General features: G+C 43.2%; 3 protein-coding genes across 4 annotated transcripts; 1 reads left to right on the top strand and 2 right to left on the bottom strand.

Moving 5' to 3' along the window:
* Positions 1-5,467: 5,467 nt before the first annotated feature.
* LOC139559823 (rho guanine nucleotide exchange factor 25-like) lies at positions 5,468-61,184 on the top strand. 2 transcript variants are annotated; one of them, XM_071376191.1, is made up of 16 exons: positions 5,468-5,902; positions 33,038-33,363; positions 33,654-33,758; positions 43,854-43,981; positions 44,375-44,441; positions 44,703-44,806; positions 45,815-45,884; positions 52,147-52,236; positions 52,457-52,549; positions 53,142-53,192; positions 53,431-53,508; positions 53,763-53,954; positions 54,163-54,343; positions 56,240-56,445; positions 57,724-57,831; positions 59,859-61,184. In XM_071376191.1, the coding sequence occupies exons 1-16, from the start codon at positions 5,809-5,811 to the stop codon at positions 59,973-59,975; spliced, it is 2,010 nt and encodes a 669-aa protein (XP_071232292.1). In that variant the 5' UTR covers positions 5,468-5,808; the 3' UTR covers positions 59,976-61,184. The 2 variants fall into 2 exon arrangements, with proteins under 2 accessions (XP_071232292.1, XP_071232298.1); XM_071376197.1 differs by lacking the exons at positions 5,468-5,902; positions 33,038-33,363; positions 33,654-33,758 and adding an exon at positions 41,984-42,160.
* A 1,076-nt stretch (positions 61,185-62,260) lies between these two features.
* On the bottom strand, positions 62,261-65,133 carry LOC139550854 (transcription factor Sp5-like). Its single transcript, XM_071362071.1, has 2 exons — positions 64,492-65,133; positions 62,261-64,104 (listed from the first exon to the last, which is right to left on the bottom strand). Exons 1-2 carry the CDS (start codon positions 64,564-64,566, stop codon positions 62,944-62,946), a joined length of 1,236 nt encoding a protein of 411 aa, XP_071218172.1. The 5' UTR covers positions 64,567-65,133; the 3' UTR covers positions 62,261-62,943.
* Positions 65,134-79,789: 14,656 nt separating this feature from the next.
* Positions 79,790-104,826, bottom strand: LOC139559815 (beta-1,4 N-acetylgalactosaminyltransferase 1-like). Its single transcript, XM_071376185.1, has 12 exons — positions 104,536-104,826; positions 93,345-93,437; positions 92,903-93,125; positions 92,620-92,796; positions 92,221-92,327; positions 91,612-91,649; positions 91,288-91,468; positions 91,059-91,151; positions 90,737-90,924; positions 90,413-90,553; positions 86,120-86,360; positions 79,790-85,521 (listed from the first exon to the last, which is right to left on the bottom strand). Exons 3-12 carry the CDS (start codon positions 93,115-93,117, stop codon positions 85,304-85,306), a joined length of 1,599 nt encoding a protein of 532 aa, XP_071232286.1. The 5' UTR covers positions 93,118-93,125; positions 93,345-93,437; positions 104,536-104,826; the 3' UTR covers positions 79,790-85,303.
* Positions 104,827-127,053: the final 22,227 nt, after the last annotated feature.

Below are 127,053 nucleotides of genomic sequence, written 5' to 3'. Positions count from 1 at the left end.
TCCGTCTGCTGTCCGCGACCGATTGATTTATTGGGCTCACACATCACCCTCCTCTGGTCATCCTGGGATAGGTCGGACGATGCGCTGTCTTGATGGGAGGTACTGGTGGCCCACTTTAGCTAAGGACGTGAGGATTTATGTTTCCTCCTGTTCGGTGTGCGCCCAGTGCAAGGCTCCTAGACACCTGCCTAGAGGTAAGCTTCTACCTTTACCCGTTCCTCAACGGCCGTGGTCGCACCTGTCAGTGGATTTTTTGACTGATCTTCCACCTTCACAGGGTTACACCACGATCCTGGTCGTTGTGGATCGGTTCTCTAAGTCCTGTCGTCTCCTCCCTTTGCCCGGTCTCCCTACGGCCTTACAAACTGCAGAGGCCCTGTTTACACATGTTTTCCGGCACTATGGGGTGCCTGAGGATATAGTGTCTGATCGGGGTCCCCAGTTCACGTCAAGGGTCTGGAAGGCGTTCATGGAACGTCTGGGGATCTCGGTTAGTCTTACCTCAGGTTTTCACCCCGAGAGTAATGGGCAGGTGGAGAGAGTTAACCAGGATGTGGGCAGGTTTCTGCGGTCCTATTGCCAGGACCGGCCGGGGGAGTGGGCGAAGTTCGTGCCCTGGGCAGAGATGGCCCAGAACTCGCTACGTCACTCCTCCACTAACCTTACCCCTTTTCAATGTGTATTAGGGTATCAGCCGGTTCTGGCTCCTTGGCATCAGAGTCAGACCGAAGCTCCTGCGGTGGACAATTGGTTTCGGCACGCTGAGGAAACCTGGGAGGCAGCCCACGTCCACCTTCAGCGTGCCATAAGGCGCCAGAAAATTGGCGCAGACCGTCGCCGCAGTGAGGCCCCGGTGTTCGCACCAGGGGACAGGGTCTGGCTCTCGACCCGAAACCTGCCCCTCCGCCTGCTCTGCCGGAAGCTGGGTCCGCGGTTTGTGGGGCCGTTTAAAGTCCTGAGGAGAGTGAACGAGGTATGTTATAGGTTACAACTGCCCACTAATTACCGTATTAACCCTAGTTCCATGTGTCTCTCCTCAGGCCGGTGGTGGCTGGCCCGCTCCAGGAGGCTGAAGTGCGTGAAGTTCCTCCGCCTCCTCTAGACATCGAGGGGGTCCCGGCGTACTCTGTTCGATCCATTTTGGATTCGAGACGTCGGGCGAGGGGCCTTCAGTACCTCGTGGACTGGGAGGGGTACGGGCCGGAGGAGAGATGCTGGGTTCCGGTGGAGGACGTTTTAGATCCTTCCATGTTAAAAGAATTCCACCGCCTCCATCCGGATCGCCCTGCACCTCGCCCTCCGGGTCGTCCCCGAGGCCGGTGGGGGGGTAATGTCACGACTTCTGCCGAAGTCGTTGCCTCTCCTTGTCCGGGCGGTGTTCGGCGGTCGACGTCACCGGCCTTCTAGCCATCATCGATCCATTTTTCATTTTCCATTGGTTTTGTCTTGTCTTCCCACACACCTGTTGTCAATCCCATTCATTACCTGTTGTGTATTTAACCCTCTGTTTCCCCTCATGTGTTTGTCAGAGATTGTTTTATGTCAAGTGTTGATTCTTGGTGTATAGGTGCGCGACGGGTCCTCGTACCCATGTTTATTTTATGTATGTATATTTTCGTGTTTGGAGCATGTTATGTGGACATTTATTAAAAGTCTCCATTTACACTTCGTTTAACTCTCCTGCGCCTGACTTCCCTGCCACCTATACACACACGACGTTGACAATGACCCTAAGCATGTTGGGCCCATTGTTTAATTAACTCAGGAATCACACCTGTGAGGAAGCACTTGCTTTCAAAGTGTTTCCATTATTTTGGCAGGTAGTTGTATCTTCTTCCATGGAAGCTTCAGTACGGTAGCATTACTGTAGGCTTAAGAGCCATATCATAGCACTGCAAGGCAATAGGTAAACATCTATGCAGAATTACTGGTCAAAGTAGAAATATAGAGCGCTACATGCAACTTTGGAGGACTGGATGGCTCCATATACTTAACAAAAGATCCAGCCCCTGGCTGACACGCCCTCTGAGATAAACAGGTTAACGTTACATAGTTCCAGACAACATTGTGCTGCTGCCCTGACAGTGTATTTTCACAAAGACATTCCACAGATGAGATGAGACCACTTATTCTAGGGCTGAGATATAAACTGGCTTGTGGCTCAAACGTTTCTAAAAGCTTCCTTGGTTAAATGTAATCTTTCCAGACACAAATCACCAGATCCAGCTTGAGTCTGATTTAATTTTGTCTAATTTAATTTTGTTGCGTGCATTATCCAGTCTGTTGGCTTAATGCATTCAGTAGGCTTGACTCTGTCCTGAATCTCTCTTGGATTGAAGACTTCTGAGATCAATGAGGACTGACTACTGCCAGGTGAGGAGAAGTGGAGAGCAGAGAGGGGATTCAGATGGACACAGAGACCTAGTGAGATCCTGAGACTGGGAGGCCGGGTAAATAAGGAAGTGGGGATTGAGGATGGTAAGGGGGTGTGCTGTCAAATCTAGTAGCCCTCTATCAAGGGTCAGTTTGACCTGTCAATCAGAATCAAATCAACCATCAACTCTAGTGGGTCACACAAAAGTATTTCAGGTGGACTGCATGGATCCAAATGGATTATATGGTGCAGTGATTTGCTTCACCACTAAGTGGCAGCATCAGACCCAGTCTGTGCCATGGGTTGAGTCCCTCGGCTCCTTGCTGCAGACAGGGCAGGTAAACACATAGAGGGGTGCCTGCCTGTCTGCAGCTGGAGGGCTCCAGGCCAGAGGTCCCTCTGTGGAAAGGGTTCTACCTGGAACCAAAAGGGTTATACCTGAACTTAAAGGGGTCCTTCAAAGGGTTCTCTTATGGGGATAGCCAAATAATAATTGTTGGTTCTAGAAAGCACCTTTTTCTCTAAGAGTGTAGGGAGAGAAATCAAGACACTTTTCCTTTGCCAGGAGTTGGATGTGGTTTCAGGAGAGTGCAGGAAATAAGAAGTGGGACAGGGGCTGGGGTTGGGTCAGGGGGCAGATGTTTATACAGTTTCGAATGGGAAGAAAAGGCTAATATGGCAGTGTTTAGATTTCAGAAGCATGGTTATTGGAAAAAGGTCAAAGCTTTTCAGGTCACTTGGTTTGTCATTTAGGCAGGGCTTTTAAAGGGGCTTAATTGGATTGCCACGGGACCAAGCACATTGCGATATTTTTATAGCCGTAATCTCCTGGGGGGATTGTGATTGTCCACCCATGAACGAGACAGTCAAAAGAGAGAGGAAGTGAGATAGAAAGAGGATGAATATATACTGAGCAAAAATATAAAAGCAAAATGTAATGTGTTGGTCCCATGTTGGGGCGGCAGGTAGCCTAGTGGTTAGAGTGTTGGACTAGTAACTGAAAGTTTGCAAGATCAAATCCCAGAGCTGACAAGGTAAAAATCTGTCGTTCTCCCCCTGAACATGGCAGTTATCCCACTGTTCCTAGGCCGTCATTGAAAATAAGAATTTGTTCTTAACTGACTTGCCTAGTTAAATAAAGGTAAAATAAAAAAATAAACATGTTTCATGAGCTGAAATAAAAGATCCCAAAAATCCCACATGCACAAAAATATTATTTCCCTCACATTTTTTGCACAAATTTGTTAACATTCCTGTTAGGGAGCATTTCTCCTTTGCCAAGATAATCCATTCACCTGACAGGTGTGGCATATCAAGAAGCTGATTAAACAGCATGATTATTACACAGGTGCACCTTGTACTGGGGACAATAAAAGGCCACTCTAAAATGTGCAATTTTGTCACACAACACAATGCCACAGATGTCTCATATTTTGAGGGAGCATGCAATTGGCATGCTGGCTGCATGAATGTCCACCAGAGCTGTTGCCAGAGAAGCTTGCCTCACAACTGCAGACCACATGTAACCATACCAGCCCAGGACCTCCACATCCGGCTTCTTCACCTGCGGGATCGTCTGAGACCAGCCACCCAGACAGCTGATGAAACTGTGGGTTTGCACAACCAATTAATTTCTGCACAAATTGTCAAAAACCGTCTCAGTGAAGCTCCGCTGCGTGCTTGTCATCCTCACCAGGGTCTTGAACTGACACATAATTGCTCTGTAAATACAAAACATGTATCTAAAAGGCATGATAGAATAGTGGAAAATGAGTGAGAGAACTAGATACAAAATGGACTGAAAAGAAATGAGAGTAGAAAATGGATTGCCAGAGATGAGAGATGTGAAAGAGATGAGAGAGAGATGTGAAAGAGATGAGAGAGAGTGAGTGAATGGGCTGGTTGGTATGTAGTGCAGTCAGTTATGGTGGTTGGTGGTAATCAGGCTGAGCATCCCAAATGGCACCCTATTCCATCCGTATAGAACATTTCATTTGACCAGTGCTCTATGGGCCCTGGTTAAACGTAGTGTTCTATAAAGGGAGTAGGGTGCATTTGTGACAAGCCCAGACTGAGCGTTGGCAAGGTTGGCACAGGCTGGGCAATCAGCATTATTTCTGCTCCACTTTAATGTAACCATGTTACCCCATACATTGCGATCTTCTGTCCTCTCGCTTTCACTTTTTCCCTCCCTATCTTCTCTTATTTTATCTGTTAAACTGTTTCATGGGTTCTATGTTGAGGACTTCTTTGAGGCCTGACTTGGTCTGATCCTATGTTGCAGTTCTCAGATTTAGTCAGTACCATGTTTCCCACTTGTCATTGTCCTTTCTTAGGACCTCAGAAAAAAAGCGCACATTTTTTTTCACTGAAAGCCCAAGTCGTTCCCATCATTTTTTTAGTTGCCCTCCCACTCAAGTCAAGTATGTGTCTGTGTTAGTGTGTCTGTGAGTGTGTGAACTATGTGGTTATCTTTGTTTGTGTGTATTAGGTTTGTGCATGCCTGTGTTAAACTTGTGTGTGTGTGTGCGCCTGTGTGTGTGTGCTGCTGAATGCTGTTGATATGCACACGTGTTTACATTCAAGCGTCTGTAAATAAATGAGCCTCCTCAAAGATGTCGCCCTGGACTAGACATTTTATATACACCCAGTTATAAATATTGAACTGTATCATTCCTTATACTCTAATCAAACATTTAGGCAAAGATATATGCACTTACATGGAAACCTTAACAACACTACCAGGAATAAACGAGAACAGAAAGTATACAGTAAACAGGTATACCATGAGGCCAATTAACAATGAGTATTATAAACAACATACACTTTCCACAAATGGAGGACATAGGAAGAGAAAGAGTGAGGCAGGGCTGCCAAGGTAATGTCTGGGTGAGAGAAGCAGACACTGGGTAAATGAGAATGAAACTTGTATGGTATGGTGAGGGAGAATGGGAAGGATAAAAAAGAGAGGAAAAAACAAGGGGAGGGAACTACATGCTGGAATAGCCAGCGAGCAGAGCTGTAGACTCCACCTTCCTTTCCTCTCTCCATCCCATCTCCTCTTCCTGCCTCCCTCTCTCCTTATATTTGTCTCTTTCTCTCTCTCTCTCTCTTTCGCTCTCTCTCTCACACATACAGAATGTTAGCCCACTATCTAACCACAGAGAGAGCTCAGTGAGTCGTGGAAAGCATATTGTTTCTCTACGTCTCTCTCCCTCCCTCTTTTACTTTTCCACATCTTGTCTTTGGATATCCTCCTCCTGCTTTGGGACTTAACAGAGAGTGGAGCAAGCTTTCTTTCCTATTGTCAGATTTTTTTATACTGATCTCTTCTGGGGATTACCACAGGAATGCATTTGTGTATTTGTGGGTGAGTGTGTGTCCTGTGCCATGCCCGCCCCTGGACTTTTCGGGACAAGCGGTAGTGAATCAGCATGAAGGGGGGTCACCATCAGCGGGGGTGCGGATGTCAACACCTCTTCCGAAAAGTGCTGGCCATGTGTGGCTGCTGCTTTGCCCGTGTCCGAGGTTGGTACATCTCTACGTTATGTCCATCATTTTAACCTAGCTACTTCTCTTCACTTTACTGGTCTCAGATGAGATGGGAGTTTAGTTTGCTTTCCCAGTTATACGTCAGGTGGTCTAGGCAGTCGTGAAGTCTGTGTTTTTCCCTCCGAGATGGATGGCAGGAGATAAAAGTGATAAAAGTAGAGTGTTCTTCAGCTGGTCTGAGATCAGATGATGCAAGAGAATCAGCAGAGCTCAATCATTTGTTGGTTGATATTCAATCTGTTTTCAGGCCAGGTAACACTAGTAAAGGGGCACCATTAAGTGTCGCTTACTCTTCTCCACTGTCCTATGCTGTTGTTCTGTGATCAGATATTGAGACAGAGATGGTGTGTGTCACTTTTACTAATGCACTGCTACTGATTTGGGACCTCTTATAGCCTCAACTTTACTAACCAACTCTGAGCATAACCTCCCTCCTGAACCCAATGGAATCTGAATACCGCTCTTCTTGACTTCACTTTCTTTTTGAGGGCAGTTCTCTCAAATATCAGTCTGTCTGTCCTTACTCTTAGCTCCTCATTCCTTTGTACTCTTCTCTCCTGCTCTCTCTACGGGAAGAGACAGTAGAGGAGAATTGATAGTGATGTTTTGCTTTTTGCTCAGACTCCAACTCCTCCAAAGGAAATTAAATTAAACACATTTGGGTCCTGGTTGTGTTTGCTCTACTCTGGTGTTTGCAGGAGACACGGTGCTAGTCGCATGCTGTGAGCTGTGCAGTGTGTGAAAATATATCATTTTAGACATAGTGTTAGAGAGAATATCAGTTAGGTTATATATAAAGTTAGCTATTGGGTTTAAGTTTATTGGCTTCAAGTTCCTTGGTGTCCACATCACCCACAAACTATCATGGTCCAAACACACCAACACAGTCGTGAAGGCACAACAACGCCTATTCCCCCTCAGGAGACTGAAAAGATTTGGCATGGGTCCCCAGATCCTCAAAAAGTTCTACAGCTGCACCATCGAGAGCATCCTGACTGGTTGCATCCCCGCCTGGTATGGCAACTGCTCGGCATCCGACTGCAAGGCGCTACAGAGGGTAGTGCGTATGGCCCAGTACTTTACTGGGGCCAAGCTTCCTGCCAACCAGGACCTCTATACCAGGCGGTGTTAGAGGAAGGCCCTAAAAATGGTCAAAGACTCCAGCCACACTAGTCATAGACTGTTCTTTCTGCTACCGCACGGCAAGCGATACCGGAGCGCCAAGTCTAGGTCCAAAAGGCTCCTTAACAGCTTCTACCCCCAAGCCATAAGACTGCTGAATAGTTCATCAAATGTCTACCCTGACTATTTCCATTGACCCCCCCATTGACCCCCCCCTTTTTTGTAGGGTTTACATATACACTGTGGGTTCTATTTTAACAAACCTAACACAATAGTAAATCTTAGCACTAGCGATAGAGCTATAGGATCCGAGGGTGTGTCAGAAATATTTTTGTTATTTTCACAGTGGGGATTATTGGTGTGGTGGTGTGAAAGGTCTGGGTTTTGTTTCATAAACAAGTTGTAAGTAGAGAACGACCAATAATCGGCCGAGATAATATACCGGGCCGATTTTGGCCATTTCGAGTCTATCAGCCATTCTCTATAGATTTTGCCTATAGTCCATCTACATAGCAAGGCTGCTGTTATGCCAGCCGCCACTCATCGCCTGAGCCACAAACACTGCAGAATGCCGAGGAATGTCTAGCTGCGAGAATAAGCAGCAGCAAGCGATCTCATTCTCCAACAGAAAAGTGCAGTATTCAGAAATTGAACTCCTTTTACAAATATTAGTTTAGTTAATTCACTAATAATAAGTCTTGTGTACGTGCCCGGAAATGCATGCAATAAGCAAACTAGCTAAGCAGATAGCTATGTGACCTGTTAAGAGTAGGATAACTAATCCTTTCATCTGTGGTGTTAGCTATCTAGCTACTATGCTAGTTAGCTGGCTAGATAAACATGGTGCTAATTTATCAGATAGGAGCTACTAGCCAACGTTAGCTGGCTATCATTTTGAACATGCACCATTTTCGGCAACGAGCCATTTCTGACTTAGGGTGTAACGTTAGCTATTTACTGGTGTGCTGATCTGACCAGACGCAATTGTATCTGTAAATTGACAGTTGAATTAGATGATAGTTGTAATAGGGAAAGGGTTTTAAAATGCCTAAATAAAGGTTGCCAATATGTTTCGCCACGTAGGAATCTACATGTTTATGGACCAAGAAAGCTGTAGATCAGCGCCTGTGTGCGTTTTCACTTCTCAAACTATGGGCAGATATGAGTCATTCATACAGAACGTGCATCGTTGTTTCATTTTTCCCCTACCCTCTCTCTCCTTGTTAGATATTATGCACATTCGTGGCTTGGAAGCAAATGCAATCGCCATTGAGCTAGTTCTCATAGTAGCAGTAAACGGCACCAAATGATTTGAGCGATGGAGCGAGATGTGAGAGCGGAGTTACAACCTTGCTCTATACAATCGTAGCAGTAGGATCAAGTTACAATCTGCCTATTTTTTGACAGATAGCTGAACTAGCCAATTGAGTTGTTTCAAATGTTGTCCTGGCAGCTGAGTTGTTTAGAGATGCTATGTGCGTTAGTGCGTTGTAGCCTACAGTAGTTTGTTAAATAGCCGACAGAAACTAAATGTAGGCCTATCCCATATATTTTTAAAATATGTTTACTGTCCACGTTTTTCTAAGTAATTTCTTGGCTTCAATATGGAAATATATTGTTAAACATAGCATTCACACTGATATAGGCCTATTGCAAAATGCATTACGTCTGAGCCATGGACAAGCCAAACGTTGTCAATAAGCAAGACGGTGAACAATTCTAATCAAATTATTATAAAACGAAACAACTTGTTTTAAATAGGCTATGTTTAAATACAGTTACAGGCAACATGATTGCTCGCGGTGGTCATATAATATTAAGACAAGGTATATGGAGGGTTTTAGCCACATCCAAACTTTTCACAGGAGCTGGAAAAAGATCCAATATAAAGAGAAAGGGGGGATGTTCACTCACTGCTCCCAAATGTATATCGCTATAGTCTACCATTGCCGTTGATATGGCTAGCAGTAACTTTGCCACGTGAAAAGTAAACAAAGTAAAGTCAAATGGCCTACAAGTGGATTCAGCACCGTTGACAAATTCCCGCGATTTAACAGTTAGGTCCAACAGAGGAAAGTGAAAGATGCATTTTTTTTAAACAAAATTATAAATAAAATCAATAAGCAGTCTTTTTAGTAAATAACTAGATGTTCCTAAACAGACTACCTACAGTCACTGACACCATTCCAACCGTGGTGCAAGGGTTGGAAAATGTACAAGTCGAAATTGCAAATCGGTTGACACTAGCGCTACCTTAAAGCCAGTCGAAAATAGAGCCCTGTGACTCTGATCAGGGATGGAGCGTTTACATAGATGCTGTGACTCTGCCTGGTGATGTAGGGTCTAAACAGACACACAGAGTCAGCGATACGTCTCATCTGGAACTCTGCAGTGTCTCGGAATGTGCTGCTCTCGGATCATTGGAACATGGAAACGCTTGAGTCACAGAGTCACTCTGCCTACATTCCTTCACCCCAAAAAACGTACCCCCCCCCACACACACACACATACACATACACAAAAAAATGTTATGTCCTGTTTCCAAGAATAGAAACAGGATTTATGGGGCCCTGTGGTGAAGAAATGTTATGTTCATTATTTTCTGACTGTCCACAGAAGCCCAGAGCTGATGACTGGTGGATAGAAAAATGCTTCTGTGCTCTAACTTTGGGGCTACAGGTTCTGTGGTGTGGCAACCGTCCAGTTCTGAGGCACATATATCTTTACGTCAAACAGTTGGTTATTGGGGCAAATAACATAATAGGTTGCTGACCACTGTGGTCTATTAGTATGCTGTGGACTTTATTAGAGTTTAAATAGAACATAGACCTTTGACCGGTGTGATACTCTCTCCTCTTTTTGACTAGAGGTCCTCTCATTTCATCAAAGCTCTGCCTTCGGTACCATATAGCAGTGCTGTGATCCTGCCCTGGCAAAGGAGCCGTACAGGAGAGCTCTCCTCTCCATGAGTTAAAGATGTCACAGAGCTCCCTCCCTGCCAAAGTAGACACATTCATTTCTAATACAGTAACCAGGCAAATGTTATTACTCTTGTAACCAAGGCTGTGTGTGTGTGTGTGTGTACATGTTTAAGTGTGTTTATTCAGTGTAGAGATAATCTCTCTCTCTCTGCCAGCGCTGTTTTGATTCATTTCCTAATTTACCACTGGCTAAATATAAAGGTACTCAGGCTCGAGGCAGATCTGCTGCCTGGCTGACTGAGGATTACATCCGTCTAGTCCTCGATCCTTCCTGCACACATCCTCAAATAAAAACCAACACACATACACACACATGCATACATGCATGCACACAGATTGCCGCTCTAACAACCTATTAGGGGAGCGCATGTTAACCTTTTAACATGTCAGTATAGAGATGACCTGCAGTGCATTCGGAAAGTATTCAGACACCTTCACTTTTTCCACATTTTGTTACATTACAGCCTTATTATCCCCCCTTTCCCTTTCTCTTTTTCTAAAATGGATTAAATACACATTTTACTCATCAATTTACACACAATACCCCATAATGACAATGTAAAAACAGTTTTTTTTTTGAAACATTTAGAAATGTTTGCAAATGTATAAAATAAATATATATATTTACATAAGAATTCAAACCCTTTCCTATGAGATTTGAAATTGAGCTCAGGTGCATCCTGTTTCCATTGATCATCCTTGAAATGTTTTGACAACTTGATTGGAGTCCACCTGTGGTAAATTCAATTGATTGGACGTGATTTGGAAAGGCACACACCTGTCTATATAAGGTCCCACAGTTGACAGTGCATGTCAGAGAAAAAAACAAGCTAAGGAATTGTCCATAGAGTTCCGAGACAGGAATATGTCAAGGCACAGATCTGAGGAAGGGTCCCAAAAAATGTTGGCAGCATTGAAGGTCCCCAAGAACACAGTAGCCTCCATCATTTTTAAATGGAAGAAGTTTGGAACCACCAAGACCCTTCCTAGAGCTGGCCGCCCGGCCAAACTGAGCAACCGGGGGAAAAGGGCCTTGGTCAAGGAGGTGACCAAGAACCTGATGGTCACTTTGACAGAGCTCCAGAGTTCCTGTGTGGAGATGGTAGAACCTTCCGGAAGGACAACCATCTCTGCAGCACTCCACCAATCAGGCCTTTATGGTAGAGTGGCCAGACGGAAGCCACTCCTCAGTAAAAGGCACATGACAGCGCGCTTGGAGTTTGCGAAAAGGCACCTCAAGACTCTCAGACCATGAGAAACAAGATTCTCTGGTCTGATGAAACCAAGATTGAACTCTTTGGCCTGAATGCCAAGTGTCACATCTGGAGGAAACCTGGCACCATCCCTACGGTGAAGCATGGTGGTGGCAGCATCATGCTGTGGGATGTTTTTCAGCGGCAGGGACTGTGAGACTAGTCAGTATTGAGGGAAAGATGAACGGAGCGAAGTACAGAGAGATCCTTGATGAAAACCTGCGCCAGAGGGCACAGGACCTCAGACTGGGGCGAAAGTTCACCTTTCAACAGGACAACAACACTAAGCACACAGCCAAGACAACGCAGGAGTGGTTTCGGGACAAGTCTCTGAATGTCCTTGAGTGACCTAGCTAGAGCCCGGACTTGAACCCGGTCGAACATTTCTGGAGAGACCTGAAAATACCTGTGCAGCAATGCTCCCATCCAAGCTACAGTAACAGAGTTTGAGAGAATCTGCAGAGAAGAGTGGGAGAAACACCTAAAATACAGGTGTGCCAAGCTTGTAGCGTCATACCCAAGAAGGCTTGAGGGTGTAATCGCTGCCAAAGGTGCTTCAACAAAGTACTGAGTAAAGGGGCTGAATACCTACGTAAATGTGATGTTTCAGTGTTATTATTTTTAATACATTTGCAAAAGTGTCTAAAAACCTGTTTTTGCTTTGTCTTTATGGGGTATTGCGTGTAGAGTGACGAGGGGGTTGATAAAAACAATTTTATCTAATTTAGAATAAGCCTGTAACGTAACAAAATGTGGATAAAGTCAAGGGGTCTGAATACTTTCCGAATTAACTGTATATGTATACTTTATCAACAGCCACATTTTTTTTTACACGTAATCATTGTTGTGTGTGTGACAAATTATATTTCTAGGGAGTGAGTAAGACCTTTAAACATGTCAACATACACAAGGCTGCGGGGCCAGACAGATTACAAGGACGTGTGCTCCGGGCATGTGCTGACCAACTGGCAGGTGTCTTCACTGACATTTTCAACATGTCCTTGATTGAGTCTGTAATACCAACATGTTTCAAGCAGACCACCATAGTCCCTGTGCCCAAGAACACAAAGGCAACCTGCCTAAATGACTACAGACCCGTAGGACTCACGTCCGTATCCATGAAGTGCTTTGAAGGTTGGTAATGGCTCACATCAACACCATTATCCCAGAAACCCTAGACCCACTCCAATTTGCATAACGCCCAAACAGATCCACAGATGATGCAATCTCTATTGTACTCCACACTGCCCTTTCCCACCTGGACAAAAGGAACACTTATGTGAGAATGCTATTCATTGACTATAGCTCAGCGTTCAACACCATAGTACCCTCAAAGCTCATCACTAAGCTAAGGATCCTGGGACTAAACACCTCCCTCTGCAACTGGATCCTGGACTTCCTGAAGGGCCGCCCCCAGGTGGTGAGGGTAGGTAGCAACACATCTGCCATGCTGATTCTCAACACTGGAGCTCCCCAGCGGTGCGTTCTCTGTCCCCTCCTGTACTCCTGTTCACCCACCACTGCATGGCCAGGCACGACTCCAACACCATCATTAAGTTTGCAGACGACACAACAGTGGTAGGCCTGATCCCCGACAACAACGAGACAGCCTATAGGGAGGAGGTCAGAGACCTGGCCCGGGTGGTGCCAGAATAACAACCTATCCCTCAACGTAACCAAGACTAAGGAGATGATTGTGGACTACAGGAAAAGGAGGACCGAGCACGCCCCCATTCTCATCGACGGGGCTGTAGTGGAGCAGGTTGAGAGCTTCAAGTTCTTTGGTGTCCATATCAACAACAAACTAGAATGGTCCAAACACACCAAGACAGTCGTGAAGAGGGCACGACAAAGCCTATTCCCCCTCAGGAAACTAAAACGATTTGGCATGGGTCCTGAGATCCTCAAAAAGTTCTACAGCTGCAACATCGAGAGCATCCTGACTGGTTGCATCACTGTCTGGTACGGCAATTGCTCGGCCTCCGACCGCAAGGCACTACAGAGGGGAGTGCGTATGGCCCAGTACATCACTGGGTCCACATCGACGGGACAGTAGTGGAGAGGGTGGAAAGTTTTAAGTTCCTCGGCGTACACATCACGGACAAACTGAAATGGTCCACCCACACAGACAGCGTGGTGAAGGCGGCGCAGCAGCGCCTTTTCAACCTCAGGAGGCTGAAGATATTCTGCTTGTCACCAAAAACACTCACAAACTTTTACAGATGCACAAACGACCGCATCCTGTCAGGCTGTATCACTGCCTGGTACGGCAACTGCTCCGCCCATAACCGTAAGGCTCTCCAGAGGGTAGTGAGGTCTGCACAACGCATCACAGAGGGCAAACTACCTGCCCTCCAGGACACCTACACCACCCGATGTCACAGGAAGGCCAAAAAGATCATCAAGGACAACAACCACCCGAGCCACTGCCTGTTCACCCCGCTATCATCCAGAAGGCGAGGTCAGTACAGGTGCATCAAAGCGGGGACCAAGAGACTGAAAAACAGCTTCTATCTCAAGGCCATCAGACTGTTAAACAGCCATCACTAACATTGAGTGGCTGCTGCCAACATACTGACTCAACTCCAGCCACTTTAATAATGGAAAAATGGATGTAATAATAATAATGCCACTTTATATAATGTTTACATACCCAACATTACTCATCTCATATGTATATACTGTACTCTATACCATCTGCATCTTGCCTATGACGTTTGGCCATCACTCATTCATATATTTTTATGTACATATTCTTATTTATTCCTTTACACTTCTGTGTATAAGGTAGTTGTTGTGAAATTGTTAGGTTAGATTACTTGTTAGATATTACTGCATGGTCGGAACTAGAATCACAAGCATTTCGCTACACTCGCATTAACATCTGCTAACCATGTGTATGTGACAAATAAACTTTTATTTTATTTGGGTCTAAGCTGCCTGCCATCCAGGACCTCTACACCAGGCGGTGTCAGTGGAAGGCCCTAAAAATTGTCAAAGACTGTTCTCTACTACCGCATGGCAAGTGGTACCGGAGTGCCACGTCTCGGACAAAAAGGCTTCTGAACAGTTTTTACCCAAAAGCCATAAGATGCCTGAACAGGTAATCAAATGGCTACCCGGACTATTTGCATTGTGTGCCCCCCCCCAACCCCTCTTTTTACGCTGCTGCTACTCTCTGTTTATCATATATGCATAGTCACTTTAACTATACATTCATGTACATACTACCTCAATTGGGCCGACCAACCAGTGCTTCCGCACATTGGCTAACTGGGCTATCTGCATTGTGTCCCACCCACCACCCGCCAACCCCTATTTTACGCTACTGCTACTCTCTGTTCATCATATATGCATAGTCACTTTAACCATATCTATATGTACATACTACCTCAATCAGCCTGACCAACCGGTGTCTGTATGTAGCCTCGCTACTTTCATAGCCTCGCTACTTTCATAGCCTCGCTACTGTATATAGCCTGTCTTTTTACTGTTGTTTTATTTCTTTACTTACCTATTGTTCACCTAATACCTTTTTTGCACTATTGGTTAGAGCCTGTAAGTAAGCATTTCACTGTAAGGTCTACACCTGTTGTATTCGGCGCACATGACAAATAAACTTTGATTCGATTTTTCCGAGCCACCGTGCTTCTGCACCTGCATTGCTTGCTGTTTGGGGTTTTAGGCTGGGTTTCTACACCTGCATTGCTTGCTGTTTGGGGTTTTAGGCTGGGTTTCTACACCTGCATTGCTTGCTGTTTGGGGTTTTAGGCTGGGTTTCTACACCTGCATTGCTTGCTGTTTGGGGTTTTAGGCTGGGTTTCTACACCTGCATTGCTTGCTGTTTGGGGTTTTAGGCTGGGTTTCTACACCTGCATTGCTTGCTGTTTGGGGTTTTAGGCTGGGTTTCTACACCTGCATTGCTTGCTGTTTGGGGTTTTAGGCTGGGTTTCTACACCTGCATTGCTTGCTGTTTGGGGTTTTAGGCTGGGTTTCTACACCTGCATTGCTTGCTGTTTGGGGTTTTAGGCTGGGTTTCTACACCTGCATTGCTTGCTGTTTGGGGTTTTAGGCTGGGTTTCTACACCTGCATTGCTTGCTGTTTGGGGTTTTAGGCTGGGTTTCTACACCTGCATTGCTTGCTGTTTGGGGTTTTAGGCTGGGTTTCTACACCTGCATTGCTTGCTGTTTGGGGTTTTAGGCTGGGTTTCTGCACCTGCATTGCTTGCTGTTTGGGGTTTTAGGCTGAGTTTCTGTACAGCACTTTGTGATCTCAGCTGATGTAAGAAGGGCTTTATAAATGAATTTGATTTGATATTAAATTATTCTCACACTGGGCCAAATGAGTAGGCATACAATAGTACATTTGGTCCAGTGTCAGTTAGCGTCAGTGTAGAGGGCGATATGTCTTTGCTCTCATCATAAGGCCATCTCTCTTGTTTTATGAGCCATCAAAAGCATTAGGCTAGCCATGTGGAGAGATAGATCCAGAGTAATGGAAGCCACATGATGAGAACACAGACTGACGGCAGACAGACAGTGAATAGTCTCTTTCACAGTACAGGCTAGATTGTGGTGGTGATAGGTCATAAAATAAGTGGGTTGCGTCCCAAATGGCACCCTATCCCCTATATAGTGCATTACTTTTGACCAGGGCCCATAGGAATAGGGTGCCTTTAGGGACACGGACACAGTTGTTTTCATCAAAGTGCAGGGAGGTGCCATATGAACAAGTGCTCTGTGCCGTAGTGCAGTAAAGAACATCAGGCTGTTATAATCTGACTTCTGACTGGGACGATCCACTTCTGCACCACCAAGATAACACTGATCTATTAGAGAGCTTAATGCCCAGTGTGTGTGTGGGGGGGACGGGAGCGGGGGAGACGGGACGATTAAAGAGCAGCTCTGTCCATGCTGCAGAGACAGAGACACTGCAAATAGAAGGTGTGTGTAAATACACACACAGACAGACATTTGGACAGGGAAGGGACGTCTAGTGCCTTCGGAAAGTATTCAGACGCCTTGACTTTAAACAAAAAATATGTTACAGCCTTAATATAAAATGGATTAAATAAATAAAATCCTCAGCAATCAACACACAATAACCCATAATGACAAAGCGAAACAGGTTTTTAGAAATTTTAGCAAATGCATTAAAAATAAAAAACAGGAATACCTTATTTACAAGGTGCAGCAACACACCCCATCCAACCTGACAGAGCTTAAGAGGATCTGAAGAGAAGAATGGGAGAAACTCCCCAAATACAGGTGTGCCAAGCTTGTAGCGTCATACCCAAGAAGACTCGAGGCTGTAATCGCTTTCCAAGGTGCTTCAACAAAGTACTGAGTAAAGGGTCTGAATACTTATGTAAATATATATTTTAGTCATTTATATTTGATACATTTGGTAAAATGTCTAAAAAACTGTTTTTACTTTGACATTATGGGGTGTTGTGTGTAGATTGATGAGGGGAAAAACCTATTTAATACATTTTAGTATAAGGCTGTAAGGTAGCAAAATGTGGAAAAAGTCAAGGGATCTGAATACTTCAAAAAGGCACTGTAAACTTATGTGCACACTATAGAGGGATAACTCTAGCAAGCATTGTGTCGTGAGGGAGTCGTAATATACTAATTGAATAGTTAATGTAGAAGGACAGCATAGTCTCTAGGCCATGATGGAGATCCCAGTGTATTCAACCACCATTCCTCTTGGTGAGCTCCTATTTCTCTCTACTGTAATTATCATAAAGCCTGTCAGACAGTGAGAAAATGCTCGTGTTAATGTGACAGTGATAATTAACGCTGCCTGCCTGGCGTTTTAAAATAACCCTGTCTGAGTGAGGTCACCATCACCATGGTATTAAAGTGTGTATACTCAGAGAGAGAGAGAGGGAGAGGGGATGGGTCTCCTTATCCGCCACCCTCCTAGCTCTCTCTCTGTCCCGTGGTAAGCCTGGTTCTGATTTTATGTGTGTGTTATTGACATGGCTGAGTGTTAGGGTCCGATTTGTCTCTTCTTGGAGCTTTCTATCCCTCTTTCCACCCTTTCCACTCTCTCTCTCCTCTGTCTTTCCATCCTCCACTCTTAGGACACTCTCCTCGTACTTGTAGTTTTCTATTCCTCTGTGTCTTCCTGTTGATCCTTGACCTCTATTCCCTTCCCAACCCCCTGGTGTTTGTTAGTCATCTCAAGACTCTCTCCCCCCTCCCCACTCTCTCGCTCTCTGTCGCTTCCTTCTCTCTGTCTCTCCCTCACTCTCTCATCCTCTCTCTCTTTATCCCCCCACCCTTCTCCCAGTTCATCTAAGGAAATGTAATGTGACTGTCTGTGTGTTGATGTGAACATTGTTCAGCAGCTGTTGTCTGTCAGTGACCTCAGTGTCAGAGATGCAATCATTTGTGTGCATAAATAGGGGGGGAATGCCCAGTGATGTCACTGCATTTTCTCTCTTTGTCATCAGCTTATAAGGCAAAATCAAGTCCCCTCCTTTCATCATGGAAAAATCTGTAGGGGAGACCAGTGTTGCTTGTCACACGTTTTACTCTCATGTGTAGTTCTCAGCACCAGTATATCTTACAAGACTCTTTTCAACGTTAATAGAAAGAAAGGTATTGGGTTGAAATGGGGACCGTTTTTTTATTCTCATATAGTATTCCAACATGGAGTTATAAGCCATCAAACACACTCTGTCCACTGTTGACAACCAGCCCCAGTGCGGGGTTGGTTGTCACAATGTTTGCTAGTAGCTTATTCCTTTTATAACAGGATATGAAACAATATAATATACAGAGTCTTAGAAAGCCTTTTGATGGAACGATATTCCTAACAAAATTCAGCATTTAATGCCTTGAGAAAGACATATGGCCGTTTGAATAAATGTGTGTGTATGCGTGTGGGTGTGAGACAGAACAAATGAGAGAGAGGCAATAAACCCAGATGGCACAGATTTCTCTGCCCAACGGATGTATACATGATGCATCGGGAAGATGCAGTTTAGACATCGTTTGCTAATTGTCAAGACGTCTCACAGATGTATTTTGAATATCTACATTCTATATTCTACATCGTTTATACGTCGGCCATGTATCAACATCAACCAGACGTCTCTTCACAATTCCAAAGTCCAGAACAGACTTTGGGAGACGCACATTACTACATAGAGCCATGGCTACATGGAACTCTATTCCACATCAGGTAACTGATGCAAGCAGTAGAATCAGATTTAAAAAACGGATAAAAATACAGCGAGGACTGTGAAGAGACACACACACAGGCACAGACACATGCTCGCACATACACATGATAAGACATGCACTCTACATACACATGGATTTTGAATTGTAGATATGTGGTAGTAGAGTAGTGGCCTGAAGGCACATACAGTTGAAGTCGGAAGTTTACATACACCTCAGCCAAATACATTTAAACTCAGTTTTTCACAATTCCTGACATTTAATCCTAGTAAAACTCCCGGTCTTAGGTCAGTTAGGATCACCACTTCATTTTAAGAATGTGAAATGTCAGCATAATAGTAGAGAGAATGATTTATTTTAGCTTTTATTTCTTTAATCACATTCCCAGTGGGTCAGAAGTTTACATATACTCAATTAGTATTTGGTAACATTGCCTTTAAATGGTTTAACTTGGGTCAAACGTTTCAGGTAGCCTTCCACAAGCTTCCCACAATAAGTTGGGTGAATTTTGGCCCATTCCTCCTGACAGAGCTGGTGTAACTGAGTCAGGTTTGTAGGCCTCCTTGCTCGCACACGCTTTTTCAGTTCTGCCCACAAATTTTCTATAGGATTGAGGTCAGGGCTTTGTGATGGCCACTCCAATACCTTGACTTTGTTGTCCTTAAGCCATTTTGCCACAACTTTGGAAGCATGCTTGGGGTCATTGTCCATTTGGAAGACCCATTTGCGACCAAGCTTTAACTTCCTGACTGATGTCTTGAGATGTTGCTTCAATATATCCACATAATTTTCCTACCTCATGATGCCATCTATTTTGTGAAGTGCACCAGTCCCTCCTGCTGCAAAGCACCCCCACAACATGATGCTGCCACCCCCGTGCTTCACGATTGGGATGGTGTTCTTCGGCTTGCAAGCCCCCCCCTTTTCCTCCAAACATAATGATGGTCATTATGGCCAAACAGTTCTATTTTTGTTTCATCAGACCAGAGGATATTTCTCAAAAAAGTATGATCTTTGTCCCCATGTGCAGTTGCAAACCGTAGTCTGGCTTTAAAATGGCGGTTTTGGAGCAGTGGCTTCTTCCTTGCAGAGCATCCTTTCAGGTTATGTCGAAATATGACCCATTTTACTGTGGATATAGATTATTTTGTGCCTATTTCCTCCAGCATCTTCACAAGGTCCTTTGCTGTTGTTCTGGGATTGATTTGCACTTTTCGCACCAAAGTCGTTCATCTTTAGGAGACAGAACGCGTATCCTTCCTGAGCGGTATGACGACTGCGTGGTACCATGGTGTTTATATTTGTATACTACTGTTTCTACAGATGAACGAGGTACCTTCAGGCATTTGAAAATTGCTCCCAAGGATGAACCAGACCTGTGGAGGTTTACCATTTACCAGGTCTTGGCTGATTTCTTTTGATTTTCCCATGATGTCAAGCAAAGAGGCACTGAGTTTGAAGGTACAGTAGGCCTTGAAATACATCCACAGGTAAACCTCCAATTGACTCAAATTATGTCAATTAGCCTATCAGAAGCTTCTAAAGCTATGACATAATTTTCTGGAATTTTCCAAGCTGTTTAAAGGCACAGTCAACTTAGTGTATGTAAACTTCTGACCCACTGGAATTGTGATACAGTGGATTATAAGGGAAATAATCTGTAAACAATTGTTGGAAAAATAATTTGTGTCATGCACAAAGTAGATGTCCTAACCGACTTGCCAAAACAATAGTTTGTAAAAAAGAAATTTGTGAAGTGGTTGAAAAGCGAGTTTTAATGATTCCAACCTAAGTGTATGTAAACTTCCGACTTCAACTGTATATCCTGTTTCCACTGATCATCCTTGAGATGTTTCTACAACTTGATTGGAGTCCACCTGTGGTAAATTCAATTGATTGGACATGATTTGTAAAGGCACACCCCTGTCTATATGAGGTCCCACAGTTGACAGTGCATGTCAGAGCAAAAACCAAGCCATAAGGTCGAAGGAATTGTCCGTAGAGCTCCGAGACAGGATTGTGTGAAGGTACAAATCTGGAGAAGGTTACCCAAACATCTCTGCAGCATTGAAGGTCCCCAAGAACAGAGTGGCCTCCATCATTGGAAGTGGAAAACGTTTGGAACCACCAAGACTCTTCCTAGAGCTGGTCAGGGACATGAGCAAGAACCCAATGGTCGCTCTGACAGAGCTCTAGAGTTCCTCTGTGGAGATGGGAGAACCTTCCAGAAAGACAACCATCTCTGTAGCACTCCACCAATCAGGCCTTTATGGTAGAGTAGCCGGACGGAAGCCACTCCTCAGTAAAAGGCACATGACAGCCTGCTTGGACTGTGCCAAAAGGCACCTAAAGACTCTCAGACAATGAGAAACGAGATTCTCTGGTCTGATGAAACCAAGATTGAGCTCTTTGGCCTGAATGCCAAGCGTCACATATGGAGGAGACCTGGCACCATACCTACGGTAAAGCATGGTGGTGGCAGCATCATGCTATGGGGATTTCTTTCAGCGGCAGAGACTGGTAGACTAGTCAGGATCGGGGGAAAGATGAACGGAGCAAAGTACAATAGAGATCCTTGATGAAAACCTGCGCCAGAGTGCTCAGGACCTCAGACTGGGGCGAAGTTCACCTTTCAACAGGACAACAACCCTAAGCACACAGCCAAGACAACGCAGGAGTGGCTTCGCGACAAGTCTCTGAATGTTCCTGAGTGGCACAGCCAGAGCTCGGACCTAAACCTGAGCTAACATTTCTGGAGAGATCTGAAAATAGCTATGCAGCAACGCTCCCCATCCAACCTGACAGAGCTTGAGAGGATCTACAGAGAAGAATGGGAGAAACTGCCCAAATACAGGTGTGCCGAGCTATTAGCGTCATACCCAAGAAGACTCGAGGCGGTAATCGCTGCCAAAGGTGCTTCAACAAAGTACTGAGTAAAGGGTCTGAATACTTATGTAAATATAATATTTACGTTTTTCAAAATGTCTAAAAACCTGTTTTTGCTTTGTCATTATGGGCTATTGTGTGTAGATTGATTAGGGAAAATAAACAATTTAATCAATTTCAGAATAAGGCTGTAGCATAACAACATTTTGAAAAAGTCAAGGGGTCTGAATACTTTCCGAAGGCACTGTGTATGTTTTTACTATCTCATGAAAAACACAAATTCCACTCATGTCTGTCACGACTTCCGCCGAAGTCGGCTCCTCTCCTTGTTCGGGCGGCGTTCGGCGATCGACGTCACTGGCTTTCTAGCCATTGCCGCTCCATTCATATATCCATTTGTCTCTCATGTTTGGAACTATAATAAAAGTGTGCCTGTTTATTATACTCTGCTCTCCTGCACCTGACTTCGCCTCCAATACACCTAATGACAATGCCATTATTTTGTCATGCTGACAGGAACTGAGCAGGTGGATGAGTTCTTTCAAGTAATTCACACATTTTAATCTTAAATGTATTAAACATAACCCTCTAGATTGGGAGTAATAAGCACTTTGAAAAACAACCCATTTGACAACCAACCCCAGTCTCTCCTATTAACAGTTTAATAGGTCACAATTGAAAGAAATTCTTGGCAATTCAACTGAATGCTGGTGATATTTTTATGCAGTACTTGTACTTATCCAGGCCACTGACTTTTACTCGAACTTGCTCAAGCAACCCAATTTCTCACTCATTTTGTTAATCACACACACAATATTTTATTTCTCTCCTCTCCTCCCCATTCTCTCTTCCCTCTTTTCACTTGGCTCAATAATTAGTGATCTGTTTATAAACACAAAGTGAGAAAGACTGAATATGTTATTGAAATGTTTTGCAAAACATGCTTGGAAACACACAGAGCCCTCCCAGTGAATTTAGTATTCCTCCGACTCCTAAACTACTGCAGCACATAAACTCAGACTTATTACCCATTACGTGTGTGTGTGCGTGTGTGTGTGTGTGCGTGTATGAGCTCATCACTTCCGGTAAATGTACAAATAAACTTGATACAGAGTAATTAAAAAGGAAATGATGGTGATAAAGTGTGGTTGTGCTGGCACTCCCTCGCTGTTCTCATCAGTGTGAAAGCCTCTGCTGTGAGTTAGATGGAACCAGGGGAGTTCTCCTGGTTCAGCTGCTCTTGATGAATTGTCAAGATGAAGCAATACTCAGTATGTTGTGTTCACTGCTTCACCACATTCTGACACACTTTCCTAACACACACCAAATAATGCCCTCTGTTTATGATCAGGGCCTGGACTTTTTCATTTTCTTTATATCACGACTCAGGATATGACCCAGATACAGGCACAGGAGGGCTTCTTGGGTATGACGCTACTAGCTCGGCACACCTGTATTTGGGGAGTTTCTCCCATTCTTCTCCGCAGATCCGCTTTTTTCAGGTTTCTCCATAGATGTTCGATCAGGTTCGGGCTCTGGCTGGGCCACTCTTGGACATTCAGAGACTTGTCCTGAAGCCACTCCTGCGTTGTCTTGGCTGTGTGCTTAGGGTCATTGTCCTGAGCGCTCTGCAGCAGGTTTTCATCAAGAATCTCTGTACTTTCTCAGTTCATCTTCCCTCGATCCTGACTAGTCTCCCGGTCCCTGCCGCTGAAAAACATCCCCACAGAATGATGCTGCCACCACCATGCTTCACTGTAGATATGGTGCCAGGTGACGCTTGACATTCAGGCCAAAGGGTTCAATCTTGGTTTCATCAGACCAGAGAATCTTGTTTCTCATGGTCTGAGAGTCTTTAGGTGCCTTTTGGAAAACTCCAAGCAGGCTGTCATGTGCCTTTTACTGAGGAGTTCTTGGTCACCTTAGCTTGGCCTGGCGGCCAGCTCCATGAAGAGTCTTGGTGGTTGCAAACTTCTTCCATTTAAAAATGATGGAGGCCACTGTGTTCTTGGGAACCTTCAATGCTACATAATTGTTTTGGTACCCTTCCCCAGATCTGTGCCTTGACACAATGCTGTCTCAGAGCTCTACGGACAATTATTTTGACCTCATGTCTTGGTTTTTGCTCTGACATGCACTGTCAACTGTGGGATCTTATGTAGACAGGTGTGTGCCTTTACAAATCATGTCCAATCAATTGAATTTATCACAGGTGGACTCCAATCAAGTTGTAGAAACATCTCAAGGATGATCAATGGAAACAAGATGCACCTGAGCTCAATTTCGAATCGCATAGCAAAGGGTCTGAATACTTATGTAAATAAGGCATTTCTGTTTAAAATGTTTAATACATTTGCAAACATTTCTAAAAACCTGTTTTTGCTTTGTTGTTATGGGGTATTATGTGTAGATTGCTGAGGATAAAAATACTTTTTTTTTTTGAAAAAGGCTGTAACGTTTCAAAATGTGGAAAAAGTCAAGGGGTCTGAAAACTTTCCGAAGGCACTGTATAATACTAAAGAGCAATATTTTGATGCGTTGCACTAGAGTTGGCAGTGGCACTTCATGTGTAAGATGAACGTATTGGATAGGTGTGCCAAGGTGAATTTAAGACTCCTCTGTCTACACCTGGAGTATTGTACTAAACATTCTGACACACACAAACACACACACCCTCCACTGACCGGAAACATCATTTTCATGACATTCCGGTTGTGATCCGGATGGCGTCCCAGCTGTTGCTCTGTTTGAAAAAGGCTGATTACGTAAAGTAAGCATTTCAAACAAACACCATGAACCCGGTCACTCGCTTCACTCAGGCTTCGCACGTCACCACCAGCTCTAAGCACCGCTAAAGGTCACCGCTTCTGAGAAAGCCGCTTCTCAAATGAGACACTTACCAGAGCGTACCTAGCGTATTGTAATACTGTAATATTAATAAGATGGTGCCGTACTGGATGACCACTGTTTTGCGAGCTCCGACCCAACTTATCTAATTTGGTGTTTCCTTTACTTTACTTTCACAAAATGTTTTCCCTATCATTTCTTGTAACCGATTATAACTTTTTACCATCAGATCGGCAGTTACTTACCCCAATTCCGACTTCAACTTCGACTTCGACTCATCTGCCCTGGGCTCTTTCTGTAATTACAACCCAATTTTCTGGGTATCAAGAGGAAACGCCTGCGTTAGAGGCAAGAGAGGGGGAGTCCTGGCGAGATTAAGACAAAAGGAAAACCGACCACCTCTTCCCTCTAGTCTATTGGCCAATGTACAGTCACTTGATCATAATATGGATGACCTCCGAACTCAGATTTGCTACCAATGGGACTCGATTAACTGCAATATTCTCTGCTTTTATGAAACATGTCTTTCGGACAAGATACTCCCCATGGCTATCCAACTCAATGGATTCTCTATTCGCCGAGCGGACAGGACAGTAGAGTAAGGGAAATCGAGAGGGGGAGGGGTTTGCCTCTTCATCAACAACTAATGGTGTGCTGAATCGAGCGCAGTGGTAATCTCGACTCATTGTTCACCTGTCTTGGAATATCTGATGGTCAAAAGCCGAAACCTTCTACCTCCCGAGGGAGTTTTCAGTTGTTATCGTGACTGTTGTATACATTCCATCTCAGGACAAGATATATAACAAGCTGGCACTTAACAAACTGTACGAGGCTATAAACAAGCAGGAAAACTTACATCCGGAGGCTGCCTTTCTTGTCACCTGCAATTTTAATTCTGCATCATTCAGACATGTGATGCCCAACTTCCATCAGCACGTCTCTTTCACCACTATTGGCAATAAAGTCCTAGACCACTGTTGCTCTACCCACAAGCAAGCATACAAGATCCTCCCTCATCCGCCATTCAGCAAATCAGATCATGAGTCCATACTCCTGCTTCCTGTTAACAAGCAGAAGCAGTACCCGTGACTCACTCTGTTGATAAATGGTCATCATAATCAGAGATTATGCTACAGGACTGCTTTGCTAGGGGAGATTATGTTCTGAGACCCCACCGATAACATAGACGAGCTAACCACCTCCGTCACCGGCTTCATAAGGAAATGCATCGCTGATATTGTCCCCACAGTGAAGGTTCTCTGCTTCCCCAATCAAAAGCCCTGCATTAACACAAAAATTGGCACTAAACTAAAGGACAGGGCTACCACACACAAGACTATCTCAGACAACCCTGAAGCTACGGCCGAGGACAGGAACAAGTACAAGTAGTACACAGCAGAGTAATAAAATGAGCAAAATAACAATATAGGAATAAGGTAGAATCACACACCACACGCTCTGATGCCCGCTGCATGTGGCAAGGGCTACAGTCTATTACGGATTGCAGAGGAAGACACATTCGTGATCTGCCCAACGATGTCTCTATTCCAGACGAACTCAATGCATTTTATACATGCTTTGACAATAACAACACGTACCGTGCTTGCGGGCCACACCAACCCAGAGGCCTGGGTGATCTCTCTCTCCGAGGCCGACGTGAGTAAGGTCTTTAATCAGGTCAACATTCGCAAGGCCTCAGGCCAGACGATATTCCAGGGAGCGTTCTCAGAGCATGCACAGATCAGCTGGCAAGCATATTCACAGAAATGTTCAACCTCTCTTTGTCCCAGTCTGACTACCATCATTCCTGTTCCTAAGAACTCTAAAGCTTCATGCCACAATGACTAACGCCCTGTAGCACTCACATCTGTAATCATGAGGTGCTTTAAAAGGAAGGTTATGGTACACATCACCATCATCATCCCAGACACCCTAGACCAAGTCCAATTTGCATACCGCCCCAACAGATCCGTAGATGATGCAATCTCAATTGCACTCCACACTGACCTCACCCACCTAGATAAGAGGAATACCTATGTGAAAATGCTGTTCACTGACTACAGCTCAGCGTTCAACACCATTGTCCCCTCCAAGATCAGCACCAAGCTTAGGACCCTGTGACTGGACCCCTCCCTCTGCAACTGGATCCTGGACTTACTGTCGGGCCGTCCCCAGATGGTGATGGTAGGCAACATCACCTCCGCTACGCTGACCCTCAACACGGCGGGTCCACAGGGGTGTGTGCTTAGTCCCTTCCTGTACTCCCTGTTTACCCACGACTGCATGGCCACGCACAACTCCAACACCATCGTCAAGTTTGCTGATGACACAACGGTGTAGGCCTGATCACCGGTGACGATGAGACAGCCTACAGGGAGGAGGTCAGTGACCTGGCAGTGTGGTGCCTGGACAACAACATCTCTCTCAACGTCAGTAAGACCATGGAGCTGATTGTGGACTACAGGAAATGGAGGGGCTAGCACGCCCCCATCCACATTGATGGGGCTGCAGTGGAGCGGGTCGAGAGCTTCAAGGTCTTCAGTGTCTCTATGCACACTCCCAGGACTCTACACACTCACGCACACTGACACTCCAACACACTCATAACATGCATACACATTTATACTGACTCTCCACATATGCACAAACAATCATCATTTCCGCTGCTGCTTCAGTACTGTTTAACATATATCCTGATGCGTAGTCACCTTACACGTGTACAGTTGAAGTCGGAAGTTTACATACACTTAGGTTGGAATCATTAAAACTCGCTTTTCAACCACTCCACAAATTTCTTGTTAACAAACTGTAGTTTTGGCAAGTCGGTTAGGACATCTACTTTGTGCATGACACAAATTATTTTTCCAACAATTGTTTACAGACAGATTATTTCCCTTATAATCCACTGTATCACAATTCCAGTGGGTCAGAAGTTTACATACACTAAATTGACTGGGCCTTTAAACAGCTTGGAAAATTCCAGAAAATGATTTAAGCTTTAGGAAGCTTTAGAAGCTTTTGATATGCTAATTGACATCATTTGAGTCAATTGGAGGTGTACCTGTGGATGTATTTCAAACTCAGTGCCTCTTTGCTTGACATCATGGGAAAATCAAAATAAATCAGTCAAGACTTCAGAAAAAAAATTGTAGACCTCTACAAGTCTGGTTCATCCTTGGGAGCAATTTCCAAACGTCTGAAGGTACCACGTACCACGTAGAGATGAACATACTTTGGTGCGAAAAGTGCAAATCAATCCCAGAACAACAGCAAAGGACCTTGTGAAGATGCTGGAGGAAACAGGTACAAAAGTATCTATATCCACAGTAAAACGAGTCCTATATCGACATAACCTGAAAGGCCGCTCAGCAAGGAAGAAGCCACTGCCCCCAAACCCCCATATTAAAGCCAGACTACGGTTTGCAACTGCACATGTGGACAAAGATCGTACTTTTTGGAGAAATATCCTCTGGTCCGATGAAACAAAAATAGAACTGTTTGGCCATAATGACCATCATTATGTTTGGAGGAAAAAGGGGGGGCTTGCAAGCCGAAGAACACCATGACAGCCGTATATATTCTTTAAGACACCACATATATAATATTAAAGAGCAATCATTTGATGCATTGCGCTGGAGTTGGCAGTGGCATTCTTCATATGAATGTATAGATGAACTTATTGGATAGGTGTGTCAAGGTGGATTTAAGAACCCTCTGTTGTCACCTGGAGTAGGGTACTAAAACATTCTGCCATTCAAAACACACACACACACAAACACACACACACAAACACCCTCTCCACTGAAAGGAAAAAGGCTGATTACGTAAAGTAAGCATCTCAAACAAACACCATGATCCCAGTTGCTCGCTTCACCCAGGATTCGCACGTCACCACCAGCTCTAACCACCGCTAAAAGCCACCGCTTCTGAGAAAGCCGCTTCTCAAATGAGACACTTACCAGAGTGTACCTAGCGTACTGTACCTACAGTATCTAACATTACTGTAAAGACGTTCCTGCTCTTAGTGGACTCATGTGACCAAATGGGAAATGGAATAAACAGCATCATATCGCATTTCCATTATGACCTTAGGAGGCCAGATGGCTGTTTGTTCAGAGTGCTGGGGAGACGTGCCCCTTGCTCAGGGTGGTGTGTGTGTTCATGCGCTCAACGTACAGTGTGTCATGGAGTCACCTGGAGAGGTGGGGAGTGGAAGGGAGGGAGGATGATTTCCAGTTTGCTTAGCTCTCTGGTAGCTGGGGTGTGTGTTGTTTTTCTTAACCAGTGGGTCTGTTTTCCCACTAGGCTAGCCTACTGCTGGTCTCCAGGAACTGTAGGATAAGGTAGGGTATGTGGTGAACACACACACAGCCTGACTGTCTGTGGTGTGTATGATGGATGGGACTGGACTGCCCCTCTTCTGCCCCAACCCAATCTCTCTTTCTCTTTCTCTTTCTCTTTCTCTTTCTCTTTCTCTTTCTCTTGCTCTCGGTGGTTCTGTGATTCAGGGGGGACCGGACAGGTTTCAGTGGTTCAGAGTGTTCCATCCACTGGCACTTCTCTGCTCCTGTCACAGCTTTCCCTCTCACTCGCCTCTCTCCACTGAGCCTCCCATGTGGATATGACATATGGGCCACATTCTTGCATTTACCACCAATTTTCCTATTCACTGACACTCTGTGTCATCACTGGTCTCGCATACTATTTGGCGACTCAAAGGTTCAGTGTGGGGCTAGGACAGATCAAACTGAATTAATATAATTTCCCACTCCTCCCCTCTTTAATCCCTCCTCCCATCCATCAGCCCATTATAGAAATTAGTTTGTGTTGTCCACAGCAGCACGGCAGGAAGTGCTAGATGATACATTACTATAATTACAATGGCCCATATGAGTTCTGGGTTTAAAATGAATGGCTGCACTTTCCTGGGAAATGTGTCGTTATTTAACGGATTGATCTTCGGTCCATCTTACTTGACCTGTAAAAGCATGACGTGTAAAGCAGCAACTGTTTAATATAAAGAGGGGGAAAGTTGATGTAGGTGCAACCAATTTTAACAGACATACATTTATGTAGATAAATAAACTCAAAACCCACATTCAGCAGAACATTACGGCCATTTTCCACCAAAGAGAACAGGGCCCAAAAAATTGCCACGTTATTAATGGTGTTACCGGCAGCACGGTCTCCTAAAAAAGGGCTGCGTCAGACATTTAGTGTAGAGCTCTGAGTCTCAGCTTTTCTCTGGGCCCCTGAGGCCCTGTTATTATGATTACAGCTTACATCAATATGCTGACAGGACATAGTTAGATTCTGGGAGGTAGCCAAAGTGACAGCAAAGAGCCACAAAGAGCTTAAGCCTTCACTAAGATCAGCAGAACAGAATCAAACGTTATTGTTGGGACTGCCTAACCAGAGCAGTGTGTGTGAGATCATACTGTTTTCTCTAGTCTAGAGGCTTAGTGAGATGAATTCATTCTGTGGTGTGAGTGTGTGACAACACTTCTATTAGCCCACTAATGCTAGGCTAGGAGGACAGGATATTATGGGTAGGACCGAGTGTGTGATTATGGCTGGCTTTGGCTGTCGTGATTTACGGTACATCAGCTTCTTTTTCATCACTACAGAACAGACAGACAGTGTCTCGGCCAGACTGCTCTTACTGACTGTGTGTTTTCTCAAGGCCTCATTCGTCTTCCAAGAGAACCAGACTCTTTTATCTTGTCTTCTTCTGTCCTCTCAAACTATTTTACGGTGTGCTCATCGCGCCATCTCCTGCCTCTGAATTCCTCTCACTCTTTCTCTCTTTCCCCCGACATCATACCCCTTCCTTTCCTCATTTTCACTGTCATTGCAATGTCTCACTGGAATCCAAATATACATTGGGGTCAGCCAGTATACAACATTCAGTAAACATCAACTCCTCACCCCACTGAGAGAGAGGACGAGGTGGGCTGGGCTCATTGCAGCATGGTAACCATACTCTCTTTGAGGACATATACAGTATGTCTTAACATAAACCATCTCCAGTATGTTTACCCCTTTCTCCCTGTGGACTCATTCCATACTAGGGTTGAATATTTTCCCAGTATTTTGCAAATGTTCCATCCCGAGAATAAATCACTTTTCTCCCGGGTAACCCAGTATTTCCCGCCAAAACCAGAAGTGTCATTCAAAAGCATTATAAAGCATAGAAATAGGCCTGTCTGGATTTAATTTGAGATTTGTTCGAAAATTCTAACCTAATGCTACCTGAGCCTGAGGAGCCATACATGAAATACATTTTATGAGCCCTACATTAAAGACATTTAATGATCCCAAGCCCAAAAAAGCCCAAATGACTGTGCCGTTATCCAATACATATATGATATAGGCTACTGCACATTAAGCACAACATAAAAGCCCATAGATGTAGCGAGCTATATGCTCTCTTGGGGAAATACATGAAACTAGCTGCAGAAGGCTAAGATTTTTGAGTGTGGACTGTGGTACTGTATTGTATTACACTGCATTATATGGACTGGAATTACGCACATCATTCAACCCATGATAAAGCAGGGAGAGAACATGTGATTCTGGTGCAGCACATGTGGCCTGCAAAGTTACAAGTATAGGGTAGCGAATTTGATTTACATTTTGAAATATAATAGGGCGTATTTGTATAATTAGTAGGCTGACGTACTGTATATATATATACCTTTCATAATATTTCCTCTAATGTTATTAACTTACCTTCTCTTTCTCTCTCTATTGTTGCTTCATTCCTTCCTCGCTTTCAACAGTTAAATTAAATATGTTTCATTGTCCTTATCTTCATCATTCCAATGACATCCTTGAATAATATAGAACTATAATTAGATGCAGCATGCTTTTACTTCTCTTCAAGAAGATTGAATGGTTATGGGTCTGAATAAATAACTGCTATAGCCTACCGCCATCGTGTATTTACTCTTCTTTCAAATTACCTGTGACTGGCTGTTGTATTTAACATTCAGCAAACAAGAGCTTGCGTACCTCTTTGAATAGTCTATTGGTATAAGAAATGCAAAATAAAGAAATAAATGTCCAGCAAGTTATTCTAGTCTAGCTTTTCCTGCATGGGACTCCAAGAGCTAAGGAGTGTTTTTTAAGTAGAGAGGTCAGCGGAGCAAAGGAGCGTGCATATTGCGCAAGAGTCAGAGGCTGTAAGTTAGAAGCTTATTATGCATAACCCATCATGAATTAGCTAAATATAAGGCCAATACTGCATTTAATTTATTACCTGAATGAGGTAGGCTAGGACATCTATATATAGGGCTATATATCAATCTAGAACAGGATTATCTATTTGGATGCAATTTGAATTGAGTTGATGGAAAGAGAGAGAAAGACAGAGTGCTCGCGCGTGCACTGATTTAAAGCAACGATATTCGAGTGATAGGTTGTTTTAAAACTCTGCAGCTGCAAAAAAAGATTAAATTCTTTACAATTAAAAAATAAGGTGACCCCCTAAAGCCAGATGGAGCTGGGTAAATTAGACGTGCATTCGGTCTTTATATTACTGTAGCATAGACTATGCTGCAGCAAATGTAGGCCTACCTGTCACGAGAAAAAAAGTTACCATGATGAGATGATAGGTCTACATGTGTTGTGAACTGCGCTCCATACTGAGACGCGCTGTCTGTCCCCACCCTGAGTGTTGATGATTCATCATGCAGAGGCCGTAGAAAAGACAGATTTAGATTGCATATCATTTAACAGTTACATTCCAAGCCATGCTGTTCACATAAATAATGTATTATAATTTACGGTTTCTCGCAGTTATTTATGTTATTTTGGGGCAATAAATCCTAGCAAATCTCCTGTTCCTCCTCTTCCTGTCTCTCTCTCAGTGATAAAAAAGAAATAATAAGAAATATGCACATCCAACTTATCGGGTGCAGCTCAAAAGAACGTATCAAATGTATCCGCAACTCTGGTATGCTCCTAAGGTGATGTAATCAGACACACAAAAAAGACAACGTTTCCATCTGAGTTGGATCATGATGACCTAACGAAGATCCAACTCGGATCGAAATGTTGTATTTTGTGTGTCTGATTAAATCACCAACGGAGCATACCAGAGTTGCAGACATTCCTTTTCACTCTGAGTGATGACATCACATCGGCAGGCTGACTCGATGGCTGTCATGTATGAACTAATTTTGGATGTCTAATCAACAGTTCTCTCCATAGCTTAATTTAGAACGCCTCCTACTCCCCACTACCCACGGCCCACCCCTCTTGTTGACTATTATCTAAGCCCGCCTCAAAGCAGTACCCTTCTCCTCATCCACTGCCTTCCAATGTGCTGTAGGAAGTACACAGCAAACAAACAGATAGCGCTGCTGTCCAAATACATCTCTGAAGTATCTTGTTCTTTTAGTTTGTTTCCTTACTCTGTGGAGTGAGTTTCCACCTGTCACTTCCACACAGTCAGAGAATGTGGTTTATTTCGTCCCAGCATGTGACTCCCTGTGCTGCATTGGTAGAAATACTTTATCGGCTTAAAACAGGAAATTGAAGCACGTTTTTTGTGAGGTGGAAAGGCAATATCCACCTGAGAGCTCTGTGTGGGTTAGAAAGCATTTGTTAAAGAGCCTGGTTGCTGAAGTTAGTATTACAGGGGGAACGAGTAATGTCATTACATTAGTCTATAATTCCAAGGTATTCAAAGGAAATAACCAACAGGAAAACCTGCACTTACATCAAGTACAAGTGGGAGTCATCCATCATTTTTGTCGGACTCAATAACTTCAATGACTGAATAACCAAAACATATCTCTCTCTCTCTCTCTCGTCTGTAGAGTCATACTCGGCGGCGGGCAGTGAGGGCAGCATTACCCCCTCCGTTGGCTCCATAGCCCCCCAGGCCTCGGGCAGCTCCAGACCCTGCTCTCCCTCCTCCCCAGGGGGATCGCGGCACTCTGTCAGTGCCCTGAAGAAATGGCTTACCATGCCCGTCTGCAAGCTGAGTGTGGGAGGAGGGGGAGGGGGAGGGAAGGGGGTCAGGCAGGTCCACAGGCTGGATGGGAAGCAACCCTCTACCCATCTACCTCTCAGCCAGGCCCTAGGAAGGCCTCTGGAGCAGGGGGAGAACTACACTATCCTCCCCTGCACTGATGGAGACCTGGTGAGGCTTCACTCTCTACTATAGCATAATTGCCTTAATTTTGCTGGACCCCAGGAATAGTAGCTGCTGCCTTGGCAGCAGCAAATGGGGATCCATAATAAATACAAATACAAAATATAGCCTGGGAATCCACACAGGGGTTTCTATAATACTGCAGTGTATGGTTTTAGTTACATCACCTGTTCAGGACAAACTCCTGGCTCTACCAATGACAATATGCATGCTGAAGTAACCAGAATATGTTAAGTGTGTTTGTGTGTGCTATATTGTGTATGTTGTGTGATGTGCAGGGGTGGAATGATGGTCTGGTGAGTCCAGCAGCGTACTCTCCAGCACACACCCTCTGCCACAGCTACCTATCTGACCTGCTGCAGAACAGGGACACACACAGTTTGGTAAGGATTACACACACACACACACACACACACACACACACACACACACACACACACACACACACACACACACACACACACACACACACACACACACACACACACACACACACACACACGCACTTTGAGCAGACAGTGGACACTGCAGTCCTTTGTTAGAGCTCTGTACTCGAAGACTGATTCTGTGTTGGTTGAGAGAACAGAGAGAGACTACAGCTGTCAGACCACTCATGTCCCTGTTAGTCAAGCACGGGCACTGAGGCTGAAAGAACTCCCTTTGAAACCCCCATTCATATTTAATAAGGAGGGAGGGAGAGAGAGAAAGAGGGAGGGAGAGAGAGAGAGAGAGAATCCTGACCCACAGAGGAAGCGAAGGAGAATGAACCATAAATAGATGTAAAGTCAGAAACAACAAGTCTCTCCTCATGTAACCTGGGCAACCGCTTATTGATTAACGCAACAAAGAAATAGGATATTAGAGCATGAACATTCAAACAGATCACATAAGCAATGTTAGAGTCATCAACCAAACCAGAGGAGAATTTTTATGTTTATCAAACAAAACAATTTCTCCCACAAATACAATCTGGGAATGCTGTACAGTATATTCAGTGTATTTGTCTCAACTTCACCCAAACCTTAACTTCCAAGATCAAATTTGCCTTGTCAATCATTGTACACATGCACACAAATACACACTCTCTCCCTCTATCTCTAAACAGGAGAAACCTGTCGACCACCTTCCCAGTAAGCAAAATGACATTTTAGGTGTTGAATGAAAGGTGGAAAGACATCCTTTCCGGACGTCGAAAATACGTATTCTCCAGATGTCGAAAATACAGTACCAGTCAAAAGTTTGGACACACCTTCTCATTCAAGTGTTTTTCTTTATTTGTACTATTTTCTACATTGTAGAATAATAGTGAAGACATAAACACTATGAAATAACACATATGGAATCAGTAGGAGTGTACAAAACTGTCATCATGGCAAAGGGTGGCTACTTTGAAAAATCTCAAATACAAAATATATTTAGATTTGTTTAACAGTTTTTTGGTTACTACATTATTCTATGTGTTATTTCATGATTTTGGTGTCTACACTATTATTCTACAATGTAGAAAAGAGTAAAAATAAAGAAAAACCCTTGAATGAGTAGGTGTGTCCAAACTTTTGACTGGTACTGTATGTATTTTACAGATGTTGAAGTCAGGTGAATTTTAGGTGTTGGATGAAAGTTGAAAATACTTTTCAGTCATTTATTCTATCGCCAAATTGCAAATACATTCTCAATTAAGTAAAAATGATATCATAATAATTTTTCAAGCCTCTTAATACAGGTCAGAGGAGCCAACTAAAGATCGCAACAGAGTATTTATTATTGCTCCCATTTGTCCCATGCACTTAAGTTAGTTTTTTCAAAAGCTTTAAAACTGACAGCGATGATGTTCGAAATAGTCAAGCCCATAGACTAAATCAACAGACCACTTTAACTACAATAACATTCTCTGTAACGGTTACAGATTTATTTTCATGCTATGACTGTAATACATTAGTTGAATGCACTGACTGTACTGTAAGTTGCTCAGGATAAGAGCGTCCTACTGAATGACCAAAATGTAATTGTAGAAACAAACCATTACAAAGTATGCTGGGTATTATTGTAATGAGCTCCACCCCCAAACAAGTACACATTTTGGTTGGCGTGGACCAGATCAAAGTCTGAACAAATCAGACTTCTAGGCTATGTTTCACAAGTTTGAACATCACAGTACTGTACTGCACTGTTTAGTACAGTGGAGAACAGTAGAGAACAGTACAGTACGGTATGGTATGGTACGGTACAGAACAGTAATTTAATTCAGTACAGTAGAGTACAGTGCAGTATTGTTTAATTGAGTACAGTACAGTACAGTATAGTTTAATTCAGTAGAGTAGAGTACAATACAGTTTAGTTCAGTAGAGTACATTAAGGTAAAGTAGGGTACAATACAGTACACCATACTTTATTTTTCTTTACTATACTGTGCTCTGCTATATTGTACTGTACTGTACTATACTCAACTTTTCTTTACCGTACTGTGTACTGTACTGTAATGTACTGTATTCTGTATGTTTGGACTGAATATAGGCCGGTCCGGACCGGACTTCTATGGATATTGAAAGCAATGCCGGTCCAGACCAGACCAAACCTGAACCAATTATATATGTCTATGTTTGGGCCAAATATAGGCCAGTCTGGACTGGACGTTTGTTGACGTTGAAATCAAGCCCGGTCCAGACTGCACCAAAAAAAGACAACCAAAAGACGTTGCCATCTGTAAATGCTTGGTGGGTTAAAACTAACCCAGCTATCACATAATGTTCTGAGAACCATATGTTTCTTAGAGCTTGATGAGAGAGTGGTTGTCCTATGGTTATTTTGCATACAACCTTCCCACAACATTCTGGAAGGGGTGCATGATAGTTGCTTGGCTTTGGAACATTCTCAACCATTCTCAGAACGTTAATAAAACCTCCCAGGAAAACTTTCAGGGAACCATAGTATAAAATTCTCTGAACCACCATATAACTAAAAATGTACCTTCCCAGAACAGGCAAAATGTTCACTTCGGTTCTAAGAACGTTTAAAAAACATAATCTTTTTACCGGGCAGGAAACGTATATCTTCGTCTCCACAACCAATGGGAACCCAAAAACGTACATTCCCACAACTTCCAAGAAACCAAATGTGATAGCTGGGAAACAACCTTTAGAAAGCCATTGCCCAGTGGGATCAATAGTGTAGGCTATTCCAGGCCGCATTTGGAAGTGATCAAGTAGCGAGGCAGCAGTCAGCCCCGGACAGCCTGATGCCTCCACAGATTCACTGGAGAGCTGAAAACAGGGTCAGGGCTGGGGGTGAAGGGCTGGAGGGGTGGGTGGAGTGGGGTTAGTAGAGTAGAGGTCCGTGGAAGACTATGGTGTGGGGGTTAGAGTAAGGGCCTACAGGGATGCTGGGTAGCAGGGGTAGGGAGCAGACCTAGGGGCAGAGAGAGGTGGAGGGAGGAGAAGTGGGTAATTGTGGATAGAACAGAAACCAGGGAAGGCTGGGAGGCTGTCAAGGGAAGGGAAGAGGGAGGTAAAGAAGGACTGGAGATCAGAATAGGGTGTTTTGGATTAGTCTAGATCAGGCTTGGAGAGACTGGAGAATTCAGAGGAAGGAAGTAGAAGAAATAGAGGACGGCTTTATGAAGTGATAGGGGGACTAGGTCAGGGCTAGAAATGTCTACTCACTCACTCCTTTCTCTTAACTCCTCCCAGAACTCCACAGTTTACACAACAGCACATTCTGACCACTGAAACTCTCCATGACTCAGGAGGGTCAATAAATATGTAAATCTTTAGGGCTCTCATCACTGCCCTACCTTTACCTCCCCTTCACGGTCAGCAGAGACGTCCCCGGGCTGAGCTGCCATGAATAGGCTGCTTCACTAGGTCCATCAGGAGCTCTGCCATCCCTTTAACACAGATTAGGTACTGGTGAATAGACCTACTGTCTGTGGGCTGCCTGTCAGTGGTACCATTAGGATATGAGGAAGCATGAGCCAAATGCACTACGGACATTATGGACATCAGCGCCCATTTGTCTGTCTGTCTGTCTGTCTGTCTGTCTGTCTGTCTGTCTGTCTGTCTGTCTGTCTGTCTGTCTGTCTGTCTGTCTGTCTGTCTGTCTGTCTGTCTGTCTGTCTGTCTGTCTGTCTGTCTGTCTGTCTGTCTGTCTGTCTGTCTGTCTGTCTGTCTGTCTGTCTGTCTGTCTGTCTGTCTGTCTGTCTGTCTGTCTGTCTGTCTGTCTGTCTGTCTGTCTGTCTGTCTGTCTGTCTGTCTGTCTGTCTGTCTGTGTGTCTGTCTGTCTGTCTGTCTGTCTGTCTGTCTGTCTGTCTGTCTGTCTGTCTGTCTGTCTGTCTGTCTGTCTGTCTGTCTGTCTGTCTGTCTGTCTGTCTGTCTGTCTGTCTGTCTGTCTGTCTGTCTGTCTGTCTGGGATGTTTATCATGATTGGTCACTGAGAAGGTGGAAGTGATGGAAGGAGGACTTTACCCAGCATTGAAGAACTGAGAGAAAGAAAAGGAGAACATGGAGATGCCAGTTCATTGAGATAGAGTGAGAGGGCATGTGAGCTAACGTACGGGGAGCGTGAGGGAGGACGAAGGGGGACAGCACAAGGCCAGGAGAGAGAGAGTGCTTGTCCATAAACTGACTGAATGGGAGGATTAGTGTAGTGTGGTGGAGAGAGGGATTGAGTGGTGGTGCAAATAAATACTGAGGCGGTTTAGAAACATAAGATTATATTCTTATTCCTATTCTGAGATGACCCTGTGTATGAGATGAAGACTCTCACTATTTCAGCCTGATATCACCTAGGCCAGTGTTCCCTAACTTGTAGCCCTGGACAAGTACACTTGTCAACTAATCATCAAGTCCTCAATGAGTTGAATCATGTGACTTTGTCTGGGTCTACAACAAAAATGTACAGTGCATTCGGAGTGTATTCAGACCCCTTCCCTTTTTCCACACTTTGTTACGTTACAGCCTTATTCTAAAATGGATTAAATTAAATAAAACATCTCAGCAATCTACACACAATACCCCATCATGACAAAGTGAAAACAGGTTTTAAGAAATGTTTGCAAATGTAGGAAAAAAAAGAAAAAAGAAACTTGCACATTGCTCTTGATAGTATTACTGCTCTTTAATAAGCTTACGTATCGGTACAGCGTTGTACCCAATGATTTATGAAAACTTTCTTGATGGGTTGATGTCCTCATTGTGGTTTTACAGACGTATTAAATACGTTTTATGTACACCCTTTAGAATATTTATGAAATGCACATTGTGATATTTGGTAACGCTTACTTATTTTCCCTCGACTCCAACACCATTCGATGCATTGAACAGATGTCGGTGAGCTATGGCTACATAAGGGTGCTAATGAAAAAAACTCACAAAAGCTCTGACGAAGGCCTTTAGGCTGATACGTAAAGCTTATTAACGAGCAGTGATACAGCTTATTAAAGAGCAGTTACACTATCAAGACCAGTGTGCATGTTTCTTATTTTTTCTCATCTTATACATCTGTTTCCATGCACCTGCAAAAAAGATAGCTCATATGTGCGAGTGCCTTTTGAATTTTGAATTACAAAACAAAACATAAATACCTTATTTATATAAGTATTCAGATCCTTTGCTATGAGACTCGAAATTGAGCTCAGGTGCATCCTGTTTCCATTGATCATCCTTGAGAAGTTTTTACAACTTGATTGGAGTCCACCTGTAGTAAATTCAATTGAGTGGACATGATTTGGAAAGGCACACACCTGTCTATATAAGGTCCCACAGTTGACAGTGCATGTCAGAGCAAAAACCAAGCCATAAGGTAGAAGGAATTGTCCGTAGAGCTCCGAGACAGGATTGTGTCGAGGCACAGATCTTTGGAAGGGTACCAAAACATTTCTGCAACATTGAAGGTCCCCAAGAACACAGGGGCCACAGTGGCCATTCTTAAATGGAAGAAGTTTGGAACCACCAAGACTCTTCCTGGAGCTGACCGCCCGGCCAAACTGAGCAATCGGGGAGAAGGGCCCGATGTCACTCAAATCAAAACAAATAAAAATGATAATATATATTTTTTAATAAAAATTTAAAATTAAAAAATCTAATTTTATTGGTCACATACACATGGTTAGCAGATGTTAATGCCAGTGTAGCGAAATGCTTGTGCTACAAGTTCCGACAATGTAGTAATATCCAACGAGTAATCTAACAATTTCACAACAACTAACTTATACACACAAGTGTAAAGGAATGAATAAAAATATATACATATAAATATATGGATGAGCGATGGCCGAACGGCATAGGCAAGATGCAGTAGATGGTATAGAGTACAGTATATACATATGAGATGAGTAATGTTGGGTATGTAAACATTATATAAAGTGGCATGTTTAAAGTGACTAGTGATACATTTATTACATCCAATTTTTTATTATTAAAGTGGCTAGAGATTTGAGTCAGTATGTTGGCAGCAGCCACTCAATGTTAGTGATGGCTGTTTAACAGTCTGATGGCCTTGAGATAGAAGCTGTTTTTCAGTCTCTCGCTTCCAGCTTTGATGCACCTGTACTGACCTCGCCTTCTGAATGATAGCGGGGTGAACAGGCAGTGGCTCGGGTGGTTGTTGTCCTTGATGATCTTTTTGGCCTTCCTGTGACATCGGGTGGTGTCGGTGTCCTGGAGGGCAGGTAGTTTGCCCCCGGTGATGTGTTGTGCAGACCTCACTACCCTCTGGAGAGCCTTGCGGTTGTGGGCGGAGCAGTTGCCGTACCAGGCGGTGATACAGCCCGACAGGATGCTCTCAATTGTGCATGATGCGTGCATGGCCACGCAGTCATGGGTGAGCAGGGAGTACAGGAGAGGGCTGAGAACGCATCCTTGTGGGGCCCCAGTGTTGAGGATCAGCGGGGTGGAGATGTTGTTTCCCACCCTCACCAACTGGGGGCGGCCTGTTTGAAAGTCCAGGACCCAGTTGCACAGGGCGGGGTCGAGACCCAGGGTCTCGAGCTTAATGACGAGTTTGGAGGGTACTATGGTGTTAAATGCTGAGCTGTAGTCGATGAACAGCATTCTTACATAGGTATTCCTATTATCCAGATGGGTTTGGACAGTGTGCAGTGTGATTGCGATTGCGTCGTCTGTGGACATATTGGGGCGGTAAGCAAATTGGAGTGGGTCTAGGGTATCAGGTAGGGTGGAGGTGATATGATCCTTGACTAGTCTCTCAAAGCACTTCATGATGACGGAAGTGAGTGCTATGGGGCGATAGTCGTTTAGCTCAGTTACCTTAGCTTTCTTGGGGACAGGAACAATGGTGGCCCTCTTGAATCATGTGGGAAAAGCAGACGGAGATAGGGATTGATTGAATATGTCCGTAAACACACCAGCCAGCTGGTCTGCGCATGCTCTGAGGATGCAGCCTTGCGAGGGTTAACATGTTTAAATGTTTTACTCACGTTGGCTGCGGTGAAGGAGAGGCCGCAGGTTTTGGTAGCGTGCCGTGTCGGTGGCACTGTATTGTCCTCGAAGCGAGCAAAGAAGTTGTTTAGTTTGTGTGGGAGCAAGACATCGGGGTCCGCGACGGGGCTGGTTTTCTTTTTGTAGTCCGTGATTGACTGTAGACCCTGCCACATACCTCTCGTGTCTGAGCTGTTGAATTGCGACTCTATACTGACGCTTATCTTGTTTGATTGCCTTGCGGAGGGAATAGCTACACTGTTTCTATTCGGTCATGTTTCCGGTCGCCTTGCCCTGATTAAAAGCAGTGGTTTGCGCTTTCAGTTTTGCGCGAATGCTGCCATCAATCCACGGTTTCTGGTTGGGGAAGTTTTTAATTGTTGCCGTGGGTACAACATCACCGATGCACTTGCTAATAAACTCTCTCCCCGAATCAGCGTATACATCAATGTTGTTGTTTGATGCTATCCGGAACATATCCCAGTCCACGTGATCGAAGCAATCTTGAAGCGTGGAATCAGATTGCTTGGATCAGCGTTGAACAGACCTGAGCACGGGCGTTTCCTGTTTTAGTTTCTGTCTATAGGCTGGGAGCAACAAAATGGAGTCGTGGTCAGATTTGCAGAATGGAGGGCGAGGGAGGGCTTTGTATGCGTCGCGGAAGTTAGAGTAACAATGATCCAGAATTTTTCCAGCCCGGGTCGCGCATTCGATATGCTGATAAATTCTAGGGAGCCTTGTTTTCAGATTAGCCTTGTTAAAATCCCCAGCTACAATAAATGCAGCCTCAGGATATGTGGTTTCCAGTTTACATAGAGTGCAATGAAGTTCTTTCAGGGCCGTCGAGGTGTCTGCTTAGGGGGGGATGTACACGACTGTGATTATAATCGAAGATAATTCTCTTGGTAGATAATGCGGCCGTCATTTGATTGTAAGGAACTCTAGGTCAGGTGAAGAAAAGGACTTGAGTTCCTGTATGTTGTTATGATGACATCACGACTCGTTAATCATAAGGCATACACCCCCGCCCTTCTTCTTACCAGAAAGATGTTTGTTTCTGTCGGCGCGATGCGTGAAGAAATCAGGTGGCTGTACTGACTCTGATAACATATCCCGAGTGAGCCATGTTTCCGTGAAACAGAGAATGTTACAATCTCTGATGTCTCTCTGGAAGGTAACCCTTGCGGTGGGCGGTGTGCCCATCTACGGAGCCTGACCAGAAGACCGCTCCGTCTGCCTCTTCTGCGGCACCGTTGTTTTGGGTCGCCTGCTGGTATCTGAACCATTGTCCTGGGTGGTGGAACAAACAGAGGAGCCGCTTCGGGAAAGTCGTATTCCTGGTCGTAATGTTGGTACGTTGACGTTGCTCTTATATCCAATAGTTCCTCCCGGCTGTATGTAATAAGACTTAAGATTTCCTGGGGTAACAGTGTAAGAAATAATACATAAAAAAACAAAATACTGCATAGTTTCCTAAGAACACAAAGCGACCATCTCTGTCGGCGCCGGATGTAGAGTGACACTCTGACAAAGGTCCTTCCAGTGGCCAGACGAAAGCCACTCCTCAGTAAAAGGCACATGGAATTTGCCAAAAGGCCCCTAAAGGACTCTCAGACCATGAGAAACCAAATTCTCTTTCCGTTTAAAATGTTTAATACATTTGCAAAACATTCTAAAAACCAGTTTTTGCTTTGTCATTATGGGGTATTGTGTGTAGATTGATGAGGGATTTATATTTTATTTGATCAATGTAATGTAAGAAAATTTGGAAAAAATCAAGGTGTCTGAATAATTTCCAGATGCACTGTATGCTGTTGGGTGTACTCAAGGACTGGAGTTTGGAATCAATGACATAGGGAACCCCTTTCTGGCACACAAAATGTACCCCTCGTTCTCCCTCTGCGTATCTGACTATTTGACTCTATTCATTATTTCTCTTTCACCACCTCCATCACTCTCTCCAGTACATGTAAAACTCTAAAATAACCTCAGCAGTTTCAATAAAAAGGAGAGAGGGAGAGAGAAAAATTAATAGAGGGAGAGAGATGGAAAAACGCTTATTGCTATCGGATTACTGGGGATTTGGAGTGGCACAGCAGGCAGTATTTTTCCGAGAGGATAAGTAGTGAGGAGTTTCCCTCCTGGAACAGCCCACAGGTTGCTGGCCTTTTCCTAAGGAGTCTCCCTCCTGGAACAGCCCACAGGTTGCTGGCCTTTTCCTAAGGAGTCTCCCTCCTGGAACAGCCCACAGGTTGCTGGCCTTTTCCTAAGGAGTCTCCCTCCTGGAACAGCCCACAGGTTGCTGGCCTTTTCCTAAGGAGTCTCCCTCCTGGAACAGCCAACAGGTTGCTGGCCTTTTCCTAAGGAGTCTCCCTCCTGGAACAGCCAACAGAATGCTGTCCTTTTCCTAAGGAGTCTCCCTCCTGGAACAGCCAACAGAATGCTGGCCTTTTCCTAAGGAGTCTCCCTCCTGGAACAGCCCACAGGTTGCTGGCCTTTTCCTAAGGAGTCTCCCTCCTGGAACAGCCCACAGGTTGCTGGCCTTTTCCTAAGGAGTCTCCCTCCTGGAACAGCCAACAGGTTGCTGGCCTTTTCCTAAGGAGTCTCCCTCCTGGAACAGCCAACAGGTTGCTGGCCTTTTCCTAAGGAGTCTCCCTCCTGGAACAGCCACAGCCAACAGGTTGCTGGCCTTTTCCTAAGGAGTCTCCCTCCTGGAACAGCCAACAGAATGCTGTCCTTTTCCTGAGGAATCTCTCTCCTGGAACAACCCACAGGGTGCTGGCCTTGTCCTGTACTCTCCCTATTTCCTCGCTCACATTCCCATGGACGGCTGCTTCCTGGATTAGGAACCAGCCGCCAGCCGCAGATGAGGTCCAGTTAATGAAGGGTCTGATTTTCGTTCGGTCTGTTGGTCTGTCTGTCTGTCTGTCGGTCGGTCGGTCTGTCTGGCCTGGGCTCTATGCTCTCTTTGTACAGCAGACATATGCATATAGTCAATGGACCTGGAGTGAATACATGAGCTCACCTCTCCACCCTCTGTTTCAGAACCATCAATCTTCCACCATTCACTCTGAAGAAGAAGATGGCTCCTCCCTGATTGGTGACTCAACCAGCCAATGGTCAGCCACAATGGACAGTGAAGAGGACAGGAGGAGTGCCTTAGAGAAGAGCATGTAGGTGGTGGTGACCTCCACGTCAACCCACACTGTGTCCAGTCTTCATAGCCCCTATCCCATTAATGGACTGGACTGTCAGTTTTCCACCACAGTATAATGCAGCATCGGAGTGCTCCTGGTGCTTCATCCATTAAGTGTCTGGTTACGCCCCAACTGGAACTCTATTCCCTACACAGTGCACCCCTTGTTAAAAGTAGCACACTATAGGGAATAGGGCGCAATTTGGGGCGCAATTCCTATGATGATGAGAGCTAACGGTGTGATGGAAGTGCAGGTTCCACTCTGGGAGAACCCCATCCCTCACTGTTATGAGAGAAGTCACACTGTTTAATGGCTGCCCTCTATTACTGCAGCCAAATCTCTCTCTCTCTATCTCCCCCCTTTCCCCAGATATGTGCTGACAGAGCTGATAGAGACAGAGAAGATGTATGTTGACGATCTGGGATTCATAGTGGAGGTGTGTAACAAATCTATCATCTACCATGTTTGATGCGGACACCTTTATTAGTTATTTGTATGATATAAAGTACACTTCAAGTCTCCTTTTTGTGTTATTTCATAGCAGTTGCCCTATTTTCTCTACCATATACACAAAGATGACTATAGCCAGATGCTCTTCTGTGAAGTAGCAGTATTTTCCTTCCTGCAGTGGTGTGTGTGACCCCTCAGCATTGATCTATGCATGTATGTGTGTATGTGTCTCCTCTGCTCTGCCCAGGGCTACATGGCCAGCATGGCCAGTCAGGGGATCCCAGAGGACATGAAGGGCAAAGACAAGATAGTGTTCGGGAACATTCACCAGATCTATGACTGGCATAAAGAGTAGGTCTCGTGTGTGTGTGTGTGTGTGTGTGTGTGTGTGTGTGTGTGTGTGTGTGTGTGTGTGTGTGTGTGTGTGTGTGTGTGTGTGTGTGTGTGTGTGTGTGTGTACGTGTACGTGTACGTGTGTACGTGTACGTGCTGTACCTGTATACGTGTATACTGAACAACCTTGATGTGAAGTGTTTCCTGTTTTAGAGTGCACACTGAGACTGGAGCATGTTTATCAGCACTATCACAGTCTTATTCTGTCACACTGAATCCACCTGGCTGTGTCAGACATTTCCTGTGTTCTGTGCGGGCGTGTGTGTGTTCATATAGCTGTGTGTGTGCATCTATTTCTCTCTCTCCTGTGTTTGTTTCTCTGTGTGTACATCTGAATGTAAAAAACCTTATGGACACCTGCTCATGACATAGACTGACCAGGTGAATCCAGGTGAAAGCTATGATCCCTTATGAATGTCACATGTTACATTCTCGTCAATCAGTGTAGCTGAAGGGGAGGAGACAGGTTAAAGAAGGATGTTTAAGCCTTGAGACAGTTAAGACATGGATTGTGTATGTGTGCCATTCAGAGGGTGAATGGGCAAGACAAAAGATTTAAGTGCCTATGAACGGGGTATGGTAGTAGATGCCAGGTGCACGGATATGTGTGTGTCAAGAACTGCGACATTGCTGGGCTTTTCCACTGTCAACAGTTTCCCATGTGTATTAAGAATGATCCACCACTCAAAGGACATCAAGCCAACTTGACACAACTGTGGGAGGAATTGGCGTCAACATGGGCCAGCATCCCTGTCGAACGCTTTCGACACCTTGTATACTCCATGCCCCGGCGAAGTGAGACTGTTCTGAGGGCAAAAGGGATGCAACTCAATATTAGGAAGGTGTTCTTAATGGTTTGTACTCTCGGTGTAGTTGTGTGTGTGTCTATGTCTCTTCCCCTCTGCCTGTGTGTGTAGAAGAGTGTGTACTGGTTTTTGACCCCCTTCTCTGCTCTGTGTGTCATAGCTATCTTCTGGGCGAGCTGGAGAAGTGTGTGGCTGAGCCCAACAGACTGGCCCAACTCTTCATCAAGCATGTGAGTCTGTGTGTCTTGTGTGTGTGTGTCTAGTGTGTGTGTGTGCACGCGTGTGCGTGGACGTATGTGTTTGCGCATGTGTGTGTGCGTTTGTGCAAATGAGTGTGTGTGAGTTTGCACAAGTGTGACTTTATTTGCAGACACACCATGAAAACCTAGCTCCTTACATTGTCTTTGATTCTGTTTGCTTGTATTTGGAATGAAGTTCCAGGGTTTATCTCTGTGTTTTTCTGTGTGTTTGGTAAGAAGTACTGGTCTCTTCAGAGAACTGACTGTGTTTAGAGTCTCTGTCTCTGGCCTACTGCCGCCAGATATGTCTTGGTTGTTCAGGCTGCCTGGAGGAGAGGACAGGGGAAAGCCAGTAGAATAATAATAAGTGCAGGCATAATTATCGACAGAGCTTTTTACTATGCTGCGGTCACAGCTCACAGATCCAATTACAAAGAGCCAGTGTTAAAACGCCAGACTGTTGATGAAACTGTGGAACCAAATAAGACAGAATAGCTCAATAAATGACATTGAAAGCAAATAAACAGCTGTGTTGGTACTTAGTGCACACTCACACACAAACACACTCGCACTCACACACACACACACAAACAGCTGTGCTTTGTGTGCTGAGATCAGGATCTCAAAGCAAAAATTGGTCCAAGTGAGAGGAAGAGCAGGACCGTGGCAGGAAACAGTCCGTGTACATGCAGGGGCACCCCCCTCCCCATTCGGAAATTGCATTTTTGTCCCCCCAGTTTTATTCTTGGAACGCGATACAAAACGAGCCAACAGTGTGTTTTAGGACCATGTAGATGCCTCCCAGCAGTCGGGTAGGCTGTTTGGAGTGTTAATATGGCTGCAATCCCGGTAACGGGATCGATATGACAACAGGCAGTGAAAGTGCAGGGCGCTAAATTCAAACAACAGAAATTTCATAATTAAAATTCCTCAAACATACATGTGTCTTATACCATTTTAAAGGTAATCTTGTTGTTAATCACACCAATGTGTCCGATTTCAAATAGGCTTTTCAGCGAAAGCACCACAAACGATTATGTTAGGTCACCACCAACTCAAAGAAAAATTCAGCCATTTTTCCAGCCAAAGAGAGGAGTCACAAATAGCACAAATAGAGATAAAATTAATCACTAACCTTTGATGATCTTCATCAGATGACACTCATAGGACTTCATATTACACAATACATATATGTCTTGTTCGATTAAGTTCATATTTATATCCAAAAACCTCAGTTTACATTGTGCAGTCAACAAAACTCATAAAAGGCATTATAAATCTTCACTTACCTTTGCTGATCTTTGTCGGAATGCACTCCCAAGACTCCCACTTCCACAATAAATGTTTTTTTTTTTTTCGGTAATGTCCATCATTTATGTTCAAATAGCTATTTTTGTTGCGTGTTTGGTATACAAATCCAATGTCAGGAAAGCGCGTTCACTAAATCCTGACGAAATGTCCAAAAGTTCCGTAACAGTCCGTAGAAACTTGTCAAACGATGTATTGAATCAATCTTTAGAATGTTTTTAACATACATCTTGAATAACTTTCCAACCGGAGAATTACATTGACTTCAGATGAGCGATGGAACGGAGCTCCCTCTTATGTGAATGCGCATGGTGAAAGCATGGTCACCTCATGGCAGTGGTGACTCATTCCTGTCTCCTTCACAGTAGAGTCATCAGACAAAGTTCTACAGACTGTTGACATCTAGTGGAAGCCGTAGGAAGTGAAAACTCATCCATATCTCGCTGTAATTTCAATGGGAGCTTGGTTGAAAATCTATCAGCCTCAGAATTTCCACTTCCTGTTTGGATTTTTTCTCAGGTTTTTGCCTTCCATATGAGTTCTGTTATACTCACAGACATAATTCAAACAGTTTTAGAAACTTCAGAGTGTTTTCTATCCAATACTACTAATAATATGCATATATTAGGAGCTATGACTGAGGAGCAGGCCGTTTACTCTGGGCACCTCTGTGCACCTTTCATCCAAGCTACTCAATACTGCCCCTGCAGCTTAATCCAACTGGATTATTTTTAAATATTTAAAATAATAACAATATCCTGTTATGGCTGCAAGCCCGACACCGGTACACTTATGACAACATCCAGCTCAAGTGCAGGGCGCGAAATTCAAAATCTATTTTTTTTTAAATATTTAACTTTCACACATTAACAAGTCCAATACAGCATTTGAAAGATAAACATCTTGTGAATCCAGCCAACATGCCCGATTTTTAAAATGTTTTACAGCGAAAACACCACGTATATTTATGTTAGCTCACCACCAAATACAAAAGAGGACAGAAATTTTTCACAGCAACGGTAGCATGCAGGTAGCATGCACAAAGCCAACCTAACTAACCTAGAACCAACCTAAATAACCTAGAAAAAACTCCCTCATATGACAGTCCTATAACATGTTACACAATAAATCTATGTTTTGTTCGAAAAATTTGCATATTTGAGCTATAAATCAGTTTTACATTACTGCTACCATCATAGCTACCATCATAGCTACAGTCAGAAATCGCACGGGAGTAGTCAGAGTAAATACAGACACCAACGTCAACTACTATTACTCATCATAAAACATTTCAGAAAAATATATGGTGGATAGCTAATGAAAGACAAAGATCTTGTGAATACAGCCAATATTTCCGATTTTTTAAGTGTTTTACAGCGAAAACACAATATATCGTTATATTAGCTTACTACAATAGCTAACACACAGCAGCATTGATTCAGGGCAAACGGTAGCGATAGCACAGTTCGACAGATATATGAAATAGCATCCCAAATTGGGTCCTTATCTTTGTTGATCTTCCATCAGAATGTTGTACAAGGGGTGCTTTGTTCAGAACCGTCTTTGTTTGGATCCAGAACGAACTATTTCCCTCTTGAATTAGCAAGCACACTGGCCGTGCGGCGCTAACCTCTCCTTCTTGAACAAATTCTTGCAACGCATCACGTCAAAAGTCCCGAATAAATTTCAATAATATAATTAAACTATATTGAAAAAACATACTTTAGGATGATATTGTGACATGTATCAAATAAAATCGAAGCCGGAGATCATATTCACCTATAAGACGGTTTTCCAGGAGGCGATTCCAGGTCCAACTTCGCGCCTTCCAAAAAAAAATAATGGCGGACCTCTCACTCCAAGAGGTTGTATTCAATCCCAGAACGAGATAATCAAGTCATTTCTGCTCTCACTTCCGCATGACACCCAGGGGAAGGTGTATGACGTGTTTCTACAGTCATAAGTGACATGCCCTTTTATAGACAAGCTCTTGAAGAGAGACCTCGCTTTTGGAAATCTCACTTCCGGATAGGAAATGGGCTGTAAAAAGAGTTCTGTTTCACTTAGAGAAATAATTCAAACGGTTTTAGAAACTAGAGAGTGTTTTCTATCCAATAGTAATAATAATATGCATATTGTACGAGCAAGAATTGAGTACGAGGCCGTTTGAAAATGGTCACTTCTTTCCAGTTACTCAATACGCCCCCTGCAGCCATAACAAGATATGTCTCCCCCACTTCTAAAACTAAAGTTGTGCCCCTTTCCACACGTACACACATTCATACATTATTTTCTATAGGCTAACACAGACTCTAATCCCAGAGAGTCGGAAGAGAAAGAGACGGTGCAAGAGAGGGCGACGTGCGGTCACCCCTACATCGGCGAGTAGATAAACCGCCTCTACCCTCGATTCTATTGGCGAATGTACAATCACTGGAAAACAAACTGGATGAGCTTCGTTTTAGACTATCCAAAAAACGGGACCTGAAGAACTGTAATATCCTATGTTTCTCTGAGTCGTGGCTGAACAAGGACATGGATAATATACATCTGGCTGTTTTTTCTATGCATCGGCAGTACAGAACGGCAGCTTTGTGTAAGCTCACGGGGGAGGTGTGTGTCTCTATGTTAACAACAGCTAGTGTGCAATCTCTAATATTAATGAACTCTAGAGGTCATGCTCGATAAGCTGTAGACCATACTATTTACCAAGAGAGTTTTCATCCACAGTATATTTTTTGTAGCTGTCTATTTACCCCCACACATCGATGCTGGTACTAAGACCGCACTCAACGAGCTGTATAGGGCCATAAGCAAACATGAAAATGTTCATCCAGAGGTAGCACTCCTAGTGGCCTGTGATTTTAATGCAGGGAAACTGAAATCCAGTTTACCTAATTTCTACCAGCATGTCACCTGTGCAACTAGAGGCGAAAAAACTCTAGATCACCTTTACTCCACAAACGGAAACTCATACAAAGCTCTCCCTCCATCCATTTGGCAAATCTGACCATAACTTTATCCTCCTGATTCCTGCTTACAAACAAAAACTCAAACCGGAAGTACCAGTGATGCGCTCAATAGGGAAGTGGTCCGATGAAGTGGATGCTAAGCTACAGGACTGTTTCGTTAGCACAGACTGGAATATATTCCAGGATTAATCCGATGGCATTGAGGAGTTTACCATATCAGTCACCGGCTTCATTAATAAGCGCATTGACGATGTCGTCCCCACAGTGACCGTACGTACATATCCCAACCAGAAGCCATGGATTACAGGCAACATCCGCACTGAGCTAAAGGCTAGTTCTGCCACTTCAAGGAGCAGAACACTAATCCGGACGCTTATAGGAAATCCCCCTACGACCTCCGACGAGCCATCAAACAGGCAAAGCGTCAATACAGGACTAAGATTTAATCCTACTATGCCAGCTCTGATGTTCGTCGGATGTGGCAGGGCTTGCAAACTATCACGAATTACAAAGGGAAACCCAGTCGGGAGCTGCCCAGTGACGCAAGCCTACCAGACGAGTTAAATTACTTCTATGCTTGCTTCCAGGCATCAACACTGAACCATTCATGACAGCACCAGCTGTTCCGGATGACTGTTTGATCACGCTCTCTGTAGCCGATGTGAGTAAGACCTTTAATTAAACAGGTTAACTTTCACAAGGCCGCGGGGCCAGACGGATTACCAGGACACGTACTCAGAGCATGCGCTGACCAGCTGGCAACTGTCTTCACTGACATTTTCAAATTACACCTGAAATGTCTGTAATACCTACATGTTTCAAGGAGACCACCATAGTCCCTGTGCCCAAGAGCGCCAACGATGAGACAACCTATAGGGAGGAGGTCAGAAACTTAGCAGTGTGGTGCAAGAACAACAACCTCTCCTTCAACTCTTCCCCCTCAGGAGGCTGAAAAGATTTGGCATGGACCCTCAGATCCTCAAAAAGTTCTATAGCTGCACCATTGAGAGCATCTTGACTTGCTGCATCATCACTTGGCATGGCAACTGCTGGGCATCCAATCACAAGGCGCTACAGAGGGTAGTGCGTACAGCCAAGTACATCACTGGGGTTGAGCTCCCTGCCATCTAGAACCTCTATACCAGGCGGTGTCTGAGGAAGGCCCTAAAAATACTTTGCTGCCTAGTCACTTTATTCCTAGTTATATGTACATACAGTATTGACCTCAATTACCTCGTACCACTGCACATCGAATGCAATTTTATTTTATTTGATACACACACCAGCCCTCTAAACAGAGGGAGCACTTCAATTGATTTTGTGTAGTTTCACAGCGCCTTGCTGTCTCCCCCTCTGTCTTCCTCTCTATTTACTGTATCTATCTCCCCCTTCAGTCTCTCCCTCTCTCTCTCTCTCTCTCTCTCTCTCTCTCTCTCTCTCTCTCTCTCTCTCTCTCTCTTTCTCTCTCTCTGTCGTCCCAGTTCATTCATTACTCAACCATGTTTAATTAAGCAAGGGCGAATTAAACGATTTCCACCAAGCCGCCGGAACCATTTAATAAGGCAAAGTTCCTGCTCTTATTCAAAAGATCCTGGAGGGGAAGGAGAACGGAGTCAAACTTAGGGGGATAAGAGGTTAAGAGCAGCCATGCTGGGGGAGGCACTTAACCTACACACCAACACACACACACACACACACACACACACACACACACACACACACACACACACACACACACACACACACACACACACACACACACACACACACACACACACACACACACACACACACACACACACACACACACACACACACACACACACACACACACACACACACACACACACACACACACACACACAGACCTGCTCACACTAACTCTCTCTCACACACACTCACACACTCGGACCACATGCGCTACCATCTGGTATCTATCTCTCATCATCTCTAATATGTTTTTGGACCTCTAGGAGCGGCGTCTCCACATGTACGTAGTGTACTGTCAGAACAAGCCCAAGTCAGAGCACATTGTCTCAGAGTATATCGAGACCTATTTTGAGGTGAGTGACTCTTCACAGTACAACTACATGGGCAGTTTAAGAGCAGTTTAACCCCACTTAGGCATTGTTCTAGCCCAATTCCTCTTATTTATCTAACTCTGGTTCTGACTGCGTGTATCTTCAGTGCTCATTCTTTGTCTTGGTTTATGTCTGACTGACCCAAACCTGCCCTTAGTTCTGTGTATGTTGCTATGAGGAGCTAACCTATCTGGTTCTGTAGGAGCTGAGGCAGCAGCTGGGCCACAGACTACAACTCAACGACCTGCTTATCAAACCAGTACAGAGGATCATGAAATACCAACTACTGCTCAAGGTGTGTGTGTGTGTGTGTGTGTGTGTGTGTGTGTGTGTGTGTGTGTGTGTGTGTGTGTGTGTGTGTGTGTGTGTGTGTGTGTGTGTGTGTGTGTGTGTGTGTGTGTGTGTGTGTGTGTGTGTGTGTGTGTGTGTGTGTGTGTGTGTGTGTGTGTGTGTGTGCATATGTGTGTGTGCATATGTGTGTACGTGTGTGTTTAGAATACAATTAGCATGATGTCATCTAGCCCTAGATGATTTGAGTCTTCACGTAATAGAGATGTATTGAGTGACCTGTCACTGCAAGAGATGGTGAGAAAGAAAGGCAGAAAGGCAGAAATAGATTGGGAGTCACTGGAGAATAAGCAGGCCATCCAGCAGCATTGTGGAAGCTTTTGCTGTGATTTAGAGATTAATGTTGAAAGCTTTTGTCACAAGAGTCACAGGTCCTCTCATCAGCTCCCTAATCTCACAGTGGATAATATGTAACTCTTACGTGATGATATGTAACTCTTACGTGAACACAAGATATAGCTCAGTCCTATTTTGTAGACTAATCCTTTTAGAGTCCCTCCAAAACATTCAATAAACTGTCCTCTAATTGGATCCCTCAGGACTTCCTGAAGTACTACACCAAAGCAGGAAGGGATACCTCAGAGCTGGAGGTGAGAGTTCTCCCAAAACTATGGCACAAACCGTCATGGTCAAAACATTTCCAATACTCACTTGTGATATTACTATAAACTGCACACACAGTTTAATCTCCCTGCTCTATTGAAGAAAGCGAAAAAAGTACTATTTTCAGTTACAAACCATAATTGTCTTTGCAATCCCACACCATCTCTCTCTCTATTTCATGTCCCTCATTCCCTATCTCCACCCCTCCTCCTCTTCTACCCACAGAGAGCGGTGGAGGTGATGTGTTTTGTGCCCAAGCGATGTAATGATATGATGAACGTGGGCAGACTGCAGGGCTTTGAGGTGAGATACCTAACACCAGACTCTGTTCTCCACATGATGTTGTGTTTTCTTATGTGTCTCTCTCTGTCTCTCTCTCTGTCTCTGTCTCTCTCTCTGTCTCTCTCTGTCTCTCTCTCTCTCTCTCTCTCTCTCTCTCTCTCTCTCTCTCTCTCTCTCTCTCTCTCTCTCTCTCTCTCTCTCTCTCTCTCTCTCTCTCTCTCTCTCTCTCTCTCTCTCTCTCTCTCTCTCTCTGTCTCTCTCTCTCTGTCTCTCAGGGGAAGATCACAGCCCAGGGGAAACTGCTGCAGCAGGACACCTTTACAGTTAGTGAGCAGGACAGCAGCTTCCTGTCCCGTGCCAAAGAGAGGCGGGTCTTCCTGTTTGAACAGCTGGTCATTATCAGTGAACCAATCGATAGGAAGAAGGGCTTCTCTCTGCCAGGGTACACCTTTAAAAACAGCATCAAGGTGAGAATGACGTGTGTGTACATGAATTTGCTGATAACTACAACATTGAGGAAGAGCGTACTTACTACTGTATGCCTGTGATATGTTGTTGTCCCATCTAACTATCTTAAGATTAATGCACAAACTAACTGTAAGTCGCTGTGGATAAGAGCGTCTGCTAAATGACTAAAATGTAAATGTGTGTGACCCCTGTCTCTCTGTGCTGCAGCTCAGTTGTCTGGGTGTGGAGGACCACTGTGAGGAGGACCCATGTCGTCTGGTCCTGACGTCCCGCGGGGCTGATGGGAGCGTGGCACGCTTCGTCTTGCAGGCCTCGTCCCAGGAGACTCGGAGGGCCTGGGTCAACGACGTTGTCCAGATCCTGGAGACCCAGAGGAACTTCCTCAACGGTACTGCTGCTGACCACCACGGGCCACATACATACAGTGCATTCGGAAAGTATTCATACCCCTTGACCTTTTCCACATTTTGATAAAACTGATTAAATAGTTTTTTTCCCTCATCATCTACACACAATACCCCATAATGACAAAGCAAATAAATTTGGCAAAAAGAAACAAGCTAGGCACACCTATATTTGGGGAGTTTCTCCCATTCTTCTCTGCAGATCCACATAAAGCTCTGTCAGGTTGCATGGGGAGCGTTGCTGCACAGCTATTTTCAGGTCTCTCCAGAGATGTTTGATCAGATTCAAGTCTGAGCTCTGCCTGGGCCACTCAAAGACATTTAGAAACTTGTCTTGTCTCGAAGCCACTTCTGCGTTGTCTTGGCTGTGTGCTTAGGGTTGTTGTCCTGTTGGAAGGTGAACCTTCGACCCAGTCTGAGGTCTTGAGCTCTTTGGAGAAGATTTTCATCAATGATCTCTCTGTACTTTGCTCTGTTCATATTTCCCTCGATTCTGACTAGTCTCCGAGTCCCTGCCGCTGAAAAACATCCCCACAGCATGATGCTGCCACCACCATGCTTCACCGTAGGGATGGTGCCAGGATTCCTCCAGATGTGATGCTTGGAATTCAGGCCAAAGAGTTCAATCTTGGTTTCATCAGACCAGAGAATCTTGTTTCTGTCTGAGAGTCTTGAGGTGCCTTTTCGCAAACTCCAAGCGGGCTGTCATGTGCCTTTTACTGAGGAGTGGCTTCCGTCTGGCCACTCTACCATAAAGGCCTGATTGGTGGAGTGCTGCAGAGATGGTTGTCCTTCTAGAAGGTTCTCCCATCTCCACAGAGGAACTCTGGAGATCTGTCAGAGTGACCATCGGGTTCTTGGTCACCTCCCTGACCAAGGCCCTTCTCCCCAATTGCTCAGTTTGGCTGGGCGGCCAGCTCTAGGAAGAGTTTTGGTGCTTCGTAACGTCTTCCTTTTAGGAATGATGGAGGCCACTGTGTTCTTGGGAACCTTCAATGCTGCAGCAATTTTTCGGTACCTTTCCCTAGATCTGTGCCTCAACATAATCCTGTCTCGGAGCTCTACGTACAATTCCTTCGACCTCATGGCTTGGTTTTTGATCTGACATGCACTATCAACTCTGGGGTATTATATATACAGGTGTGTGCCTTTCCAAATCATGTCCAATAAATTGAATATATGGCAGGTGGACTCCAATCAAGTCGTAAAAACATCTCAAGGATGATCAATGGTAACAGGACGCACCTGAACTCAATTTCGAGTCTCATAGCAAAGAGTATGAATAGTTATTTAAATTAGGTATTTTTGTTTTATTTTTTATAAATTAGCAAACAATTGAAAAAACCTGTTTTCGCTTTGTAGTTATGGGGTAGTGTGTGTAGATTGATGAGGAAAACATTTTATTTAATCAATTTGAGAAAAAGGCTGTAATGTAACAAAATGTGGAAAAGTCAAGGGGTCTGAATAATTTCCGAATGCACTCTATGTGTCCCAAATGGAATCCTGTTCCCTATTTAGTGCACTACTTTTGAACAGTAGGACTCTAGTCAAAAGTAGTGTTCTATATAGGGAGTAGGGTCTCATTTGGCATACATTTGTTTCTCTAGTTTTTTCACACACAAGTACATGTCCTTGGGAAATATGATAAAACTTTTCAGAATATTTTTAAGCTGTGTTTTATAGAATGTATTAATTGATTGATTAATTTTATTAAATGATAAACTGCATTACTTGATTGATTCTGCCTTATGGATACATTTTATAGATGCTCAATAAATAAATTAGTGGTGCCATTTGTTAAGTGTCAACTTTATGGTTGTGTCTCAATTCTTATCCCTCCAACTATCCTCCTGTCATCTCCTATCTCCTGTGGTCCGTAGCTCTCCAGTCTCCTATAGAGTACCAGCGCAGGGAGAGTAAGTCCAACAGCCTGAGAGGAGCCATGAATGCTCCCGTTGCACCGACCTCTGGCCTGCGACCCCACTCCTCTGCCTCCATTGACCGCCACCGGCTACCCAACCTGCGCTCTTACAATACCTCCTTGCCCTCCCTCCACCTGCCCAGCCAGCCCCCTGCAGACACACAGGTACTACTACCACACTGACTGCGACAATAAATTCACTAGGCTGATCTGATAGTCATAGCAAGTGAAGATAAAACAGTGTCAGCAACTACTGGATATAATATATTTAATTGAAATCTCACATTCTCTCTCTCTCTCTCTCTCTCTCTCTCTCTCTCTCTCTCTCTCTCTCTCTCTCTCTCTCTCTCTCTCTCTCTCTCTCTCTCTCTCTCTCTCTCTCTCTCTCTCTCTCTCTCTCTCTCTCTCTCTCTCTCTCTCTCTCTCTCTCTCTCTCTCTCTCTCTCTCTCTCTCTCTCTCTCTCTCTCTCTCTCTCTCTCTCTCTCTCTCTCTCTCTTTCTCTCTCTCTCTCTCTCAATTAAATGTAATGAAATTAAATTCAAAGGGCTTTATTGGCATGGGAAACATATTTTTGAAGTGAAATGGAATAACAAAAGTGAACAGTAAATATTGTAAATATTTGAAATAAACAATAAAAAGTGAACAGTAAATATTACACTCACACAAGTTCCAAAATAATAAATACATTTCAAATGTTATGTTATGTCTATATACAGTCTTGTAACAATGTACAAATAGTTAAAGTAAAAAAGGGAAAATAAATTAACATAAATATCGGTTGTATTTACAATGGTGTTTTTTTTCTTCACTGGTTGCCCTTTTCTTGTGGCAACAGGTCACAAATCCTGATGCTGTGATTCCGCACTGTGTTATTTCATCCAATGGATATGGGAGTTTATCAAAATTGGATTTGTTTTTGAATTTTGCAGGTCTGTGTAATCTGAGGGAAATGTGTGTCTCTAATATGGTCATACATTTGTCAGGAGGTTAGGAAGTGCATCTCCATTTCCACCTCATTTTGTGGGCAGTGTGCACATAGCCTGTCTTCCCCTGAGAGCCAGGTCTGCCTACGGCGACCTTTCTCAATAGCAAGGCTATGCTCACTGAGTCTATACATAGTCAAAGCTTTCCTTAATTTGGGTCAGTCATAGTGGTCAGGTATTCTGCCACTGTGTACTCTCTGTTTAGGGCCAAATAGCATTCTAGTTTGCTCTGGTTTTTTGTTAATTCTTTTCAATGTGTCAAGTAATTATCTTTTTGTTTTCTCATGATTTGGTTGGGTCGAATTTTGTTGCTATCCTGGGGCTCTGTGGGGTGTGTTTGTGTTTGTGAACAGAGCCCCAGGACCAGCTTGCTTAGGGAACTCTTCTCCAGGTTCATCTCTCTCTCCCTCTCTCTCTCTCTTTGTTATTCAATCCTCTTTTATCTTTTATCTCCTTCAGTCCCCACTGTATCTTAGCCCTGCGACACCCCGTCCCTCCCATCTCCCTCTGACCAGCCCTCAGCAGCTCAGCAATGGCCTGCGCCCCCCTGCCCAGCACAGCTTGCAGGTACTCAACCACACTGCAGGGAAATACTACTATCCCCAAGTCCTATTTTGAGATTGACCACAAATTTCTACAGAAACATCATTGATTTACAGTACAGGAAAGTGTGAGTTATTTAACTTAGGACTCACCACCATGAGTAGGATCTCTGTCATTAACCTCCCAAGGCTCCCATAAACTCTTTCATCACTTCAGATCACAAACAGATCAGCAAATAGTTTAGTTTATAAATAGCTCTTTACTGTTTTATCAAATAATCCCCCTGGACATTGGCCTGGGGTTGTCGTGGTTGTCAGTGCTAAAGGGAAATGACTGGGGCAGCCCTCTCCTCTTTCCTAATGGAAGATATCCTGTTGTTGTTCCCAGCCAGGGTTACAATACTAACAGCACCCTGGCAGGCTGTCACACTGATATGTGGTCAGTTCCTATAAAAACACCATAGAAGCCATAAAGCAGGGGTAGGCAACTAGATTCAGCCGCAGGCCAATTTTTTGTCGGAGCAGATGGTCAGGGTGCCGGAACATAGTTATAATAATTTGTACACTGCAAATTGATCACAACTAAGGCGGCAGGTAGCCTAGTGGTTAAGACCGTTGTGCCATTAACGCTAAGGTCACTGGTTTGAATCCACAACTGCCAAATCTGCTGTTCTGCCGTTGAGCGTTAACCTCCAACAACAACTGCTCCATGGGTGCCCATGACGTCGATTAACCCCCACACCTCTCTGACTCAGAGGGGTTGGGTTAATGAAGAGACATTTTGGCTGAATGCTTTCAGTTGTACAACTGACTAGGTATCCCCCTTTCCCTTCCTTCAAGCCAAAAATAGATTATATTGGAAAATAACAATATGATCACATATCTCTTTTTTGATTTATTTATGGGAATAGTTGAGAACAGATGTTTCAGTTCCTGGGGATAACTAGCCCAGTGCCCTGGCTGGTAGTTTATTTTATTTAGCCAGACTCCCCAGGCTGTATCACAACCGGCCGTGATTGGGAGTCCTACAGGGCGGCGCACAATTGGCCCAGCGTCGCCCGGGTTAGGCTTTGGCAGGGGTAGGCCGTCATTGTAAATAAGAATTTGTTCTTAACTGACTTGCCTAGTTAAATAAATGTTAAAAAAAAAAAATGGGGAGGAAATGGGTTTGATTACAGGACTCCTATCAGAGAGGCGTATCACGTCTGTTTCCACACTTCATTTTAGTTCCTCCTCTGTCTCTCTTGTAGATAGACAAATAGAGAACCCTTCGGGCCTTTGAAAAAAAGTTTAATGTTGCCCTATCAGTGGGTAGATGGGGGGTATTTGAAACTCTTCTGGTGTATTTGGAAACCTACAATTGATATAGAGGTGAGAGGACTGATATCATTCCATATCATACTTGTATTTCCTGCAATAGGTTGATTTAGGGCAGAAGGCTAAGTGAGTTCAGACTGCAACCTTGTACTGCTAGAGGGCAGTAAGGTCACTCTTCCTGTCTCCACCCAGGGTTGATGCAAGGACAGGATCTTGCTTTTGAACCACTCAACATACCACCACCTTTGTCTTTCCTCTTTCCTCTCTGCAAGGCTAGGCAGGGTCTTAATAACATGTTACTGCAGTGGGCTAAATCACACAGTGTTTCTTGGTAGTCTTAAAACTACTTTGAAACAAAAGTATAAACACATGGTTATGGGCTTAAAAACAAGAATACACCTGTACCATGTCAGATATAGAGTTGAAATGTATTCAATTTTGAGTTTGCATCCCAATATGACACTTTATATACATCAAAGAAGAGGCAAATATAACAAAACTGTTTGACATAGAAATTAGAAGCATTTTTTTTAATTTTATGTTTATTAATTATGAAATCATGAAAATGATTAATAACATTCCACCCATGAGGCCATTAGGTCATTTGACTGCAGGAAAGGGTTTTAAAGGCTTTGATATAAATGTAATTGACATATTAAGCCTCTTGGCCCTAGTATGACTTCACTATGTGCATGTAACTGAACACGCTGCCTCTGTCTTATCCTGTCTTCTCAGGGTGGTACTGACAGATACCATGGACCCATGCCGGGGGAGGGAGGAGATTATGCACCAAATTACTCTGGCAACCATGATCAGCTGACAGATCTCTCTCTGCATGAGCATGAGTGCTGATGATGTGTGATGACCTTTGGCCTCATACTGAAAGCTGCCCCTAGATGCTGATATTAGTTCAGTTTTGCGTTATCCCCAGTAATGGCTAAGGTTCGGTTTGGGCGATGGGGAAGCTGATCCTAGATCTGTGCCTAGAGGAGACTTCACCCTGGAGTTAATGAGTGGCAGGCTGAGAGACCCCTGGCTGGGGGCCTGGGGCGGGGTCACTCCTTGTGATTACCCTAATATTGCTATATTACTATTACTATGGTATCTCTAGCTTGTAATAAGGATTATTTTGTGGGTATTTCTGTCATTATATTATATTTTCTACTATTTTGAAACCTCTACTTACTATTGTGATGTGAAAAGTGAAGCAGAATTGCAGCCCTCTATGGTGTTTCTGTGAGAGAATTGGAAAAGTAACCAATGGTCTCTGATGTTGACAGTGTGTGTGTGTGTGTGCGCATGTTGGTATGTATATGTGACTGGTACATTGCATCTGTGATGCGATGGTAGCTGTTCACACTGCAAATACAGTACAGTACCCCTAAGTTTGTCAAGAGTTTATACATGATTGAACTTCATATGGTGACATTTTTAACACAATTTGGTTTCATAAAGAAATTATAGACATTTGGGACCGCTTCTTAAGTCGCCAACTATTTACTGTTGCTTTATCTTAAACAGGCGAACCATATTACCATTATGCCACTGCTACGTGTGACAGCTTCTATCACTTTGTACAAGAAGGGAAGCAAAGACTAGTGGGCGATAATGGCATGTCTATTCTCTGTCTCTCTTTTTATATAGCTTACCAGTATGCTCCTATCCTGAATTCATCCTCGTCACTATTTCATAAAGAAGCCTTTGGGTCAAGAGTGTTGACATACAGTAATGACGTTGTAGTCCTGATACAGTTTTGAAATTGATTGTGGGACGGAATCTGTCCAGGAGTTGAGCAGCTGCAGTCATGATTGTCTACTCTATACATACCGAGCAGCGCAGTAATAATTGATACGTTTTCCTTCATTTTAGCAGCTATTTTAACACTGCCATTGTTCCAACGTTATCTGAAGAAAACACACGGAAACTCACACAAAGCCCACTCATAGCTGAAGGAGAGAGGAAAAGGGAACAAAGATCAAGGGGTTGTTCATCTGTCAATGTCATTATGAATGTAAATAATATTCTGTGGGACTATATCAATAAATAAAACATGCAACACTGCGCTGCTGTTTGTCCCCCTATCATTATTCTGATCTTGGTCGTGGTCATGTTATAAGACTGTCAAAAAGGAACTGATAGTGAGAATTCTTATCCTGAAAAACTCGGAACATCCTTGCCCATTTCCTTCATTTAGCCTACACACTAACTGTTGCCTTTGTGAAATGAATACTACCACTCTCAACAATCCCACAAAAACAATACAAAAGTGAACAATAGCACCAATAAGCAAGAGTAATTTGATGTATTTCGCATCAAATGGAACAACGTTTCAGACATCCGTAGGTGTTTGCTTGCGGTTCATTTTGCCTACATGACAGTCCTTGGGGGAGTGTACTGGAAAAATACTGTAGGTATTTAGCGCCATCAAATGGTGAGTTGAGAGACAACTTTAAATGCTCAATATAGGGCTCCTGGTGGTAGATTGCATATGGCTACCTGAGGATAAAAGATGCTCACACACATGTTCAAATATAGCTTTTCAGGTGGAATGCTGAGGTTTCTGGCAATGTATGTCAGATTTGGCAAGAATTGAAAAAATGCGAACGGGGGAAGGGTGGGATCATAAATTGTCACCACGGCTAAATCAAAGGACACTGGTATCAGCTGGGGGCCAATAAACAAGGGAGTTTCCTTCCTTGTTAGAGCTCTCTGTTGCTATACCTCGACCCATAGAGAGATTATTAACTGGCTAAATAGTAACTGCCAACAGTTGACAACATTGCAAAACAATAATTTAATCTATCATTATTGAAAAGTGTTATCTTTTTTTGTTTTATTTGAATGAAATCAAGCTGTTTTTTACTCTAACTTAGTTTTGCTTATTTGAGATTTTATGCTCATGTAATGTAGATCAATGTCTATCGAATCACACTACTTTTAAAACTTTCTGGCTACCAAATTCCAATTCATTTGCAATGTCATTTATCCTATGCATATCAAATTCATTCATAAGACGTTTTATAATTACAATACAAATGTAAAAAAATACACACTTAAAAATAAGCCAATAATTTTAATTTATCAAAAATAGAAGGCTTAATTAATAGCACAATAAATTCTAGTGTTTTTTTGTTTGTTTGTTTTATTTGACAATTTAAGATACATGAAAAATGATATACCCGGCAACAGATACTCATACCACAAACTGTCTAAAATATAAACACCATAAAGTCAAAAGACCATTGTGGTGTAGTTAGTGTTTATTATTGAAAACCGTAACACTGAAAAAACTCTGCTGGCAGACTGAATGAAAATAACCATAGTAAACAGCATTATTTCCATGAATCTTTGTACTCTGACTTCCTCTCTGATGTCTTTGGTCATTCTCTGAGACCACTTATCTCCATTAGGGGTCCATGAGAAAGGAATATTCAATCACCTCAGCCCTCCTGCTTTTATTGCGAGTCTCCACACAGGCAGGCAGGCATGCTGAACAGAACGGCCTCTGAAGATCACAGGCCTCCTGCTGGTGGCCCGGGGACAATGCTGGCTACAATGACCATGACAAACACATTGTCAAGACAATGGTTTGACAGTGTAAAAGTTTGTGTGTTTGCAAGAAGTCGCTTTTTTCAAGAGAAAGGCCATTGAATCACTGATCTGCCCTTGACTCTCAGTCTCCACACTGGCCCTCCTGCCTTTCTGCTCTTTCTGAGGGTCTCATCACCTGGACTCCACACACACAGAGACTGGCGCTGGGGGTCTCAGAATACAGCACACTGACTGTGAGTCCCTTGGCTTACCTCTCTTGGTCTTTTCTCTACTCCTTCTTGATGTTCCTGTCTGGTCCCCTGCTGCCACCCGGTCGCTGTGGAGCCTCCTGCTGGGGGCCCTGGCTGTCCCTTGATTCTGGCTGTCCCCTCTTACCCTGGTGGGTCTTCTCGTGTTTTGCTAGGTGGTCGCTCCGCATGAACCTCTTCCCACATGCCTGACAGCTGAAGCGCTTCTCCCCCGTGTGTGTGCGCAGATGCCTCTGTAGCTCGTCCGAGCGTGTGAAGTTCTTCCCGCAGAAGAGCCAGCTGCAGAGGAAGGGCCGCTCCCCAGCATGCCAGCGCAGGTGGGCCTTCAGGTGGGACGTCTTCTTATACACCTTGCCACACTCGGGCAGGTGGCAGATGTGGAGCCTCCTCCGGCCTGGTTCTTCTGGGTTTGCTGGAGCCCCTGTGCCTCCAGAAGTGGACTGGCAGTTGGGGCACTTGCAGCGCCTGCAGCGGCGTGTGGAGCCCAGCAAGCCCTTGGATGAGCCCTGGAGGAGGGCCGCGATCTGAGGCTGGTGCCCCAACACCAGCTGTCTGCCGAGGGCAAAGGGGTGAGGGTGGTGATGGTGGGGGTGGCTGTGAGGTTGGTGATGGCCATGGGGGCTGCTGGTGGTCTGCGGCAGGCTCCACCACTGCTGACCTTCCTCTGTATACCCACCAGGGTGGTAGGGGTGTCTTGTTGTGGAAACTTGGAGGAAGTTAGGAAAGTTCTGCCCAATACTATTGTTCTGGTGGTTGAAGTATGGGGTATGAGAGCTACCCTGGACCTGAGGAGCGAGCATCTTTCCTGGAGAGAGATCAAAGGCGTAGGCAGTCGGGGTGGAGGAGGGCTCAGCCGGAGGGGTGAGAGGCAGCTCATGGAGGTGGTGGTGGTGGTGGTGGTGGGGGTGAGGGCCCAGTCCACTCTGGATGTGGCCAGGAAAAGATAATTTTGGCACTGTCAGAGTTGCCACCTGTTGGACCCCAAGACTAGAGCTCTGGACCACATCCCCGCCCCACAGCTGGAGCATCCCAGTCATGGAGCTCATGGTCCCCTCATAAGGATTGTGTTGCCGCTCCTGCCCCACTCCACTGCCTCCCAGATGGGCTTGGCCACAGGTTCTGGCCAGGAAGGAGGATAGGGGATGGGGCTCGTTCTCAGGAGAGGAGCTGGCTATGCGGTGCTGTGGAGTAGAGAGAGAATGGATGTTAGACATGCGGTACACTATTGAATTTGATACTCTTGAGTAAAAAACAAGATACAAAATCAATATATTATAGTGATTACCGAGAAACAATAGAACAGTGGTGACCTTTTACAGTGGACTATAACATTTTTATTTCTAAAATATATGTTATACTTTTTCTATGTATTTAATGAACTAAACTAAAGTAACAGTAAAATACTGTTAACAAATGAATAAAAAATACGAATTCCTAAAAAGAAACTGGGAGAAAATGAATCAATTATTGCACGTGGCACTTTCAAAATGTACTCTAAAGTAACACTGAAGTGTCTCTCCTATACCAAATTTCCTCCAAAAACATTCCAAACATATTTTCCTCCTCACCTGTAAGAAAGGTTGTAGAAAGTGATCGGTCCCCGGCAAAGCGGCCATCAGTTTTTGTGTCTCCACTACGCGCATCTGTGGCCAAAGTAGCCTTTTGACTGGTCGCAGCGCACCGAAACAAAATCTTATCTAGAAAACGAGATTTTGCAGTGTCTCAATTCTCATCCAGTCAGACTCCTTTACTGAAAAAATAAATAATAATAACGTGTTCTGTAAATTAGCGTGAAGAAATAAAAATACCATAGAATAAAAACAGATTGTAGAAACAATTCCAAAATCCGGGCTCCGGTGGTATCCCTTCTGCAAGCTATCTCTCCCAGTAATTTTAGGTGACAAACTTTCAGCAACCTTGTCTTCACTGATTGCCTCGAACGCTATATCCTTTGAAGTGCGACGAGACCAATCGACACATTCTTGGCAGCATCTTGTTATGGAGAGATGTCCTCTGCGGGATCCCTTTCACGAGTAGGCCTACAGAAAAGTAAGAACTGTGTGTGCGTGCGTGTGTGTCAGCGAGAGAGAGAGAGAGAGAGAGAGAGAGAGATGATTTTTTCTCCCCCACTATTCGTACTACAACTATTTGCACACTGCTAAAACACTGTAGGCTACATAGATGATGATATAACGCTTGAAATGTCTTTATGTTTTTATAACCTTTTTAGTGCAATGTTTACTGTTAAGTTTTAATATTTTTTGGTTGACGTTGTTAAATTAGTTTCTTCTAACTTTTGTTTCTTGTTTATTTCACTTGCTTTAGCAATGTAAACATATGTTCCCTATACCAATAAAGCCCTTTTGAATATACATTAATATTGAATTGAGAGAGAGAGAGCGAGGGGGTGGGGAGGCAGGCGGGGACAGAGAGACAGACAGAAACCTTTACGGTATTTATGGTTTACCTAGATAGGCTAATTAAAATGAATGGCCAAACTATCCACAATTTATATTTTTATGATGAGGCTAATACATTCGGCCTACTACCAGAAATTAGTTTAATCAACATTGTTTCCACACCATTTCAATTACAACAAAAAGCAATGCGATGACGTTTAATCAACGTGGAAAACGGATTGGATTTGCTAAAAGTCATCAATGTAAGGGGATTTTGAACTTTTAACCTAAATCCAATGACAGAGTGAACGTTTTTTTGTTGATTTCTCGTTCAATTCACGTTAGTTGACAACTCAACCAAACGTAAATCAAAACTAGATATTGAACTGATGTCTGTGCCCAGTGGGGTATGCCTACTAGGCTGCTACTTCATTGCAAGTGTTTGGAAGTGATTTGAGCTGGTGGTTGACGTTTTTGGGGGTTTCCTTCTTAATTCTGTATAATAATCCAGGATCAAAGAGCCCCAATAGCATCTGAAAGCCAAGCAAACTGAAGGTTTTCCTCCCCCTGACGATCTCGCTCCCACTGGTTCAAGTGAAGGCCAATATCAAATCGTATCGCAGATGCAACATTTTCTACGTGGTGACCATTTTGCTTCTTCAAAGGGCTCTGCAAGAAGTGTCAAGTTACATTTGCAAAGCAAAGTGCTTTAAATTTACAATGGACATTATTTTCTTTCGATTGAGCCTATTTTCTGGCATTTGTATTAGTTTTATTTCTTTACTAGATAACTATGACACCATATTTCAGGAGCCAATAACCATTGTGTAGTTATTTGTCAATTTATTCTTCCATATCTCTTTTACCCGCATTTTCATTTCAAGATGTATCCTTCGAAATTGATATGACAATGGACATTTCATTGTAACGGATATATTAGGTAGATCTAGTTTGCTTCTTCAGTCCCAACATCTCTATGGCATCCCCACATAGGCCTATATCTAGCTCTACACTAAGGACTGTGATTTGACAAGATGGTCATAACAGATGTGAGGGACAGGCTCTCCCTGTGCCAATAAACCTAGAGAGCCATTATCAGCTGTTCAAGACACAGTAATTGGGCACAGTTAAGAGGCCATTATGTTATATATGATGTTTTATACAACTTATAAGCCCATAACTGCCGTTCGAAACATGATTGTTTTGATCGTAAAGATTTTTATAATATAAAAGGTAGCTAGTGGAAACCAATTCTTACGGCATATAGCGCGTCGATTCCCGCGTGCACTGATTGAGGGACGAGCGTGGCGTAAGAGTGACACCACCATCTATGTAAGACAATGGAACAAACATGTATCACACCAGTGGATAATACAAACCCTTTTGGCAAATTTCTTCTACGTTTGTCATGAATTTTTCACATAATTGGAATATGGAAATTAAATCCAATAGAAAATGTTGTAAATTATGTTTAGAGGTTATTGTACAATATGCTATCAGATGTTTGATTCACACATCAATTTATGGATAAAGCCAAGCAAATAAGAACCAAGCAGAAACTTGAAGATCAATATTGAGGCAGTAGTGCTGGGTCTCATTCAGACAGGCGTAGCGGTGTGTTTCATCATCGCTACAGAGGATGTCAATTACATTGCTTCGCATTTCCTGTCCCACTGCCCCCCCCCCTTCCCCTCCAACCTCTCTCCTTCTAACTCGTTTCTCTCACTGATCCCAGATGACCGTCTTTGAAGTGCTAACGACTCTCTCTCTTCTCACTTTGAACTGTGAAGCGCACAATGCTCCCGTGGTCGTGCCCAGCGTCCCCTGTCTCACACCGTGGCGCGTTGAGCTGTTGCTCTGTGCTGCGGAGCATCATTTAAATACACCTGGATCCAGATGGAGATCCCAGGGATCATTAGAAACAACCTGGGTAGATGTTTTTTATTTAATTTTTTATTTAACCTGTATTTAACTAGGCAAGTCAGTTAAGAACAAATTCTTATTTACAATGACGGTTTACCAAAAGGCAAAAGGCCTCCTGCGGGGACGGGGCCTGGGATTAAAAATAAAAAATATATAAATATAGGACAAAACACACATCACAACAAGAGAGACAACACAACACTATATTATTTTATTATTGTTTTTTATTTCATCTTTATTTAACCAGGTAGGCCAACTGAGAACAAGTTCTCATTTACAACTGCGACCTGGCCAAGATAAAGCAAAGCAGTGCGACAAAAACAACAACACAGAGTTACACATAAACAAACTTACAGTCAAAAACACAAAAGAAAAGAAAAATAGAAAAATCTATGTACAGTGTGTGCAAATGTAGAAGAGTGGGGAGGTAGGCGATAAATAGGCCATAGAGGCAAAAATAATTACAATTTAGCATTAATACTGGAGTGATATATGTGCAGATGATGATGTGCCAGTAGAGATACTAGGGCGCAAAAGAGCAAGAGGGTAAGTGATAATATGGGGATGAGGTAGTCTGGTGTGCTATTTACAGATTGTCTGTGTACAGGTACAGTGATCAGTAAACTGCTCTGACAGCTGATGCTTAAAGTTAGAGAAGGAGATATAAGACTCCAGCTTCAGAGATGTTTTTTCTTTCTGCTGGAGCGCGTGCTACGGGTGGGTGTTGCTATGGTGACCAGGGAGTTGAGAAAAGGCGGGGCTTTACCTAGCAAAGACTTATAGATGACTTGGAGCCAGTGGGTTTGGCGACGGATATGTAGTGAGGGCCAGCCAATGAGAGCATACAGGTTGCAGTGGTGGGTAGTATATGGGGCTTTGGTGGTTTGTTAGCACAGTGTCCAAAGAAGGGCCAGATGTATACAGAATGGTGTCGTCTGCGTAGAGGTGGATCAGAGAATCACCAGCAGCAAGAAGGACATCATTGATATATACAGAGAAAAGAGTCGGCCCAAGAATTGAACCCTCTGGCATCCCCATAGAGACTGCCAGAGGTCCGGACAACAGGCCCTCCGATTTTACACACTGAACTCTATCTGAGGAGTAGTTGGTGAACCAGGCGAGGCAGTCATTTGAGAAACCAAGGCTGTTGAGTCTGCCGATAAGATTGCGGTGATTGACAGAGTCGAAGGCCATGGCCAGGTCGATGAAGATGGCTGCACAGTACTGTCTTTTATCGATGGCGGTTACGATATCGTTTAGGACCTTGAGTGTGGCTGAGGTACACCCATGACCAGCTCAGAAACCAGATTATATAGTGGAGAAGGTACGATGGGATTCGAAATGGTCGGTAATCTGTTTATTAACTTGGCTTTCGAAGATTTTAGAAAGGCAAGGCAGGATGGATATAGGTCTATAACAGTTTGGGTCTAGAGTGTCTCCCTCTTTGAAGAGGGGGATGACTGCGGCAGCTTTCCAATCTTTGGGGATCTCAGACATAAAGGGAGACCTAAGACAACAACATAGCAAGGCAGCAACACATGACAACACTACATGGTAGCAACACAACATAACAACAACATGGTAGCAACACAAAATGGTAGCAGCACAAAACATGGTACAAACATTATTGGGCACAGACAACAGCACAAAGGGCAAGAAGGTAGAGACAACAATACATCACACAAAGCAGCCACAACTGTCAGTAAGAGTGGCTATGATTGAGTTCTTGAATGAAGAGATTGAGATAAAACTGTCCAGGTGGAGTGTTTGTTGCAGCTCGTTCCATTGGCTAGCTGCAGCAAAATGAAAAGAGGAGCAACCCAGGGATTTTAATATTTAAAAAAAAATCGAACTATTTAACCTTGTGTGTGCTTTGGGGACCTTTAACAGAATGTGACTGGCAGAACAGGTGTTGTATGTGGAGGATGAGGGTTGCAGTAGATATCTCAGATAGGGGGGAGTGAGGCCTAAGAGGGTTTTATAAATAATCATCAGCCAGTGAGTCTTGCGACAGGTATACAGAGATTACCAGTTTTTACATAAGAGTATAGAGTGCAGTGATGTGTTCTATAAGGAGCATTGATTGCGAATCTGATGGCGAATGGTAAAGAACATCTAGCCGCTCGAGAGCACTCTTACCTTCCGATCTATAAATTATGTCTCCGTAATCTACCATGGGTAGGATTGTCATCTGAATCAGGGTTAGTTTGGCAGCTAGGGTGAAAGAGGAGCGATTACGATAGAGGAAACCAAGTCTAGATTTAACTTTAGCTTGTAGCTTTGTTATGTGCTGAGAGAAGAACAGTGTACCATCTAGCCATACTCCTAGGTACTTGTGATAGGTGACTACCTCAAGCTGTAAACCCTCAGAGGTAGTAATCACACTGGTGGTTATGTCCATCATCCATTTTATATGATATGTTACGAATTTCAGTTTGTATGATATGTTACAAATTAGCTAACTGTATGATTCGTTACGACTTCCAATTGTTTGTGGCTAATGTTAGCTAGGTGGCTAATGCTAATGTTAGTTAGGTGGCTATGGTTAGCTAAGATAGGGGTTAGGGCTAGGGGTTAAGGTTAGGAATTAGGTTATAGGGTTAAGGTTAGGGTTAGTGTTAGCATGTTAGCTAACCCTTCCACAAGTAGTTACAAAGTAGCTAAAAAGTAGTAAGTAGTTGCAAAGTTGCTAAAATGCAAAAGTTGTCCGTGACGAGATTCAAACACGCAACTTTTGGGTTGCTAGACACTCATTATACACCTGCCATATACACCTGCCCATCCACCCCGACCAATCACTCTACTTTCCTTAAGTAACCCTCTGTCTTATGTAACCATTCCAAATCTAAGATATCATATTCATTTGAGTGTCCTGGATTTACATTTACTATGTTACATCTAGTCTATGAGACCAGGCTGTTAGAACAGGCTGGGTGGAGGGGTAGCACACCACATCAACAAACAGGCTTTCATACCTCTCTCTCTGGCATTAATGAGAGAGGTCCTGACTGAAATGTTGACATTCCCTCCTTTGGCACCTTCAACGTGAACACTTGATTCATGTAGTCAGTGAATGAGAAGATGAAAATATGGTTTTGTTGTTTCTTCTTCTTGATCTCAAGCTTCTGCATGTGATGGTTGAGAATGCTTGGGAATGGATTGGTTTGTTTTGGAAACCCTCTGGCACCGCCCACTGTCCAGACAAAAGAGATTGGGATGTTATGCATCTCCTGAATTAGAAAACTTTATGGCCAGTTGGATTTTTTGCTTGCTGTGAGATTATACACAAAATACATAAGTAGACACACTCACTCACAGAATTGAAAAAGTATGCATAATGAAAATCATACACATGGGCATTAGAGGAAGTTGGGAATGACAAGACAAGAACAGCTTACAGAAAGATTGCAGTCTGTCTTTAGTGTGAAATCCATCCATTCCCGAGGGAGTATTCAGAACCTCATAATGTCATAACTGCCCAGCCTGAAGGGCCATTCTAAACCAGATCAGCCTGTAATGTTCCCAGCTGCTTTGGCCATCTGCACCATCTTTAAAGCCAGTCACTCACCAGGGCTTTTGCTGTCTGTGTCATAAAGGCGATTTCACACCCCTGGTGTTGCCTTGAATAGGCCACCATCACCATGACCACACATCCTAAACCTGACCCACCCATCCAACCACCCTCTCACTAAACTGTAATAGACTATACCACAGAACCAAGGGAAATCAGTTGACACAATGACACATGGGTTTTGGGCTGATTTTATACAGTGACACAGTTGGACACAGAATAGAGACTGTAGGACAACACCCTTGTAGTAATTCTATTGAATAGAGGATAATAGAGAGGTTAGATCTTTTGAAAAAACCCTGCATGCTTTCTCCAAGATTCCTTTCTGTATCCTTCTGTAAGATAATTAACATGTCACATACTGTAATCTTCAAGGTAACTCAAGGATGCAGATTTGAGATAATTAGGCTAGGCTATATGGCCATCCTTACCTGTCAACAGTTGCATGCTGAAGAGGGCCTGGTCGGTTTTATATGATGGGCGGAAAACATGACTCTGAATTCTAGTGGAATATTAAACAGCACTACAGAGAGTGTAGCTCCGTGTGTCATCCTGATTTTGTAGAGGAATTAGATCTGTTTTGAACTTAATCAAAACGACTTAATTTAATTTAAATGAAATGCTTTGATCAAATCATATATGTGATTTCATTAGCATCCCTATACGCCAGACCTCTCTCTCCTAAGTGCTTGTGTGATTCATGAATAATTCATATTTGAAAGATTATTTCATATACACATTTTATATTAAGGTAATTCATGATCTGTTATATTAAAGGAAAATTCCACCCATAAAACTATATTTTGGTATTTGTTTCATTAGTCCATTGTTGAAATCATCCCAAAATGTTTTGCTCGTCAGCACTCAAGTTTTCAAGACATGTAACTTTCAAAATACAGAAATCATCCTTGTATTATGCAAAATTAAACATATGACTCAAAATGCATCATACGGGGATGATTTCCGTATTTTGACAGTTACATATCTCGAAAATTTGAGTGCTGACAAGCAAAACATTTTGGGACTATGTCAACAATGGACTAATGAAACAAATACAAAAATATAGTTTTTGGGTGTAGTTTTCCTTTACGGTTAATAAAATATGGAAATGTAGTATGTGCCTTTCCAAATCATGTCTAATCAATTGTAGAAACATCTCAAGGATGATCAATGGAAATAGGATGCACCTGACTTCAGGTCTCATAGCAAAGGTTCTGAAAACTTTCTGTACTTTTTACCCCAATTTTGTGATATCCAATTGGTAGTTACAGTCTTGTCTCATCGCTGCAACTTCCATACGAACTCGGTAGAGACGAAGGTTGAGAGCCATATGTCTTACAAAACACGACCCCACCAAGCCGCACTGCTTCTTGACACACTGCTCGCTTAACCCAGGCCTGCCGCACCAATGTATCGGAGGAAACACCGTACAGCTGGCAACCTGGTCAGCATGCATGCACCTGTCCCGCCACAAGGAGTCGCTAGAGCACAACGGGACAAGGACATCCCAGCCGGCCAAACCATCCCCTAACCCAGACAACGCTGGGCCAATTGTGTGCTGCCTCGTGTCTCACAGTCGCAGCCGGCTGCAACACAGCCTGGGATCGAACCAGGGTCTGTAGTGACTGCGATGCACTGCGCCTCTCGGCTGGCCAGTATTTGTGTTTTTTATTTTAAGAAATTTCAAACATTTCTAAAAACATTTTTTCGCTTTGTCATTATGGGGTATTGTGTGTAGATTGATGAGGATTTTTTTTATTTAATCCATTTTAATATAAGGCTGTAACGTAACAAAATGTGGAAAAAGTCAAGTGGTCTGAATACTTTCCGAATGCACTGTATATCACTGAGTTGTATAACACATAAACTGCTCCATCTGTCAAATATAAAACTTTCATGGGTATTGGAGGAGCTTGAAGTTTGTTTTGTATTTTGTTTTTTGGGGGTTCGTTACAACTTCAGAAGCCAGATCAGAGACCCCCTGATCAAAGGGGACACCCGGGTTAGTTTTGGAATACATGGGGAGTAACACTCAACTCTTTGATACTCCACATCAATATTTTACTTCAGCAATCACCTGGCATGCTCCTTCTCTTCTCCCTCCTCAGGACAAGGGAGAGAGGAAGGGGAGAGACTGAGGAGAGGAAGGGTGGAGACTGAGGGAAGGAATGGAGGGTGAAAGGATACGAAGCTGATGTAAAGAACCAAAATGCAAAGCCCCATAATTCTGTCCCAGGTTTGCTTAGAATATTCTCTATCTCTACTGTACCATATTATGTATATTCTCACAGAATCCATGATTCAATGTTATCAGTAACACAAAGAAAACACATAGGCCTACGACTGTTCCATGTAAGCATATTGTTTTTGACTGACAAAGGGCAGTCAAAAACTGCCAGGTCTCTGACCTCCTACCTATAGGCTGTCTCATTGTTGTGTAGTCAGGAAATGTAATGATGGTGTTGGAGTCGTGCTTGGCCACGCAGTCATGGGGGAACAGAGAGTACAGGAGGGGACTAAGCACGCACCACTAAGGGGCCCCCGTGTTGAGGATCAGCTTGGCAGATGTGTTGTTGCCTACCCTTACCACTTGGGGGAGGCCCGTCAGGAAGTCCAGGATCCAGTTGCAGAGGGAGGTGTTTAGTCCCAGAGTCCTTAGCTTAGTGTTGAGCTTTGTGGGCACTATGGTGTTGAACGCTGAGCTGTAGTCAAGGTTGGAAAGGGCAATGAGGAGAGCGATTGAGCGTCATCTGTGGATCTGTTGGGGAGGTATGTGAATTGGAGTGGGACTAGGGTTTCCCGGGTTGATGGTGTTGATATGAGCCATGACCAGCCTTTCAAAGTACTTCATGGCTACCGACGTGAGTGATACGGGGTGGTAGTCATGTAGGCAGGTTACCTTCCCTTTCTTGGGCACAAGGACTATGGTGGTCTGCTTGAAACATGTAGGTATTAAAGACTCGGTCAGGGAGAGGTTGAAAATGTCACTGAAGACACTTGCCAGTTGGTCCGCGCATGCTCTGAGTACACGTCCTGGTAATCCGTCTGGCCCGCGGCCCTGTGAATGTTGACCTGTTTAAAGGTCTTGCTCACATCGGCTTCTGAGGGCGTGATCACACAGTCGTCCGGAACAGCTGGTGCTCTCAAGCATGCTTCAGTGTTACTTGCCTTGAAGCGAGCATAAAATGCATTTAGCCCATCTGGTAGGCTCGCGTCACTGGGCAGCTCACGGCTGGGTTTCCCTTTGTAGTCCGTAATAGTTTGCAAGCCCTAGCAAATCCGATGAGCCGATGTAGTAGGATTCAATCTTAGTCCTGTATTGACGCTTTGCCTGTTTGATGGTTCGGCTGAGGGCATAGCGGGATTTCTTATAAGCGTTTCTTATAAGTGTCCCGCTCCTTGAAAGCGGCAGCTCTAGCCTTTAGCTCGGTGTGGATGTTGCCTGTAATCCATGGCTTCTGGTTGGGATATGTACGTATGGTCACTGTGGGGACGACGTCGTCGATACACTTATTGATGAAGCCAGTGACTGAGGTGGTATACTCCCTAATGCCATTGGGTGAATCCAGGAACATATTCCAGTCTGTGCTAGCAAAACAGTCCTGTAGCGTAGAATCTGCGTCATCTGACCACCTCCGTATTGTTCGAGTTAAGAAATCACTGTTCTGATATACAGAAGCTATTTTCGGTCATAAGAGACGGTAGCATCAACATTATGTACAAAATAAGTTACAAACAATGCGAAAAAACACACAAAATAGCACAATTGGTTAGGAGCCCGTAATATGGCAGCCATCCCCTCCGGCGCCATTCTTAATACCTCGGAATGAGGTACTAAATATGTATATTTGTGGCATTGAGACGGCATTTAAAATGAATGATGACTGTTATGCTCGTTATTTAGCTCCTGTGAGTTTGTTGTGTGGGTCTTTTGACTCACCGTATTGTTATCCTGAAGGACCACCGTACTTTGACAAAACATTGTTGTTATGCGAGCTCAGGAAAGTGGGCATGTTAGAGTGATAGCTAATAAACTTGAGTCGTTTATAAAGAACAAAGTCTCGTTCTTCCAACACAACAATGACTAATTTCAGAGAACAGGGATTCTACACTGAGTGTACAAACAATAGCAACAACTTCCAAATAATGAGTTGTACCCCCCTTTGCCCTCAGAACAGCCTCAAATCGTCCAGCAGCATTGCAGTTCTTGACACACTGATACCTGAGTGCCTGGCTACCTACTACCATACCCCGTTCAAAGGCACTTAAATCTTTTGTCTTGCCCATTCACCCTCTGAATGGTACACATACACAATTGTCTCAAGGCTTAAAATCCCTCCTTTAACCTGTCTACTCCCCTTCATCTACACTGACAGTATGGGGATGAGGTAGTTGGATGGGCTGTTTACAGATGGGCTATGTACAGGTGCAATGATCTGTGAGCTGCTCTGACAGCTGGTGCTTGAAGATAGTGAGGGAGATATGAGTCTCCAGCTTCAGTGATTTTTGCAGTTCGTTCCAGTCATTGGCAGCAGAGAACTGGAAGGAAAGGCGGCCAAAGAGGAATTGGCTTTGGGGGGGGCCAGTGAAATATACCTGCTGGAGCGCGTGCTACGGGTGGGTGCTGCCATGGTGACCAGTGAACTGAGATAAGACGGGGCTTTACCTAGCAAAGACTTGTAGATGACCTGGAGCCAGTGGGTTTGGCGACGAGTATGAAGCGAGGGCCAGCCAACGAGAGCGTACAGGTCGCAGTGGTGGGTAGTATATGGGGCTTTGGTGACAAAACGGACACAGGCAGTTTACTTTGGCACAAACTCAAAAAGGTTCTGGGACACTGTAAAGTCCATGGAGAATAAGAGCACCTCCTCCCAGCTGCCCACTGCACTGAGGCTAGGAAACACTGTCACCACCGATAAATCCAAGATAATTGAGAATTTCAATAAGCATTTTTCTACGGCTGGCCATGCTTCCCACCTGGCTACCCCTACCCCAGTCAACTGCCCTGCACCCTCCATAGCAACTCGCCCAAGCCTCCCCCATTTCTCCTTCACCCAAATCCAGATAGCTGATGTTCTGAAAGAGCTGCAAAATCTGGACCCCTACAAATCAGCCGGGAAAGACAATCTGGACCCTCTCTTTCTAAAATGATCTGCCGAAATTGTTGCAACCCCTATTACTAGCCTGGTCAACCTTTCTTTTGTATCGTCTGAAATCTACAAAGATTGAAAAGCTTCCGCGGTCATCCCTCTCTTCGCCTCGTGTGGTTCCGTCGGCAGACCAGCCGTGATGGATTAGTAGGGTTGCGTGTAGTAAAGGGGCCCAGTCCAATTGGGAAATTAGGTATAGTGGCCCAAAAATTTGGCCGATGGACCTATTCAGCTAACAGTCCGATACGCTCTAGACAGCTAGCGGGCCACGGCAAGCAGGCTAGCAGATGGGCATTCAGGGGGCGTCGCGACAGAGGGGCCTGTTGGAAAAAGAACCCTCGGGTAGATTACGTCGGTAGTCCAGTCGTGATGAATTAGCAGGGCTTTGTGTAGTAAAAGGGGTCCAGGCAAATTGGCAAAATAGGTATTGTAGCCCAATGAGTGGCTGATGGACCTCTTCAGCTAGCCGAGAGATGGGCTAGCTCCAGGCTAATTGGTGCTTGCTTCAGGACAGAGATGTTAGCCAGGAGTAGCGACTCGGATTGCAGCTAGCTAGCTGCGATGATCCAGGTGAAAAGGTTCAGAGCTTGCGGTAGGAATCCGGGGATATGGAGAGAAAATAAGTCCAGAAATGCTCTGGTTTGAATCGCATTGTGCAAACTGGCGAGAGATCTCCGAGCTAGAGGTTAGCTGATGACCGCTAGCAGTGGTTAGCTGACTACTAGCTAGTTAGCTGGCTAGCTGCTATTGGGGGATTCTGGTTCGAAAGTAAAGAAAAATACTTTAGAAAATAGCAGATTCATACCACATTGGGTGAGTCAGGTTGCAGGAGAGTATATTGAAATTGAGGTTTAGGAAAAATGAGTCATGCAAGTCCACCTCTGCATAAGCAAATATGGCATCCATATTTACGGCATTCATATTAGAACTCTGTTGACATGGAGTGAATATTCTTGTCTTGGACTCTTAAAGCTTCTTAGGGATAGGGGGCAGTATTTTGACATCCGGATGAAAAGCGTGCCCAAAGTAAACTGCCTGTTACTCAGGCCCAGAAGCTAGGATATGCATATAATTAGTCGATTTGGATAGAAAACACTCTGAAGTTTCTAAAACTGTTAGAATAATGTCTGTGAGTATAACAGAACGGATTGTTTGTTGTTTGAAATGTTTTGACCAAGTTTACAGGTAATTTATTAGATAATTTGCAGTCATGTTGGGCGTGTTGGAACCGGTGTATTTCTGAATCAAACGCGCCAAATAAAATTGACATTTTGGGGGTATAAAGAAGTAATTTATCAAACAAAACGACCATTCATTGTGTCACTGAGACATTTGGTATTGCAAAAAGAAGATCTTCAAAGGTAAGGCATTTATTATATCGTTATTTCTGACTTTTGTGTCGCACCTGCCTGGTTGAAAAATGATTTTCATGTGTTTGTATGCGCGGTGCTGTCCTCAGATAATCGTATGGTGTGCTTTCGCCGTAAAGCCTTTTTGAAATCTGACACAGCGGCTGGATTAACAAGAAGTTAACCTTTATTTTGATGTATTACACTTATCTTTTTGTGAATGTTGAAAATGTATATTCTGGCGCTCTGCAATTTCAGCGGATGTTGTCAAATCTATCTCGCTAACGGGATTGGTGCGTTAAGGGATCACTAAGAGGTTTTAACTGAGTAGCTCTCATGATATCTCAAGTTAAACACATTTTAGCATGAATTTTACCAGCCTACTTTACAGTGTGCCAGGACACAACAAGTTGGCATTGACATGTTGCAGTGTTGCACTACAGTAGAAAGCCTGGGGCGAATCATACAGGATGTGTGACACCCGCACTGTGAACTAAATCCTCAGAACTAAATCCTAGGCTACCTGGGGCGACAGGTGTTTAGAGCGTTGAATCCTCGAGCTGACAAGGTAAAAATCTGTCGTTCTGCCTCTGAACAAGGCAGTTAACCCACTGTTCCTAGGCCGTCATTGTAAATAAGAATTTGTTCTTAACTGACTTGCCTAGTTAAATAAAGGTTAAATAATTTATTTTTTTAAATATATGAAATTAAGTTAAAGGCAATACATTATATACCAGTCATTTCTATTGGATACAACATAATACGAAACACAACCAAAACAAACTGCAAATGCATCCAATAAGTTTGTAGAGTCACAAGCTTGATGTAGTCATTATGTGCTATAGTATTATTGGACAAAATACTACACTTTTGACTACTTTAATAGACTATAAGTGAATTTGTCCAAATACTTATGACACCTTCAAATGGGGGACTAGATAAATAAAGTGCTTTCATTTCTAAATTGTAAAACAGATATGTATGAAAATACCCTAAAATAAAAGGTGACATTCTGTACCGTCGCCTCATATGAAACATTTGATCTCAAATCCAAAATGCTGGAGTATAGAGACAAATTAAAAGTTTTTGCTTGACTGTCCAAATAAACAAGTATGGGTGTGTATACTGTATAGAAAAAAGACTGGATTGCCAGCTGGTGGACAATATCATACTGGAGATGATCTTGGGCCCCCAAAATCTCCTGATTAGGTCAATTTCTTGACCCCCAATGCTATGGGGACTCATTGACTATTTTAAACAAGTTATTTTGAGAAGTTCAGTTTGTAAACCCAGGATATAAGGTAAACTGAAGCACTATCTATACTCAATACAAATGCTTTGTTGTTCGTATGCAAAATGGTAGCAAGCCAATCCATTGATCTTTTCTCGCTAATTGTATGGCGGGGGACTGAAAAGGCAGATGTTGCATTTCAACGTGTCAGGACACATGATTAGGATGAATGCTAAGCGTGGCTTCAAAGCATGGAGACACGCTTCTAACCAAATTGGACAAATCAATCACTGTTCACCTAGGACTGTGCATGAGGATCAGAGGTATGCACATGCATCCGTATCCTTAGAGGTTTGGTGTTTCCAAAGGGCATTGAAAATACATTTAATTTTCATCTATAACAATACGCACAACCCAGTATTTACACATCAGTAATGACAAAGTGTTAAGTATAATATTTCACCTATCCACATATCAATATATTCATGTATTCCATGTGCACACATATTTCATAGATATGTCATTCAGTCTCCTCGTCTTAGGCAGGGGCAGAAACTACAGACACGTTGTTTTTCCTTCCACAACTTATTGCATGTGATATATAACATGAATTGCTGGCTAATGAATCAGTGGTCTAAATACTTAATGAACTTTAGAGCATCTGTACTGTACTCTCTCTTGTCCACCACAGCCACAGAAGCAACATGTTTCTCTTTTAACTGATTCCAGCTGATTTGCACACCAAGGTAGATCCAGAGGCTGGAGCATCAAATCCTTCTAGATTAGAATAGACAGAATTAGAGAAACAGAAATCAAAAATGGAAATGAACTCTCACTTGTGTTCTCCCAGATCAAAGATGTGGAATTATTTACCTTCTTGCAGTTTGATCTTCAAATGAGAAGGTAAAAGAAGAGAGGGAGACATACAAGGGAACACTACAGGTGGAAAGGCCTGTGTTATGTCTGATGTGTGTGTATTTCTTTCCTAAAATTATTATAAGAAAATCTGGTGAATGACTTGAGTTTTCTTCTTTCTTCTGCTCAGAAGATGGTGAGAAAGTGGTAAATCCAGACCTAAGTAGAACACCCCATGCCATGTCATTCATACTAACATAGGTGTACAGGATGTTGAAATGTTTATGGATGGATACATTTTTAAAGTTGATTTTCTCTAACTCAGAAGCTTCCTTTTTCTATACACCAGAACACTCTACGAAATGTTGGATGAAATCAACACAGTACCATGCATCAACGGTATCTTTTATCAGACTTTACAATCATGTTTAAATGAAAATAGAGTTATAATGCAGCAGGTTGTTGTAATTATAGCTGTCAGATTGGAATATTCCGACCAGTGGTTCTAGGGAGAAGCAGGCAGAAAAAAATTTAACCAACATCCTCAGTTGAACAATGGAAATCACTGTCCAAATCCCTTCAACTAATTTAAGTCAGAGAGTTGAATTCAATCAAACCCTACATTACGCAGTGTCTTTTTTTACGAACTACTGCCCCCACACACATGCAGAACACTTCTCATATTGAAAACTGGAAGCATCTGCTTGGGGAGTCTATCTGGTATTAGTCACAGACATTACTCATGGAAGAGGACCTACTGCCTACATAGGCTACTGCAATCAGAGTTGGACTGAATTCAGATATCACTGAGTGTTAAACATCCACTTTCAGGGGAGAAAAATCTAAAGCAGACATATCACACAAAATGTTCTGTTAAAATATTCCTCTATTCAAAAAGGACAAAATAAAAAGTTATCTAATCTATTTCTGGCAGTGGTAGTTCATAACAAATGACTGTCCACAGAAATGATTTTGTTTGATTTTAAGAAACAATATTCCGATGCAAGGGGGCCATCTTGTGGTCATGGTACAAAATAACATCATGTAATCCTGCTGTCGGCATGGGCATGGCCACACCACAGATACAACCCTTGGTAGAAGAACTGTCAATATAAAATGTTTTGCTGCCTTGGTACTTCGGTGTGACTGTGACCATTTCTTTATCATTCATATCATCACACTGTGTGTCATCCTAACATTGTCTCTCCAAACATTTTTTTCTGCGTTATACTCATTCGTACAGTGTTTCTACTGTACCTTACTGAGTCTCTAAACTCAAACGGTGTCATTCTTACCATTACTCTTTCAATGTGTGTTTATTTCCATATAGAAATGAGCACTTTGGTCAAACCAACCCTTCTGTTCAAGGCAGCATATACAGTGCCTTCAGAAAGTATTTAGACATTTTGTTGTGTTACAGCCTGAAGATAAAATGGCTCACACACACACACACAACCCCATAACGTCAAAATGCAGTTGTGTTTGCATACATTTGTACTAACTAATTAAAAATGAAAAGATTAAATGTCTGGAGTCAATAAGTATTTAACCCCTTTGTTATAGCAAGCCTACGTAAGTTCAGGAGTAAACATTTGCTTAACAAGTCACATAAGTTTCATGGACTCTGTATGCCATAATAGTGTTTAACATGATTTTTGAATGACTACCTCCTCTCTGTGCACTAAATAAAATAAAATAAAGACATTGAATATCCTTTTGAGCAAGGTGAAGTTATTAATGACACTTTGGATGGTGTATCAATACAACCAGTCACTACAAAGATACAGGCGTCCTTCCTAACTCAGTTGCCAGAGAGGAAGGAAACCGCTCAGGGATTTCACCAAGAGGCCAATGGTGATTTTAAAACAGTTACAGAGTTTAATGGCGGGTGATAGGAGAAAACTGAGGATGGATCAGCAACATTGTAGTTACTCCACAAGACTAACCCAATTGACAGAGTGAAAAGAAGGAAGCCTGAACAGAATACATTTTTTTCCCAAAACATGCATCCTGTTTGCAACAAAGCACTAAAGTAATACTGCAAAAAATGTGACAAAGCACTTTTTGTTTTTAAAACAATACAAAAAATTACTGAGTACCACTCTCCATATTTTCAAGCATAGTGGTGGTTGCATCATGTTATGGGTATGCTTGTAATCGTTAAGGACTGTGGAGTTTTTCAGGATAAAAAAATTAACAGAATGGGGCTAAGCACAGGCTAAATCCTAGAGAAAAACCTGGTTCAGTCTGCTTTCCACCAGATACTGGGAGATAAATTCATCTTTCAGCAGGACAATAACCTAAAACACAACACCAAATCTACACTGGAGTTGCTTACCAAGAAGACAGTGAATGTGGCCAAGTTACAGTTTTCACTTAAATCTACTTGAAAATCTATGGCAAGACCTTAAAATTGTTGTCTAGCAATGATCAACAACCAATTTGACAGAGCTTGAAGTATTTTGAAAAGAATAATGGGTACATTTTGCACAATCCAAGTGTGGAAAGCTCTTAGAGACATACCCAGAAAAACTCACAGCTGTAATTGCTGCCAAAGGTGCTTCTACAAACTACTGACTCAGGAGTGTGAATATTTATGTAAATTAGATATTTTCTGTATTTCATTTTCAATAAATTAGTGAAAATGTCTAAAAAAATCTTTTCACTTTGTCATTACGGGGTATTGTGTGTACTGTAGATGGGTGAGAAAAAAAGATTTAATCCATGTTGAATTCAGGCTGTAACAAAATGTGGAATAAGTCAAGGGATATGAATACTTTCTGAAGGCACTGTAACAATGCAATCAATCTCAACTCCCATTAAAAGGCATGCATGGACAGAAGCGTTCCTTTTTATGATGCTTGGAGTAGAAAACAGAGTGGGATAGACCCCAGATAGACATATTGCAGCAGACCAGGAGAAATAGGGATATTGTTCCGAGGTTAGATCCCAGATCAGATGGATGAGCATCATTCTCCTCAAGCATGGGCCAGTCAGGGGTGACAGTGACACAGAGGGTTCTGGGTAAGTAAAAATATACTTAAGTATCAAAAGTAAAAGTATAAATAATTTATATTAAGCAAACCAGATGGCACAATTTTCTTTTTTTCCCTTTTTTTTAACGGATAGCCAGAAGCACACTCCAACACTCAGACATAATTTACAAATGAAGCATTTGTGATTCATGAGTCCGCCAGATAAGAGGCAGCAGGGATGACCAGGGATGTTCTCTTGATTAATGTGTGAATTGGACCATTTTCCTGTACTGCTAAGCATTAAAATGCAAGTACTTTTGGTTGTCAGGGAAAATGTATGGAGTGAAAAGTACATAATTATTTTCCTTATGAATGTAGTGAAGTAAAAGTAAAAGTTGCCAAAAATATAAACAGTAAAGTACAAATACCCCCCAAAAACTACTTAAGTAGTACTTTAAAGTATTTTTACTTAAGTACTTTACACCACTGGTAAAGGGCAGGAAAACAAATCAAACAAAATATATAATTCAACCTCAAACCACCTGGAAACCCTTTGGCACAACCAACCAGGGTGAATTAACCACACATTTAGAGTCTTGAATGTGTTCATCTTCCATGTGCTGTGTCTGAGAGATTCTCACATGCTAAGAAGTGTCCTCTCTGCTGACTGTCAATCCCATCCTCAGTATCCTAAGTCCCCATTTGGCTGACCCATAGAGCTCAGTCCAGCTCAAACTGTATAGTAAAAAGGGAATGACAGACTACACACATCTCTGATCTCTTAGCAAGCGGCTAATGCTACTTCTTCCTTTTCCTAAAAGTCAACCAATTGTGCCATCGATAAGAATTCAGCATCTTTTTGTTCTCTGTCTCTTTAACAAAAGGACTCAGTGGCAAGGCGTCAGATAAGATTTGAGGCACAAAACGCACATACACTGCATTCGGAAACTATTCAGACTCCTTGACGTTTTCCACATCTTGTTACGTTACAGCCTTATTCTAAAATGTATTAAATTAGTTTTTCCCCTCAATCTACACACATTACCCCATAATGACAAAGCGAAAACAGGTTTCAGAAATGTTTGCAAATTTATATATAAAAAAACAAAACAGAAATAGTTTATTTACATGAGTATTCAGACCCTTTGCTATGAGACTCAAATTGAGCACAGGTGCATCCTGTTTCCATTGATTAAATTCAGTTGATTGGACATGATTTGGAAAGGCACACACCTGTCTATATAAGTTCCCACAGTTGACAGTGCATCTCAGAGCAAAAACCAAGCCATGAGGTTGTAGGAATTGTCCATAGAGCTTCGAGACAGGATGGGGTCGAGGCACAGATCTGGGAAGGGCACTAAATTTATGCACCATTGAAGGTCCCCAAGAACACAGTGGGATCCATCATTCTTAAATGGAAGAAGCTTGGAACCACCAAGAATCTTCCTAGAGCTGGCTGCCCGGCCAAACTGAGCAATTAGGGGGAGAAGGGCCTTGGTCAGAGAGGTGACCAAGAACCAGATGGTCACTTAGACAGAGCTCCAGATTTCCTCTGTGGAGATGGGAGAACCTTCTAGAAGGACAACCATCTCTGCAGCACTCCACCAGTCAGGCCTTTATGGCCAAACGGAAGCCACGCTTCAGTAAAAGGCACATGACAGCTCGCTTGGAGTTTGCCAAAAGGCACCTAAAGGAATAGATAAGATTCTCTGGTCTGATGAAACCAAGATTAAACTCTTTGGCCTGAATGCCAAGCGTGACTTCTGGAGGAAACCTGGCACCATTCCTACGGTGAAGGATGGTGGTGGCAGCATCATGCTGTGGGGATGTTTTTCAGCAGCAGGGACTGGGAGACTAGTCAGGATCAAGGGAAAAATGAACAGAGCAAAGTACAATAGAGATCCTTGATGAAAACCTGCTCCAGAGCGCTCAGGACCTTAGACTGGGTCGAAGTTTCACCTTCCAACAAGACAACAACCCTAAGCACACTGCCAAAACAACTCAGGAGTGGCTTCGGGACAAGTCTCTGAATGTCCTTGAGGGGCCCCGCCAGAGCCCGGACTTGAACCCGATCGAACATCTTTGGAGAGACCTGAAAATAGCTGTGAGGCGACACTCCCCATCCAGCCTGACAGAGCTTGAGAGGATCTGCAGAGAAGAATGGGAGAAACTCCCCAAATACAGGTGTGCCAAGCTTGTAGCATACCCAAGAAGACTAGAGGCTGTAATTGCTGCCAAAGGTACTTCAACAAAGTACTGAGTAAAGGGTCTGAATACATATGTAAATGTGATATTTCAGTTTTGTATTTTTAATACATTTGCAAACATTTCTAAAAACCTGTTTTTGCTATGTCAATATTTATTTTACTAGGCAAGTCAGTTAAAAACAAAATATTATTTACAATGATGGCCTAGGAACAGTGGGTTAACTGCCTTGTTCAGAATGACAGATTTTTACCTTGTCAGCTCGGGAATTCAATCTAGCAACCTTTCGGTTACTGGCCCAACGCTCTAACCACTAGGCTACCTGCCGCCCCAATATGGGGTTTTGTGAGTAGATTGATGAGGGGGGAAAAACAATTTAATACATTTTAGAATACGGCTGTAACGTAACAAAATATGGAAAATGTCAAAGGGGCTGAATACTTTCCGAATGCACTGTAAATGCCTTAAAATTCTCTCTACCTTGAGTTTATAATCAAGAGTACACAAGTGAAGAGCAAAGTTAAGAGAAATGACAGCTTTGCTCTGTTTGGATGACAATCCCTCTAGAGTGAAACAAGCAAGGCTGTTTTTAAGGGGAAGCATGTAATGTGGTTGTCTAAAATCTTATCTGATGGGACACATCGGGCGAGGGCTTCTTTGGCAACTCAGGAAGAGCAGGAATCTTGAACGAGAGGAGAAGCTACAGGTAAAAAACATGACATTTAATTGTGAGTCAAACACTGGAAGTGGTTCTTAAAATAGAGGAGGCCGTTTTTGGTGTGTGTGGCGTCCGAGGATGCTGGTGGGTAGCGGAACTTGGCGTAAGTCTTGTCACTCTCTGATTGGCTGACCCAGGGAAGCTTGATCTTGGTGGCGTGATTGACGATGACATCATCACAGGATCCCACGTGAAGTGAGCCAAGGCCATCGATGAAAAACTCTGTGAAAAGAACCAATGGGTCAGAGCAAAAGGAAAGAGGTTTGTTTTTATGCTGAGGGCACTTCAGGTATCACACAATTTATATGAACAAATGCAACTCACCAACATGAGAAGAAGCAATCTTGTTCCCTCCTCAACCTTTTGGATAACTGTTCATTACTATTAAGACTGCAAAAAGGGTTTTTGTGGTTTTGTGCCCAAGTATCCAAATGTTCTCTTCCATTTGGTTTTGAAGTACTGTTACTTATATGACCTTCTTCCAAATGTAGATGGTGCAGCTCAGAGGTTAAATTGGGAATTCAGAGGTGGAGGAGCACTATTTGGAGGGGTTAGGATGAGGGTTGAACCAGTGTTGAACACAAGGTTAGGGTTATGTCAGGATTAGTGTTAAGGTTATGGCTAGGGTTGAACCAGGTCGTAGACATGAAGCTAGGATTAGGGCTGGGGTTAGTACTTTTGTCCTGCTTTCTATCCTACTCCTCTTTGGACCAATAAGGTGCAGGAGCCCAGCTCCAGGAAGCTCAATTTAACCACAGGTGCAGCTGATGTTATGGACAGGTACACCCTGTGTGGTGCTGTGCTCTGGGGCCATACTCACCCAGGTGGGCCACTCTGGCCAGGCGGGGGTCGAAGCCCACCTGCTGGACCTTGTCTGTGCGGGCCAGGAAGAAGTTGATGACCCCGTCAGTGACCACACAGTTTGGGAAGCCCTGTATGATGTGGTGGAAGGCCCTCCGCATGTGCAGACAGTCGCCCTCCTCCTCCTCCCCTGGCTCAATGGAGATGGTCTGCCTGTAGGTGGCAGTGTAGCCTGTAGCCTCCCGCACTGCACCACCCACCTAACACACACACACACACACACACACACACACACACACACACACACACACAATGCATTAACTGATCCTGACACACACACCAGATTTTCACAAATACTGTGTAGTGTGTACAATGCATAAACAAACATTAGGGATACTTTCAATTGTCTGAAATTGATATTGAGTGCATGCTGTAGTGATTTGATATACAAGGAAACCGATGGAAACCTTTGGACCCGTTGGATCACTTAATTCCAAAGTACACAACAAACAAAATTAAAATAAGAACCAGAAAACTGAGAAATATCTGCCTCTGTTTTTCTGGCTGTGCTTTTGTGGGCCGAAGAAAGAACTCATTAAAAGTGTACACCAGACCAGCTGCTGACATGTGTAACCCATAGACTTCCCTCTTAAGAGCTGGAGTCCCAGTCTATGGCACACAAGAGGTCTATTCTATTCCCCCAGCCCATAGTAAGGTCTCGGAGTTGGATTCGGGCTCCAAACAAAACCCCCTTCATTCAGCCTTAAGTGGGTGTCCGATTTTTGGGCTTCTGTGTTTACTTTATACTTTTGTGCATGCATAATATTGCTGTGGTGTGCATGTGCTACAAAGCAAGAATATGCCTGTATACATCCAAACAAAACCCCCTTCATTCAGCCTTAATTGGGTGTCCGATATTTGGGCTTCTGTAGCATTGGATTTTCTTCCTCTCCAGTTTTTGGAACACTTCACATGAAGATTCACTTGTGGATTCAAATTTTCATTATGATACACTCACACACAGTGATTTTAACACACAACTACATTGTGTGTGTTCATTTTATACAGTAATTATTATTCAACATGTCCATATTAGGGATTTGAACTCACAACCTCTTGGTTAACAGGATGCCGGTCATCCTGTTACACCACCACGTCTGTGTCAGTAACTGATTTCATCTATATTCCTACCGTTTGGACTATAAAGTACATCTCAGCTTTGTTAATAATAAACTCAAGAAAAAGTATTATTTATCATAGTGATTCAGGTGTAACATTAAAAGCAGACTAATATGCACCACCAACATAATACAGCTAGACAGAAAACCCTCAAATTGAAGAAATAAATACATGTAATCAATGGAGACAATAGTCAGAACTGAGAATAACTGACAGTTCGCACAAACGCATATATTTGACCATGCCCGAAAAATATTCTAATGCACCCCTCCAGTACATTACCCCCACCTATAATTTAAAGCGCAGTGATGATCGTACTTTATATTCAGAATATTAGGTCAAAAAATGTCCCATTATACCTACAAGGTATCGAACTGCACATGTGTACCTGTGAAGTGCATCTCTGACCTTTTTGTATCTCAGAAAACACTAGTGTACTCTAACCATAACATGCATGAACCTGGTGGCACTGCAGAAACATTGATGCACTCCCACCCAATATGTTTAATCCCCAAAGAATGAATGTATGCTCTACAATGTAAAGTGTCCTTGAGCACTGCTAGTTTTACGTTACTGTTACGTTGGCTGTGATAATTGGACAATTATTTACTTGATTCTGGGAGGCTTTAAGCAAAGTGCAGAAATGCATTCTTGCCAATAAGTCTGTGGCCTATAACTCTTTCATGCTGACAGATCTGGCAGTGTAGCTGCACTGTAACATGACAAGTCCCAGTTGTGGTCACGGTACAAAATTATACAATACTTTACAGTAAATGGAATCAGAATACAGCAGCATACTATAATTTTATATAAATAACACCATGTTTTCGTATACATTTACTTTGTTTTTACTGCAACTTTGGGAAAAGTGCAGAAGTGTATTCTAGCAATAAATATACAGTGCCTTCGGAAACTATTCAGACCCCTTGACTTTTTCCACATTTTGTGGAAAAGCCTTATACAGCCTTATTTCTAAAATTGATTAAATAGTTCCCCCCCCCCTAATCAATCTACACACAATACCCCATAATGTCAAAGCAAATGCTTTTTTTTTTTTTTGATCTTAGCAAATTTATTACAAATAAAAAAACTGAAATATCACATTTACATAAGTATTCAGACTCTTTACTCAGTACTTTGTTGAAGTGCCTTTGGCAGTGATTACAGCATCGAGTCTTCTTTGGTATGACGCTTGGCACACCTGTATTTGGGGAGTTTGGATGGGGAGCATTGCTGCACAGCTATTTTCAGCTATTTTCACGTCTCTCCAGAGAAATTCGATCGGGTTCAAGTCCTGGCTCTGGCTGGGCCAACAGAGGACATTCAGAGACTTGTCCCGAAGCCACTCCTATGTTGTCTTGGATGAGTGCTTAGGGTCGTTGTCTGGTTGGAAGGTGAACCTTCACCCCAGTCTGAGGTCCTGAGCACTCTGGAGCAGGTTTTCATCAAGGATCTCTCCTTTGCTGAGGATTTTCTATTTATTTAATACCTTTTATGTGGAAAAATTCAAGGGGTCTGAATACTTTCCATTATATCCACATAATACATAGCCCATCTATAATTTAGCCCAAACAATTACCTCTCCCCCTACTGTATTTATTTATTTATTTTGCTCCTTTGCACCCCATTATTTCTCTCTCTACTTTGCACATTCTTCCACTACAAATCTACCATTCCAGTGTTTTACTTGCTATATTGTATTTACTTCGCCACCATGGCCTTTTTTTTTCCTTTACTTCCCTTATCTCACCTCATTTGCTCACATTGTATATAGACTTATTTTTCTACTGTATTATTGACTGTATGTTTGTTTTACTCCATGTGTAACTCTGTGCTGTTGTATGTGTCGAACTGCTTTGCTTTATCTTGGCCAGGTCGCAATTGTAAATGAGAACTTGTTCTCAACTTGCCTACCTGGTTAAATAAAGGTGAAAAAATAGATATATAATTGGTGGCGCAGCAAGAACTTCAGGTAGCTAGCAACCAAGAGGTTGTGAGTTCAAATCCCAAGTGAGGTTGAGTCCCAAGTAATCAACATACAGCATCATACTGTCCTTTCACATTAACACCTTCATTTAGTTGTAAAAATACAGTGTCATGGTATATTTTTTTTTTATTTTGCCTCCCCATGTTGTCACATTTATTTCACATGAGATTGGGTTTTCACATGTGCTCACATGTTGTCATGTGTACAGTCGTGGCCAAAAGTTTTGAGAATGACACAAATATTAATTTTCAAAGTCTGCTGCCTCAGTTTGTATGATGGCAATTTGCATATACTCCAGAATGTTATGAAGAGTGATCAGATGAATTGCAAAGTCCCTCTCGGGGAACAAAACATCGATATATTTTTGGTCCATGACCAGGAATCTCCCCAGACCTTAATCCCATTGAGACCTTGTGGTCAATCCTCAAGAGGCGTGTGGACAAACAAAAACCCACAAATTCTGACAAACTCCAATCATTGATTATGCAAGAATGGGCTGCCATCAGTCAGTTAATTGACAGCATGCCAGGGCAGATTGCACAGATCTTGAAAAAGAAGGGTCAACACTGCAAATATTGACTCTTTGCATCTTCATGTGATTGTCAATAAAAGCCTTTGACACTTATAAAATGCTTGTAATTAAACTTCAGTATTCCATAGTAACATCTGACAAATATATCTAAAGACACTGAGGCAGCAGACTGAAAATTTATATTTGTGTCATTCTCAAAACTTTTGGCCACGACTGTAGTTTAATGTTATCACATGTTACTTCACATGTTGTTACGTGATTAAATGAGATCACACGAGATCATGTGTTCATGTGAAATTCTTGTGTTTTTTACATAAGGGTCAGCAAATTATGTCACCACCAAAAAACTCAAAGGAGGATGGGATTGCAGTCCCATGCTATATTAAAATCCCTAGCAGCAATACAACACACCTGGGTTCAAACACTATTTGAAATTATTTCACCTGTGCTTAATTGAGCTTTCCTGTTGCAATGGAACCAATTGAAAAGTCTCAAAATGGCAAATCCTTCTCTCTTCAGGCAGGCTAACACAAAAGCTCAAAGTATTTGAAATATTTCAAATAGTATTTGAACCCAGGTCAGCAATACAGTATGGCACGGCCTGTGCCCCTCACCAGATCCAGGGTGGTCTTCTCCAGTACGTCCACTAGTTTCTCCAGCTTGGTGTTGGCCGTGAAGATGAAGTCATCATCCACCCACAGCAGATATTTAGTGGTCACCTGGGAAACAGCTAGGTTCCGTCCTGCAAACCAGCCCTAGTTGTTGTGGCAGAGAACAGGATGTGGGACAGAGGAAGCCAAAGCAGCGATAGGACAACTAAGGAAATCTTAGTCAAGTACTATTTAAGCAAACAATGTTATTGCTAGACAAAAACAATACGTGACAGGTACACTGGTTCCTATACATTAAAAAGAGGCAGCAGTTTAAAAAAAAAAAACCTTTCCAAATGGCATGATGTAATGTTCGATGTAGGGGCCAGAGACAGTCTTGGGGTTTTCGCTGTCATCAGCTATTACTATGGTGACAGTGGGATAGTATTGTCGCACGCTGTCGATGAGATCTTGGAGCTTGTCATAGCGCAGGAAAGTTTTGGTTGCTATCGTAACAAGGGCACTGATGTTGTATTCTAGATTGGGAACAGAGAGAGACCAAGTTAGGGTCTTTGACATTACACGTTGATCTCCGATGTGATTTTGGTTATTTTTTAGTAAGTGTTGTGCTATTGTGAGATGCAGTCGACAGTTGTATTTTTCCACATACCCCCTTTGGGTCCTGTGTTGTAGAGTTTTGGAGTTACACGATGGCGGATCTTGATGGTGAACATGGCTTGGTGTCCCTCGGTCTCAAACTGCACTGAAAGACATAGCGAGAGTATTTTCAACCTCATTACCACAAATATATTACAGACAGTATTTGGTGTAGATCTTTGTTAATGGACACAACCCAGAAAGTAGTAGTACATCAGAAAGTCAGGTGTGTCTGGCCTCACCTGTGTCTGCTGTACTAGGGTGGAATAGTGTGTTGGTGTAGGAGACAAACTGTAACTGCCGGTTCAGGTTGGGCAGCAGGCTGCTCATCAGGGTCATGTGCATCTCCCCGTCACCTTTGACCTTTACCCCCTCAACCTCCGCTGCCACATTTAACGCTCCCAGGGTGGAGGTGAAGTTGACCTAAGAAAGAAAATAATTAAGAGGGAGACAGGGAACAAAGATAAAGCAATAAGGAAATATGCCGTTTTTTACTTGACAAAGACCAGACAGATGAAATAGTACTGGAAATAATAACTCAAACCAAATATTATCAGTCTACTTACTGTGTACAGCTCTCTGGGAAGGTCTTGTAAGGCAAGTCCTGAAAACATATGACATATATTTACTGGCATATTTGATTAAGCTGCTGGATGTTCATCCAATCCAAATACACCGCATCAACTGTCAGCTGGAGTAAACATTTTCTCTGTTGTGCAACAAAACACTATTCTCTGCTCTAAAACAGTCTTCCAGAGCAGCAGGTTATCAAGGTAGTAATAATGGTAATGGTGGAAATAAAGGTTGTCAGCGGTTGTAATAATAGTACATGTTAGATTGTTGGAACACTTACTGTCTGTCTCTTTAAAAGACTATGAGTTTTACCTCCCTGTAAGAATACCCTGATGAAGGTCATTGGAGACCGATACGTTGGTGAATAAGATCTATTAAACTGTTGTAAGCATCGAGATTACTTGTGCTTGAGTTTTTTTTGTTTTATATATTGTTGTAAGAGGACAGTCTTTCCCTGAATTTGTAGCTTCATCTAACTACACTTCTCTTTCTGTGCTTCCCATATTATACCAGGTTTCCTTGACAATTACGTTTTTAAATATCAAGGGACCTTCCCGTTTATATCAAGGTAAAACTAAACTAATCCCTGTTATAAATCAGACCTGGGATGAGTATGGTTTTGAGCGGCCGTACTTCCACCCCCTGTGTTGGGTACTGCAGAGGATTGTTGGCCTCGGCCACAATGAGCATATCTACAGGAGTCTGAGACCTGGAGGGGGACAAATACACATCAGGTTAATAATCACTATTCAAAGCTATTACAGCTAGAATGAAGCTTCATGAACTCTATTAGGCTATTTGTTTCAAAGATGGGGTAATGTTGACATCATATCCTTCAAAAGACCTACAGCAAGTTTAACCTAAGCCTAAGAATGTACAAGCTTGGAAATGAATCACATGAAAGGACAGACACAGCAACTTCCCCTAGTGTAAGGAATAACTAAGATGATATATGGGATGTCCTTTCAGTTCTGTGCTGGTATACAGTCCTGTGCTCTCACCTCATCTGGAAGCCCTGGAACTCCTTGGCCCTCCGTCTTTTCATCTCCTCCAGCTCAGAGGCATCAAAAGCAGTGTGCAGGGGGTGTGCCGACACCCGTGGGAACAATAGTTGGGCAAAGGGCAGGTTCACCCCACCACTCTCACCCTCACACACGCACCCGTTACGTGCCAACAGACTGGAGAGAGATGAAAGGGACAATAGGACTCCATCAATTAAATGACAACGAAAATGACAATGAAATACAATATCGGAATTATTTCAAAGGCTTATTTCAAACTGACCTTGCAACACTCTCCTTCAGGCGATAGGGGATGTTGGCAGATCTTTGGTCCGGTTCTGGGAGCCTCTCCTCCAGGTGCCTCTCTACTATAGGCCCTGGTCTCTGGCGGACATCCACTGTGGTGTAGGCCCGGGTGGGCCAAGAATGGAGGAGGGCCACCACCAACACCACTGATGCCACAATGGCCAACAACACTGTCTTCCTCAGGGAACGCATCCTAAAAACTGGCACAGCACACAAGGACAAACAGGAACGTGCTGCGGTCACCACCTGCTTTGGTGGTGAAGTCCAACAGGGAGTGATCTGAGGTGACAAGATTAGCCTAATTGCTGGATGAATTGAATGCTGTATCTTCAGATACACATGACATCTGATTTAACATTCTAAACAATTTTGTATTTGTTATACACCCATTACAGTAAAAGAGAGAGCTGGTATCATACCCTACTGCCTGTATCCACTCAGAGAGAAGATGTCTCCTGTAGGCCATGGCATTCCCCAAAATCCCATAATGAACAGGTAAGGACTTTCCCCATCTGCAAAGCAATAACAAATCAGTTAGGTTTTTTCAGCAGGATAACGGAATAAACTTTTCAGGAAATTGTATTAAAAATGTCCCAGTGAACAATATTAACATTGGTGAAAATAAAAACAATAGATTTAGATGGGAGGAAACTGTAACATTTAGGTACATCAAAGATAAGGATGTTTAGCAGATATGATGGCCTTTCATAGTGATAAAGAGCTGTTAACACAACCGTCATCAATACCATTCAGTTAACAGCGGAGAGATGCTGAGCAACATCTACAGCAGGGGGAAAGATAAGGCTCTACAATGAGGCACAGGAGCCGAGAGATATAACACTTTTCAGGTTGGTGATATTTTTTATGATAATTCCTAGTGTTCAGATAATCAAACAATTCTAATGACTCAGTTTTAAAAACAGACATGAAAGATCCCTCTGGGTCATACTTAGGTCGCTACATGACCTACTTCCTTTGAAGAATGCATCTACTGTAGCGATATCCCACTTCTGACACCAGTGCAGTGAATTCAGGGGTCGCTGTGACTGAAGCACTGACTGATGATGAAATATACAAGCCTCATTGAATTGGCTCATATGAGGCTTGGATGTCATAATCGTCTGTCAGACTATCATGTCTCTGTGGCGGTGAATTATGTTACGAAGATTTTAGTATTTTTAATAATGAGATATGAACAGTTTATTGCTAAAATTATATAGCCACCAATTCCTCACGTTTTTCTCCACCAGAAATGATTGCCTATGGGTACCTTCATGTGTGTGTAAAATATTACTATTCTCCAATTTTTAATTCATACATATCCATTGTTTAGCTGGAATGGAATGTTTGTATGTTGTATATTCGACTGTGATATGTGGTTCTCACCTAGCCATCTTAAGATGAATCACTAACTAAGTCAGAGTGTCAGCTAAATGACTAAAATGTCAAATGTAAATGTTTTACATACAGATCTCATATTATTGTATTGATTATATGTCACGTTCCTGACCTTATTTCCTTTGTTTAGCCTTGTTTAGTTGGTCAGGACGTGAGCTGGGTGGGCATTCTATGTTATGTGTTTCTATGTTGGGTTCATTGTATTAGCCTGATATGGTTCTCAATCAGGGGCAGGTGTTTTACGTTTCCTCTGATTGAGAACCATATTAAGGTAGGCTGTTCTCACTGTTTGTTGGTGGGTGATTGTTGCTGTGTCTGTTCGCCACACGGTACTGTTTCGTTTCGTTCGTTCCTTTGTTCCTGTTCATGTTTTATGTTCTCAAGTTCAGGTCTGTTCACGTCGTTTTGTATTTTGTCAGTGTTCTGTTTAGTTGGATAATTCATTCAAATTCAACATCATGAACATTCACCAAGCTGCGCCTTGGTCCTCCTCTCTTCCACCTAAAGACGAGCGTTACATTATATATATATACACACACACACACACACATTTCAGTCCTTGACTAATAATGTTCTGTACTTTGTGTTATTCCACATTTCATGTGGAAGAGTAGCTGATGCTTTTGCAGAGGCAAATTGGGATCCTAAAAAAAATTGTACTTTATCAAATAACAAAAAGCTTTTAAATCATGTTCAGATAACATGTTGCTCTAATGTAGAATGTCATTCATTGAGTGCTACATACTGCTTCAAAAAAATCAAGTGCTATTTTCATGTAAAAATTTAATGGAATGCCTTTTGCTTCATTGTTTATGTTTTTGTTGGTGACCCACTCTTTAATGATATGCACACCATTACAAAGTGTGGCTTTAAGCAAGAGTACCTTGCACATCCATCCAAACAAAGGACATGCAAATAATCCTACTTTGTGGTACCTTGACGGTCTAAATGATTTACATAAGGGCTGTAAAGGAAGTAGCCTGACCCCTTGCATAAGGCTTAGGATTGTTGTTTTTTTCAAATACATTTTTCACAAAGCACGATAAAAAAGTTATATAGTCTATGAAATTAAAAACGGGTCCATACCTGTTTTTAACTTTCAATGTAGAGAAATAAGTCAGGGGCATTTTATTGACACTATCAAAATGTGTACTTTAGGAAAGCCACAACAATGTTTCCAAAGGAAACTAATGATGTCATATACAGTAACCAGCCAGGCAGTCATTCATTTCGGTGATCATTATCACAGAGCACACAGATTTCCCTTTAGACTATAGCTGTACCGATTAATTTGGTTGGAGTGTGTGTATAGAAGTGAGGGAGAGTGAAAACAGTGGGTAGCGAGCGTGTGTGTACACAGGGGGTCACGAGCGTGTGTGTACACAGGGGGTCACGAGCGTGTGTAGAGGGGGAGAGTGTGTGTACATAGGGGGTAGCGAGAGTGTGTGTACACAGGGGGTAGCGAGAGTGTGTGTACACAGGGGTTTGGGAGAGTGTGTAGAGGGGGTAGGGAGAGGACATAGATCACTATCACATCACAACACCAAACCGCAAGTGAGGAGTTGAGTTTTTCTTGCTCCAAGTCTACCTCTGGGGAGAGGTGGGACAGCACCTTGAATCCTCTCTACACCACACTCTTAGAAAAAAGGGTTCCAAAATAGTTATTTGGCTGTTTCCATAAGCGAACCCTTTTTGGTTCCAGTTGGAACCCTTTTTGATTTTGGGTTCCATGTAGAACCCTTTGTGGAAAGGGTCCTACATGGAAGGCAAAAGGGTTCTACCTGGAACCAAAAAGGATTCTTCAAAGGGTTCTCCTATGGGGCCAGCCGAAGAACCCTTTTGGGTTCTAGATATCTCCTTTTTTTCTAAGTGCATGATGATATCATGACATGGAACAGCCAACAATGTGGGAGCTCCATCAGCTGTCAGGTTCTTATTGTTCCTGAGGGAATGAGCAGGGATGCCCAACCTGCCTTTAGTGTGGTCAATAGGAAGAGATCACTATAGGGAAAAGGCCATTACATTTTAGTCATTTAGCAGATGCGCTCATCCAGAGCGACTTATGTAGGGTTAAGTGCCTTGCTGAAGGGTACAGACAGATTTTTCACCTAGTCGGCTCGGGGATTCAAACCAGCGACTTTTCGGTTACTGGCACAACGCTCTTAGGGGCAGATTCCGACCCAAGTTAAGCGTGCGTAAATGGAACGTAATTCCCTTTTTATGTCCTTTTTTCTCTATGCGTATTCTGACCTTGAACTTAAGCATGTGAATAGCATGCTATTCACCCGCTATTCGTTTGGGTGGAGATCGAATAGATGAAGGTGTGGCGGAGGTGTGTCTACAGATACCCGATTTCTGACCTTGACTGAATTCCCTAATAATGCCACCACCTTTATGTGCAAGGAAACCACGAATAAGGTCTAACCAACCTACCGGTTCCAAGTGGAAAAAGCATCTACTTAATTTTTCCCCGATAGAAATAACACCATTCTCCATGCACTGTAATTTACAACTTGTTAAGAGCTATTGATCAGAGCTAGGTAAATTAGTAATGTCACCATCCTTATAAGGAGTGGACCAAGATGCAGTGTGGTATGTTTCCATCCTTTTATTTGGAAGAGAAAACTTAAAGCACAAAAACAATAAAGCGAATAAAACAAAAAACGTGAAGCTACATGCAGTGCAGAAAGCAACTACACACAAACATAGTCAAGATCCCACAAATACAATGGGGAAATGGCTACCTAAATATGACCCCCAATTCAGAGACAACGATAAACAGCTGCCTCTGATTGGGAACCATATCAGGCCAACATAGATATACAATTCCCCTAGATAATAACCCTAAATCACACCCCGACCCAACCAACATAGAGAATAAACAGCTCTCTATGGTCAGGGCGTGACAAGTAATCTGTTTTGATAAGGGCATCTGTTTTCACAAGAGAATTGTAAATATTAATTACACTTTATTTAGATCTATTTTACATTATAATCGCTGGAGACAAATGTGAAACCAGTCATACGGCAGAAAACTGTAAAAGTCACCCATCAACTTTCCAACAGTAAGGTTTATGAAATGCTGTGCCATTATGCAGTATTTAAAATCTACTGCCTTTTAACCTCTAAACCAGGACAGTTGTTGCTAACGTGCGCTAATGTGACTGGAATGACGTTGTATACAACAGCCAACTTTCCGGGACATAGATATGTATTACATGGGACGAAAACTTAAATTCTTGTTAATCTAACTGCGGTGTCCAATTTAACAGTAGCTATTACAATGAACAAATATCATGCTATTGTTTGAGGAGAGTGCACAACAACAAAAAACTTAGGCAACTGGTTTGATACATTCACCTCTGAAGGTAAATAATATACTTACATTCAGTAATCTTGCTCTGATTTGTCATCCTGAGGGTCCCAGAGATAAAATGTAGCATAGTTTTGTTTGATAAAATACATTTTTATGTTCAACTGTAGGAACTGGGTTCTACATTTTGATCCCACTGCTGTCACTGGCTTCCCACCCAGCCATCTAGATGTTTGAAAGTTAGTGTATAAGCGAATGAGCCATCACGTATGACATTCCTGGGATTGTGTAAACTAAAAAAATATATATTACCATAGCATTTTTGTATGTTCTCTACAGATATGTACTTGAAATGTATCAATTGACCAATTCGGCACATTTGGGCAAACTCCTGGCAGACTTGACACAGAATATTGTGCAGTAACGTAATTCTTCACTGGATCAGTCTGAAACTTTGCAGACACACTTTGCATACACACAGACACAACATCTAAATGACACCTAGATTCCTATCTGAAAGTATGGCCTTTCTCTTGTATTTCAATGATGGAACAAAACATCTTTTGAAAAACATAGTTTTTTTGTTTGTATTATCTTTTACCAGATCTAATGTGTTATATTTCCACAAACTTTAAAGTGTTTCCTTTCAAATGGTATCAAGAATATGCATATCCTTGCTTCAGGTCCTAAGCTACAGGCAGTTAGATTTGGGTATGTCATTTTTGGCGAAAATTTAAAAAAAGGGTACGATCCTTAAGAGGGATGGGCAGTCTTGAATATCTTAGTTATAGGCTACCACGACTTTCTCTGTCTATCATGTTAAATATTAGCCACTACCGTCAGTAGGACTAAAAACCACACATATTCAACTGCCAATTTACTGTTAGTTTCCTTCCGTTGGTTTAGCCTACATTTTTATTTAATTTAATGACATTGTTTCGTTTCCCTTAATTTGCTTCCTCTGTAAATGCTGTCACAGCCATGTGGTTGTTGCTGAGGATCATTAGTAACAGTTGATAAACATTTTGGGGGGGATAATTAAATAGTTATGGAGCGGCACGCAGACCAAGTCGTAACAGTTTGAACCCGACGCATGGCTGTAACGGTCATCTGTTGAAGAAGGTGTGGACCAAAGCGCAGCGTAGTAAGTGTTCATGTTTTTTTATTAAAACTGAACACTGAGACAAAATAACCAAAAATAGAACACGAAAACAGTTCTGTCTGGTGCCGACACAAAACAACTACCCACAAAAACCATGTGGGAAAAAGCTACCTAAGTATGGTTCTCAGAGACAACGATAGACAGCTGCCTCTGATTGAGAACCACACCCGGCCAAACAACAAAGAAATACAAAACATAGAAAATGAACATAGAATGCCCACCCAAATCACACCCTGACCAAACCAAAATAGAGACATAAAAAGCTCTCTACGGTCAGGGCGTGACAATGGCGCAGTTCTTGGCCGTGTCATCACACAGCTCCATGGATAGTGCAGGCAATAGATGAGGGTGTTGCCTACTATTCAGTGGTGGAAAAAGTACACAATTGTCATACTTGAGTAAAAGTTTAGATACCTTAATAGAAAGTTACTCAAGTAAAAGTCACCCAGTAAAATACTAGAGTAAAAGTCTAAAAGTATTTGGTTCTAAATATCCTTAAGTATCAAAAGTAAATGTAATTGCTAAAATATACCTATGTATCAAAAGTAAAACTAAAAGTATATACAATTTCAAATTCCTTCTATTAAGCAAAGCAGGTGGCACCATTTTTTTATTTTTTTTTATGTATAGTTAGCCAGGAGCACATTCAGACATCATTTACAAAAGACACATTTGTGTTTAGTGAGTCCACCAGATCAGAGGCAGAAGAGATGACCATGATAAGTGCGTGAATTGGACCATTTTCTATGTCCTGCTAAGCATTCAAAATGTAACGAGTACTTTTGGGTGTCAGGTAAAATGTATGGAGTAAAAAGTACATTATTTTCTTTAGAAATGTAGTGAAGTAAAAGTTGTAAAAAATATAAATAGTAAAGTACAGATACCCCAAAACAACACTTAATGCAATATATTTAGGAAATGGAATGAGACATCCAGGGGTATTGGGAGGGTTTTAGTGATAGACACCGCTGTGTTCAGTCACGGGTCTAATATTGAGTGGAGAGGAAGGACTGAGGACTGTGTACTAACCTGTCATGGAGGGGAGGGATTCTTTGTTTCAATTGTTGTAATACATTTTGCAGGGTCATTGGGATGGAATGGCAATCTGAAGAGTTTTGTAATTTTATATATAGTGGATATGTTTGCTGTTTTTTCTGGAATATCTGGTTTACAATTATTTAGTTGGTAACTGAATAGTCATTTTATTGCTATAATAAGTTACTTTTCTCCCCTTTTATCCATCAAACTGGTATTCACATCACCACAGATGGATCATGGCTAATTTAGGGATAATTTCCTGTAATCTGAGGGGTTCTAATGAGCCAAATAAGTGAATGAAATGTCTTGACTTATTACATAGGAATAAAGTTGACATTGCTCTTTTGGAAGAGACATCTTTTGGAGGGTGATGTCCATAGACTTCAAAGCAAATACTACTGATTCCTACTTCATATCTAAATCAAAAGGGGTGCTTATTCTACATAAACACATTCTACCCCTTACAATTGAAAAAAGTGGAAATGATAAACAGATTTACTTACATATGTTCCACACTGTATGGAAGGAAAATAGCATTTGTATGTCACGTTCGTCATAAGGAGTAGACTAAGATGCAGCGTGGTAGGTTTCCATCCTTTATTTTGGAATAGAAAACTCAAAGGAAAAAAACAATAAAACGAACAAACGAACCGTGAAGCTCAAAATAGTGCTCACAGGCAACTATACCTAGACAAGATCCCACAAAGCACAATCGGGAAATGGCTACCTAAATATGGTCCCCAATCAGAGACAACGATAAACAGCTGCCATTGATTGGGAACCATACCAGGCCAACATAGAAATATAATTCACCTAGATAACCCACCCTTAATCACACCCCGATCTAACCAACATAGAGAATAAAAAGCTCTCTATGGTCAGAGCGTGACAGTACCCCCCCAAAGGTGCGGACACCGGCCGCAAAACCTGACTCAATAGGGGAGGGTCCGGGTGGGCATCTACCGTCGGGGGCGGCTCCTGTGCGGGGCGAAGTACCCACTTCGCTCGTGGACGCGTCACCGGAGGAACCGGACCGTGGGTCGTCGCCGGGGACTCCAGACCGTAGATCGTAACCGGAGGCTCCGGACTGGGGACCCTCGCAGGAAGCTCCTGACCGAGAACCCACGCTGGAAGCTCCGGACCGCAAACCATCGCTGGAGGCTCCGGACCGCAAACCGTCGCTGGAGGCTCCGGACCGCAAACCGTCGCTGGAGGCTCCGGACCGCAGACCGTCGCTGGAGGCTCCGGACCGCGGACTGTTGTAGGTTCCGGACTGTGAAACGTTGCCGGAAGCTCTGGACTAGGAACTGTCGCCGGAAGCTTGTTGCGTTGGGCAGGCACTGGTGGTACCGGGCTGGTGACACGCACCTCAGGGCGAGTGTGGGGAGGAGGCACAGGACGTACTGGACTGTGGATGCACACAGGAGGCATGATGCGTGGGACCGGTACAGGTGGCACCGGGCTGATGATACGCACCTCAAGGCGAGTAGGGGGAGGAGGCACAGGACATACTGGACTGTGAAGGCGCACTGGCGACACAGTGCGTAGAGCCGGGGCAAGATATCCTGGACCGAGGAGGCGTACTGGAGACCAGGAGCGCTGAGCCGGCACAACCCGTCCTGCCTTGATGCTCACTTTCGCACGGCAAGTACGAGGAGCTGGCACAGAACGCACCGGGCTGTGGATGCGCACTGGAGACACATTGCGTATCTCCGCAAAACATGGTGCCTGACTGGTCCCACGCTCCTCAGGGCGACTGTCTTGCTCCAGACACCAAACCATCCACTCTACCTCATCACTCCCCTCAACTATCTCACAATTCTCCTCGCTCAGTCTATCCCAATATTCCTCTTCGCTCTCAGACACGCCCCTCGGCTTCGCCGACCACTCCATGTGCCCCCCCAGAAATGTTTTGAGGCTGCCTCTCGGGCTTCCGTCGTGGCCGCGAACCTCGGTGTCATCGTTGTCCTTCCTTCACCGCTTGCGTCTGCTTCCATGGAAGGCTTTCGTCTCCTGCCATTATCTCCTCCCAAGTCCAGGATGTCTTTACCTCCTGGATATCCTCCCAGGCCCAGGATACCTGCTCCTCCTGGCCACGCTGCTTGGTCCGTTTGTGGTAGGATCTTCTGTCACGTTCGTCATAAGAAGTAGACCAAGATGTAGCGTGGTATGTTTCCATCCTTTATTTTGGAATAGAAAACTCAAAGGAAAAAACAATAAAACGAACCGTGAAGCTCAAAATAGTGCTCACAGGCAACTATACCGAGACAAAATCCCACAAAGCACAATGGGGAAATGGCTACCTAAATATGATCCCCAATCAGACAACGATAAACAGCTGCCTCTGATTGGGAACCATACCAGGCCAACATAGAAATATAATTCACCTAGATAACCCACCCTTAATCAAACCCCGACCTAACCGACATAGAGAATAAAAAGCTCTCTATGGTCAGGGCGTGACATTGTATCTATTTATGCTCCTAACTCATAGGACAAAGATTTTCTCCCTTCTATAACCAGAAGCCTGCTCAATTTACCGGATTATACCCTTATTATTGAAACTGACATGAATGTCATTATTGATTCTAAGATAGATAGATCTGGACCTTCTCATAGCTCATCACGAGTGAATGCTTCCAATGCACTTAAACAATTTCTTAAATATATTAATCTTAATGACTGTTGGAGATTTCAGAATCCCACAACTAAGGACTATATATGCTTTTCTGCTAGATTTAAGACTGATATTACAGGTAACATGGAATTTATAAAAACATTACCCGCCCTTCTATCTGATAATAATCAAATTTTTTGTACATTTCAAATCTTCCCAATGAAAAAGCATGCACTGAAATGGAGGTTTAATAATACTTTACAGAAATTAAGACGTCTAATGTATAATAATGTATAGACATATTATACAAAATGAATGATCGACATACCAAAATTAATACATATCATACAAAATATAACATGCCATTCGAAACATAATATTATTCTAATTGGAGTGTCCTAGATTTAGATTTTCCAACTCTTTTTGCATATAACCTAATGCTTGTAAACCTATCCAAATCACCCTGGTTTCCATAAGGGATGGACATTTTACTCAAGGCTGTTAAAGGTTTTAGTGCCCTAAAGGTTCATGCACGTCACCTGGGTTGGGTGCCAATTATTTTTCTAACTTACAGACACATCCAATTACCAATGCTTTTCACCATGACAGCAAGGACAACCCCTGAGAGCAGTGTGTGTGTTTTGCATAATGCCTACTCAGAGGTGGAGTGGTTGTTCTGCTTTGCTTAGCTGCCTAGTTCTGGTTATAGGGGATGGAAATGAGGTGTCTCAGAAGTGTTCATCTCCATGTCTGGACTGGACTGCTGGAGTATATAGCCTAGTGTTGTAGGCCAATGTGTGCTTTTAAGAGAGAGGAGAGGAAGAACAGGTGCAGATTATTTACTTAGTTTAGCTAATTTTGCAAGCATGGTGATTTATTAGAACGTATGCTTAAAATAGGGTGTGGCTATAGAGGAGACACAAACTTTCTTGCAAACAGTCTTATGTAGAGTAGGCTAATAGTAGGCCTATGGTGTAATGCTGTATGATGTGTTGGCTATAGTGAAATGTAGGCCACTCACAGGAGGTTGGTGGCACCTTAATTGGGGAGCGCAGGCTCGTGGTAATGGCTGGAGTAGAGTTGGTGGAATGGTATCAAATACATCAAACTCATGATTTCCATGTGTCTGATGTCATTCCATTTGCTCCGTTCCGGGCATTATTATGAGCCGTTCTCCCCTCAGCAGCCTCCTGTGCAGCCATTTAAGGCAAACATGGTCTCAAATCACTGATGCAGAAGACGTGCTCTGCATATTGACTGAGAATATGATTATCAGCATGGGAATCCTCTCCATATTACAAGGTTCTTAAAAACACGTTTACAGTTTATAGGCTAGCGCAAGAACAGGACGGCTACCTGAAAAAAAGTAAATGGGCTATACAGAATCAAACAGGGATGAAAAAAACGTAGGAAGGTGGGTTGGCTACCTGTATCCATGCTGGCGCGATGTCTAGCACCATCTGTGTTCCTCCCTACTAAATTACGGGATGCTTATTTTACCTTCAGTCATCGACAACATTTGATCCTTGCGCTCCGATATTGTTCCAACGCCGCAACCCACAGCCCAAATGAGGAAAAACGCACTTATGGTGTCGTTCAGATCTAATCATAATGTGGAGCAATTTCAGGCCAACGCACGTCAATGGCCAGTATTGAGATATAATATGATTTGATTCAGCCTTTCTCTCACAGGCCTCTCAGCTAACTGGGTGGTGACTGCACATACTGTAGACAAATACAGGTCTGATTAGCCTGCTTGTCTATTAGGCTTTAATGGATATTTCCTCACTACAAATAAAATATTGCTGCAATTGCGCTCGTAATAGTCGCCAACGCCTCTTATGATATTAAAGCTATAATTAGGATAGATAAACCTTAGCCACGTCGTGTATAACACGCATAAATGCTTTGAAAGGTACGCATTTCATGATGGTCTCGTGTTAAAACATTTTAATAAAAAGGACACATTGAAAAAGACGCAATGAAACAATAATCTTACCTTAACAACTCTATTAATCAGATTGGCCTTCTCTTGAAATAGCCATTAATATGCTCATAATGCATGCGTAAAAATCTACTTACATTCCATTTATTTGAATCCGGCAGTCACACTGTTTTAATTCCAATAGATTATATACTTCATCCCAGCAGCTGTGTGCCTGCACCTCGCCTCTGCGCTTTTCCGTCAAGACTCGTGGATTAAAAGGACGCGAGAGGGATATGCCACGAGCGCCCAATTGAAATCGCAGCAGAATGGAGGTAAAGCTTCGATCACACCGACAGTGTTTTGCATTTAGCATTTTGGAACACCAGAATGACATTCATTTCCCCAAAAATGCTGCGTTTACCTTGCAGCGTTGCGGAGGCAGTTGTAGTTCATTCGGTGTGGTGCATACGTTGAATTTATCTAACGTATGCGTCAAACTGTATGCGTAGACGGCTTGACAGAAATGGTAGCATAAGGTGAATGTTGAACTAAAGTCGGTGTGATCGAAGCGTATCTCCTCCATGGGTCCAACAACCGCATGCAACCCATGTGTATAGATAGATAACTGCATTCAGTGTAGTTGTGTAGCTGCTCAAAATGGTATGCAGCAGCGTTAAGCCTCAATCACACCACTTAACAACACACCCACAGCGTTTTTTGCATTACGGTACACCACAAGTACATTCATTTCCAATTGAACATATGCGTCAAACTGTATGCGTAGACGGCTTGACAGAAATGGTAGCAGAAGATGAATGTTAAGTATATCATCTATAGAAATTAAAACAGTGTGACTGTCGGATTCAAATAAGTGGTATGTAAGCAGATTTCTACACAATTATTTTACGCATGCATTATGAGCATATTGATGGCTAATTCAAGAGAAGGCTGCGTTCCATTGGAACTGAATGTACTTGTGGTGTACCACGCTGCGTTCCATTGGAACTGAATGTACTTGTGGTGTACCACGCTGCGTTCCATTGGAACTGAATGTACTTGTGGTGTACCACGCTGCGTTCCATTGGAACTGAATGTACTTGTGGTGTACCACGCTGCGTTCCATTGGAACTGAATGTACTTGTGGTGTACCACGCTGCGTTCCATTGGAACTGAATGTACTTGTGGTGTACCACGCTGCGTTCCATTGGAACTGAATGTACTTGTGGTGTCCCACGCTGCGTTCCATTGGAACTGAATGTACTTGTGGTGTACCACGCTGCGTTCCATTGGAAATGAATGTACTTGTGGTGTACCACGCTGCGTTCCATTGGAACTGAATGTACTTGTGGTGTACCACGCTGCGTTCCATTGGAAATGAATGTACTTGTGGTGTACCACGCTGCGTTCCATTGGAACTGAATGTACTTGTGGTGTACCACAAAGAAATATACGCTGTCGGTGTGGTGTGATCGAGGCTTAACGCCTTGATCACACCAACAGTATGATTGCATCAATGTTGCATACCATTTTGTGCAGCAACGCAACCACACTGAATGCAGGTATCTATCTACAAGCATGTGTAGCAGATGGTTGCATGCGGTTGTTGGACACAAGGAGGAGATAATAATTTTCACAGTATCCTCAAAACCGTGCCACTTTGACAGTGATTACTTTTCTTAATCTAGTTTCGGTCTGAGTCAGACCTAGCCTGCAAGCACACTTTTGCAACTGCTAGGGCTTAACCACAAATACTAATATAGATGGCTTGTGCAACGTATAGTGGCAGAGTTTTTAGACACATAAACTCAGCAAAAAAAGAAAAGTCCTCTCACTGTCAACTGCGTTTATTTTCAGCAACTTAACATGTGTAAATATTTGTATGAACTTAACTTCTTATGGCTGCGGGGGCAGTATTGAGTAGCTTGGATGAAAGGTGCACAGAGGTGCCCAGAGTAAACGGCCTGCTCCTCAGTCATAGTTGCTAATATATGCATATTATTATTAGTATTGGATAGAAAACACCCTGAAGTTTCTAAAACTGTTTGAATTATGTCTGTGACCATAACAGAACTCATGTGGCAGGCAAAAACCTGAGAAGAAATCCAACCAGGAAGTGAGAAATCTGAGGTTGGTCGATTTTCAACTCATCGCCTATTGAAAACACAGTAGGATATTGATCTGTTTGCACTTCCTACGACTTCCACTAGATGTCAACAGTCTGTAGAACCTTGAATGAAGCTTCTACTGTGATGTGGGGCTGAATGAGAGGGGAATGAGTCAGTGGTCTGGCAGAGAGCCAGGTCCTGGTCATGCGCATTCCACATGATATCGACTTGCGTTCCATTACTTCTATAGACACAGAGGAATTCTCCGGTTGGAACGTTATTGAATATTTATGATAACAACATCCTAAAGATTGATTCTATACTTAGTTTGACAAGTTTCTTCGACCTGTAATATAACTTTTTGAAGTTTTCGTCTGACGTTCGACTGGACCTGCACGAGCGTTTGGATTTGTGTACTAAACGCGCTAACAAAAGTAGCTACTTGGACATAAATGATGGACATTACCGAACAAAACAAACATTTCTTGTGGGAGTCCTGGGAGTGCATTCCGACGAAGATCAGCAAAGGTAAGTGAAGATTTATAATGCTTTTTATGAGTTTTGTTGACTGCACAATTTGGCGGGTAACTGTATGGGTTCCTTTTGTGGCTGAACGCTGTTCTCAGATTATTGAGTATTGTGCTTTTGCCGTAAAGATGTTTGAAATCTGACACAGCGGTTGCATTAAGAACAAGTGTATCTTTTAATTCTATGTAAAACATGTATCTTTCATCAAAGTTTATGATGAGTATTTATGTTATTTGACGTGGCTCTCTGCAATTTCTCCGGATATTTTGGAGGCATTTCTGAACATGGCGCCAATGTAAACTGGGGTTGTTGGATATAAATATGAACTTAATCGAACAAAACATATATGTATTGTGTAACATGAAGTCCTATGAGTGTCATCTGATGAAGATCATCAAAGGTTAGTGATTAATTTTATCTCTATTTCTGCTTTTTGTGACTCCTGTCTTTGGCTGGAAAAATAGCTGTTTCTCTGTGATTTTGCAGTGACCTAACATAATCGTTTGTGGTGCTTTCGCTGTAAAGCCTATTTGAAATCGGACACTTTGGTGGGATTAACAACAAGATTACCTTTAAAATAGTATAAGATACTTGTATGTTTGAGGAATTTTAATTATGAGATTTCTGTTGTTTGAATTTGGCGCCCTGCACTTTCACTGGCTGTTGTCATATCATCCCTTTAACGGGATTGCAGCCATAAGAAGTGTTAAGATTCAACAACTGAGACATAAACTGAACAAGTTCCACAGACATGTGACTAACAGAAATGGAATAATGTGTCCCTGGATAAAGGGGGGGGGGGGGGTCAAAATCAAAGTAACAGTCAGTATCTGGCATGGCCACCAGCTGCATTAAATACTGCAGTGCATCTCCTCCTCATGGACTGCACCAGCTTTGCCAGTTCTTGCTGTGAGATGTTACCCCACTCTTCCACCAAGGCACCTGCAAGTTCCCAGAGATTTCTGGGGGGAATGGCCCTAGCTCTCACCATCTGATCCAACTGTTTTCCGGTTCGTTGGAAACGACCAATGACACAGTTTTATAATTGTTCATATGCTTGATGACTTTTGTTTTTTTATGGGAGAATGTGCTGCTCGGTTTCCTTAACCGATTGAATCCAAGATGGCGTAGCAGTCGGACGTGTGTTTGTATTGTCCTGTATTGTCCTGTCGCGTGTAAATAGTAAATAGTCTTCGTATTTTTCGTATACATTTCGTATATATTTTAATTTCACTTTCCATCTAGGAACTGAATATACATTCCTACATTCCGCCTCACCCAATGTGGTACGGACCTGCTATTTTTTTTATACTTTAGAACCGTAACCCCAATCAGAAGCTAGCCAGATAACTAGCTAGTAGTCAGTTAGCCACTGCTGCGGTCTTCACCCTCAACTCGGACACAGCCAGCTTCAATACCGGGCCAATACCTGCCAGTCTGCAAGCGCGATATCAACCCAGAGCATATAGGACTGCTTTTTCTCTACCACATCACCGGATTCCTGACGCAAGCTCTGGACAATTACACCGTATCATCACAGCTAGCTAGCTGCAACCGAGTGGCTACTACTGGCTAACACCTCTGTCCCGAAGCAAGCACCAGTTAGCCTTGAGCTAGCCTCGAGCTAGGCCCATCTGCCGGCTAGCTGAAGAGGTCTACCAGCGAATTCTTGGGCTACAATACCAGCTACAAGCTAATTTAGCCATTTTTTTGCCGCTGCTAGTAGCTTTTACCTTCTGCACAGACACCAGCCCTGTTATTAGCCTGGATATTACTCACCAATTTACCAGCATCGGACTGTCTCTCGACAACAACGCCGGATTCCTGCCGTAATCCCTGAGCCACTGCTTCTGATCCTCACAGCTAGCTTGCGGCTAGCGCAGCTAGCGCCACTGCCACGAAGCTAGCACCAGTTAGCAAACACAATTCTACAATTCACAACCTCTCTTTCGCCATCGCCATCTGGCTTGGATTCTCTGTCGACACGACCACGTCTGAGCAGACCCCCTCCGTCTGAGCAGACCACCCCCCGGGCTACTAACTTTAAACGCCAGGCCTGCTCCATCTACGGCTGCCCCCTGGACACTATGATCACTTGGCTACATAGCTGATGCATGCTTGACTGTCCATTAATTCACGGTACTCCATTCTGTTTATTTGTGTTTTATCTGTCGGCTCTGTGCTTTAACTCAGGATCTGTGTGTAGTTAATCCGACCCTCTCTGCCTAGTCGTCGCCATTTTTACCTGTTGTTGCTGTGTTAGACTAGCACCCTGTTATTGCTGCTGTTATCTTACCTGTTGTTTTAGCTAGCTCTCCCAATCAAGACCTGCAATCACTTTATGCCTTATTGTATGTCTCTCTCAAATATCAATATGCCTTGCATACTGTTGTTCAGGCTAGTTTTCATTATCATTGTTTTGGTTTGCAATGGACCCTGTAGTTCCACTCTCCGTACCTCTGATACCCCCTTTGTCCCACCCCCCACACATGCGGTGACCTCACCCATTGAGACCAGCATGTCCAGAGATACAACCTCTCTTATCATCACCCAGTGCCTGGGCTTGCCTCCGCTGTACCCGCGCCCCTCCATACCCCTGTCTGCACATTATGCCCAGAATCTATTCTACCACGCCCATAAATCTGCTCCTTTTATTCTTTGTCCCCAACGCTCTAGGCGACCAGTTTTGATAGCCTTTAGCCGCACCCTCATCCTACTACTCCTCTGTTCCTCGGGTGATGTGGAGGTAAACCCAGGCCCTGCATGTCCCCAGTCACCCTCATTTGTTGACTTCTGCGATCGAAAAAGCCTTGGCCTCATGCATGTCAACATCAGAAGCCTCCTCCCTAAGTTTGCCTTACTCACCGCTTTAGCACACTCTGCCAATCCTGATGTCCTTGCCGTGTCCGAATCCTGGCTTAGGAAGGCCACCAAAAATTCTGAGATTTCCATACCCAACTATAACACTTTCCGTCAAGATAGAACTGCCAAAGGGGGAGGAGTTGCAATCTACTGCAGAGATAGCCTGCAAAGTTCTGTCATACTTTCCAGGTCTATGCCCAAACAGTTCGAACTTCTAATTTTAAAAATTAATCTCTCCAGAAATAAGTCTCTCACTGTTGCCGCCTGCTACCGACCCCCCTCAGCTCCCAGCTGTGCCCTGGACACCATCTGTGAATTGATCGCGCCCCATCTAGCTTCAGAGTTTGTTCTGTTAGGTGACCTAAACTGGGATATGCTTAACACCCCGGCAGTCCTACAATCCAAGCTTGATGCCCTCAATCTCACACAAATCATCAAGGAACCCACCAGGTACAACCCTAAATCCGTAAACATGGGCACCCTAATAGACATTATCCTGACCAACCTGCCCTCCAAATACACCTCTGCTGTCTTCAATCAAGATCTCAGCGATCATTGCCTGTATCCGCCACGGGTCCGCGGTCAAACGACCACCCCTCATCACTGTCAAACGCTCCCTAAAACACTTCTGCGAGCAGGCCTTTCTAATCGACCTGGCCCGGGTACCCTGGAAGGATATTGACCTCATCCCGTCAGTTGAGGATGCCTGGTCATTCTTTAAATGTTACTTCCTCACCATATTAGACAAGCATGCTCCGTTCAAAAAATGCAGAACCAAGAACAGATATAGCCCTTGGTTCACTCCAGACCTGACTGCCCTCGACCAGCACAAAAACATCCTGTGGCGAACTGCAATAGCATCGAAGAGCCCCTGCGATATGCAACTGTTCAGGGAAGTCAGGAACCAATACACGCAGTCAGTCAGGAAAGCAAAGGCCAGCTTTTTCAAGCAGAAATTCGCATAACTCCAAAAGGTTCTGGGATACTGTAAAGTCCATGGAGAACAAGAGCACCTCCTCCCAGCTGCCCACTGCACTGAGGCTAGGTAACACGGTCACCACCGATAAATCCGTGATAATCGAAGACTTCAACAAGCATTTCTCAATGGCTGGCCATGCCTTCCTCCTGGCGACTCCAACCTTGGCCAACTGTTCCCAGAAGTGCTCAATGCGATTGAGATCCGGGCTCTTCGCTGGCCATGGCAGAACACTGACATTCCCGTCTTGCAGAAAATCACGCACAGAACGAGCAGTATGGCTGGTAGCATTTTAGTGCTGAAGGGTCATGTCAGGATGAGCCTGCAGGAAGGGTGCCACATGAGGGAGGATGATGTCTTCCCTGTAAGCCACAGCGTTGAGATTGCCTGCAATGACAACAAGCTCAGTCCGATGATGCTGTGACACACCGCCCCAGACCATGATGGACCCTCCACCTCCAAATCGATCCCGGTCCAGAGTACAGGCCTCGGTGTAACGCTCATTCCTTCGACGATAAACGCAAATCCGACCATCAACCCTGGTGAGAAAAAACCACGACTCGTCAGTGAAGAGCACTTTTTGCCAGTCCTGTCTGGTCCAGTGACGGTGGGTTTGTCCCCATAGACGACGTTGTTGCCAGTGATGTCTGGTGAGGACCTGCCTTACAACAGGCCTACAAGCCCTCAGTTCAGCCTCTCTCAGCCTATTGCGGACAGTCTGAGCACTGATGGAGGGATTGTGCGTTCCTGGTGTAACTCGGGCAGTTGTTGTTGCCAACCTGTACCTGTCCCGCAAGTGTGATGTTCGGATGTACTGACCCTGTGCAGGCGTTGTTACACATGGTTTGCCACTGCGAGGACGATCGTCTGTCCATCCTGTCTCCCTGTAGCGTTGTCTTAGGCGTCTCACTGTACGACATTGCAATTTATTGCCCTGGCCACATCTGCAGTCCTCATGCCTCTATGCAGCATGCCTAAGGCACATTTACGCAGATGAGCAGGGACCCTGGGCATCTTTCTTTTGGAGTCAGTAGAAAGGCCTCTTTAGTGTCCTAAGTTTTCATAACTGTGACCTTAATTGCCAACCGTCTGTAAGCTGTTACTGTCTTAACGACCGTTCCACAGGTGCATGTTCATAATTGATTTTATGGATCATTGAACAAGCATGTGAAACAGTGTTTAAACCCTTTACAATGAAGATCTGTGAAGTTATTTGGATTTTTACAAATTATCTTTGAAAGACAGGGTTCTGAAAAAGGGACGTTTCTTTTTTTGCTGAGTTTAGCAACAGTAACTTATCTATTATTCCTACAGGAAAACAAATTAATCTTAAATCTTCTTCAGGCTAGGGTATATGTCTACCGACGTGAGTGCTACGAGGTCATAGTCATTTAGGAAGGTTACCTTGGATTTCTTGGGCACAGGGACTATGGTGGTCTGCTTTAAACATGTAGGTATTACAGACTCGGTCAGGGAGAGGTTGAAAATGTCAGTGAAGACACTTGCCAGTTGGTCCGTGCATGCTCTGAGTACACATCCTGGTAATTCATCTGGCCCCGCGGCCTTGTGAATGTTTACCTGTCTAAAGGGCTTGCTCACATCGGCTACGGAGAGCGTGATCACACAGTTGTCTGGAACAGCTGGTGCTCTCTTTCATGCTTCAGTGTTGCTTGCCTCGAAGCATAAAAAGGCATTTAGCTCGTCTGGTAGGCTCGCGTCACTGGGCAACTCGCAGCTGGGTTTCCCAATTATGGTAACAAACTCAAAAAATTCACTTGAATTTAGCTTATTCAACTGTGCTGATGGACTCCCAGTAGATGGTATCCATCCTGGCAATCCAACCATCTGGAGCAGTTGATCAAACTGACTTCAGTCCAGATGAAAGTAGCCTTGGAATTCCTCTCCAAACAGTCAAAACTCTTGAATGAGACGGTGGAACTCTCCTGCCTGCTTTCGGGACTTCAACCATCCCTGGACCCACACAGACCTGCGCTTTTGGCGGGGCTGGTCCCGGTCCAACAATGCGATCATGACCACCTTTCTCAACGTTGGTCTCATTGATAAGAGCCCACTATCTACTATCTTGACTATTTCTTATTGTAATTCTCTCCAAAACTATGCATTTCTAAGGGAAATTATATTATAGGCTGTCACAATAAATGTGTAGATGTCATGGAATAAATCATATTTATGCTACTCGGCAAATTAATTAATTAAAAACTATTGAATTATTATGTAATTCAAAACAAAAAATACTGTATACACTACCGGTCAAAAGTTTTAGAACACCTACGGGTCTTTCTTTATTTTTACTATTTTCTACAAGGCATTATAGAATAGCTTCAATATGCTGGATTAATGTAGTTAGATTTTATTTGCCACTGTCACTGCTGGCATACAGTACTAGTCAACAATTTGGACACACCTACTCATTCAAGGGTTTTTCTTTATTTTTACAATTTTCTACATTGTAGAATAATAGTGAAGACATCACAACTATTAAATAACACATATGGAATTATGTAGTAACCAAAAAAGTGTAAAAGAAATCAAACTATATTTGAGATTCTTCAAATAGCCACCCTTTGCCTTGATGACAGCTTTGCACACTCTTGGCATTCTCTCAACCAGCTTCACCTGGAATGCTTTTCCAACAGTCTTGAAGGAGTTCCCACATATGCTGAACACTAGCTGCTTTTTCTTCACTCTGCAGGCTGACTCATCCCAAACCATCTCAATTTGGTTGTGGTTGGGGGATTGTGGAGGCCAGGTCATCTGATGCAGCACTCCATCACTCTCCTTCTTGGTAAAATTGCCCTTTTACAGCCTGGAGGTGTGTTGGGTCATTGTACTGTTGAAAAGCAAAAAATAATCCCACTAAACCCAAACCAGCCGGGTTGGCGTATCGCTGTACAATGCTGTGGTAGCCATGCTGGTTAAGTGTGCCTTGAATTCTAAATAAATCACAGTGTCACCAGCAAAGCACACCAGGACCACAACACCTCCTCCTCCATGCTTTACGTTGGGAAATACACATGCAGAGATCATCCGTTCACCCTAACCGCGTCACACAAAGACACGGCGGTTGGAACCAAATCATATTTTTTTACTCCAGACCAAAAGGTCACCTTTTTTTGCTTGTGTTTTCTTGGCCCAAGCAAGTCTTCTTATTGGTGTCCTTTAGTAGTGGTTTCTTTGCTACAATTCGACCATGAAGGCCTGAATCACACAGTCTCCTCTGAACAGTTGATGTTGAGATGTGTCTGTCACTTGAACTCTGTGAAGCATTTATTTGGGCTGCAGTTTCTGAGGCTGGTAACTCTAATGAACTTTTCATGAAGCTGGTTGAGATATTGCCAAGAGTGTGCAAAGCTGTCATCAAGGCAAAAGGTGGCTATTTGAAGAATCTTAAATATAAAATATATTTTGATTTGTTTAACACTTTTTTTGGTTACTACATGATTCCATATGTGTTATTTCATCGTTTTGATATCTTCACTATTATTCTACAATGTAGAAAATAGTCAAAATAAATTAAAACCCTTGAATGAGTAGGTGTTCTAAAACTTTTGACTGGTACTGTATGTGTGCAACAAAAGTTCACCATTCACATTTTGCTACTTTCTGTCAAGTCTACGTATACAATTTGATGCATACATTAGATAAATCCAACGTAATCACCACACAGAACGCACTGCAACTGCCTCTGCAATGCAATTCTGCAAGGAAAACTCAGCGTTCCATTGGAAATGAATGTACTTCTGTTGTACCAAAACGCAATTATGCTGTAGCTGTGTTCGTTGCTTAACGTGGTCCGGGTTCCAGGAATGTCATACATGGACGTGTGTGTGATGTCCGAACTCAGTAGCTCTACTCTCACTAAGTTGACTGTGCCTTTAAACAGCTTGGAAAATTCCAGGAAATTATGTCATTGCTTTAGAAGCTTCTGATAGGCTAATTGACATCATTTGAGTCAATAGGGGATGTACCTGTGGATGTATTTCAAGGCCTACCTTCAAACTCAATGCCTCGTTGCTTGACATCATGGGAAAATCTAAAGAAATCAGCTAAGACCTCAGAAAAAAATTGTAGACCTCCACAAGTCTGTTTCATCCTTGGGAGCAATTTCCAAATGCCTGAAGGTACCACGTTCATCTGTACAAACAATAGTACGCAAGTATAAACACCATGGGACCACACAGCCGTCATACCGCTCAGGAAGGAGAAGCGTTCTGTCTCCTAGAGATGAAGGTACTTTGGTGCAAAAAGTGCAAATCAATCCCAGAACAACAGCAAAGGACCTTGTGAAGATGCTGGAGGAAACAGGTACAAAAGTATCTATATCCACAGTAAAACGAGTCCTATATCGACATAACCTGAAAGGCCGCTCAGCAAGGAAGTAGCCACTGCTCCAAAACCGGCATAAAAAAAGCCAGACTACGGTTTGCAACTGTATATGCTGCAACATCTCAAGATATCAGTCAGGAAGTTAAATCTTGGTCCTAATGGGTCTTCCAAATGGACAATGACCCCAAGCAAAGTTGTGGCAAAATGGCTTAAGGACAACAAAGTCAAGGTATTAGAGTGGTCATCACAAAGCCCTGACCTCAATCCTACAAAACATGTGTGGGCAGAACTGAAAAAGTGTGTGTGAGCAAGGAGGCCTACAAACCTGACTCAGTTACACCAGCTCTGTCAGGAGGAATGTTTGGTTTGACACAAGTTAAACAATTTAAAGGCAATGCTACCAAATACGAATTGAGTGTATGTAAACTTCTGACCCACTGTGAATGTGATGAAATAAATAAAAGCTCAAATAAATCTCTACTATTATTCTGACATTTCACATTTTTTAAATAAAGTGGTGATCCTAACTAACCCAAGACAGGGAAATTTTACTAGGATTAAATGTCAGGAATTGTGAAATACTGAGTTTAAATGTATTTGGCTAAGGTGTATGTAAACTTCTGACTTCAACTGTATATGTACATATTCTTATTTCATCCCTTTACTTAGATTGGTGTGCATGAGGTAGTTATGGAATTGTTAGATTACTTGTTAGATATTACTGCACTGTCGGAACTAGAAGCACAAGCATTTCGATACACTCGCATTAACATCTGCTAACCATGTGTATGTAACCAATAAAATTTGATTTGATTTGAGGAAGCCAACCCACCTTCCTACATTTGGCTGTTTGATTCTGTATAGCCCATCATCTCTTTACAGGTAGCCATACTGTTCTTGCGCTAGCCTGTAAATGTTTTTTCAGAACCTTGGAATGTGGAGAGGATTCCCATGATGCCATATTCTCATTCAATATGCACAGCACCTCTTTTGCATCAGGGCAAACATGGTCTCAAATCACTAACAGTGGCCTACATTTCACTATAGCCTACACATCATACAGCATTGCACCACAGGCCTACTATTAGCCTATTTAGCCCTATTTTAAGCATCTGTTCTTATAAATCACCATGCTTGAATAATTAGCTCCACTTACTTCCGGCGCCGAAAAGAGATGGCCGCCTCGCTTCGCGTTCCTTGGAAAATATGCAGTTTTTTGTTTTTTTATGTGTTATTTCTTACATCGGTACCCCAGGTAATCTTAGGTTTCATTACATACAGTCGGGAGGAACTACTGAATATACGATTAACGTCAACTCATCATCGTTCCTACCAGGAATATGACTTTCCCGAAACGGATCCAGTGTTTTGCCTTCCACCCAATACAATGGATCTGATCCCAGCCGGCGACCCTGTGCGACGCCGAAAAAGGGGCAAACGAGGCGGTCTCGTGGTCAGGCTTCGGAGACGGGCACATCGCGCTCCACTCCCTAGCATACTACTCGCCAATGTCCAGTCTCTTGACAATAAGGTTGATGAAATCCGAGCACGGGTAGCATTCCAGAGAGACATCAGGGATTGCAACGTGCTCTGCTTCACGGAAACATGGCTAACTCAAGGGACGCTAACGGAGTCGGTGCAGCCAGCTGGTTTCTTCATGCATCGCGCCGACAGAAACAAACATCTTTCCGGTAAGAAGAGGGGCGGGGGGGTATGCCTTATGATTAACGAGAAGTGGTGTGATCATCATAACAACACACAGGAACTCAAGTCATTCTGTTCACCTGATCTAGAACTCCTCACAATCAAATGTCGACCGCATTATCTACCAAGGGAATTCTCTTCAATCATAATCACAGCCGTATATATTCCCCCCCAAGCAGACACATCGATGGCCCTGAACGAACTTTATCTGACTCTTTGTAAACTGGAAACCACACACCCTGAGGCTGCATTCATCGTAGCTGGGGATTTTAACAAGGCTAATCTAAAAACAAAACTCCCTAAATTCTATCAGCATATCGATTGTGCTACCAGGGCTGGAAAAACCCTAGATCATTGTTATACTAATTTCCGCGACGCATATAAGGCCCTCCCCCGCCCCCCTTTCGGAAAAGCTGACCACGACTCCATTTTGTTGATTCCAGCCTACAAACAGAAACTCAAACAACAAGCTCCCGCGCTCAGGTCTGTTCAACGCTGGTCCGACCAATCTGAATCCACGCTTCAAGACTGCTTCGATCACGCGGATTGGAATATGTTCCGCATCGCGTCCAACAACAATATTGACGAATATGCTGATTCGGTGAGCGAGTTCATTAGGAAGTGCATTGACGATGTCGTACCCACAGCAACGATAAAAACATTCCCAAACCAGAAACCGTGGATTGACGGCAGCATTCGCGTGAAACTGAAAGCGCGAACCACTGCTTTTAACCAGGGCAAGGTGACCGGAAGCATGACCGAATACAAACAGTGTAGCTATTCTCTCCGCAAGGCAATCAAACAGGCTAAGTCTCAGTACAGAGACAAAATCGAGTCGCAATTCAACAGCTCAGACACAAGAGGTATGTGGCAGGGTCTACAGTCAATCACGGATTACAAAAAGAAAACCAGCCCCGTCGCGGACCAGGATGTCTTGCTCCCAGACAGGCTAAACAACTTTTTTGCCCGCTTTGAGGACAATACAGTGCCACTGACACGGCCCCCTACCAAAACCTGCGGGCTCTCCTTCACTGCAGCCGAGGTGAGTAAAACATTTAAACGTGTTAACCCTCGCAAGGCTCCAGGCCCAGACGGCATTCCCAGCCGCGTCCTCAGAGCATGCGCAGACCAGCTGGCTGGTGTGTTTACGGACATATTCAATCAATCCTTATCCCAGTCTGCTGTTCCCACATGCTTCAAGAGGGCCACCATTGTTCCTGTTCCCAAGAAAGCTAAGGTAACTGAGCTAAACGACTACCGCCCCGTAGCACTCACTTCCGTCATCATGAAGTGCTTTGAGAGACTAGTCAAGGACCATATCACCTCCACCCTACCGGACACCCTAGACCCACTCCAATTTGCTTACCGACCCAATAGGTCCACAGACGACGCAATCGCAACCACACTGCACACTGCCCTAACCCATCTGGACAAGAGGAATACCCATGTGAGAATGCTGTTCATCGATTACAGCTCAGCATTTAACACCATAGTACCCTCCAAACTCGTCATCAAGCTCGAGACCCTGGGTCTCGACCCCGCCCTGTGCAACTGGGTCCTGGACTTCCTGACGGGCCGCCCCCAGGTGGTGAGGGTAGGTAACAACATCTCCACCCCGCTGATCCTCAACACTGGGGCCCCACAAGGGTGCGTTCTGAGCCCTCTCCTGTACTCCCTGTTCACCCACGACTGCGTGGCCATGCACGCCTCCAACTCAATCATCAAGTTTGCGGATGACACTACAGTGGTAGGCTTGATTACCAACAACGACGAGACGGCCTACAGGGAGGAGGTGAGGGCCCTCGGAGTGTGGTGTCAGGAAAATAACCTCACACTCAACGTCAACAAAACAAAGGAGATGATTGTGGACTTCAGGAAACAGCAGAGGGAGCACCCCCCTATCCACATCGACGGGTCAGTAGTGGAGAAGGTGGAAAGTTTTAAGTTCCTCGGTGTACACATCACGGACAAACTGAATTGGTCCACCCACACAGACAGCGTTGTGAAGAAGGCGCAGCAGCGCCTCTTCGTTCTCAGGAGGCTGAAGAAATTCGGCTTGTCACCAAAAGCACTCACAAACTTCTACAGATGCACAATCGAGAGCATCCTGTCGGGCTGTATCACCGCCTGGTACGGCAACTGCTCCGCCCACAACCGTAAGGCTCTCCAGAGGGTAGTGAGGTCTGCAGAACGCATCACCAGGGGCAAACTACCTGCCCTCCAGGACACCTACACCACCCGATGTCACAGGAAGGCCATAAAGATCATCAAGGACAACAACCACCCAAGCCACTGCCTGTTCACCCCGCTATCATCCAGAAGGCGAGGTCAGTACAGGTGCATCAAAGCAGGGACCGAGAGACTGAAAAACAGCTTCTATCTCAAGGCCATCAGACTGTTAAACAGCCACCACTAACATTTAGCGGCCGCTGCCAACATACTGACTCAACTCCAGCCACTTTAAAAATGGGAATTGATGGAAATTATGTAAAAATGTACCACTAGCCACTTTAAACAATGCCACTTAATACAATGTTTACATACCCTACATTCCCCATCTCATATGTATATACTGTACTCTATACCATCTACTGCATCTTGCCATCTTTATGTAATACATGTACCACTAGCCACTTTAAACTATGCCACTTTATGTTTACATACCCTACAGTACTCATCTCATATGTATATACCGTACTCTATACCATCTACTGCATCTGCCATGCCGTTCTGTACCACCACTCATTCATATATCTTTATGTACATATTCTTTATCCCTTTACACTTGTGTGTGTGTGTAAGGTAGTAGTTGTGGAATTGTTAGGTTAGATTACTTGTTGGTTATTACTGCATTGTCGGAACTAGAAGCACAAGCATTTCGCTACACTCGCATTAACATCTGCTAACCATGTGTATGTGACTAATAAAATTTGATTTGATTTGATTTGATTTAAGTAAATAAAATGCATCTGATCTTCCTCTTCTCTCTCTCAAAAGCACACAATGAAAATGGACTGGACTGCTATAAACTCCAGCAGTCCAGACATGGAGCTGAACACTTCTGACACACCTAATTTCCACCTCATTTCCTGTTACGGGAATTTTCAATCACAATGATAATAACTAACATTCAATAGTTTTGACCAATCCCCGAGGTTTGTAAGACCATGGGTTTAATAATAATTAGGCAAAGACTCAGCTTATGCAAAAGGTTAGTACAGTTTATTCACGAGAACGTTCTAAAGTCAAGAATGCAAACAGTCTTTATAACACACACAAACAAGCTCAAAGCTTAAGCTACGCCTTGTTCAGACAGTCAGTGTTTTTCCACTACACAGATACATTGTTTCTTTAATCTGCAACATGTTTAACAATTTTCTGCAAGCCTGACAGTTTCTCCCCTCCACGGGTGGAGACAGAATGTCCTGTAAGGAACACAGTAGTACAGCTTGTCTGTCGATAGCTCCTCTTATCATTTGTTTCACACTTGCACCCTGCTTACATACTAAAAAGGAACAGAAGGTCCTTGTTCTAATTCTGACTGTTACGTCCGTCGTTAGATGAATGAGACCAAAGCTCAGCGTGGAAAGTGTTCATGATTTTTAATACTGAACTCCGACCAAACAAAAATGTAACGATCTGCAGGGCTAGACCGCAACTATGCAAAAACAAGATCCCACAACCTAAGGTGGGAAAAAAGGCTGCCTAAGTATGATCCCCAATCAGAGACAACGATAGACAGCTGCCTCTGATTGGGAACCATACCCGGCCAACAAAGAAATAGATAAACTAGAATGCCCACCCAAATCACACCCCGACCTAACCAAAAGAGAAATAAAAAGGCTCTCTAAGGTCAGGGCGTGACACTGACAAAACTACACACATCAGATTATACAATTATATGGTTTCAGGGTGGAATATTTTAATCATTACCCTTAAGCATATATATCCCTTATCATTTCCATCCCCTATAACCAGTAGAACTAGGCAGCTAAGCAAAGCAGAACAACCACTCCACCTCTGAGTAGGCATTATGCAAAACACACACACTGCTCTCAGGGGTTGTCCTTGCTGTCATGGTGAAAAGCATTGGTAATTGGATGTGTCTAAGTTAGCAAAATAATTACTTCTTTGTATGCCATTTTAATATTTGAGAATTAACCAATGATATTAGGCCACTCTTGGCCATGATTACAGACACCTGTGTGTCTTTTGACACTATATAAACGAGTCATCCCGCAGTGTTTGTGATTATACCTTGATGAAAACAGCTTTGCTGTCGAAACGTGGGATATTAAATTTTTGCATCTCAGCTCCTAGAGTGTGCGGCTCTCCTTTTATTTTTAAGTTTTCTACTCCGCTAGCCAGCACCTCGCCTAAATAGGTGTGCGTTTCTTTTTCTTCTAGATTGTTCTGTTACCCAGTAAACAGCACCCTACCGACAAAAAAGCTCTAAAACGATGCCGAATGATAATTCTTCTCCTTACACTGGTCATAGACCCAAACAAGATTACTTTGAAAATAGCCAAAGGGAGCGTGATAAGATCATTGTTTCGGAGTCCCTGTTTGGCATGCCGGGGGGTAATTCTGACCTCTCGAAAGATCTGTTACATTTATCTAAGCGCCAGACGAGAACGCATCTACATATAGTCACTCTTGTGATTATGTGCGGCAAGGCATTATTCCACGGGGGAAAAGAACCATCATTGGGACAGCGCACAGATGATTTCTGTGAGCGCTGGTGTGCCATCCTGAACAAATTCTCTATTGATTTAATGACATTAATTGTTGACCAGTTGAAAAAGGATTTTAGTTAATTGGATAACACGATTAGAGACAAACGCACAGCTCTACAAATAGCTGTTAATGATGATGGCATATTCAATGAACTGATGAAAACTAACCAAGAGCTCCAGGTCAAGTTGTCTACAGAAATAAAGGAACTTAAAATCAAGAAATTCAACCAAGACAAAAAAGACAAGGCCGAGGATAAAGTCTACTTCTGGAGAAACCCTGACAAGGGAGGTCCTGCTCCTCCTCTCCATGGCAGACGCAGGAGGGATGCCGCTTACTTCGATCCACCCCCGTCTGATCAACACTCTATAACCAGCACATCGGCTTCCAGGGGTAGTTTTTTATTCAACGAGAGACTGGACGGACGGAAGGGCGGAGGTGGCCGCAGGCACGCGCATCGACGAGATGCCGCACCCGACAGGGGCAGAGCCAGAACCCACGGGACTGAGCGTCTTTAATTTATCAAGCAAGATATTGAGCCCTGCCCATGTCTCTTTGCTTAATAAAGGGTTATCTTTTGTGCCTACAACCCAGTGCAACGATTTTGATGTGAAGGTAGACATGTTTAAGTTTTTTTAGAAACATCCGTTTAAGGGAATACTTCAGCTCCCCTAATCCTGACATTTCTATTGAACCAATAGGTTGCTCACCTGCGCATACTCCGACTCCTTTTAGAAGCAAGAGTTATTTTATACCTCCAACCAATCGCAATCACTCAATCGAGACATATTGCAGACTTGTTGAAAAAGATGTTGCTCATCTCCTTAAGAACAAACAGGAGTCCAAATCTTTCCATAATTTACCTAAGGATGATACCTCGGTCCTTATTCGTCCTGCTGATAAGGGTGGGTCGGTTGTACTCATGGATAGGACAGCTTATGTAAATGAGTGTCATAGACAGCTGCTTGACAACACCTTTTACAAGAAACTCAGAAGTGACCCTACTGCCCAATTTCAGACCACGATCTTTACTGCCCTAGATGGGTATTTAAGTTCTGGTCAGATAACTAAAAAAGAACATGACTTTTTGGCTATTCAACACCCTATTGCCACTTTCTAATTGCCGAAATTACACAAGAATGTTACAAAACCTCCAGGGCGCCCTATTGTAGCGGGCATTGATGCAGTAATGGCCCCTCTATCTACTTTTGTTGACTTTTTTATTAGACCACTCGCAGAACAGCTCCCCTCCTTTGTAAGAACACACCAGCAGTATGATCTCAGAACAGCTCCCCTCCTTGGTAAAGGACACCAGCAGTATGATCTCAGAACAGCTCCCCTCCTTGGTAAAGGACACCAGCAGTATGATCTCTATCATTGAATCTCTTGATCCTCTACCTGAGAATACCTTGTTAGTTACTTTTGATGTTGAGTCGTTATACACAAATATTCCACACGAGGGCGGTATTGAAGCTATGGAACATTTTCTTCTGCAACGTGACCCTAATGAACTACCTTCCAGTGCATGCATTATACCAGTGCATGCATTATAACATTGGCTGAAACAGTACTCACAGAACTCTTTCATGTTTCTAAATGATTTCTTTATTCAGACGAAGGGTACTGCTATGGGATCCCCCATGGCTCCTAACTATGCTAATTTGTATGTGGGTTACATGGAGAAACAGTCCATTTTTAATACTCTCAAAAATGTTTTCTTGCCTAACATCATTATTTGGAAACGGTATATTGATGATATTTTTGTTCTATGGAGGGGTGATGCAAAACAGCTCCAGGCATTCCATGCTTTTCTCAACTCCTGTTCTGAACATTTGAGATTTACTATGCAATCTGATACACGTCAAATCGGTTTTCTTGATCTTCTGATCTTGTGTAAAAATAATGTTCTATACACTGATCTTTACAGGAAACCTACTGATCGTAACAGTTTGTTGAGGGCTGACAGTTGTCACCCACTTCCCTTGAAAAATAGTTTGCCCTACAGCCAATTCTGTCGACTCAAAAGAATTTGCAAAAAACAATCAGATTTCGACAGAAATATGGCTGAGACGCAAGGAAAGTTCAAGGAGAGGGGGTACAAAAATGATCAGATTAATATTGCCATTTGAGAAAATTCAAAACAAAACGAGACATGACCTTTTTCAAGGGCAGTCTCGCAAAAAGACGCATTCTTGCATTCTAACTACCCGCTATTCAAAGCGCTCTGAACAAATTAAGGGAATGTTCACAAATATTTGCACATTCTAAAATCCGATGATAGTCTCGGTAATGTGTTTTCGGACCTTCCTTTGGTCGTATTCTCGCGGGGCAGAAATCTCAGAGACCAATTGGTACACTCTGATTTACCACCCCAAGATATTCCTGAACAACGTCTATTTGCGCCCCTACTGGATGGAAATTACAAGTGTAATGGCTGTGCTCAATGCAATGGCACTTATAAATGCAGATCCTTCAAACACCCACAAACAGGGAAATCGATCCCAATCAAAGGTGTTATTACGTGCTCCACTAAGCCAGTTATTTCTTATAACTTGTCCTTGTGGTAAAAATTGTGGGTAAAACAAAGCGCGAATTAAAAGTACGTATCTCAGAGCATCATAGCACCATTAGTTGCAAAAACTTATCCAGTTGCGGCCCACTTTTTCGAGGCAGGCCACTCGATTTCGTCTGCGTTATATTGGCATCGAACATGTCACCCTCCCGAGGAGAGGGAGTGACCTTGATCATTTATTGTTAAAACGAGAGGCTGCCTGGATCTTTAACTGAAAGACCCTTGCTCCCTTCGGTCTCAACGTAGACTTTGATCTGAAGCCATTATTGTGACTTTGCCATTGTAATTGTTTGTAAGCTTGTGTAGTCTAAAATGAATCTATGATCGTATGCTATCCATTTGTTTTTTGTATGCTGTTCTTTGTATGCCATTTTAATATTTGAGAATTAACCAATGATATTAGGTCACTCTTGGCCATGATTACAGATACCTGTGTGTCTTTTGACACTATATAAACGAGTCATCCCGCAGTGTTTGATTATACCCTGATGAAGACAGCTTTGCTGTCGAAACGTTGGATATTACATTTTTGCATCCGAGCTCCTAGAGTGTGCGGCTCTCCTTTATTTTCAAGCAAAAGAATTAGTACCTGATCCAGGTGAGGTGCATGAACCTTGAGGGCACTGAAACCATTAACTGTCTTGAGTAAAATGTACATCCCTCACCCTTATGGAAACAGAGTTGCTTTGGTTAGGCCTACAAGCATTTGGTTATATGTAAAGAGAGTAGGTTGAACCAACTTGGAGTCAGGGGTTGACGTACATGGCAGAAAAACAGGGCAGAAAAAAAGATGAAGGTAGAAACATAGTGATTTTATAAGCATTAAATTTAATTATGAAAAGAAATATGTTGCAGTTCTTAGGGATAATACATTACTGTAGATAATGGATCCCATACTATGCAACATATATACAATTATTGATGAGACTGAGTTAAGATTAACCCAGGTTATTGTTAGATAAAATACAGTGGACTCCCGAAAGAGAGATTTCATTAGTACAGAAAACATATGCTATGTTTAGCAGTGTTTTGGCCTTATCTAATCATTTGAAGGTTTGTCTTTAAATAGTAGAAAGATGACAAGAATATATGGCATCTGTTGTGACCCAGGATTCATTGAGAGTAGCGGGTTAATTAAGTTGAACTATATAATTATTTTATAGGTTACTACATAGAAATGTTGAGTTCTATAAAATTCATTAGTGAGACAGTCAGTCAATATTTGGAAACAGAAACCATATCTGGTACTGACAGTATTAGCTGCGGCAACAGGAAGCAGATGCGGAAGAGATAAAGGACGGTTTTAAACCACAGCCATTAAAGCAGCAGTTAAGAGGAAGTTAAACAGACATAACTACATTGAAAGAGCTGAGACAGATAGTGACCCATGTGCAAATTTATTAGGTCAGTTAGACACTGACACAGGAGTAGGGGAATGGGACTTTACATGGAAGCAAATAATGCAAAGAGAGGCTAACCTAGAAACGGCTAGTCAAAGAAAAAAGACAGCCACCGTGCAAAGAGTGGACACCTCAGGGTAAAATTTCCGGATGGACGTCAAAAAGATATGAAAATAATAAACCACTTAGGGATAAATATGCTACAAGGAGAAGAAAATCTCCTCAGCTTATCGAACGCTAAACAATTACAAGCAAGGGGAGTCATAAATATGAACCATTTTAAACCTGTAAATGTTCCAGACCAAATAGAGAGAGTCAGAACAGAAACGGACTTAACAGAGAAAAATATTAATCAAATAATAGAAAAGCTAGGTAAGATAAAAATACAGCAGTTTAAAAATGATTGTGGAACCCTGGGACCAGAGTTCGCACACAAAATAATTGGAGGAATACATAAGCCAGTGAAGCAATGCAAAATAGACAGACACAAAAGAGGCCTTAATCAGCTTGGCAGAGCTGGAACAACAAGGAAAGATTGAAAAGATAACCAACCCAGTTACTAATACACCTATGCAATGGGTACCTAAAACAGTAAGACTGGTGTTTAATTTTAAGGCCCTAAACAGACTTACCACCAGCCACTAGGGGTCATACATAGACCCTAACATGGCACTAACAGAAATGAAAATTGGCAAGTATAAAACATGCCTAGACCTGGCAAATGGATTCTATGCTGTACCTTTGGCGGAAGAAAGTAAAGCCAGGATGGCCTTTACACCAGACAGGACTCAGTCTTACCAATTCTGCTCTATCCCACATAGATATTTAAATAGCCCAAATATCTTCACAGAAGCCAGGGGGAAAATCCTGGAAGGAGTGGAATGTGAAATATACATAGATGATGCATATATCACTAAACATGACCAAAAGTCAAATAGGAAAAAAGGAAGTGAGCTTCCTAGGATTTACTATATCTCAGCAAGTAAATCCTATGTGGCCAAAATCCTAGAATTGGCCAAACCAACCACAGTTAACCAATTGCAAAAGGCATTAGGAAAATTGGGCTACATTAGGAACCATCTCCCAGGTCATAGCAGGGCAGCCAAACACTGCTACCAGGGCATAACCCGGAGAGAGGATCAAAAAGGTCTCAGCCTTAGACAGTTCGGTAAAGAACTATTGGTGTGGACCCCTAAAATGGACAGAGCATAGAAAAAAACTTCAAGAAATGGCCTCCATGGCTAAAGAAAATGAACCTAGAGATCCCTCAAAGGGATTATGGATATTATTGGACATTATTGGAGATGAGCTGGACAGGGACGGGAACCTATTGGTATCCAATGAAGGATCCAGGAGAACCATTAAATGGTTCAGTAAACCTCTTAAAGGGCCAATTCAGAAATATGACACGGATGGAGCAAAAATGGCACTGTTAGAAATATATT

Source organism: Salvelinus alpinus, chromosome 2 (genome assembly GCF_045679555.1).
Source record: "Salvelinus alpinus chromosome 2, SLU_Salpinus.1, whole genome shotgun sequence".
Taxonomy (NCBI): Eukaryota; Metazoa; Chordata; class Actinopteri; order Salmoniformes; family Salmonidae; genus Salvelinus; species Salvelinus alpinus.
Note: the sequence above shows the minus strand (reverse complement) of the source record. Positions and strands in the feature narration are given on the sequence as shown.

Coding starts and splice junctions, on each gene's coding strand:
- LOC139559823 (XM_071376191.1), top strand. CDS start 5,809: ATGAAGGGGGGTCACCATCAGCGGGGGTGCGGATGTCAACACCTCTTC. Junction 44,807..45,814: donor ATCTATGACTGGCATAAAGA/GTAGGTCTCGTG, acceptor TGTGTGTCATAG/CTATCTTCTGGGCGAGCTGG. Junction 52,237..52,456: donor ATATCGAGACCTATTTTGAG/GTGAGTGACTCT, acceptor CTGGTTCTGTAG/GAGCTGAGGCAGCAGCTGGG.
- LOC139550854 (XM_071362071.1), bottom strand. CDS start 64,566: ATGCGCGTAGTGGAGACACAAAAACTGATGGCCGCTTTGCCGGGGACC. Junction 64,105..64,491: donor TTCTACAACCTTTCTTACAG/GTGAGGAGGAAA, acceptor TCTACTCCACAG/CACCGCATAGCCAGCTCCTC.
- LOC139559815 (XM_071376185.1), bottom strand. CDS start 93,117: ATGCGTTCCCTGAGGAAGACAGTGTTGTTGGCCATTGTGGCATCAGTG. Junction 92,797..92,902: donor CTGAAGGAGAGTGTTGCAAG/GTCAGTTTGAAA, acceptor ATCTCTCTCCAG/TCTGTTGGCACGTAACGGGT. Junction 90,925..91,058: donor CAACACAGGACCCAAAGGGG/GTATGTGGAAAA, acceptor TTCCCAATCTAG/AATACAACATCAGTGCCCTT.